General features: G+C 30.0%; 3 protein-coding genes across 5 annotated transcripts; all 3 read right to left on the reverse strand.

Moving 5' to 3' along the window:
- Positions 1 to 18,220: 18,220 nt before the first annotated feature.
- LOC147801233 (uncharacterized) lies at positions 18,221 to 18,913 on the reverse strand. The gene has a single exon (XM_087154445.1). The coding sequence runs from the start codon at positions 18,911 to 18,913 to the stop codon at positions 18,221 to 18,223; it is 693 nt and encodes a 230-aa protein (XP_087010571.1).
- A 2,197-nt stretch (positions 18,914 to 21,110) lies between these two features.
- LOC147801234 (zinc finger BED domain-containing protein 5-like) lies at positions 21,111 to 23,445 on the reverse strand. The gene is made up of 2 exons (XM_087154446.1): positions 22,702 to 23,445; positions 21,111 to 21,200 (listed from the first exon to the last, which is right to left on the reverse strand). The coding sequence occupies exons 1-2, from the start codon at positions 23,443 to 23,445 to the stop codon at positions 21,111 to 21,113; spliced, it is 834 nt and encodes a 277-aa protein (XP_087010572.1).
- Positions 23,446 to 46,281: 22,836 nt separating this feature from the next.
- Positions 46,282 to 121,209, reverse strand: LOC107449249 (transmembrane protein adipocyte-associated 1). Of its 3 annotated transcripts, XM_016064731.5 has the most exons (12): positions 121,046 to 121,209; positions 111,970 to 112,296; positions 110,018 to 110,150; positions 96,072 to 96,161; positions 72,407 to 72,479; positions 69,403 to 69,482; positions 54,627 to 54,740; positions 53,861 to 53,921; positions 53,193 to 53,295; positions 49,616 to 49,696; positions 49,401 to 49,530; positions 46,282 to 48,393 (listed from the first exon to the last, which is right to left on the reverse strand). In XM_016064731.5, exons 2-12 carry the CDS (start codon positions 112,161 to 112,163, stop codon positions 48,196 to 48,198), a joined length of 1,257 nt encoding a protein of 418 aa, XP_015920217.1. In that variant the 5' UTR covers positions 112,164 to 112,296; positions 121,046 to 121,209; the 3' UTR covers positions 46,282 to 48,195. The 3 variants fall into 3 exon arrangements, with proteins under 3 accessions (XP_015920217.1, XP_042911140.1, XP_015920218.1); XM_043055206.3 differs by lacking the exon at positions 111,970 to 112,296 and having other exon boundaries at positions 121,046 to 121,188; XM_016064732.4 differs by lacking the exon at positions 49,616 to 49,696 and having other exon boundaries at positions 47,738 to 48,393; positions 121,046 to 121,204.
- Between the last annotated feature and the right edge of the window lie 9,898 nt (positions 121,210 to 131,107).

The following is a 131,107-nucleotide window of genomic DNA, read 5'->3' on the forward strand; positions in this document are numbered from 1 at the left end:
AAGTGCTCAATGTGTTCGCTTTCCGAAGAGGATGATATTAAGATGTCGTCGAAATAGGGTATGCAGAAATCGAATTTTCCCAACGCTGAAAAGTCTGCCCAGCGTTGCGTAATCCGAAAGGTATTGCAGTGTATTCGAAAAGACCAAAGGGGGTGGTCACAGCGGTTTTTGGTATATCAGGGGGGTTAATAGGGATCTGATGGTACGCCCTAGTTTGGTTTAAGGTAGAAAATATAGTTTTTCCGTATAAATTTTGAGTGCAGTCCTGTATATGAGGGACGGGATAACGGTCAGGCACAGTTATTGAATTAAGACGACGGTAGTCACCATTTGATTTTTTTACAACGTGCAAGGGGCTTGCCCAAGGGCTTTTAGAGGGGCGAATGATGCCCTGAGAAAATAAATAATCAAATTCTTTTTTCACAGCCCTAAGAACATTTGGGGCAAGTCGTCTTGGTTTCGAAAATACCAGAGGACCCTTAGTTTCGATATGGTGATAAACTTGTTTTGATTTATTTGCATTAGTAGGTTGTGATGGATTTAATAATTCGGGGAATTCACTAAGAATTTTATCAAATACGCTATTGCCAATCAAAATTGTGATGCTTGAATCGTAAGAATTTTGCTTTGGGATACGACCATTTGAAGTAAGTTTAGTGTTAGCATCAATGACTCTATGATTTTTGGCATCAACCAGTAAGTTAAAATGTTTAAGAAAATCTACTCCGATTATTGATTGCTTTACATCAGCAACAACAAATGACCAAATAAATTGGCGGCGTAGATTCAAATCAAGTGCAATTCGTTTTGTCCCATAAGTTGCAATTTTTGTACCATTGGCAGCAAAGAGAATTAAATCTTCCTGTAATTTAAGGTTTGGAGCATAAGTCTTAGAAGGGACTGATATGTCCGCACCGGTATCAATTAAAAAAGAAAGTTTCGATTTCGAATCGGCCAATAATACCCGATTAATACGGCGGTCGTCATTTTGACCGTGTGGTGGTTGGTTGTGTCCAGGAGATGAATAGACGAAGTTTACATTTTAATTAGTATTTATTTTAATATTTAATTATAACGAACACAAGGGAAAACATGAAAGTTAGAGCAGTGCGTCTACAATGGCGGTTAGGCTTTTTCTTCGCGCGGAATGACAGAGACAGTTAGTGATCGTAATTGTTGCGGTTACGATTAAGTTAAGTTCAGTCGCCGCACACTCCCCCGCCAGTATCAGGGTACTGATACGTAACGATCGGGGAAGGTAACTCTGCGGCCTGATCTAGTCCGTTGTGCAGGTTTGTCCGGAGAATCTTTTGGTAGACTCGGTTCTTTTGAGGGAAAAGTTTGGATTGTGTTTGGTTCGGATTGAAATAGTCCAAATGCTGGTTGGAGACGGTCAATAGAAATTGTCTGTTCTTTTTCACGTATCATAATGGTGAAATGTTTTTCACTTTTTCGTATGACTTTAAATGGTCCGTCATACGGAGGTTGTAGAGGTTTTCGAACAGAGTCCCTACGTACGAATACGTGTGAACAATTTCTAAGTTCGGGATGTATGAAAATTCGACGATTTTCATGGTGTGACGTCGGTCGAGGTCTTAAGTCTTGAAATAGACGTCTTAATTTACAGACAAATTCTTGTGGAGGATCATCATTTGTAGTGGGAATCAAGAAATCACCTGGTAAGCGTAATGTCTCACCATAAACTAGTTCAGCTGGGGTTGCTTGGATGCTTTCCTTAACTGTGGATCGCAAACCGAGGAGAACCACTGGTAGAACATCTGTCCAATCTGTTGTTGCATGGCACTTCAAAGCGGCTTTGAGTGGCCGATGAAAATTTTCTATCAGGCCATTGCTTTGCGGGTGAAAACTTGTTGTTCGGCAACGCTCAATTCCAAGCAGTTTCGTCAGGCTGTAGAACAATGATGATTCAAAATTTGTTCCTCTATCAGTCGTTATGAAGGCTGGTATGCCAAAACGGGCAATCCAGCCTGTGAAAAACGCTGATGCTATAGTCGTTGCTGACATGTCAGTGACTGGGATAACTTCTGGCCAACGTGTATAACGGTCTATGCACGTGAGACAATATTGGAATCCTCTAGATTGCGGAAGCGGTCCGATGAGATCCAAGTGTACATGATCAAATCTTTTTGAAGGTATGGGTATTGATTCAACCCGACTTCGAGTATGTTTGTTGATTTTAGATCGCTGACAGGCAAGACATTCTCGAGTCCACTTCACACAGTCTTTGTTGATGGAAGGCCACACAAATTTGGAACGGATCAGTTTTGATGTAGCTCGTGTTCCAGGGTGTGACAATTTGTGAAAAGTATTGAAAATTGTACGACGATGCGATTGTGGAATATATGGACGAGTGATTTGAGATTTTGTGTCACAAAAAAGTGTCTTGTAGGAGCCAGGAATTACAACTTCTTGTAATTCAAGTGACGAGTTTGTACTCAAAATTAATTTCAGTTCAGGATCATCACGTTGCGAATCGGCTATTTCGTCATAGTCCACTGCAGTAGGTGTACGAATTGTTTCAACTCGAGATAACATATCAGCAGATATAACCCTTAATATAACGTATGTCGGTGCTAAACTGACTGATGAAATCAAGGTGACGGTGTTGACGTGGCGAATATTTGTCCCATTTCTGTCGGAAGGCATACGTTAAAGGTTTATGATCAGTGTATATTGTGAATAAACGTGCTTCAAGCATATGTCTAAAATGTTTAATTGACAAATATACCGCGAGCAATTCCCGATCATAAGCGCTGTAACGCGTTTCCCTAGGAGTAAGTTTTTTGGAGAAAAATCCGAGAGGTTGCAAATCGTTACCTATCAGTTGGTGTAATGCCCCACCAACGGCGAAATCTGAAGCATCGACGTGCAAGACGAGGTTAGCATCTGGGGAAGGGTGGGCAAGAAGCATTGAATTTCGAAGTAACGTCTTACAGTTATCGAAAGCTTCGGTAGCGGTTGAGGTCCAATCGATGATTTTGTTTCGAGCTGGGCTACCTTTTAACAGATCATGTAAAGGTTTTTGAATTGCTGCCGCGTTAGGTAGATGCCTACGATAAAAATTTAATAAGCCTAAAAATCGCTTAAGCTCTTTGATCGTATTTGGCTTTAGAAACCGGTCGATTACTTCGATGCGTTCAGTAAGAGGAGTGATACCTTTATCGTTTACTGAATGCCCTAGAAAAGAAATTTCAGGTACCCCAAGTATGCATTTTGATACATTTAATGTCAGACCGTAATTTCGGAGTCTTTTAAAAACTTCAGTAAGATGTTGAATATGCTCTTGTTCTGAATTGCTAAAGACTAAAATATCATCTAAGTACCAATAGCAGAAAGGTAGATCTCGAAATATTTCATCCATAAAACGTTGAAATGTCTGGGCAGCATTACAGAGTCCGAAATTTAGAAAAGGAAACTCGAATAAGCCGAAAGGGGTGGCTATCGCAGTTTTAGGAATATCAGCCTCATTAACTGGGATATGATAGTATGCTCTGACGATATCTAATTTAGAAAATATTGATTTTCCATAGAGAGCATGTGCGAAATCATGTAAATATGGAATGCCATATCTATCCGGGACGGTTTTTGAATTTAAGAGTCGATAATCTCCTACTGGTCTTATATTCGAATTTTTAATAACAACGTGTAACGGAGAAGACCAGGGACTTTTTGAAGGACGACATATACCTTTTTCACACATTGTTGAAAATTCGCGCTTAACTGCTTCGAAAACTTGAGGATGTAAGCGACGTGGCTTACAATGTACAGGCGAACCTGTTGTTTCAATGTGATGAACGGTAGAATGTTTAATAGATTTTCTTTCTTGCGAGGGGTTAGTAATATCCGAGAATTCTTGTAATAAATTTTGAAAAGGCATATTATTAGATATAGTTTTAACTGAGCACTGAGAAGAATTAGCAAAATAGCCGCTCGACTTTAAAGAAGTGTTTGAATCAATGAGACGTTTATTCTTCAGATCAACAAGTAATGCATAATGCGTTAAAAAATCAGCTCCAATTATTGGCGAGGTGACGTCAGCGAGAATGAAATCCCAGCCAAATGAACGACGGAGGTTAAATGATAATTTTAAATGTTTTGTTCCGTAAGTTTTAATGGGTGAATTATTCGCGGCATATAGCATTATGCTGCTTGGCGTATATTTATTTTTACTGTTAGAAATAGGCAGAACGCAACATGCGCTTCCCGAATCAATAAGAAAATTTAAGTTTGTATTTTTATCATAAATGAATAATCTGTTGCCTAATTTATTAGCCACGGAATCTGCAGGCAAAATAGATGACGTGGCACTTATTCGTTTCCCGAATTAAAAGAACAAGGTTGTTTACATTTTAACGCATCTTTTCCAAAACGAAAATGATAAAAACAAAGAGAACGTTCCTCTGATTTATTTCTTGTCCTTGAGTTTGTACGGCCACGAGAATCTGATCGGCGCCGGTATTGCTGCACAGACATTTTCGCTACTTGTAAGCTGAGCTCTGATATTTGATTTTGAAGAGCAACAAATGAATTACTTTTTAGATCGGTTTCAGTTTCATTTTGTTTAATGGAATTTATTTGCTGGGTGGGGGAAGTTTCAAGTATTTTATCAGCTAGTAAAGCCAATTTGACCAACGTTTGATCAGTTAAAATTGATAAAATAGATTGCACATTGGGGGGTAAACGTTGTAGCCATATTGTTTTAAGAAAATCCTCAGTTACTGAATCGGTAGCAACTTCTCGCATTTGTCGTAGGAGAAGAGAGGGTTTTTGGTCACCTAATTGAAGTTCTGAAAGTAGTTTTCGAATGCGTTTATTTTCAGAATCCGAAAATTCGGTGATGAGACGTTCTTTTAAGGCATCATATTTATTAGTAGCAGGGGGTGAAAATAACAAGTCTGATACATGAGATAGCGTTTCTGCATCGATATGTGCAATAAGACTTGCGTATTTAGTTTCATCTTTGGTTATGTTAGATAAAGTAAATGCACTTTCAACTTGTAAAAACCAAAGTTTAATATTTGTACGCCAAAAGGGGGGTAATTTAAGTGCAATCTTATCCACGTGAGTATTTTCAGCGTTATTTGTTTGCATATTAAAATGTAATAATATATATATGTAATGAAATTAAATTAATATACAGTATGCATTCCGACAGAAATTAAGAAACAAAAATTGAAAAGCCACAGTACCGTTTTTGTGAAACTTCCGATATCCAAAGCGAAATTAGTTATTCCATTTGAAACATAATCTCCTTAATATATGAACGTCCGGCTGTCACCACTGTGGTGGTTGGTTGTGTCCAGGAGATGAATAGACGAAGTTTACATTTTAATTAGTATTTATTTTAATATTTAATTATAACGAACACAAGGGAAAACATGAAAGTTAGAGCAGTGCGTCTACAATGGCGGTTAGGCTTTTTCTTCGCGCGGAATGACAGAGACAGTTAGTGATCGTAATTGTTGCGGTTACGATTAAGTTAAGTTCAGTCGCCGCAACCGGAATGCGATCGCCTTAAATGTTTTCCGACTGGCGAAAAGAGCAAAGGTAAGTTACATTTAGTGGCTTTATCACCGAAGTTAGTATGGTAGAAACGATTACGTGAACGATTACGAAACGATTACGAAAACGATTACGTGAATTGCTTCGATATCTGGGATATCTATTATAAGCATTATCACTTCGAGTTGGTCGTTGTTGTGTAATAGAAGTTAATTGTTCAACTTGTTTCGATAATTGGTCAATCTGGGCTTGAAGAACAGTATTCTGGGCTGCCGCCTGCATTTGTGCTACGTTAATCGAGGAATGAGGAGTTAAATCGTGAATTTTATCCGCAATGGATGCGAGTTGATTTAAATTTTCGTTGAGTGCAGCTAAGATGGATTGAGTGCTATTTAGTAATCGTCCTAACCAAAGGGATTTTAGCAGAGGTTCGCCGACTGAATCCCCACCAAGCGTACGCATCCGAATAAGCAATTGTGATGGGCGTTGATCGCCAAGCTCGAGGCATTGAAGTAATGTTCGAATACGAGAAGATTCACTTTCGGAATGCAATTCAATCAGACGTTTTTTTTAATTCTTCGTACTTATTAGTAAGCGGTGGTTTTAATATAATATCACTAACAGAACTCAAAATATCTGAATCAATAGCAGCCATGACATGATTAAATTTAGTTTCATCAGCGGAAATCTGTGCTAATGAAAATTGCGCCTCTAAACGAATGAACCAAAGAGCCGGGTTTTGTTTCCAGAATGGCGGTGGTTTTATCTCAAAGTAAGAAATTTGTGGATCTACAGTCACACTAGGATCAGTTGGAGGAGCCATATTTAAGTACACATGAATTGAATAATAAACACTTAATTGAAAAAAAATTTTAGTAAAAAATAATTTAAAGATAAAAATAATTGTCTGTAAGCAAATTAGCCAAGTTAAAACAATTAGAAAATTAATGATCTGCTACTTTTAGCTCAGTTTAAACCATTGTATTCTAGAATGTTTAACGTTCAATACAAACAATATTGTTACTGTACTAAAATTTCATGTCTAAAATATTGTAAAAAAAAAGAATTAAGCATTTTTATTTAAATTTCTTAGGGATATTTCAGTATCATGATCTGTCCCGCCAACTGCAATCGCCAAATAGATTTTAAACTTGCAATTTTTAAAATTAAAAAAAAATATGTATATGTCTGCCGGGATTTATACCTTTCGAGTTTGTTCTATTCTGTATTGTTTCTTTTAGTTTAATAAATATTTATTAAATAATTATTATAATAATAATTAGTATAATAAATAATTATTGTTTAATAAAGTTTTTAAATAAATTTCTATTAGATGTAATCTGAGACTAAAAATTTAATTAAACAATAAAAAATAAGTGTTATGCATGCTGACTTTTAAAGAACGTTATGTAAACATAATTGGGGGGAGGGGCAAAGTATAATTAATTTATAAATTGAAACTTTGAAATATGTGAATTGTTAAAGAATTCTCCTTCTACATGGTTTTTTCAACCATAAATTGATGATTTTAAATTCTCATAGTATCTTTTTACATTGATGTACTTATACGATTTTTAAAATAAGCATTTGTTTATTCAATATTTTTCGGCACTCTTTTTGTTGATTTGCCACATAGCGGGTAATTATTTTCTGGTCTAATAAAAGAAGTTGAAAGGTTTTGCAATTTGATTTTTTTTTTAAATATATGATAGTTTGCTTGGGAGTGCTTATGAACTAAATTCTTTTAGTTGATCTCCTTCCCACTGTGTTATTTTTTGTGTGACACTAACTAAATTTTTTTGACGCTGGTATCGATACCGGAATTTACCATTTAATTTTGTTGTAAAGGATATTACAATTTCTAAAAAAACATTTTCAAATTAAATAATTAAAGTTTCAAATAAATATTCAATGCTTAATAGTTTAAAATGTTTTTTTTTTTCGTTGCAAAATCTAATTTCTTTTTTTTTTTTTTAAATTTCAGTATAGCTTTTCATCTTCAAGAAAATCTACTATCAAGACACTAAAAATGAAAATAGCACATTCTGATGGAATTTTAAGTTCAATCCTTACTGTGAATGATTTAACCAGCGTGGATATTCAGCAAGGGGACCACTTTAAATCTGATGTGGCAGAAAGTCCTCATGTTGAAGAAAGATGTTGTCATGTTGAAGTTTGGAGAAAGAGGGAAACTTGTGAAGTTCATAAACTGTATCAAACAGTTAAAAGTTATGAAAAAAAATTATTTTATTTAATAACAATTAAGTATTTTTAACTTTTGTTTTACCAAAAGGTTGCCGACGTTAATTTTAAACAATGAAGGTAATGTATTGCATTCACAATTGGATGAAATTTATATTACAGTGTGTTTTGTATTTAAATAAAAGTATTATGCTGCGAAATAGTTATATTTATTATGGATTTCTTTTTTCTTAATTACTCTAGCGTGTAATTTCTTTTACAGTTTTGTCAACAACAACAATCTTCAACATTTAAAAAAAGTGTAAAATATAGTGTAAAATAATTATAACCGTAAAAAGTTCTTTTGACTGAATAACATTTATATTACAATAAAAATTCCTAATCAATTTAGAAAAGAATATTGCTTAAACTTTCATCTTAAAGGTCTTGTATATTATATGAGAAAACATGTACAATTGCATCTTCTTTTTTTTAATTTCTTTTTTTTTTAAAAAGTCCCATTCAAGACATTTGCCTATAATGTTATGTTTGTTTTTACTATGTTCATAATGCATAAACTCTTATCAACGAAATACAAACAATGAATTGACTGATTTTAAAGAAAAATTTTGTGATTGCAAGGTTTTAGAAAGTAACTGATGGTAGTCAAATTTGGATCAATACAAGAGTGGCGCTAGACTTAGCCCGACAGGGGGTCAGCAATGCCCCGACAGGGGGGCTAAGATAATTTTGAAAATAAGCAATAATTTTTAATATACGAAAAATAATTAATGTGACATATACATATTTGTTCTGATAAAAAAATTATCATGATTCAAATATTAACAAAGAAAAAATATAAAAGTGATATCTGAATAAATAAACAATATATGCACATCCATCATAAGATTCTACAGTGTTCTCAATTAAATATTCTACTCAAACAATAAAAAATTTATGCACAACTAGAAAAAATTCCAAAAATTCGAGCTTACTACTACTAATGTTTAATTCCGTAGCCTTGTAATTTTAAACCTAATCCAGCAGACAAGAGAACTCCAGGATCAAGTAGTGGAAGAAATTTTTGCATTCGTGGAGGACGTTTTGATAGCCCGCATTTGAGTTACAAGGAGAGGAAAACCACGAAATCCTCCTACGGTTAGTCTGATACCAAGGGAACTCTAAGAAATGATCCGCTTACCACTGAGGATATTTCACGTCAGCACTGTGGTCGGTAAAAGCCGGGTGTGGAATTCATATCACTGGGATTCGAACTCGGTGCACCTCATTCGGAGGAGAATGCTCTATCCCTTGAGTCTAACTTTATTGAGTAATAACTCTGCGGCAGGTACCAATTTTCCAATTTTATTGATTGGTACCAATTTTATTGATTTACTTAAATTTAATCACTTTCAAAATGTAAATGGTAATTCAATCGTAATTTTTGTAGAAAAAAGGGAAATAAACCGTTTTTCCTCTAAACCTGCAATGAATGCAGAAGCAACCACGAGGGTTAGTGAGCAAAATGAACAGGTAGCGGAGCCTTCCAGTTCTTTAAATAATTGCTAAATTACTAGTTATTAACATGCATACTTAAAAAAATACGAAAAACATTTTTCAGTATTAAGAAATAATAATTAAAAACTGCCATCAGCTGGAATAGAGCCCCCGATCTCACAGTTTTGTGTTAGATTTCATAATCATCAGCCCCAAATATACAAACCTGCCTTGCGGATATTTTTTAAATTTTTTTTTTAAATTCAATAAATTAAGTCATTTGGATACTTGACATTCTTGAAAAATGCTTTCCAAATTTCCATTTTTAACGTTTATAACAAGTATCTTCAGTTCATTTAGAAGTAAACCATAATTCGGCTTATCTTATTCATTTTCAGCTTATGTATATACACCAAAAATTATTCAAAACTAGATTAGATATAACTCAAGGACTGCAAACTTAACTGTCGGATATAAAACCTTATTTAAGATTGAAAATGGTAAAACGAGGAAAAATCTACATTCCACGAATTAAATATTTTAAAAATAGTCTGTTTTTAGGTTATAATATTCGTAATTACCTTAATAAACTTTAATCGTAATGTCGGGGTTCCGCCGATGGAAGACATTTAATATATACACACTAACGCTTTATATCAATTAGCAATTAGTTTTAGAATTACAATTATAGAATAATTATTGTAAGATTATTATAGAATTAATATAGAATTAATAATTATTATAGAGTGAAAGGTTTTAAAAGACAAATATTTGTTAATGTTTAATATTTAATCTATGAAAAAACATAAAGCATATTGAAATCTAACGAATAGCCCCTGATAAATTTCGTGACAAAAAAAAAGAAAAAAAAAATTGAAGCTTGATTGATTTCCGGATTTTAGAAACACCTTCTAGTTTTACTATTCAATCAAATTGGTTTCGATGTCGTTCGTCCCACCTGTCTCACTAGTGATTCAGCATATATTGATATCATTTTTGTTTCGTTCTTACTTAACATTAATTTGCCTGCGACAATTATTTTTTTAAGTATTAATTGTTTAAATATATTAATTGATTTTTGAATTGACAATTTCAATAATCTCTTAGGTATTTAAAACTGCAGCATATCACATGAAAATATTAAGTATATATCATTTTTACAATAAAGTAAAATGAAAAGGAATTCTGATCCTTAGGAACAGATATTAAATAGTCTCATGATCGAATGATGGAGCATAATTACCTTTTAAACAAATCAAATTTTTTTTTTACCTTTTAAACTAAAAATTTGCTTATTTTTATATAACTTATTAATACTCAAATTATTCAAAAGATGATATGACAACGAAGTTTTTTTATTTTATTCAGTCATTTATTTACATTTTTTCCACTTCTTTATTTATTTTTATTTCATTAAATTAAATGCACACTGTTAAAATAAAAACAAAGCTGTCAAATTTTTATATATAGTTTCGATTTATAACTTTAAGAAATTGCTTCGACTTTGATTAGGAAATTTAAGAGCCTTATTAATGAAAAAATTGAGAAGCCTTATTAACTTTAAACACATAATATCAACAAAAAGGAGTTAAAAATAGAATGATCAATAAACAATAAAATCGTAAGCTAACTAAATTAATTAATTTCGTGTACGAACTATAATATTACAAATTAAACATATTTCATATTTAGGGGAAACATGGAAAATTTGATCATATAGGAGTTTTAGACAATTTTTTTCTCATGTTTTAACATTTTTTTAGCTGATGATCATTTGATTTCAATGCTCTATTAAACAAAATCATATGTTGTTTCTGTCTATTAGCAGTAAGTAAAATTAAAATTAAATTACATTTGTTATATCAATTTTATCCGGAACAGACCAAATCAAGAGTTTTGGCAAACAGGCCAGTCAAAGAGGGAATTGAATAGTGGCCCGCCATTTAAATAAATAAACAAAACAAAAAAATCTCAATGTATATATAAAAAACTGCTCAAATCTTTCACGTTTTGATTGATTTACCAAAATTGATTTAATAGAAACATTTGCTTACCTCCATGTGAAAGATTTATGTCTTCTTAATATCCTACAAAAAGTTGATATAGAAATTCCTATTTCATTCTCTTACGATTGGTTTGAAAAATAACAGAATTAAATCAACTACAATAATTAAATAAAGTAAACAATTATGCTAGTTGAAACATTTAGGATGATTAAAGGAAAGAAAGCTTTTATAATAAATTAGAAAAAATATCTTCTAAATTTTGTAAGAGAGAAAAATTCGAATGGAACGAGTCCCAATTTAAGGACAGTATGGAAATCTCAAGACAGATTCTAACAAGACCCTCCCCCTATCTACAGCCCTAGAAATGTTTTCTTCTTAGAAGAAATTTATGACCAGAAATCAAACAAAAGGGTGTTTCTGTGGATATCTGATATTTCCGAAGTTAGGAGAAAAGAGCCCCTAGGCAATATCAAGAAGCTAAAAACATATTCTCACAGTGTAAAGTGAGGAGGCTATTTAACAACTCTGTGGGTGGTAGCTACGAAAGTGGGGATATTTTCATCAGTAGAAAAGGCGTTTTATTGCTCTTTTGGTTAGAAAAGTGAAGAATAACAATTATTTTATGTTTGTAAGCACTTCGATTAGATTTTGAAAAGCATCCAACTATGTAAAAAAGAAAAAAATAATCTGAATAAATCTCTGAATAAAACTTTAAAAAAAGAAGAAAAAAGTGGGATCTGGTGGCCCTCTTGAGTTATAAATAATAAATGAGTTAGAATTTAAAAAAAAAAACAAAACAATTAATTCAATGAGATTTTAGACTTTTCGGGGACCCCATCAGAACTCGGGGCCCTGGGCAAGGGCCCAATGGGCCCATCCTTAAAAACGGTTCTGGTTCAAAATTACAAGGCTACGGAGTTAAACTTTAGTAGTCGTAAACCCGAAAATTAGGTCAGCTGTTCAACGACGGATAGAATAAAATAAAATAGCAAGATATACAAATTTTTATATTATTTTGTGGAAGGTAATTTTAAATTGTAAAATACAAAATTTGAATAAAATTGATTGAATAATTAAAGATAAATGAAATTTAAACAAACCGACGTTTTTAAAATTTGAACTCAGAAACTAATTGATCGATTGCTCTGAAAGTTTGTGTTTTGAAATTAAAAGGATGTAAAAATATGTAGAGCATACAATTCAATATATTTTATTATTATTTAATAAACTAGTAAAAAATAACAAATAATTATTTAAAATTATTTTTGCTTAAAAATTTGTGCATAATTTTTTTTCTTCTTTTTTTTTTTGTAATTTAATGTATACATTTTTCAATACACTCAAGAAGTTCTCGAGATAATGCGCAATAATCGAAGTATGAAGTTAAAATTAAAGGACCCAAACTTTCCATCTCTCTTTTTGCCATAACTTTGGACACTATCATCTTCCAGATTGCGGCTGTTTCCGCATTTTGAAAATTAAAAACCTAAAACTAAACTTTTGACAAACTTGCATGCTTATCCTGAACAAAATGCGCTTTAGTGCTCTTTTTCGTAAAAATATGGTATTGACTCTTTATACGTGAATATACGATTAAATCAAAAGTTAATCAAGGTGTTCCCTTTTTCCATTTCATACACTGTACATAAAATAAGTCAATGAGAATCTATTATGTTGATTAATATATATTTTAAGATATTGAATACGGACAGTTTAATTGTTTCTCTGAATCAATCAACAATCTTTTTACTACTAAGAAAATGATAAAAAAAAAATAATAATAAATTAAATCTGCCAAAAAAATTAAAATAAATTACAAATATTTTGTTACTGTTTGTTTTTCTTTTTTTTCCGACTGCTTATTTAATGCGTTGATTAAAATATAAACCTTGAATCCGAATAAGTAAATGATTTTCCTCATTTAAAAGTATTAAAAAAATGAAAAAATTAAAACTGAATTTTTTTTATTTTATTCTTTTACTTTCATTTTGCTTGAAAATTTCACAAAGCAATTATGTGATCCCATAAACCATTAATAAACATGTTACATAAAAAAGAATTTGTAAAGAGGACCTGCCTCTCTCTCTCTGTCGCTCAGGCTTTTGTCAGTTATTCTCCCAGTAAAGAGGGGTGATTATCTATCCCCTCCTCAGTTCTCCAGAAAAAAGAATAGCAGTTTGAAAGATAAGTTTCCAAGAAAATCAAGATGTGTTTGAGGGGAAAGGATTTCTATGGGTCTTCGAAAAGTCTTCAATTCCAACCATGTCTAATCGCATCCGGACTCTAGTTTAACAATGTGTCTAGTTTAACTAGTGTTTTGTAAGTAAAATTTCAGATTCTAAAAGGATAAAGTTACGTAAGTATTTCTCTATTTAATTTCAGTGATAGAAGTGAAATAATTTATGCAAGTAAGTAATTTGAATATTTTTTAATTTTCTTTATTGTCTCAGTTATTACAAAAAATAACAATTTAAAAATTCGAGATATAATTTTATTTTAATATTTTTTGGAAATGAATGACTTAATTATATAGTAGAAAAAAAATTTAAGGGAAATTTTCTACTCAATTCAAATGTAAATTTAACTTAGCAATTATGTAGTGTGGTTTTCTTAATTTACAATTTCAGAATATAAATAATGAATGATAATTGCGAAATTACAAATGGCTTAAATTACACATTTTAATATATATATATATATATATATATATATATATATAAATATTACAAACTAACAAATTCAATTGAAATTTTGATAAAATAAGCTCATTTTTAAAAAAAAAAATTAAGAAAAAAATCAAAATTAAAGACTTGAAAATTATTAATGACATAAAATTTGTCTGAAAACCCATTGTATGAAGAAAAGAAAAAAATATCAATAAAAGTTGTGATATAATATTATTTCTTAAATAAATTTGAAATATTCAAAAAAATCAGCAGAACATACGATATATACTTTGGAGTAAGAGGGAGGAAAATGGATGGTAGCAGAGTTCGCTAAAATAATTTTATTTAGTATTTCTGTATTGCTATGTAAATAATGCATGGAATGACATTATAAAACTATTGTTCTAGGTTTTACTGCTTCACAGCAATACAGAAAATTAAGTAAAATTATATCGCCGAATTATTCTACTACCATCCATATCCTCCTCTCGCTTTCTCCAAAAATAAAGAGCAAAGCAAGATAATATCAGAAAATAATAAATCTAATATTATACAGCGTGAAAACTAATGCAAAATAATATTACGGCGAACGCTAGAGAATATTAGTTTTCATAGAATCTAATATTATATAATGCAGAGCAAACAGCGACCTCTTGTATCTTTCTAATATTAGAAGTTGTGCAAGATAACGTTAGATTTTACCAATTTTCTGATGTTAGCTAATATTAGGTGCTACTTGGGTATTTTGATAGATATGGTATATAGTACAATGTTTATGAGAAAATTCATTTCAACTGTGTAATACATAATTATATTTTCATTGTGAAGTTTTTCACGAAAGTAAATTTGTTTATATGAAGAAATTTTAAAGTGAAACTTCCACAGTTATTCCAACAGAAATTGAAAATAACTATGAGTTAAGTAAGACTGAAAAGAGCAAAATCCAGTTGTAATATTTTTTTTCTTAGCTGTAGTTTTAGCATTTATAAGGAAAAGAAGTTAGGTAATTTCTATTGGTGAGCATATATGTAAGGTATTTTTATACTAGCCGCCTTTGACGAGAAGCTCAGTCACCTTTCAAAATTATCCTGCACAATATATAAACTTTAATGGTAATCAAGCCGAATGCAATGCACAACAGTATTTAAATATTTTAATCCTTCAAACTCACCTATACAACAGAAAAGTGAGTTAAAGTGAATTAATTAATTTTAGGCCATGCTCTGAGGTATCATGATAAAATTATCAAACTTTATCACAATTACCAATTTTAATTACATATTATAAAACCATATTTTATTTATGATGTTTAATTCTATAAAAATACAAAATTATTCTAAATAAATACTTATTGCATAACTAACTGTTCAACCCTATTTAAATTATTAAAGGCAACTTACTTAAATTATTACTTAAAGTGAATCGTAAGTAATAATTTAAGTAATTAATTAAGTAATAATTTAAAGTATTTAAGTAGTAATTTAAGTAAGTAATTAAGTAATAGTTTAAGCCATTAAGTAATAATTTAAGTATAAATATGTGGCGTAACTACTACTATAAATATTAAATACCAAATCAATAGTATATAAGACATGTTAACTTGGTTCTATCTTGAGGTACCTTCTGATATATATCTATAGATGAAGGTTGACATAATTAAATGCCTTCAATGGTGACCAGCGGACGTGATGCGAACTAGCCAACATTGATGGATGGTCCACATTAAAACAGTTGATTTGCTTAAAAAAAATATACAGCTCAAAGAAAAATCCGGTGAAGTAAAAAGACTCTCGGTAATAAACAATATTTAGAAAAAAAAATGATAATGAGCGAAATGCTGTAAACAAAAATGAAGGGAAAAAAATGGGTAAAATTGATATAAATAAATAAACAGCATGAATCAACTGGTGGTATTCGCTTATCGAATTCTATCGCAGATAAAATTCTGGAAGGGGAGTAATGCGGAGTAACTACCACTATAAATATTAAATACCAAATCCCTATTATATAAGACATATGTCTACATACATAGTTACCTATAGGGCCACTCTGTGGGCCCCCTATTAAGCCTATAATTATTTCTTCCTTTAAAGCACACTAGTACTTAGTAATATAATACGTGGTAAAATTTGAATATTATGGGTCAATATTAAGGGTTGATATAGGTCCTTATTGTAATTCATAATATTGACTTCGAATTTCCTCATTTTTAACGCTATTGTATATGTATATGTTTTGGTGATGGGAATGTAAGACGTCAAATGAAACTATATGGCAATGAAACATCATCTTTAATAGTAAAAGATAACAACCCATCAAGAAACTTCACAAACTTCAATTAACAGGTTATTCATTAAAAAACATTTAAAAGTTGTTATTAAAAGAACAATTAAAAACTTAAACTTTTGATTGTAAACATCTCATACTGCAGGTGGGCGTCACCGGGTAGAAACGGAATATCGGTACGAAATCTCAGACGCTGCACAACAACCCTCTCGAAGGCTTGCTTGATGCTTGATATTAATTCAATCTCAGTATTTGGCCCGAAGGGCCACCAACTGATTCATCGCTTCTAGTAGGTCATAATCTGTTAGTCATGTATCCTATAAGAAATGGGATAAAAAAAGAAATTCACAGCGGTGGGCTGTGACGTCAGGATAGATAAAATCCTGGGAGAAAAAGAGTCCTTCATCAGTTTTGGGACTCTGGAAGTAAGGAACGAAGAAGCTTAAGAAGCTCTTCGTCCTTCATCTCCTTGAAGAGCTGTAAAAATCTGGTGGCTTTGTCGGTAGCTTTCACGGGATGAGAGTTCCTTGGTTTCGGCGCTTTCCTGGGTCTTGCACCGCAGCCCGAAAAACAGGCCGGGTGCTCACCATCACAGTTTATGCATTTAGCAGGAGTGGATCTGGGTTTCGTACACAGGTACGTGTAGTGCGCTTCAGCACATTTCATGCAGGCTGGTTCGGTGGCTTGGCAGTTGCGCTGGGTGTGTCCATATTTCTGGCACCTAAGGCATTGCGTTTGGAATCGTCCTCCTCTGAATCCTTCAACTGTAACATTTTTCTCCAACATGGAACTAATGTTGAAGATATTTCTGCTGGTGGGCGTGTCAGTTTGGATGATGAGGAAAAGTGGGAGGGGCCTAAGCTCCTGCCCACTTCTTCTTCAAAGCTGAATAATTTTCTCGGGTTGAAGTCCAAATTCAATGAGATATCTTTCTAAGACTGGGATATCTGTATCTGCTTGTAGTCCTCTGATGAGGGTTTTCAGCTTTTTGTTGGGGGGAGTGTCCATAGTTGTGGTGGGAGTGGCTTCAACCGAAGCGGTTTTCTCCTCGGGGTCTGCCGGAACTGGATCCGCTGGGATGGCGGGAGCTAGGTCTTGATCTACCGGCACCGTTTCCGATGAGGTAGGAGTCGTGATTTCCGGCTGGGCAGAAGATTCTGAAGGAGAGCAGTCTTGGTTCGGGGTAGTCATAAAGTCTTTAGCATCATTGTCAGTCTTTTTCTTCTTCTTTTTCCTCTTTCTTGGCGGTTCACTCGGGGGGTCAGATTGGAATTCCGTGATAGAGACCGGGGTCTCTTATTGTTCCATTTTCTGTACAGTCTCTGGTGTTTCAGATGATTCAGCTATGGGTGGAACTGAGGCATTGCAGCCGGAAAGTTGTGCTGGTTCGGGTATCTGTTCAACTAAGCTGGTTGAGATGTCTACTTGTTCAGCAATTTGTCGCTCTTTATCCTCTATTACTTTAGTTGAAGCCTCGTGGAGAAGACTAAAGCAAAACTCAATCCGTTTATTAGGGTCATCTTTGTAATCTAGAGCCAAATCCCTGATTCTTTTGTAGATATCCAAGCTATGTGCGTTGCTCTCAAGGTTCATGATGTGAGACGCTACTGTGGAGTAAGTCGGTGGTGGAAAATATGGTCTTGGTAATCCACTGTCCTCTAAGATAGCTTCAACAGCACCATAATCAAGTAGAAAGTGCACATTACTGCGGACGGAAGGAACCTTCCCGCCGCGAGCAGTTCGCTGATAAGGCATTTCTCGTCGGAGCAGAGATAAAACACGTCTTTACTCGATCACGTCGTGAGCTGATCTCCCCTCTCGAAGGCAAACTGTCATCTGCTTAAGTACTGGACATCAGCCTTTTCACTCCCTGCCTTGGCCGCCGGTTGATGCTCCTCCGCCGGTATTCATCCGCGCAGGAACTATTTCGGTTCGTCCTCCTACCTTCGGTCTTCGATCCAATCCTCGATCCTTCTACCTCGGCTTTTCATGCTATCTGAGCTGTCGCAACCAACAGCCTCTACAGTAGCCCCCTACCAGCGCTAGCGAGACTTTTCCAGCTCATTGCTGATACTTTCCCTGAAACTTAACTCGACGGCCTGGTCTTGTCTTAACCTCGTTTGGTGTGTCACCAGGTTCTGGGATAATAGATTCCTCTGTAGATTCGCTCATAGCAGTTGATTTGCTTTTAGGAAATATGTCCTGTTCATCTTGGGATACATATGCTGGTTTTAGACGATCCACGTTTACCGTGCTTTCCCGGCCATGAATTAGAATCCTAAAAACCTTCTCCCCTCGACTCAGCACTTGAAATGGACCCTCGTATGGTTGCTGCAGGCCTTTTTTCAGGACATCGGTCCTCAGGAAAACATGACTACACGACGAAAGGTCTTTACTTACAAAAACTGCTCTATGACCCTGATGTCTGGACTTTACTGGCAGCAACTCCTGCATGGTCTCTTTTAGCTTTCCAACAAAGTTTGCGGGATCCGCTGTACCAGTAGATGGACATAAAAATTCTCCAGGCAATCGTATCGGAGCTCCATAAACCTTTTCCGCTGTCGTTGCTTGCAAGTGCTCCTTCCATGCAGCTCTAAAACCAAAAATAATGGTAGGTAAAACTCTGGTCCACTGACTTGTACTGTAGGCTCTAATCGCTCTCTTCATCTGTCTATGAAATCTTTCCACTTGACCATTTCCTGCGGGATGATAAGGGCTTGTTCGATGACGGGTCGAACCCAGCCCAGAAAGCATGTAACCTTACGACAACCTTGTGTTTTAACTTTATTTTCATTGTCACGAAAAGGTTTGCAGTAAAAATCTTTTTTCAATGACGTAAAAATATTGCAATTTCCTACCTTTCCTCCTTAAAGGAAAAGTAAATGATTTTTAAATCTTTTCTAAAAAATATTGTTATTTAGGTTAAAAAACAAGCAAATTGTAAACCTTATTTTTTGCATTTTTGTTTGCTGTCATGATTAGATTAGCAGAAATATTAAGCGAAAACCTTTTTCAAAGGAAACGAAATAAAGCAAATATTAACCTTTTCAGCGAAAATATTAATAAATAATGAGAAAATATTTTGCAAAGGACCTCATTTAAGGGAAAGCAAATAAACGAACATAAGACCATGTTTTTGGATTGTTTTTTAAGGTCTGCGAAAGTACAATACGAAGACTTTCTTTTAAAGGTTTCTCGACACAAGCACAAGGCCGGATTAACCATTAAGCACACTAAGCACGTGCTTAGGGCACCAGGGGATAGGGGGGGCACCACAAAGCTTGACTAAATGTTAGGAGTATATAATTTAATTTTTTTTTGAAACATTATTTAAAAAATTTATTATTTTGAGTTTCCATTTTAAGAGTAGATAACAAGCTTTTCTAAGTACGAAATTTTACATAATAAAAGAAAAAAAAACAAAAGATGTTATGTATCAAAAGTTTTTGGTCTTATAATTAAATTAGGTAGCGAATTTCGATGCGATAAAAGATCTATTTATTTATCCATTACAATGATTCTATAACATACTGCTACGATTCATGTTTACATAATATTTTTCGCAGTTGTAGCAAAGTTAATACTTCGTCAATTTGAATTTTTTTTGTAAAAAAAAAATTTATTTACAACATTTTGATGCAATGATTTGATGATGCAAAATATGTGATTTTTGATGTGAAAAAAAAAACAGTATTATGCATGTTTGCAGTTTTTGTGCATGTTTTTGTTTTTATGTGCTGCACATTTTTCAAAAATATTTGCTTACACTATATTTTTAATTATATTCTCATTGCAACTGGAAAAAGAAGTCATCAAATTACGTAAAGGTTGTGTTACAGAAATTTATTTCAAAATTTTACGTCAAATAATTTCTTTATTCACTAAATTAAGAAAAAGGAGCTGTGTTTAAGTATCATTTTTCGAAATTTCTTTGTGGAGGAGAGGTTAAATTTGCGAAAATATGACCACACACTTCGCATTACTTATATATTTTTTTTTTATCTATATATAGCGAATGTTGAAATTAGATTTTAAAACTTAAAATATATACTATGTAATATGAATGCAAGCAGCTAGTCTTTTAATAAGGAAAGAATTACAGGTTCCTTAGAGTGTTGTATAAATACAAATGTTATAAAAGTTGAGCACAAAAGATGTGTAAATTCACAATGTGAATCGGATGTTCGTTGACGGTGAAAAATACGTTAAAAAGAGTATCCATTAAAACTAATTTAATATTAAAATCAAATATATGAAATAACAAGCAATAAAATCAAATTTTCGATCATTGAATTGGGTTTAGTGCAAGTAAACTATATTTTGTGCATCTTATAACGAAATTTGTAAAAATTACAATTAAAAATAAGAAAAGTTCTGAAAATTTCAAATCAAAATTAAATAGCAAATTTAAGAAAGATATAAAGATATTTTTATTAATTGAATTTAAAAATATGTTTAATAACTAATAAAGAAAATCCTTAATGATTATGATTAAAGTTAGAGCCAATCAAAATTATTAATGAGAATATATATATATATATATATATATATATATATATATATATATATATATATATATATGTGTGTAATTTCATCAACTTTTATTAAGATGATAATTTGAACATGTAAATATTTTAAAAATAATATTATTTCTGTCACTAAAAATAAATTTAATCGTTGCTTTTAATTTTTACTTGCAGCTCGTGTGTACATCAGATTGAAATAAATAAATAACTAATTAAGGTATTTCCATTGTCCATTTAACTTTTTCTTAAAATAAAAATTGGTCATTCTGCATAAACGAGTGGGAAAAATATTGTTGTTCCTGTTATTTTATTATAAGCACCAGACTTCTGGGAAACGGGTTCAATTTAACCTGATCTTGCTTTCTGCATGTAACAAACAATCCCGTCGTAAAACAACAAAAGCTGTTTATTGCCAGCATTCGATTTCATGAATTCAAAGACTCTTGAAAAGGACCACCGTGATTGTCCCCAACATATGCGTTAGAATACAAAGCTAAATTTTCTGAGAAGAACCACTTTAAGGACAAGACAAGTGTAACCAATTGATTTACTACAGACAGAGAACATCCTTTCATCTCAGATATCTTTAAGCATCCTATAGTCCAGGGCTTCTTAAACTTTTTTATATAGCGACCCCCTTCAAGCTTAGGAAATTTCAAACGACCCCCTCCTCCATATAATGAAATATATATTAACCGTAGATGTAGATGTAATATCGCACTATTTTACAATGTAAATAAAATAAGGATTAAAGAATACGTACACATTCATTTCACATATATATAATTGGAAACGTTGACGGGATATCGGTCGTAATAAAACACAATAAATAGAATGACATAAAACTATATATATATTTATTCAATAGAAAAAATAAACTTTTGTAACAATTTTTTTATAAGAAAACATAAAACTATATCTATATATTCAATAGAAAAAATAAACTTTTGTAACTATTTTTTTAATAAAAACATATTATTAACATCAAACAATATTAATGTGACGGATGTGATTGTTTATTTTTACACAAATAATTAAATCTAGGCTCAATTTGAGTTAGTGCAGATCGTAATAAATTTTCAACGTTTATTAAAGTTGAACGGTATTTTGATTTTATGTAAGTTAATGTGGAAAAGGCTGATTCACATAAATATGTTGTACAAAATGGCAGTAATTTGTTCATTGCCATTTCCGATAGTAGGGGATATTCTGATTTGATTTCTATCCAAAATTCATGCACAGGCACTTTGGATTGCAAATCCATTGTTGTGTATCGATATCATTGGGAAAATACCTATGCATGTAAACTTCCATATCCTTCAAATGATTAACTATAATTTTTGTTATAGGAGTATCTTTTTTTGAAATATTGTTACTAATTATATACTCGTCAGTAAATGGAAACATTTCGAGCGATCCACTTTCCACTCTGTTCTTCCATATAAGAATTTTTTTAACAAAGGCCTCAAGTTTATTTTTTAACATAAACATATTAACGCAGACTCCCTGCATTGATAAATTCATATCATTGATTTTATCAAGAATATCTGCCAAATAGCATAGCTTGAGAAGCCATAAATTATCTTGAAAATAATCGGCCAAATTAGAATTTTGCTCTGTTAGAAATATAAGAACTTCATCTTTTAAAGTTAATAATCGTTTCAAACTTCGACCTCTTGATAACCACCTAACTTCAGCATGTAGCGATAAACTTGTATAATCCGAATCCATATCAATGCACAAATTTTTAAACAATCGACTATTAAGTGCTCGACTTTTAATAAAGTTAATGATTTTGACTGCATCAAAAAACACAGTGTTTAATTCTGGTGCAATTTTTTTAACAACAAGTGCCTCTCGGTGAATCATACAATGTGTAAATGTAATATGATCATTTCCAGCTTTAACAAATGCTGTAAAACCAAGATCTTGTCCGGTCATTGCTGCAGCACCGTCCGTGCACACACCAACACAATTTTTCCAATTTAATCCTTCTTTTTCAAAAAACTCATTTACTTTTTTATATATATCTTTTCCACGAGTATGACCTTCCAGAGGACGACAAAACAGTATATCTTCATGAATGCTTCCCTCATAAATATATCTTACAAAAAGTAACAACTGTGCCATTTTTGAAATGTCTGTCGACTCGTCCAGTTGTATTGCAAACTTTGAGCTGTCTTTAAGCCTCATAAGAAGCTGTTGAAATTGATCATTGCTAATGTCTGAAATTCTTTTGGACACAGTGTCATTTGATAATGGAATTTTACTAATTTCAGCAGCATACTGTTTTCCATGAACAATTTCAGACATTCTTATAGCTGCAGGTAGTAAAAGTTGCTCTCCAATAGTAAAAGGCTTTTTCGTTTTTGCTATCAAATACGAAACTTCATACGATGCCAATAGATATTTATCATTCAAAGTAACATACTTCTCCAAAGTGTTCTTTTCTATATTTGATGTTTGCAAAAGACGCTCAAAATATTCTATTGGCTTTTTTGATAACGTTGCATGTTTAGTATTCAAATGTCGTTGCAGTTTTGACGGTTTCATGCTTTCTGCAGCCAAAACTTCTTTGCAAATTAAGCACACTGGTTGTTCTTCATTGTTGTGAGAAGAGCATGTGAAGCCATACTGCAAATATGATTCGTCATATTTTCTTTTTTTTGTTTTGCTAGAAGTCGGATTTGAAGCACTGCAACTTGGTTGTGACGGCGTGGCAGACTTATTAGTTGGAATTTTAATTAGCCATTTATCCATGATGGTTAAATAATAATAAATAATTAAACGAAATGTAGTTGAACTTTAACGTAATAATTAAAAACACCAACTGAAAATTACACAGTAAATACACACATGTCACTACGAAGACAAAGCTGAGTCCAAACTGAAGTACAAACAGAAAAATAACTACACTCGAATCTTTACCAGTGCAATGACAACAAATTACGATCAGATCAATCCCGACGCATGGCGTTTTCAAAGTATGCAGCGCACAAAGGCACCGTATCACAAAGACGCCGAAAAAGAAGCTTTAATTTAATTTTTTTTATTATTCTTTTATAAAAATAATATGCCGATTCGCCTAGCCTAGCTTGATTATGCTTCCGTATTGTATGTGTAAGCTGTAAGGCGACGCGGCGTCTGGGTACTTATAATCACTAAGTTATCTTGCAAACACTGACGCCGGCGGCCAGACATCAATGTCGAACGTTCAGTTGAAAATCGAGGAGCGCGTTGTATTTATTATTTTAAATGCTACTTCCATATTTTCATTTATAGGCCCTACATAACAGTTTTGCATTGCCACTTTTTTCAAAAAATAGTTATAATAAAACTACAATAGTATTTTGTATGATTTTTATTTGTATTTATATTTGTACGTAGTGTGTATACTAATTTTAAAATTTTATTTATAATGATTAAAAAGTATCAGATCTTTGCGACCCCCTTTCAGTAGACTCGCGACCCCCCTGGGGGTCGCGACCCACAGTTTAAGAAGCCCTGCTATAGTCGACTCGTTCCCCCTTCTTTTTTTAGAGGAAAGGGCCATATCTCAGAAAATTCAAATTGTCTTCCTTTCGAGGGGTACAGATACAAATAAATGATGGCTTAAGATTGAAGAAAGTGGGAGGTCTAGGAAAAGAAAAGTTTCTTGATTGACATAATTTTCAACCAATAACTTTATTTAAGCTACAATCAGTAACTAATTTCCCGTATTTACACCCCCCCCCCGTATATACACACAAATTAAACATTTTGGTAAACACTTTGCACCTTAGTTTACAGGATTTTGTTTCAACTTGGTTCGTGTTTAGATTATTTTACTTTTTCGCATTGTTTAATTTTTATTTAACTTTATCGATTATTTTACTATTTGATTTTTGTGACTATTTCGGGCAACGATCATATAAAGACAAACATGACTCTTGCAGAAATTTTAGAGTTGACGTAAGTAACCATTTATTCTATTTAAATTGTATCCCTTTCCTTGTTCCCAATGTTTATTAAAAATGAAAATGTTTTTATAAACAATACTTGAGGAATCATCTAGGAATTGGGCAAATAATTTTAATTATTAAATTTTGAACAGGTTTTTAAAGGCAGATTAATGAAATATAACTTTAATTTTGTTCAAACGAAATCACTAATTTATTTTTAGGAAAAGCTAAAGTCAGGTGTTTGATAAATAGCCTTGTTAAAATGATTAACTTTGATGTTTCTCCACTTCGAAAATATTTATTTTCAAAATTTTTCTTTTATCATCTTTGCGCCTGTACCGAAATTTTAAATTCAAAAGTTCTTTTTCTTCTTTTTTTGTGTTAAAATGTGTACTAAGATCTAGTAGAAGGTATTTCAAAGTTGGTTATTTTAACATATAATGTAACATTTAATGTATAATATGTAAAATAACTAACCATCTTTTCTTAAAAACTTAAAAGTTTATTTGCAATTCGTAATTAAATTTTATCATTTTAATCTTTAAAATAGTTAATATTGCAATAGGCTATTGAAATTATAGTATCGGTAGTTTTTCCTTATTTTTACAAAGTCATTTCTTGTATATAAAGTTTATAAGGAACAAATAAAACTATTGTTTGTGACTCTAAAAATTATTATGATATTTTTACGGAAATATGAGAAGAAAAAAAATAAATTTCATGAAAGGAAAAAAAAAATGGTAAAATTATACGTGAATGCACAGAAAAAGTTTATTGTACTGAAACATTATTCTAAATATAAACATTATATCAACATTATTCTTGCTTTTGAAAGCATGCTGTAATAGTGTACAGCTTATATTGCTTCAGGTAGTAGCTAAACCCCTCAAATAATTTTATCAATAATTATTATTTATCGATCAATATTGATTATGTCTAAATAAATATAAGTAAAGAGTTTAATTTTTCTAAAGCATTATAATATTTTAATTATAAAAAATTAATTAAACCTAAATGAAGGAATAAAATTACAATTTTTAAAAATTATATAATTTTTTTTACATTTTAAGCATTCTATTACAGAATAATACTCAAAAGTAATAAAAAAAAATTTCAAGTTTTTGTTAAAAATACAATGTGACATATTTCTTAGGAGGGGATGCCGTATTATAAGTTTTAAGAAGTAATTAAATTGTTTTAAATAATTGATCTTATTGAAATAAATTTTATTCTATGACGTTATAATTTAAATATTTATTCGATTTTAAATAAAAATTTCAAGTAACAATACACAAATTTTATTTCGATTTATTTTATGAATTTGTCTTTAAATGTTGTAAAGAATATGTGAAATATTTAGTACATAAAATTTGAGTAGGCAAAGTAGATTTCGGTTGGTTTAAGATAAATGTTGGTTCAATAAAATTACATACAATACCTCTGTTTATGTTTCTAAGGATTGTATTTTTCCAAACCTAAAATTATTTTCTATAAAACTTATGTGGTATTATGTACGCGTATGCATACAGGAATAAAAAATATCGTTAACATACACCAAAAGAAAAAAAAAGTGAATAAATTAAAAATGATGGTTTGTTATGTTCTACTGATTATTAATTAAGTTTAGTTTTTATATTACTATTCATTGTTGCTCTATTTATGTTTTTGTTTTGTATTATAAAAACACGAATGTTCAAAATTTGTAAACGAAAATCTGATAATTGAATTTATAGTAATTTAAAGTATTTTGTTTTTGCATTTATTTACTTATTGAGGACAGAGTGTTTATTTACTGAGACAGCTTTTTCAGACCAAAGTTACTGCTATCACTTATGACATTTTTATGTACAGGTTTAATGGAGTAGTTTTAAGTGATTTCTATTATTTTTTCTAAAAAGTCATTTTTTTACTAGTCAAATTAAGATTTAATTGTTAGTTATTTATTGCTCCTAAACTCTTCTGTACCTTTGACAGGCTACCTAATTAAGAGAATGTCCAAAATATTAAACAAAATAGTAATAATTTTATTAGGTAATTAGTTCTGTTTTCCACAGATGCAATCTAGAGTGAGTTGTTATTATAAAATAAGTTCACTTATTATTTTTAATCCAGATTTTATAGGATCATTTATGATAATTGTTGCATTTATAAATTTACTCATCACAATTTTTTTCCCCTCATTTCTCTTCCAATCATTATTAATATATTAGGTTTAATAAGGAAAAAGAAATAATGAAAAGCATTATTATTTGTAAAAGTATGTTGTATTACATACAGTGCGTAAAATAAAAAAAGTAAAAAACCTGAATAACTCTTGATTTAGTGATCGGATTTTAACTTAGGTTCTAGATCTCAATCTAAATGGTTTAAGGGCCAATCTTAAAATATGCTAATTAGATGGTGCAGAAGATATTTTTTTAAGTCAGGCAAACGTGCTTCCTCTACCTATATATATACATATCTATATGTATGTTATTGTTAAATTTGGATATTTGTCCCTCAAAATATGGATGATATTCGCAATAAGGAAATTAAGGTCCCAAAAGTTCTTTTTTAGGTTGAAAGTTTGGGCTCCATTATTTAATTTCAGTTTTCACGCATTTCGCAATGTCTCGAGAACTTCTGAAACGAATTGAAAAAATTTTATACCTAATAATAAAATTCATTTACCTAAAAATATTTTCCCGACAAAAATAGTTTTTTTTTAAATTATTTATTATTAATAGTCGGAAAAATTTTCAATTTAAAAATGTAAAAATTTTTATATAATTTTAAAGAACATAAATGTAAATGGTAAAATACAAAATTTGAAAGAAATCTGTCGAATAGTTCTTGAGAAATTAAATGTTAAATATATAACTTTTTTAAAATTGAATAATTCAGTTGAATTTGACTGATTTAATACACATTATATTTTATATTTTGTCATTTAAAATGACATTTGTTAAATTTTCAATTTAAAGTTCTTTCGTCTATTCTCTTAAATAAAATAATATAAAATAATTAATGCTTCTTAAAAATTATTTTTGACAAGGAACTATTTTTAGGAAAATGAATTTTATTATTGTGCGCTAAAATTTTTTAGTTCATTTAAAAAAATTCTAGTGGTATGGCTATATATTTCGAGAGTCAAGAATTCGAACATTTAAAAAAAAAGTTATGCTTTTTTTAGAAAAAGATGTGTCTGTTTTTCTAAAGTATTTTGAGTCTTAGTATATAAAAGTTCAAACTTTCGATCATATGTCAAAGTGTTTGCTTTTTTGCACATGGTGCATGTGCACAAACAGAAGTTTTTTTTATATTAATTGAAAAGTTTTCAATTGATCATATTTTAATTTTTTTTATTTAAATAAATATTTTCTTTTAAAAAAAATTTTGATTTTATATTTAGAATTAACACGTGACTTAATAGCAGATGTATTTCTAATTGTTAGAGGGGGGCACCAAAATATTTTCAGTGCTTAGGGCCTCAAGAGGTCTTAATCCGGCCCTGCACAAGCATAAGTAATAGTTCATTTTTAGAAACTTTTCATTCAAACAATCTCATTAAAAAATAAATAAAATTCAAATTTTTTTTTATCTGGAGTTTAAAATTGACTCTTCAATATTTTTTTACAAATTTTACTTTTTTCTCGAATTTGGCTTTAGGGGTCCTATGCGTTGCGGCTCCTTTAAAGTGTCTGGCCTTCTCTCATTCATTTTACCTTATTGCAAACCTAGTTATGGTATAGCAATAAAATATCCGCGAAGATAAATTTTATTTAAAATATTTATATACAGAAAAAACTCGCACAACTGTCTCTTGTGAGCTAGGGGGTCATCGATATTAAGACTCCACGATTTATGACTAACGAGGAGTGATGGTGAAAATAAAATCAGCATTGTGCACCAACCGCATTTATTTCCTAGACAGGCTGGTACTCGCTCTAAAACTGGGAGGATTCAAAACCTAGACTCGCAGTTTTTTTCATCATATCTTTGGAGTGAATTTAGGAACATTTTGTTCACAGAACTCGATGTATAGTGTGCAAAATATGAGACAGATCACTCTGAATAGATTTTGATCTAATGATTGAATTTTTACGTTTTATAACTCAATCTTAATTTTTCGAAGGGGTAATCTCATTAATTAGTGCAGGCGATTATTTAAGTTACGAAATTAAACACAAAAAAAAATCGAGCTAAATCTATCGAATTGTTCCTGTATATATTTAAAATTCGATTTCTCAGAAACTATTCAACCGACTATGCTCAAATTTTGCATATTTTCAGGTGAAATTACATATTTTAAAAGGATGTAAATCTTTTATACCTCCTAATTTAAATTTTGTCACTGCTGTAAAAGATTTTCTCAAAAAGTTTATAAGTTAGCAGGTATGTAAATGTTCAACCATTCCTGAAATTTTGCAGCAGTTTTTGCGTGTCAAGAATTTTTTCGTTACATTATCGGCAAAACACTGTTGAAAATAAAAAAAATGTAAAAGGAACTAATATAAAGAAGAATAAGTCTTTCTAAAGGGGGGGGGGGAGGCTAAAAGTCTGTTTAATTAAATTTTAATTAAGTCGTTCAAAAAATCGGAACATGGTATTTTAAATCTGTTCTCTTTCTCTTAACGTCTTATTTGAATTATCAAACAAATATACGTCTAGAATACATAAAATTAAAATGGAAAAGCAATAAATAAAATTTTAAACGAAGTTCTTTTAAAAACTAGAAAAACTTCTATTAGCCTTATTGTGCCGAAACTTTGAGGCAATGCTTAATGTTCAAACTTCGATATTCTTATTCAATTAAAAATAGTAATAAAAATAAAAGAAAATGAAAAAAAAATAATGTCTTTAAATTTAACTTTTGAAAATTATTGTAAACCCCTGATTCTTCTCACTCTCAAAATGTTGTCTTAAAATCTGCTGCTTACGTCATGCACAAATTTGCACTAATATTACGGCTACTGATCATTTACAATCTTGGAGTTTAACTTGGTTGATTTAAGTTTAAAATTGAAGTTTCTTAATGATATTCTGCTTTATTCTTCCAAGATCCAAGTTTAAGATGTTTCCCTTTAGTTGATGTAAGAAGTAGGTACACTGTTTAATTGCATTTCATTTGTCTTATTAAGTATTTAATTTACGCATTGTTATTTGTTTTTTTAAGATTATCAATTAATATTAACTTAAGAATTTGAAACTTAAATTTATGCTCGGAACGGCCTTATCCAAAGGATATTAAATGGTTATTATGCTTCCTTCTTAAATTCAGTAAGTTTCAAGTAAGCACTGAAACTATAATTTAAATTTAATTATCAATACTTTCATTTATTACTGTTATTACTATTTTACCTTAATTTTTTTTTTTTTTTTTTTGATGTATGAGTTGCCGATAGATTCAAGTATCGGCATTGACAATACATTTATCGTTATTATAAAAAATGGAAATTAGCACTAACGTTAGTTAGATTTACATTAATACCAAAATATAGCCCAACAAATAAAATAATATTTCAGAAATTGAAGATTTATCCACATTAAAAAGTTTTATGAGGCTCCAGACTACTTATCAGGATTTTAAAATAGAAACTGTGTATTACTATAATTTGAATCTGATTTTTTCCAAACGTAGCATTTATAATATTTTCTTAACCCACTTTCGAGTGTATCCATGGCTAGAAGATTGTATTTGTAATTTCGGTAACTTTCCGATTAGCTTAAGCACTTTTAATTTCAAGACAGGATAATATATGTTTTATTCGTTTTCTAATCACCATAAGTAAAATTGATTGCTTATAGGAATAATTGTGATTCATTTTGAAATTGGAATTCATTTGAGAAATTTGATCTCTATAATTGATCAAAAATCGTCGAATGCTGTCAAGTTTCGAATAATAGCCATTAAAATTTTTGTGACCGGTACTAGGACACCCTGGTTCAGTTTGTATTAGGCGATAGTTCGGGTTCAACATGGAAGATAACGTGATCGATTGTGCTAATTGATGGATTGCTTCTACCACAAAATTTTCGGAACTTGAATGTAGTTTATCTATTGATTCGACTTCATATTTATGTATGGTGCGAAACAAAATTACTCGTCTTAAATAACTTTCAATCTAATACGTAAATGGTTTACGTCTTGAGTCTCAATTTTTTTTTTGTTCGAGGACATAATCTTGTACATGCTAATTAATTTATACAAACGATATTTTAAGTTACAAAACCAGATGGCATAAAAAAAAAACCATTTTTTTTCTCCGATGGATTTGAATTCTTGATCCTAAAAATATAGAAGGTAGTCAATATTTTAAAAGTTTTCCAGCCTGAAAATATTGCCAAAGTTGTTTAGGCAGGAGAGCGATTGAATGTTTGGATCTCTTAATGTTAACAAAGCTTTTTGAGTATTTCGCTATATTTGACGAGCTTTTTTAAGCGAATCATGAAGTTTTTGCACACTATTATAATATTCGTTGATCCAAAGATAATTCTATGCAAAAAATAACTTTAAATAAATATTATTTTTTATTTTATTTACTAATTGTCGAAAACACTTTGCATTGCAAAATATAGAAATTTTTTTCCATAATCAAATTCTAAAAAAAAGCTATTTATAGAAAATTCGATTTCTGAAGAATTCTTCAGAAATCGATTTCAATTGATTTCATTCAAATTTTAAATTTTTGATTTGCTTTAAAAGTTATACAATACGAAATTTGCAAAAAGGAATTTTAACATTAAGTGATTCAAACTTTCCACCGCTTTCCTTCATAAACTGTTGATACCATATTTTGCAGATGGCAGGTGCTTCTCCTGTTCTAGGGTCTAGGAACTGAATCCCTCATAAAGTTAGACATTCAAACCAATAAGATCGATTAGTAGTATGTACATTAAAATCCGATCAATAGATAAAATATTTTCAGGATTTTCCCTTTTTGGTGCCCTGTTTATACATAAGTGCATACATCGTTATTGCATAGCGCATGAATATATGCGTACATATATTGAACATATATAAATTGTGTATATACGTACGGGCGTGCAAATATACCCACATTTACATAGATACATATATACATTATATATTCATATAAAGTATGTGTGTATCTACATATATGTGAATTAACGTACATAAGATTATGCATACTTATATGTACTACTTAAAGTATATATACGTATGCACGATACACAAAAAATAAATGGACCATTCTAAATAAGTTTTCATCTAATGATCGTATCTTCACATTCAAGGACTCAATCTTAAAGGTTCGAGAGGATGACATATATGCTAATTACTTAGTGCCCACGATATTTTAAGTTACGAAATCAGACACAAAAACATACTTTCTCTGAACAAACATGCCTTTTTTATGGTGTTTCTTGGGTTTTTGATTCTCAAATTATAGGGGTGGCCGTAATCTGGAAAAAAATAGTCCCAATAGTTATAGTCAGAAGAGCGGTTCAAAGTTTGTATCCCTTAATGTTAATATTTTTTACGTATGAGACCACATCTTGAGAGCATCTTAAATGAATTGAAAATTTTTTTGCACTCAATTAAAAAATTCGTTTGTCCAAAGCTAATTCCATGCAAAATATAAATTTTAGTCAAAATAATATTTTTTTATTATTTTATTCAATGATAGTCTAAAAAAAATTTGAATTTGGTTAAACAATTTTAAATGGCAAAGCGCAACATTTGAACGAAATCAATCGAATAGCTCTTGAAAATGTGACTTTTTCAAAATTCAATTTTTCAGGAACTATTCGATCCATTCTACTCAAATGTTGTATTTTGCGATTTAAAATTTCCTTCTTTAAAATGTCATTAAAAATTCTATACTTTAATAATCCAAAATTTTTTGGCTATTATAAAATAAAATTTAAAAAAAGTAAATATTTACTAAAAGTTATATTTTGCAAAGAATTATCTTTGGATAAACAAAATTTATGTTTGTATGCAAAATTATTTTAATTCGTTTTAAAAGTTCTCAAGACATGGTGAAATACTCAAAAAGTCAAATTAACATTAAAGAGTCTAAGCTTTGGACTCAGACCTCACTGTTGGGACGATTTATTTCAGATTGCGAATACCCGTTGGACGGCTCTTTTGACCAACCTATTATTACCATATTTCCCAGAATTCGGCTACGCCCTATATTTTGTGGGACAGAAATGTGCATCCGTCGAGAAAAGGTATGTTTTTCAGAGAAGGTACGTTTTATTTTTGTCTAATTTAATAACATAAAATATGGTTTGCATTAATTAATTAACATATTTGAGATCCTTTGAACCCTTAAGATTGAGTTCAAGAACGTAAATATCCGATCATTGGATCATCTCGCAGTAGAGTGAACTTTAAGACACGGTTCCCAGTAGAACACCGAAGTCAAGGATCACTGGCTACGGTCAGTGTGTGGATGGGTGATCACTTTGATCAACCTACAAAGGAACCAAAGGTGTGCGGTATCTATCCTAATTAAACTTTTCAACCATTAGGATCTCGATTTCACTCGCATGTCGTCAAGCAGGAGATCCATCCCCTCTGCAGAGGATCAAAATTGTGTTGACATGTCTTCATACCATCCTCAGGAATGTTTCCCAACTCTACACCAATAGCCCATTGTTCATCGTTAGTGCGACATAGACCAACAAAAACAACCGATCATTAGATCAAAAAAATTTCAGAGTGGTCTGCTTTTTGTTTTCAACAAATAATTTATTCATTCCACGTTCATATGACATACAATGTACTCACGTGTGCATGTACTATATGCATGTAGTGTCTAATAACAATGTTATTCATACAACGATATTTAAAGTGACCACATAAATATAATTATATACTGCGTGTGTATGCATGTATTTTTATTTATACGTGTATATGCACCTGTATACAAATAATGTATGCATGCATTCCTGTAGGTACAATATACGTTTGTGTCTATGTACGTACATACAATTCATGTGTATATGCATAAAATTTCATTCAATATACGCAAGTATGCTCACAAAAATTTCCTCTTATTTTTCAGAGAAAGGAGAATATCTGACGAGGAAGTAATTTATTTTAATGAGGATTGTTTCGCTAATTCCTTCATGTTAAATACATTGTATATTCACTGGTGGTTATTATACCTATAATATCATTTGTTTATGTATTGACGAAATAGTTGATTTAATTATGGTGTATCTGTTTTGTATTATTCACTAATGGTTATTATACAGATAATATTTTTATATAACAAAATACCTAATATAATTATGGCATGTCTGATTTGTACTAATACACTTGTCATATACTAATTGTTATGATAATCATAATATTTATTTGTTGTTGTGTGTTAAAAAAAATATGTTTAGAGCTTCTACATTCATTAAACGATTTCTTTTAAAAAAATATTTTGTTATCATTAAGTTTCCTACATTTATCATATCATACATATTAAGTAAGAGATAAATAATCAGTTGAATTTATTTATTTTGACAAAAGAAGATATTTCATGTTAATTTTCTTTGATATACAAAAAACTGAACATTTTTGCACTCATTAAAACTTCTCACACCGCATAAATTTCCGAATAAGAAAGACGAAAATATACAGACCCTCTTTAAGTATTACATATGTTCTATTTAGTTTGTGTTTTCATTAATCAAATCGTCAAATAAAATATTTTAACTTGTAAATCTCTAAACGCGCCGTCACACAATCGTGGGAGAGATGACATCTCGTTCGGAATGACGTTTTAGCTGACGTACACTAGCAATAGTATTAAATTGCATTGTCAATGACAAGGTAGATTTTAGCTGAGCATACGAAGCGCTGCAAACGGAAACCTTATAATTATGTAGATTTAGGATGATTTTCATCTTAGAACTAGCGTTATTCAAGGTTTTTATTTTCACTTGAAAACCCTAAGACAACCTCGTTTTAAGGTTGTTAGGTAGAAGGTTGTTTTCCAAGGTTTTGGATTAGGGTAATGTGCGTGGAATAGAGCAGATTGTCGCAGACCTCGTTTTAAGGTTAGAAGGTTTACATGTAAACCGTGTAAAAAACCCTTTTTAGGTTTACATGAAAAGGTTTTTGTTGGGTGAAAAAAACCTTATATTGCTATCTGGGCAGGAACTTAGTCAGGACATCAAACAGTGAAGCTTCGAATTGTGTTCCCTGGTCTGTTGTGATTCGTAGCGGTATTCCAAACCTAGCAATCTATCCAGCATAGAAAGTCTCAGCAACAGATTTGGCTGTTATATCTGCGAGAGGGTAAGCTTCTGGCCACTTGGAAAAACGATCGACACAAGTTAGACAATAGCGAAAACCTTCTGATGGCAGCAAGGGACCTACGATGTCGATGTGTACGTGCTCGAACCTGGCATTTGGTGGAACAAATGCACCAAGCTTGCACTGCGTGTGACGTGTCACCTTAGAACGTTGGCAAGCTAAGCATTGCTGAGCCCATGTCCTAAGATCTTTTTTTAACCCAGGCCAAACATATCGCTCTTCCACCAACCTTATGGATGGGTGGTCTAATGTAAACAATAACAAGCGTCCTTAAACCGGAAGAAATTTAGAAAATTTCCGGTGTATCCCTCCGCTTATGTTATGACTACGAGGCGATGTGTGAACAAGCCTAATATTCTATGCAGTTTTGTTATTGTAATTTGGATTCAAATCTAAGCATAATTGTACCATTTATAAGAGCTTTCAGAAATGTATTGATTCTCAGAGGTCGTAAGGCCAAAAAAAATTTTGGAAAGTTAATATCTCATAGTGAATCATTCTTAAGGTTTGCTATGTTTTGTATTTTATCCCTTATTTGGCTACATTTGAATAAAATTTCACCAAAAATATCTTTAAAAATATCTTTTTAAGTTAGCCTAATTAGAAAATATTCTAATGATTATAATATTAATATGATAATGCTGAAGATTAACGGAACATGTGCTGAAAGAACTCGGTACATGTGAAATACTGCAAATGATATGATACAATTATATGATGGCGCGTTTTTTCAATCTGCGGCGTAAAAATATATCGGAAGCAGTAACCCGGAAGTCTTGAAAGAGCAATTTTACCACTAGCGCCACCACCCTTAGCTTTACACGATCACCCATCCATAGTAGCTTTAATACCTGGATGTGAAATAGAATGCAGGTTGGAAAAAACTTTTTTTCTGTTCACTTCGGGTACGAATGGTCGACTCCGTTAGGTAGATACATCACAAAACAGCTCCACACCAGGATCACCTATTACGAATGGTTGAAGTACCAAAGACGAGTTACCAGTTTGAGCTAAAATTTCGGCTAGTTCCTGGTCACCTTTTTGGTTGTTAGCCGTTTCTTGAAAATTGATGCGGGAAGGTGTTTCTATGGTAGCAATGTTTACTCTGGACAGCGCATCTGCCACCACGTCATCTATTCCCTTTACATGCTGAATATCCGAAGTGAATTGGCCGATAAAATCCAAATGACGTGATTGTCTTGGCGAACACTTATCTTCCTTTTGTTTAAAGGCATATATAAGCGGCTTGTGGTCAGTGTTGATAGTAAATGGCCGACCCTCAACCATATGCCGAAAGTATTTGACTGCCATGTACGCAGACAAGAGCTCTCTGTCGTAAGCACTGTACTTTCTTTGAGATGGTGCAAGCTTTTTTGAATAAAAACTAAGTGGTTGCCACTCTTTCTCGATCCGCTGATGCAAAGCAGCGCCCATAGCTGTCGCAACCAACAGCCCCTACAGTATATATACATACATAGTAACCTATAAGGCCACATTGTGGGCCCACTATTAAGCCTATAATTATTTCATCAGCTGGGTTATACTACTATATTAGTTAACTTGTACTATAGTACAAGTTAACATAACTGGTCCAATTTGAATATTATGGGACTATATCAAGGTGAGATACGACCCATGTTGTAAAACAGAATATTGACTGCGAATTTCCTCATTTTAACGCTATTGTATATAGACATACATAGTAACTTATAAAGCCACATTGTGAGCCTCCTATTAAGCTTATAATTATTTCTTCTTTAAAGGAACACTATTACTTGGTAATATAATACGTGGTCTAATTTAAATATTATGGGTCAATATTAAGGGCTGATATATGGCCATGTTGTAATTCATAATATTGACTTCGAATTTCCTCTTTTTAACGCTACTGTATATAATACATACATAGTAACCTATAAGGCCACATTGCGGGCCCCCTATTAAGCCTATAATTATTTCCTCAGGCGGGGTACACTAGTATATGGTAATATAATACATGGTCCACTTTAAATATTATGGGTCAATATAAAGGGTAGATATAGGTCCTAATTGTAATTCATAATATTGACTTCGAATTTCCTCATTTTAACGCTATTGTAAATATACATACATAGTAACCTATAGGAGCACATTGTGGGGCCCCTATTAAGCCTATACTTATTTCCTTTGGTGGGGTACACTAGTATCTCGTAATATAATATGTGGTTTAATTTGAATATTATGGGTCAATATTAAGGGGGCTTGTTTTAAAATAACATTCGATTATTCATACAGGAGAAAAACCTAATTTATGCAGTCAGTGTGATCAATCTTTCGGCCAGAAAACTCATTAAAAAAAACACCATCTTGTTCATACTGGAGAGTGCATTGTGTGCAATAAAACTTTCTCAAAAAAAATATAATTAAAAGCTACACTTGGTTATTCATATTGGAGAGAAGCCTTTTACATGCAGTGTATGTGATAAAACTTTCTTCCGAAAGTTTAATTTAAACCAACACTCTGTTGTTCATATTAGAGCGAATCCTTATTCACACAGTGAGCCTGATCAATTTCTTACACAAGAATCTAGTTTAGAACACTGACATGTTCAAATTAGGAAGAAACTTTATTCATGCAGTGTGTGTAATAAAGCTTCCATAAAAAAAAATAATTTAAAGCTACACACGTCTCTTCATACTGGAGAAAATCCTTATTCATGCAGTGCTTGCGATAAAACTTTCTTCCGAAAATCTAATTTACACCAACACTCTGTTGTTCATATTAGAGAGAATCCTTATTCACACAGTGTGTCTGATGAATCTTCAACACAAAAATCTAGTTTAGAAGAACACTGTCATGTTCAAATCAGAAAGAAACTTTATTTATGCAGTGCGTGTAATAAAACATTAATAAAAGAAAAACTAATTTAAAGCTACACACCCTTCTTCATACTGGAGAGAAACCATATTCATGCAGTGTTTGCGATAAAACTTTCTCAAAAAAATATAAATTGATGCAACAAATTGTTATTCATTCCAGAGAGAAATATGCATGCATTGTGTGTAATATAGCTTTCTCAAAAAAACCTAATTTAAAGGTTCACTCGGTTATTCATACTGGAGAAAAGCCTTATTTATGTAGTGTGTGTGATAGAACTTTTTCACAGAATGCTAATTTAAAAAAACACTATCTAGTTCACACTGCAGAGAAGCCTTATTCATGTAGTGTACGCAATCGATCTTTTAAATGAAAATATAATTTAAATAAACACTCTTATGTTCATACTGAAATGAAACCTCATACATGCAGTGTGTGAAATAAATCTTTCTCAATGAAATATTTTTTAAATAAACACTATATTCTTCATACTAGAGAGAAAACTTATGCATGCAGTTTGAGTGATAAATCTTTTTGATAGAATTCAAATTGAAATAAACATTCTCTTGTTCATTCTGAAGAGAAGATAGTTACAATGGTAACATTATATCAAACAAATAGTATCATATATAAATGGTATATAACAAATGATATCATAGTTACAATGGTAACTGAGCAAAATGATTACTAAATCTGTGTTAATGCAAATATGTTTTAATTGAATTATTTTAAATTTCTACATAACAATAAGTGTCATTAAGAAGTAAAAATAATATCATAGCAATATAAAACTTCTCGAAAATTTGTTGCATTCATCCAACAAAAAGTGATAGTGATCAAACATATAACTTTTATGCTAGGAGTAAATCCTGCACCCTCATTCAGCCCTCGGGAATTTGAAATCCTCTTCAAAAAAGCCCTTTTTTTTAACTGAAAAGCCCAATGAAATCTTTTTTTTAAAAACCAAACCAAGGTGGGATGTTTTTTTTTCTTTTTTAAAAAAAGTTCGGTTTTTTTTTTTAAACTCAAGGAGTTTTTATTAAAAGTTTTACAGTTGATTTTTTTCTCAAACTTGTAATCAAATCTTGATTTTTTTTTCTACATGCCTTTGTAATTTCAAGCTTCCAAATTTCATAGCTGTTGAGCTACAAAACAAAATGTAGTAACATAAAGCAAAAAAGTAAGAAAACCTACACATAAGCACTTAAAATTGCAAACTTAAAACATATATGGAAATTTTAAAAAGAAAAAAAAAATGTTTGTTAAATTCATAAGCAAAAATTACCTTTTCAGTGATTAAAATTTCAAGTCTGTAGCTGCATTTTTGCAGTTTGATAAGTGATCCACATAATATTTTTATCTACAAGCTTAACAGTTAATAATTTTCAATGCAGAGTTATGCTTTTTTCTTTCATAAAAAGTGAATAAAAACACCGAATATTCAGAAATAATAATTTTATTCGAATTTCATAAATATACAAGTATCTCTAAATTTAAAAGAAAAAAAAAACTAATAATATAAATAAGCATTTTTATTAATTAAGAGTATACAGCATCAGAAACGGTCCCTTTGGTATGCATTCCCAATTAAGTAGTTTACATAACTAATCTTGAGAGAAAAATAAAATATATACAATTTGACTTAAATATTTACAAGCTTTTAATAAATTAAAACACTGATATGATATTCTAACACATATTTAATGCAAACATAAACTTTTGGAAAATTTGGACTTACTGTTGTGTTATCCTTGTAGAACCAAAAATATAACATGATGCAGTAGTTTTAAAAATTTTATATCGCTAAGTCATTTGTACATTTTAAGATATCATGATCCAAAACCATACATTTAATATTTAGTTGAATTTACAGAGTCACCTCTTTCGGAAATGATTGTATTTTAACAACTAGCACGGAAAGAATTTTAAAACTTAGTTTATTTGAATAATTATGATTTCAAAAACAGCAGTTCTTAAAAATTCTGTCTGCAAAGTCGATTGTACATTTTATGTTATCAAGATCAAGACTTTCAGATTTGTGTTACTCATACTTAGAGAATTTAAAAGCTCTGTTTCATTTTTAATAACTATTTTGAAAATATCACCTTTTTGTTTTAATAAGCATTTCTGTAAGTAAATATGCCGACATTAATTATAATATGAACTTCATTTACTTCTTTTTAAAAAAACGTTAGTTTATGAGAAAAACATTTTTAAAATTATTGTTATTCGAAAAGAAGCCAAGCTTTAAATTTCCTTAGTTCACTGTAAACTGTACAAACATTGCAAATATAACCATTTCCAAAAGTTTTGATCATATATCAAAATATTACCAACAGTTTTGACGAATAAATTTTTTAAAAGAATTGCAGTAAGTATGATTTTTTTTAAAAAAACAAGAATAGCACAATTGTAAGTTTAAACATTTCCAGGAGTGTAATTCTATAAGATGATAATTTATAAATGGAATATAATCTATAACAGATTAAAGATGCAAATTTATAAGATAGAATTTGTATGTATTTCTATATATATATATATATATATATATATATATATATATATATATATATATATGTATATATTCTATCTTATAAATTTGAAATCTAGAAACAAATACAAATACATTTAAGTTAAGTAAAATAAAGTACTATTAAAATTTAACAGAAAAATAAAATATCTAAAAATCAATTCACAAATAAGTCGCAGTCATCTGTCAGTATTTATTCATTTTTTAAAAAAATATAACCGTTTATGAATGAATGATTATATGATCATTGCATAGGTGTTATTGATGATTAAATCAAAGATTAAGATGAAGTAAAATGTTTAGTGAACATATATATATATAAAGCATTCAAATTACTACAAACATGCACAAAAATAGAAAACAAAATCACAGAATTTAGAATCAATTTTTTGAAAGAAATTTTTAAGTATAGAAATCAGTACTAAAAAATTTGTTCTACTCCACTAATAAAACAAATTGATGTTCAAGGAAATTATGAAAAAAATGAATTCTAATTTAGGTTGATTGTTAAATTAACATATATATGATTTATTAATATATTGTTATAGTTCTTTAGTGCATAAAAGCTGTAATTTAAAAATCCAGTGGTGTACATAGATTTAGGTGTGCCCCCTTGCAATATTTATAAATGTGCCCTATCTCAGACTTAACACAAATTTTTTAAAATTAAAATATGAAACAAAAAAAACTATGAAGAGACCTGTGAGTATTTACAACCATTCCTTTTATTTAAATTTATAAATTTTAATATTAATTAATAAGGAATAATAACAATGATTGCGATCTAAAGTACTGCATTGGGACATTATAAACACTTACCGATTCACCACACATGAAATTTATTTTAATAGGAGAAAATAACTAACTACCTCACAATAATTCAGAGTTTTGGTAAGATTTTTTTTTTTGAAAAGTGAGTAAAAAAATATATCAGTAAAGGAAAAAAAATTGCTATTTATATAGTAGAAGTGCACAACCTTTCTGAATGAAGGGCAGCATGCCCAAGTATATAGACATGTTGATGGCAATTATGATAATTTTACGTAAACATTAGTGTTTCAGACACAATTCTTTCTATCAGTCAACATAGTTATAAATATTCACAATAAATTAAATTCTTTTAAATATTAAAATTATTTAAGATTTAAGAACACCAAACTGATACTTTTCAAAATAAAAATGTTTCCTTTTCCTCCAAAAATAGTTTTATCGAAAAGAATTTAAAGTTGTGGAAAAAGTGATGTTTTTTTTTATCATATGATAAAACACTAAAGTTTTTTAAAACCTACATTTGAATTTCACATTTTGTAATATTTTATTAAAAATAACGAGATTTAAGGGAAATAAGTAAAAGCAACTGCTAAAAAAAGAAGAGAGAAATAACATGGATTGACGATGAATCGGCACAAATAAAGTTAATGATTAAAATGCCCAAATCGAAAATCAAGTTTTTATAATACCGGTTTAAAAATATCAGAAATTTCGAAACCCTAGGAAAAAGCGTAGCTGTTGAAAGAATGATAAAGAGAAAAATCTTAGAATTTTCTCTTTATCATTCTTTCAACCATAATTAAAATGCCCAAATCGAAAATCAAGTTTTTATAATACCAGTTTAAAAATTTCAGAATTTTCGAAACCCTAGGAAAAAGCATAGCTGTTGAAAGAATGATAAAGAGAAAAATCTTAGAATTTTGTTAAAACCGGCACAAATAAAGCGCACACTTAAATGTATGAGTTGAGTATTAATACACATGAAAAATATCAGGATTTTCAAAACTATGTGGAAAGTGCCAAAAAACAATCAAAAAATTGCTTAAATTTACAATAAAATTGACACAAATAAAGCACGTCAAAAGTGATAGATCAAGAGTCATTACGATAACATATTAAAAAGACCAGGAATTTAAAAAACGCATGAAAATCCGACAATAACCTCCGAAAAGTTACTTGGACTAATTAGGAAATGGGCATAAATAAAGAGCTTCAAAAGAGATTGTTAAATTTCAGAATTCATGCAACCTAATTTTAGCGTATTAAAAATATTGTTTTTTTTTTTAAAAGTTTGAAAATTCATAATGATCACTACCAAGAAAAGCAATCTAAACACTACATTAGATTTGAAGTGCAAAAAATTTAAATAAGAAATTAAAAATTTCAGATTTTTATTTTATAAAAAAAATCTTCTTTATTATGTTCAGGTGCTGCCACGTATAGCAGATTTTGCATCTCTATCATATAATGTTTTATTCCCGGATCGGGCGCCCTAAAACCTTGTGGGCTTCCCCCCAAGCGGGGATTGTGAAGGTGTTATTTACACCACTGTAAAAATCAAAAATATTTAATTAATATTTCACATCAAGCCTTAAGTCAATCATTAATAAGGAAAGTTACAATGCTTTAAGATAAGACATGTGCCAAGTTTAACTAACCATAATGGCTTTTTTTTAAAAATAAAATTCATAACATCTGCATTAAAATAAATGTAATATTAACAATGCTTTTTAAATCAAGTTTGGTCAAGTATTTAAAAAAAGTAAGATGATTAAAGAATTTTATACAAAAATATATATAAACATAATAATTTTAAATAAGTAACAATAAAATTATTTCAAATTAATTATAGTAGTAAAGCAACTTGATAAATTTTACAATTGTTTATTTCTTTAATGTAATTAAAAAAATAAAATAAAAAAGAAAGAAAGAGAAAAATAAAGGGTTTTTTAAAATGTCCCGATTGCCTTTATTATTCTAATATTTAAAGAAGTAAATTCAATAACATATTTCCCAAAACATTTCACAGACACAAAATGGATTATTTTGCAGTACATTTGCTTATAACAGAAGCTACTAATAAGCTAAGAAATTTTGATTTGAAGTTAGGAAAGGAAAAATATTTTATTTGCTAGACCTTTATATTCTTTATTATTAAAGTTAATTTTAAATAAAATAAGTTAATTTAAATAAGTTAATTTAAATATATAAAATTACATAACATTTTTAATAAATTAATAGATATAGCAAATAAAAGTATACAACTAGCAGAAGTTTAATATAAAGACCTCAGTCAACAAGTGCAAATTACTTATTAAAAATTACAAAAGATATTATATATTGATAGCAAGCCATGCCTTTAGCATGAGATATCTTTTAAAAAACATTTTTCAACAGGTTCAGTTGCATGTGCTTTGACATTTATCAGATCTTAATGAAATAGAAAGGTGAGAAGTTAGAATTTAAAACAGCTTCATTTGACTCAAAATGGGAATTGTAAACTACTATATCAACTATGGTTCTAATATAAAATGTATTTCTAAATATAAGCCCAATAGCAGAAACTTCTGTATTGATCTGCAACATCATGGAAAATTTTAAGACTTATCTTCACAGTCCATGGTTAGATATTTGTATTTACAAGTTTTTATCTGCAAGGCAAATATAAATCTGCAATGCCCCTTGTTAGGCTGATTTAATTTCGCTACTGAGAATATAACGAATAGAAAGTAAAAGGTAAATATCTATTTTAACCAATGATTTAATGTAATGCTCATTACTTCATGGATTAAACAAAACCTCCTCATAAGAATTTAGTTTATTTACATGTCAACAAGATTAAAATTGACAAAAAGTATATCTAAAAAAAAAAAAAAAAAAAAGAAATACATAATTATAAGGAATATATAATTATTAAAATGCATATTGCTAAGCATTAACATAGGCACTAGAGAGCTAAAAAATGTTTTGTCTTCTTTTAGGAAAACCAAGAAAAATTATACCAGTTGTAAATGCAGATTTTTTTTTATCACAGGCTCAAGTTAATTTTAAACGAAGTTCTAAAAAATAATAAAAAAAGTTTAATTAAAAAATTAGCTTTATCTTATTCTTAAGTTAAAACACATTTGGTGAATTTTAAGTGTGACCTACAGCTTTTTACTTTTAGCTCATTCATTAAAAATAATTTTTGGAGCAGCAAATATACCAAATAATGCAATTCACAAGTATAAAATATAATTGTTCTAATGGGCAATAAGATTACAACAAACAAACTGAAACTTCCTTTAATGCATTATTATTATATTTAGTAAATTAAATGAAATAAAAGTGAAGTTCATGATTTTTGAAGATTTTAAGACTAAAGTGAAAAAGGTGTACTAAACAAATTGCAAGTAATAATTTTAATGTTCAATGGAATCATTTCACATTTTTTAAGTGTCTACTTTTATGATCAAAGGGGAAAATGTAATAGCATATATAATAAAAATATATCTGCTTAAAGCATGAAGATATAAGTATTTAAACAGTAACTACAATATATTTATTCTCTTAATGAAGCATTTAACATGGAAAAATTAGAGTTTATGAAATCCTAAATATATTTTAGATGTAGATCTTGGACAAAAATTGAGATTTTATTCATCCTAATTTAGGTACTTGCAATAGATTTATAATAAATGTTACCAGTCTAATTATTTCACATTAAGTCCTTCGATTTCTGGTAAAAAAGCAAGACATTTATCATAATTATAAGTAGGGTTGCAAGCTTGGTACATCATGGATTTCCATGATTATTAATATTTTTCTTAAGTCCATGAAATTCTTGGATGATAAAGTAATAACAATAAACATGCTTCCCTAAAGTTTAATAAGAACACGAAAGAAAGAATTTTTTTAATAAGTTCCCTTTTTAATCAGAAAGCCTACTATAATTATAGTGTAACATAGTCTATTTGAGTGTGCAATAAAATTTATAAATCCTTTGTGTTGAAAACACATCGCACTTGATGAACAACAAAATATTTCTGAGACTAATTAAACTATGTACAAGATTTTGCTTATTTGAATAAAAAAATATTAATATCGCATTAATTAAAAGAAAAAATTTTTTAAAAATTCTTTTTTACTTTTTCATTTTACTATTTGCACGATGTCCACGGCTATCAATACATAATTTTAATTATATTTGTGTTTCTTTGAACTTTTCAAAATTTTTCGTGGATTTAAGTCTTTTCTTCCTCATGCCACAACCCTAATTATAACTATAGTTTTCAATTATCAAAAGAGGAAAAGTTGTACATCAATTTCAGCATAACTTAACACTAGCAGTGGTGTAAAAATATTTATGAGAGAGCTATCTAAAATTCTACTGGAAAATGCATTTTATATTGAAGTACAAAAAATCTCATATGAGTCATCTTCTTATAAATGATAAGAACACTTTACAGGAACACTAACAAAAGTGCAATATTATTTTGAGTTATTGCAGAAAATGACTGCTGATTATAAAAATAAAAACAAAAGAATAATTCAATCTGAACAATACATATTCAAATATTAGGCAACTAACTTTACCACTTCTTATTAAAAAGAATTATATCAGTCAGATAGTAAATAAATAAAATTGTACAATTTATTAGTAAATGAATTTTAAATTGTTTTATTTGTCGATTGTGAAGAATAAAATAAGTTATTAAAAATATGTATTTTGTTAGACATAAACTACAGAGCTAAATACATTTAATACATATTTATTATGTGCCTTGTTGAAAACTGAAATTAATAGTCAACTTTTTAGAAAATAATTAATGACATTTAGCACCATTGTAACGTGCTCAAATGGAAATCACACAATCCATCACTACAGTTTAAAATAAGTTCAATATTGAGTAATTGTAGTTGTAGAAAAACACTACTTTCATTCAATAATAGAAAATATGTAAAACCTTCCACACAAAAATGAGAAAAAAGTAGTTTTTTTTTTATCGTACAGTACTTTTACTATTAGCTGCTAATATTGATTGTTTTGCTAGTCAGTTATTAATGCTTATAAAAAAAAATTTTAAAACTTAAATAAACAATGTTTGACAAATATTGCATAGATAAATGTATTAAAAATATCATTAATTATGGGCAAGTGCAATGTAAGCTAGTTTCCTGTTGTAAAATTACTACATTTTTTGATAGACAGGATTTTCACAAATAACCAGAAAAAAAATTTCCGACTTTTCCCTGATTATTCTGAACTGATTGTTATCAAATCTCCTTGACTGCTGGTATAAAATTTATTAATTATTTTTCAGTTCTTTCTTGCTCATGTGTAAAACTCTTGTATATACAACTGAAGTTGATAAAAATGTTTTCATTTTTAAATTATATTACAAGCATAAACCAAACAGCATTATGTGAAAGAATTCAGTAGATAACAGTAAAGCGATATAATGAATAACCCCTTTTTTATGCATCTATTAATGACATATAAACTTGACAAAATGGTAGTGTTACTGTCAAATTAGTGTAACTGTCTAAGATTAAATGCTGTTTTTTAATAATGAGGACAAATATTTTTAATAATATGATATTTCATATTAAATGTTCAATCAATTTTCGCTTAAACAGTTAAAAAAAATAATAATAAGATTTTTTTTTACAGATAACTTCATTAATGAGGCAAGCAAACTTTTAGTAGATTTCTATTTATTGGTATAAAGTGAAACGGTATTAGTAAATTGTGCATGTCTTTTTTTACCCCAAAATATACCTAGTTGATAAGACTAAAGTACTTCAAATTGAAATCAAGCATTTTTCCTGATATTTAGCTTATTTGAATAAAATTCTCTGATACTTTCTTGACTTTTACAGACAAATGAAAGTCTCTGTTTTGAGCTATCTTCAATAGAATACCATTAAAAACTGTTCAACGATAAATGGCACAGTTACAATAGTTTTGAACATGATCAATACAAGTCAAATGTGATGAAAAAATGCCTTAAGGGGTAATTTATAACTTTGCCAAATTTTCCACAAAAGACTAAATATTTTAAAAAATAGATTGTTTTTGACTTACTGAATTTTTCTCTTCACAGCTTATATTATAAAAAAGTATTAAATATATCATTGATTGTTGGGAAGAACATAGTAACTAATCAAATGCTTCGACAATGTTTCCCCTATATTGCATAGTTGAATGAACTCTAATTAGATAAGTAGTTTCTCCATATAATGTACTAATTATTGGATTTTTTTTCTTCAAAATTACAACCTTTTTAAAGAAAAATAATTTATTATAGTATAATTTTTTTCCTACTAATTTTGGGAGGAAGATAAATAAAATTTCCATAATAAAATTAAGTTAAATCATAACAAGCATTCATAAATCACACTTACTAAGAGAAAGATGCTCTATCATAAGCAAATGATATTGATTTATTGATAGATTGAGTCATCACTGATATTGATTCATGATTTGTCTCTTTTAAATAAAAAAGAGTAATTATACATTAAATAATTTGTTAAAATAAATTAAAAATTGTTATAAGAAAATATGTTGCAATTAAAGGTATCATAAAATAATAGCAAAATTATAAATTTTATAGAATTCAAAGATCATTTAAGTTATATGAGTCAGTTATAAATACATGTTAAATAAATACAAGATGACTACATTGTTAATTAATGAAAATTCAGACTGTGTTGTGTAATAATTAACTTTAATATACAATAACTTAAATGCTGATGCTAAATACAAACAAAAGCATCATTTTCTACAGACTGTTTTCAGTGAATGCTAATATATGGTGGTTAAATGATCAGTACTATTGTTCTTTCTTCCATAAAAGTGTGCAAAATCTTATAACAATGCACAATATTTACAACAATTTATCCTAAAATAAGAAAACTATTAACCATATTATATGCACAAATAATATTTTACTTTATAAAAAGTTAGAGCTATAGACTATTCTATACTAGAAATAACTCATGGCAATTTATTACAAAACAAAAGAGTGAGTATGGGAAAAAATATAACAACCTTATAATTAACGCTATAAAAACAATACTTAATTTATGTTTCATAATATCAAAAAGTCTTACTAATTAAGAAATTGACTTTCTATTAAAATGTTATTGAATAATCATAGAGAATTTAAGGTGATGTTTGTTTATTATTGGATGACAATGGTGTTTGTTGATATTGTTGTTGAGGAGCAGGGCTTGAGTTTATGCTGCCAGTCACGCTAGGAGCTTCGAATCCATTCAAACTGTCAGGTGATTGTAGGGAATGAATGTATAGAGGGTTAACGTTTACAGCATCAAAATGAGTGCTGTCATATAAGGAATTGTTCTGCAAAAAAATATTTTATTAATAAAAATCATTTTCTAATCAAATAATATGCTATATTTTCAATAATTATTTTTTTAAAAATTAAAGAATGCCATATAGTAAATGGTTTTCATTCTTTTTGTTCTGAAGAAGAGTTATAATAATTTATACAAATGATAAAAAAAATTGAAACCAAAATGGGTTATTTGTGGTAATGGGCAACAAAATTGTTAACTATAGAAAAAACATTTTTTACAAATTTTATAACCTTCTTGAGCAATAGTTAATTAGCTGTTTTAAAATAAAAATGCAGACAAAATAAATAAAATTTTCTATAATTACATAATTTAATAATCTTACAAAAGATAAGTCATGAGATGTATCAATATATATTCTTTATATACAATAAAGGAGTTTAGGTATGAGAAAATATTTTATAGTTATAAATATTAAGCTTATTAAGCTATATTAAAATTTTCTGAATTAGGTAAGAATGTTTATTCCTTATTTTCAATGCAGGCTTAGATCCCTTTAAATGTCAACTACATTCTCCACTTAGAAAGTTGCTTTCTCACACAACAGACCCTTTTTTCCATGTTATTATTCAATGGAGAAACACTCTTCTGCAGAAATTTTTTTTATACTAATTTACTTAAATAACTTGAAGATTAAACAACTCAAAACGATGAGGTGTTAAACCAAAGTTATAATAAAATCTTAGCAGTGGGTTGTAGAAAAAGCAAATTTATTTACAATCTATTGATATATAAGCTAATTGATATGATGATAATGATTGATAATATTGCATATAAATCAAATGAATGAATTTAATGAATTATTGAGCTAAATTATTTCCATACAACTAAAAAAAACTGTGTTCTGAAAATTTTAGAGAACATCTTATACATATATCTTATCTTAAATTTAATGAATTTGAATTTAGGGTACATAATTTTAACATGTTTAATTATATGGCAAATAATTATCATTAAATATAAGTTTTATTGTAATTAAGGCAAATTTCTTACTTGGTATATATAATCAGAATCAGTTTTTAAAGATGAACAAGAAAGCTGATGAGGCAAGCTGACATTGTCATCTTCCACAGCATCATCTACTTGAGCTTTGTATGAAAACATAATACTTGGTTGAGAAACGCTAAAAAAATTTCAAGATTGATTTATTTAAAATAATTTATTTATTACTTATTTAATTTATAATCTGAAGTATTATACTTGACTACCTGAAAAAATCAGCTAAGAATGTTCTATACACCAATGGGGTGAAGAGAGTGAAATATATATATGCAGTCATGTCAACAACACTAATAAAAAGAGGAAAAAAGATACTTTTTATTACTTCAGAGAAACAATTAAAAAAGAATACCTAAAAACAAGGAAAATAAAAGCCTCAAACTCTTTTCTTTTTATTCCGATATACTACAATATAGAAATGTTTATTAACACATTTCTGTTTAAGTGTCAGTCGCTGTTTATTAAAGTTTACTCTCTAAGTGTACCCTTAAGTTAACTACACTAATGTTTACTCTTCAGTCAAGAAAATCTTCCTTACTGCATTTTTTTTTAAAAAAAGTAGTAATTTTGAATGAAATAATTAATATAAAAATACTAAAATAATAATATGCAAGGACAATGATAACACAAGTCTGCAACCAAAATGTTGTTTAGAAACCAATACAGTGTAACGTCCCATATCCGGACGTCCCTTTCCTGGAAGGGTCGATTTCCCGGACACTTTTTAACAATCAAAATAAACAAACATCTCTCCATCTTCCCCTTTCCTAAAAAAAAAAAAAAATAATCTTTTGACACATTTTCTCTTTTTCTAGCTTGCACTGAACCTCTGATTCATGCATCGAACCCATAAATCACCAGAAAGGGGAAGTGAAGATCTACCAAGACCATTGAGTGACCATTAGTGATGCTCCTCCCTTGGAATGTAGGAAAAAGAGGGAGATTTGTTTTCAAAAGACCGCAACTGAGTCCTCTCTCCCCCTCCTTTCCCATGCAGGTGGCTAGTAAAAGAGGCATTTCCTGGAATCTTTATATTGAAAGAAGAAATACTGTGGAAAAGGGTAAACGGGGCAAGCGTTAAGGTGGGGGGAGTCAGAATGGAAAATTTTAATAGGTCTAAAAGGATACACGTCTTTGAGAAACAAAACATTCGTTCTTCTCCAACCATGTAATATTTAGGAGGCGGGGGAAAAAAGAGGTAACATTCTTTCTTTAGCAGATTCTTTCAGTCATAAAAGAAAAAATAAAGAGAACCCGATCAGCGTGTCCCGCCTTTATGCTTGATTGATAGCCAATGATAGGAGAGAAAACAATAATTTGTTACTTCCCCACCCTCAACTTAAATGATCTCCTCTTTACACTTATTTTCTTTCACAAATAAGGAGGAAATGAATTTTTCTCCTCCATCTACCCACCTTAATGAATGACGGGAATTTCCCTTTCTTGCTTGAATCATTCTAGTTAAAAATGGCGGATTATTATTTTCATATGTCAATTTTTTTTAGTTTTCTATATTTTAAGCAATAATATTTTTTTTCTAATATTTCATGTTTTATTGATTAGATATTCTAATACTAAAACATTATTCCCCTTAAAAATAATGTTTATTTATTTTTTGCTTCTTAGATTTAGATCATTTTAAGCTTTGTTCCAGAATTTCCCCTTCCTGCTTGAATCGTTCTAGTTCAAAATGGAGGATTAATATTTTCGTAACTGTTAAATTTTTTTCGTTTTCCATATTTTCAGCAATAATATTTTTTTTCTAATATTTTATATTTGATTGATTAGATATTTTAATGTTAAAACATTATTCCCCTTAAAAATAGTGTTTATTTATTTTTTGCTTCTTAGATTCAGATCGTTTATTAATTCATTTTAAGCTTTGTTTACCTTGGGGGTCAATTATACAAACGCGGATACGCGACTTTACACTGTAGTTGATGCTATAGACTTTTGATAGTAATTTCAGGAAAAAGAGCGAAAAAATTCTCTCATATGTCATTTTCACAATGAAAATTTTAATTTTTGTAGCCATAATCTTGTAAAGAAAGTCATAATATAGTTAGCCACAATAAAGTATAGATATTTTTTAGAAACCAATAGCTGATTTGATAGATTTTTGATACTAATTTCAAGAAAAAACAGTGAAAAATTCTTTCATATGTTTTTTTCCTCACAAAATTGAAAATTTTGATTTTTTTTTAGTAAAATGTTAAATTGTTATCTATTAATAAAAAGTATTTAGTATCATAATGTATTTAGCATCATAAAGCCTTCCTAATTACTAAAACTGGATATATTTATACTATTCTGAGATGCAAATAAATGAAGACAAATTTTATAGTAACAAAAATTACATTGTTTTTATCTTATGGATCACAGTTTAAAAGCGTTCCTATTCAAGGGAAGAAACATAAATATCCCTATCTAGAGAACTATGGTATTATTTCAAAAACATATTTCCCTGAATAAGACAAATCTCAAGTTGATAGGGTAACAGTTTTGAAGTTAATTATACTTCATGTATAAAACGTAATTTCTGTACTCATTTGTAAATTTTTTATGCATCTGATTTTTGACTTATTTACATCTGACACAACCATGTGGACCAGTGAGGCATTGTTTCTTCAGTACTTTTTTATGTCCTATAATAACCAAATCAAGTTGATACAACTAATAGTTTAGAAAAATGAAATTACATACAAAAATTTAACTTTTGATTCATTAACGTCTGCACATTAACATTCTGCCGTATTTGCACACATCTGTACTGCATTTTTCTCCACAAATTTAAGCTAATTTTGTGAAAAATTCTTATGTGACTGAAAAAAAGTAATACCATATAGCACAGCCCCATTTATTCATGGAATTGTGTGGCAGAGGCATTGCGGATATTTTGAAAAACTAAAAAAGTAAGGTAAAAATATGAATTTTAAAATGTATTCATACACATGCATATATTTTAAAGAAATAACAGAAATATTTGTTCCATGTCTAAATCACTGATACAATGAATAGTAAAGGACAACTACATACATATTTCATAAAAGCGTTCATACATACAAATTCATACAAAAAAAGTGTTCAGTTACACTTTTTAAAAAAAAAAAACCAATGACTGATGAAGTGCAACATAGTTTTTGATTTTGTTATGGTATTCACACATAATTGGGGCTCTACTGTATTTCAAATGGATTCAATAAACAATTTTTAAGCCTGTGTTATCATTAAAAAATTGTATCACTGTACTGCAGACATTCATAACATTCTCTGCTTAACTGTAATTTTGTGAATGTTTATGAATTCATAACACATACACCCAAATCAAATTTATAATGATTAAAAATAAAAAGTTGCTTAATTTATTTTTAATATTAAATTAGACAGAATTAAATTTAGTTCATGAAATAAAAATTTTTACATAAGAAATTGCTTTAACTTTATTTAATAATATTAAACTAGTTCCACTAATAGAGTAGCTTAAATTTTTTTAAATAGAACACCTTTTTTTAAAACCATATTCTATGCAGGAGTTCCTAATGTTAACTTTCCCTCAAGCAAACTTGCATTCTAAATAATAATAATTTTAAATAAATAAAATAATTTCCTGAATCTTCAATATTTAGCACTTAAAAATTTTGGACAACCCTTATAAAAATGGATCAATACTTCAATAAGAATTTCATTAATCATAAAAAAGAAAAAAAATTCTTAATTTTAAATTTTGAATGCTTAAATTTGACAACAAACAGTCCCATAAAGATAACTAAAAATGCAAAAATTTACCATAATCCATTTTCTTCTCTATAGTACAATAAACCACTTCCAACAGCTTGGGAAATATTTAATACGTCTAAGAATAATATGTACCAATAAAATGAAGGTTTAGCTGCAAAATAAAAATATGTTATTGGTAGATCTTTTATAAAAATGCATTCATATATGCTCATATTTTAGTATTTTTTAACTATGCCACACGTTTTTTTAACCTCACACTTTATTTTTATGATAGAATTGACCAGGTATAATTTTAAAAGCATTATTGTTGCTTAATAAACTCTAAATAATTATATCAGCAGTTTAGTTTAAATGTAATGTAATTAAAAAAGGGTTGAAAAGTTAATAAAACTCTGCAAAATATCCTTGGGTCACAATCTGTCACAATCTGTGAGGACATTCATCAAGTCACAATCTGTGAGGACATTTTGCTGATATAATAATAACTTTAAAAGAGATAACTTATTAACATGACTTAATTTAAAAAATTCTTATAATTAAAATAAACACTCAACAATATTAAACATATTTTTGGACTTAACAAAATGGACTATTCATACATATTTTAACAAAATGGACTACTCATACATATTATAAAGAAATTGTTGCACTGCATAAAGTGAACTCAATCTAAAAAAGATACATTTACATACAATAGTTTTAAATCTAAAACTTACTAGGTAGAGCAAGCTTTTCTCTTAGTTTTGTCCAGGGTAAAATTAAAACAATAAGATAAATCTAAAATAAAAAAATATTTACATTTTAAACAAATTATTAAATGTTAAAGAATTACATTACTTAAATGCAGTTGAAAATTTTTAATGAATTTAGTATTTCGTAATTGTAAACTCAAACAATAAATGTAATAATTCAGTGGAAAAATATGAAGAAACAATAAAGTGCACAAGAAAAATGTGAAGGGTAAAAGATTTAATACATAAAGATAGTGGACAGGAAAAAGATATTCATATCCTAGCTTTGTGAATGATTTTGATTACGATAAAGTAAATACAATGGTGATATTTTTAAATGAACCGACGAAACAAATAGAGAAAACCGGAAAGTTTAAAATTTTCTAATTAAGAATAAATTATATAAATTTCAATTTTGGTAATGGAGAAATTCATAAAAAATTACATTAATTTGTCCATGTATAACATAAAAAATGATATAAACTTGTTCAAATGATGCAGAATTGTCTGTGAGAATGAAAAACCTATATAAATTTGTAGTTTTCAAAAAAAGATAAAAGATTGTTTTTAAAGAATTCAAGCATCATTTTATTGTTAAAAATTTCAGAACAGCTCTACTTAAAAAATTATCACAAATTCAAAATAATTTTTTTATAAAAATTTAAATAAAAGAATTTTTGATTTTACATGTTTGAAAAGCTAAAAAGTAAACAATCAATAGATTTTGATATTCTAAATAGGGTTAACTTACCAAACTGAAAATTATGGAACTAATAAACCAAAACAGCATGCCTCCATGCCCGAATAATCCTTTTTTGTCAACACGGATGAAATTTTCATCAGGAGCAGTTATTTCAAGAACACCCTTAAAAAAAGAAGACACTTTGGATGAGAAGAAAACAAATTTATATTGACAGAATAACAAATGGAATATCAAAAACAAAATGTCAGTTTTTTTCTCATAAAATACATTTTTAACACTAAAATTTAATGTTTTTTAATGAACTTCTCCATTTTAATTTCAAACCAAACATAGAAAATAAATTATACATTATAAATAATTTAGTTCTTAAAGTTAAGCTTATCAAAGCAATCATACTCTAAATGCCGATTAAAATTACAATATTTATGCTCACATTTATCTGGCAAATAAATTATTGATTATTTTAAATTATTTTATTTAATAATAATCTAAAAAATTTGAATGCACAGCATATAAATTTTTACATTATTTTAAAGATTCTAACTTAAATTAGTAAAATCAGGGTGTGCAGCCAAATTTTTTTAACAAAAAAAAACCTTAAAAAAATATTTTTACACACTTTATTAAACAAAATTGCATACCAATAAATTTCTTTCCTTATATTATTGAAAGTGCTTTATATATAAACATAAAATTAACGAATTGCAAAAACATTTACACAATCATGATAAATAAAAAAATTTTTATTGGCAAAGAACTCTGTCCTTAATTTTATTAAACAGCAACCAGCATAAAAACATAATTATGTACTTTATTCAATTATGCAAAATAGTTCATTTTATTTTAAAATTACAGTTAGTTACACTTTAATTTAAAAAAAAATATTGTGTGTAATTTTTCAAATTAAGTAAAAATTATTAATAAATGTATATAGAAAAAAAAATGTTCATAAGAATTAATTTTTTTGATCATACTGATTGGCATGTGTAGACAATTAAGCTTACAAAGAAAACATAAATACATTCTTATTAAAAATATAAATTAGTCAATGGCTTCCCAATAAATGAAGTAATTCAGCTCAATACTTTTTTAATCAAACTACAAAATAGTTTAAATAATTTTGAAAAGAAAATATAGTAAGTATTGAAGTGGTTCTTTTAATCGGAAGTAATTTATTATACAGTCCCTACATTTATTATATTTAACAAATCTGAGATTATGGAATTGTTACTCTCAAATGCTTTTAATAAAATGATAAAGAGAAGAATGAAATTTTCTTTTGAAATCACAAATTTGACGTACAGCATTTCTTAAGCATTAAATAAGTCAAGTGCCTCTCAATTCATATTTTTTTTAAAGTCTTGACCTTAAAACTTAAAACAATTTTTTTTATAAAATAACTCAAGAGCATTGAGCATTTCAATAACTAATTCAGTAAAATAAGACAATAAAAAACCTAACAGACTTCATATAATTAGTTCTTACATACTTACATCCTTTAGGTACAAACTCCCACAATTATAAAGCAGTAATTAATTTTTATCTTTATGAACTCAAATGAATAAAAGGGAGATTATTATTTCAAAATGATGAACAGTGGCGTGCCAACTTTTTTTTGACTGAGGAGGCGAGCCAATGCAAAGTCATAAACTTTGCCCGATTTAATATTTTAAAATTAGTTGTATTATTTTAATATTGTGATTTATCTAATTGCAATTATCTAAACTATTTCCGTTGCTTATGACGACTAGGACTTAACTATTACATTCACACCAATTTAGTTAACAAAAAATGATTTATCAATGGGAAACAAATTAAAAAGAAAAAAAATGTATTAAAATTTAATTAATGAAATTTGTAATTTTGCTCCTTTAAATTTGTTAATGCTGGGCAACATATATTTTATAGATACTTTTAATCATAAGGCCATAAAATGGTTTTTCGCTCCTCAAAAACACACTGAATTAAGAATAATTTGTGATTTACATTTTGATTCTGGCATAGATTAGAATTTAATAATGAATACAAATTTTCAGTATACAAAAAATGAAAATTAACTTAATCATATTACAGTACAGAACCCGTTATCCGGAAATCAGAAAACCGGAAAACCAAATAACCGGAACGAAATTCGATAAATTTTCCCGCCATTTTTGAAAAAACAAATGTTTTTCTCCTCATAAGATTTCAAGATTTTTCTTTCTTTTTTGAAAGATGTGAACCTTACCATCATTTTGGAAACAATCATTAGTGTATTACTTCATCGTTTTTTTTCTTCTTTTCAAGATTATTTCCAAATATATTTTTTTAGTTGAATTTGACAATAAAAAAAACGGCTTTTTGTAGCGATTCAGAAAACCGGAAAAATCAGTTATCCGGAATAGCGAAGGTCCCGATAGTTCCGGATAATCGGTTCCCTACTGTAATTTGATTTTAATGATAAAGCACAAGGTATAAAAACATTAAAACAAATGAAGAACGTAAAAGAGATTAATTTCTCAAATTGAATCTTATTTTATAATGACTTTGAATTTTAACAAGTTTTCTGATTTCTCTGGTTTATTCCAAGGTAAAAATTATTACAAAGAAAAAAATATATATACAACTTAAAACATATAAATATGCAGTAATTCAATGATGTAGAATTAACTTTATCATATTAATTAAGTTTTCATGATAAAGGACAAGGGATCAAAAAATTTAAACAAATGAAGGAATTAATTTTCATTTCAAAATTACTTTTAATTTTAACAACTCATCTGATTTCTCTGGTTTATCCCAGGGTAAAAATTACGATTACTTAAAAAGAAAAATATATGCAGATACACAAAGTAATATATATATATATATACAACTTCCAACGTGTCATATTTAAATATGTTTTTTATTTACAGAAGTATAATCTAAACACATTGCTAACTGTAAAATTATAACCAAAATTTTATTGTATATTAGAGGTTACATGGTTATTTTTTTTTAACTTAACAATGTAATATTATTTTTTGAATTACAGCTATTCAAAACAAAATTGGATAGCTGGATAGCGAAAAAGACTAATGGAAATTTAAAAGAATCTTTTGAAAAACCAAATGATATTGGGAAATTATGTTATATACTTTTAAGAATATTTAAAAAATTTCAAGTATAAATTGAATGAAATATATTTAAAGAATTTAAATTATTCTAACAAAATATAGAGAAAACAATTAACAAAAATATCATTAACATAAACAATGTAAAAGCTAAAATCCGATAAAAACGAAATGTAAAAAAATTATTACAATTAAACAAAACCTAAATCTGAAAAATTTGCTGTACTTTTAAAAATTATAACATACTTTGTATTAAGACTTATTATTTTATTAATGAGAATTACGAGTTACGGGTTACAAAATTAATCACAAAAATAAAAAAAAGGTCCCATTTAGCCTAAAAATGTTTGAAAAATAACAAGGGCTGAGGAATAAAAATTATTATAGAGAAAAGGAAAATCCGAAGAAAATAATACTTTTAAAAATAACTAACAAAAAATCAAAGAAAACTATGAAGTTTGAAAATTAAAACGTGAGGAAAGAACATTTAATAATACATGACTAAATATAGAAAGTAAATAAAGTCAGATATAAATCGTAATTACTCATTAAAACTCTTACAAGATTAAAACTCTTGACAATGAATTTTATTCCTGTCTTGACAATGAATTTTATTTGCTTCGGATTCTTAAAGAGAAAAATAAAATACAAAATGTGGAAAAATAAATAAAATTTAAGTAGTTTTATGTGTAGTGTTTTTCTCATCTTGTTCTAGTTTAATTTATCTGGATTTAAATCGAAATTGTCATGCTTAAAACAGAAAATAAAAATATTCAATTGATAAAGAGAAATATTCTCATTTTTAAGAAATGATAAATTACAATAGTGTTGATTGGATTAATTTTTTACCTCTATCAACAGCATTTATAATTTCAGCATTAAAATTTTTAAAAATTAATACTTTAAATTCAGAAAAATTATTCATGAGAAAAGCTTTCACAAAATTAATTAGTATAAAATTAATTAACACAATTTTAGCATCCAATTAAATTATGATAAAAAAAACGACTAAAAAAATAGGCAGAATTTTTTTCTCTCTTCAATGTTACTGAACGTGTCTTTTCCTTCCAATATTGCCCCATTCTTAAAATTATGTTTTTTGTTCAGTTAAAGATTCCATTACTGAGAATAATAAAATATTAAGGAAATTTTTAATGAAACTTCTTTCAAGAATAATTTTTTAACAATTTTATTGTTAAAAATGTAAATTTCAGTTAATTTGCTCGTATTAAGACAAAAATGATCTTTATTTACGCAAATCATCATTATTTAAATGAATTATTGTTGGTGTATAAAGTTTCTTCTTAAATGGGTAATTTCACATGAAAAAGAGAGAGTAAATGTATCACGGATTTGGTGTTTCAGTTCTGCTCTACGTAATCATATAATAAACATAATCATATATAATGGTTATTGTAATATTCCTTTATGAATAAATGTGATTGGTTCTCATGAATAATTATCACTTATATGGACAACACTTTTTATTTTAAACATGTATAAAAAAAATATGAAATAAAAGGTAAGTTAGTGACATGACTTCTCATGCCATTTCCGAGAACGCTTCTCTCTTATTTTAATTACTTTTTCGGAGGTGAGTGTGCGAAGCGCCCTCTGGCGAAGATGTCTGCACACTACACCCCCCACGCAAGATTGAAGTATCTCCCTTGATACTTAATCTGACAAACCATATAAATTGATTTTAAGCAACTATATCATAAATATATGAACTAAACTGACAATTAACATTCATCACTAATATTAACGAATATTTCAAATAATGCAGTTAGTTCAAATAATAAAACATTTTCAATAAGCAGATAATGCACTCAATTATTTAACATAACGTAGCATTAAACTATTAAAATTTATAACTTGCTTATAAAATCAAAATATATAAATAAATAAAAAACTTTAAATTATCAAAAAGTAAACAGTCAATATTTAAGTCATAGTACTTGGAAACAGGCGAGATAATGCATCCGCATGCAACATTTTGGAACCAGGGCAATGTTTTAAAGTTATATTATACTTTTGAAGAGCAAACACCCATCGCTGTAACCGAGATGACTGAGGAGCACACTTTGTTAAATACGGTAAAGGGTTGTGGTCAGTGTAAAATTCTATTTCAGAGCCAAATATCAACGACTCAAATTTCTTTAATGACCACACAATAGCGTAAGCTTCTCATTCTATAGTTGACCAGGCTTGTTGTGTTTTGGTCAATTTATGACTAGCGTAAGACACTGGGAAAATTTTATCCTTTATTCGCTGAGGAAGACAGGCTCCTATTCCAATCTGTGATGCATCTGAGTAAATGATGTAAGGATTACCGGGCACTGGTGTGTTAAGTGTTTGGGCTTCTGCAAGGGCTTGTTTAAGACGAGAGAACACAGAGTCATGCACTTTTCTCTAGGGAATTTCTTCTGGCACTCGCTTTTTTGTTAATTCTGTTAGAGGATACACTAATTCAGCATATTTCAGAATATATTCTCGGTAAAAACCACATAATCCAAGTACGCTTCTCAATTCTTTCTTAGTATTTGGTCTTGGAAGTTGTTTAATGACTCGAACTTTTTCTGGATTGGGCTGAAGTTCACCTGACCCAATGATATGTCCCAAAAACTTGATACTTGGTTTAGCGAAAGAACAGTGAAATTGAGTTCTCTAATCTTTTCAGAATCAACTCCAAATGTACTAGATGTTCTTCAAAACTATTAGAAAATATACCAATATCGTCTATATATGCTCGTGAAAACCTTTTAAATGGTGCTAAGGCCTTGTTCATGACTCTCTGAAACGTTGCTGCAGCATTTCGGAGTCCAAACGGCATAACTCGAAATCTGTATTGAGAATTGTGAGTTTTAAAGGAAATTAAATCATAACTTGCTTCCTCCATAGGAATAGCATAGTAACCTTTTAGAAGATCTAGGTTTGAGATTACATTAGCTTTCCCTATAGTATAGATTATCTCGGTAGTATCTTCCATTGGAAAATCGTCAGTTATAGTCACAGCATTCAACAATCGATAGTCGATGCACATCCGCATCCCTCCATCTTTTTTACTAACGCACACCACTGGATAAGCAATTTCAGCAGAACTCTCTTCTATTAGACCAGCATCTAAGAGCTCTTCTATTTGTTCGTCTACTTTTCTTTTCAAAGCATCCAGAATACGGTAGATATAAGGCCTCTTCCTCTCACTGTTAGGTATGAGTCGAATCTTATGCTCTTCAACATTTGCTCTTTTTAATTTTCCCGTCATAAGTTCTTGATGTTTACTCAGCAAAGAAAGTAATTTTCTTTTCTGATCATCACTCAAATGTTGTAAGACTAATTGTGAATCAAACATAACTTTTCCAATGCTCGTTTCAGGTACTGAAATAATTTCACCAAATTCGTCCTCATTTTCAAAAATCACCCCATTTGAATTAACTCTAGAATGAAATCTCCTTATCTTGTTTACATGCACTTGTTTTACTCTCCCATCTGGTAATTTTACCATGTAAGAATGTGGAGAACATTGCTTGACAATTTCTCCTGGACCAGTCCATCGGGCATATATTTTATTGGCAGAATCAGGGATTAAAAGCACTACCTGTTCACCGACACTGAAATTTCGTACTGAAGATCTTTTTATTAAAATAGTCACTGTATGCTTTCTGTTTGTTAGCAGCCATCAATGAAGCACTTTCAGCAGCCTTTTCCAGTCTGACTTTCAGTTCTTGAAGATAGTCAACAGCTGACTGAGACAAAGTGGTAGGGATTCTAATTTCACCAGACCAAGATGATTTCAAGATAGACAATGGACCTCGGGCCTCTCTACCATAAAGTAGCTTGAAAAGAGATACCCCAGTAGTGGTGTTTAGAGCCTCTCGGTACGAGAATAGTAGAAATGGTAATTGAAGGTCCCAACCTCTTGGATATTCACGCATTACGTGACGCAACATATCTTTAAGTACTTGGTTCCACCTTTCCACTAGTCCATTTGCAGCAGCATAACCCGGACAGGAGAATCTGGGACTCGAACCAATACGCTTCTGAAATTCTTGAGTTAGGGCAGACTTAAAATTAGTCCCCCGATCACTAGCTATAACGTTGGGTATACCAGTTCTTGTAAAAATTGTAAGTAAAGCGTCGCAAGTTGTTTCTGCAGATAGTGATTTCAACGGCACAGCTTCTGGCCAGCGAGTATTTTGATCAACAAGACAAAGTACATATTTGTGTCCTCTACTAGATGGTGGGTCTATAGGACCAATGACATCCACATTCACAATTTTGAAAGGAAGTTCGGGACGAACCACAGGAGTTATGGGCGCTCTATCGCCAATTTTCTCAGTTTTTCTAAGTTGGCACCCTTCACAAGTTTGGACAAATTCCGTTATATCTTTCCTCATATTCGGCCAGTAAAAACTATATTTTATTCGCTCTTTAGTTTTCCTAACCCCCATATGACCCCCAAAAACGGATTCGTGTGCCAATTTTAAAACTTTATTTAGCCTACATTTTGGTAAAACTAACTGCATAACTGATTCACTAAGAATTTTATTCTTATGGTAAATTAATCCATCCATTAAAATAAAATTGCCTTTATTTTGCTTTAATTCTGGAAGAATTTTTTCTAATGAAATGCAATTAGTTTGCTCTTCTTTTAATTTATAATAATCCGAAAACAATTTAGAATCTTCATTTAAAAACTTTGGCTCACTCCCACTCAATGAGCAACCTCTCTCTTCCCCCTCTGACAAAATATCCGTTTCATTAATTTGTTGTAATAACACGTGTGCTGATTCTTTTTCCAACGTGCACCGACTTTCATTGCTTTCCCCCTCGCAAGAACTCTCAAAGTCTGACGAAATCAGTTTCTCATACAAAAACGGTGGCATTAACGCATCTACATTTAATTTATCTGCCAATGCAATTATGCTTTCTACGGGATAATTTAATGTAGAATCTCCATTTAATGAGACCATTGCTTTTATTAACTTAGCCTCAACATGCTCATCAAACGCCGAACTCAAAATAATCTTTCCATATTCCTCATTATCGGCGCCAGGAATCAAATTCGAATTACAAACAAAAATTTGAGTACCAGAATCTATTACACATTTCAATTTCTTCCCCCCTCCCACGTACACTGATGCATACTTCAAAGGGTGAAGGTCTACAGATGGATAAAAATGTTCGGAGAAGATTTTTGCAATGACAGCATTTTCTTTTACTTTCATTTTCGAATATTTTTTCCCACAAGCTTTTGCTAAATGCTTTTCTCAACAAATGCAACATTCTAGTCTTTTATTTCTTTTCTTTTCTTTTGACTTCGGTTTTATTTCTTCGCGTCGTAACTGAGGCGTTATATACTTAGAATCATTTCGAGTGTAGTTTTGATTATAAGACAGGGGTTTTTGATAATTAGAATATGTATCAGAAAAAGATTTTCCTTTTGAGGCACAATACATATCGCATTCTTTACCCATTTGTACCGGTTTAAACCAATCTTGCTCTTGTTTGATATTTATATGCATCGCGGTTTCATGATCTAATGATTGATATAATTTATCGCTTACAATTAATGCCTTCAAAGTATTTAAATCCTATACATTTCTTAATCTACAATATTGTTCCCAACTAGTAGATAATCAAGTTGCAAAAATTGTACATGAGTTTCGCTTGACATACGAAGCGCTTTTTGAAAGTTTTGTAAACAAATTAGAGGTGTCGGTTTATACTCTTTTAAAATTACATTTTTCAATTTCCCATAGTCGTTTATTTCCTCATCTTTGATATAAACTAAAATGTTTATAGTTTTTTCTCCGAGAAGGTTTAGTAAAATTTCCCCTTTTAATTCCTGAGGTACATTTTTGCTTCGAAAAGCTCTCTCCAAAGACGAAAAGAATAAATTCCAACAATCTGTTCTTTTCGGAATAGGTACAGTTAAAGCTCGCACACTCTGAATATAGTTTTCCACTGATTTCGGCTGACTCGTGACTTCGCTTTCAGTACTACATTCTCTCGTACTCGCTAGTTTCGTTTTCTCAAAGTTTATTTTTTCTAGCTTAGCGTTTATTTTTGCTTTTTCTAGATTTATTTCTTCTAATTCTATCTGCGCTTCCGCACTTAATCGAGAGCTGCCTATCTTAGCTCTTTCAAATTCAATTTTTGCTTGCTGTTCTTCTCTCGACTTTCACTCAGCAATTATCGAATCAGCAAATTGTTCTACAAAAATCTTTATCGTTTTTATAATGCGCACTATTTAGAATTAAATTTCTCGAATCAATTACCTTCATATCGGCATTTATCAACTCCCAAATCTCCTCTGCAATTCATTTAAGATCCTCTTTTTTAGCCCCTTTAAACATTTTTAAATTCTTATATTTACAACTTTTAAATACAAACAATTTAAAAACTTAAACTCACGAAATATGTCCAAACAAGTGATTGAAGCAAAAAGAGTGCCTACCTCGTAGTCTTCAACGCTTTCAATTTATCCATGATCCTAGGAGACGGTGTCAGTGTAATATTCCTTTATGAATAAATGTGGTTGATTCTCAATAATAATTATCACTTATATGGACAACACTTTTTATTTTAAACATGTATAAAAAGAATATGAAATAAAAGGTAAGTTAGTGACATGATTTTATCTGACTTCTCAAGCCAGTTCCAAGAACGCTGAGCGAAGCGCCCTCTGGCGAAGATGTCTGCACACTTCAGTTATCATATAAGATAAAAATAAAATGGTAAATTTAGAAAATCAGAAAAAGGAAAAAAAAACACCTTTCAGAGCTGATATAATGCATTCTCAATCATGTTATTTTTCTGTTTTTAGAAATAACAGTTTTTCGGTCATTTTTATTTATTTATTTTAAGTTTATTAAACTACGATAAATATCACTATTGTGCAATAAAAATAGAAGAAAATTAATTTCAATAACATAAAGACAATGATGATCTTAAAGAACCAATATTAAAATGTACTTCCTAAAAGTCAAAAGGATGATCGAAAATACAAAAACAAATTTTTTATTTCAATATACTTTATTTCTTTCTTTCATTGACTGGGATTTTCTTAAGAAATTAAAGGTTGAATTTCATTTTTGAATAAAAACAAAGTTGTTTAAAAGCAAAAAGAATTCAAAATTTTGCAATTAAAAAAAATTAAATACGTAATATAAATCCACACACAAACAATAAAATCATGACCTAGTATACTATATAAATGTATTTGATATACGGACATAATAAAAACACTTATTGTACTAACAACTATATAAAACAATTCAGACAGTACATAATGTATAATTATTAAAGCATTAAATAATTTGATGAAATGAAAACATTTGCTTACCTCCTTCAAAAATTTATTTTAAGTTTTTTTGTTATTGAACGAGAAGCTTTATTAAGAATTGGAATTATTGATGAATGGCATGATTTATGTTAAAAAGAACTATTGCAAATAATTTATCAAACTGATGTAAAAAAATAATAATAATTTAAAACAATGAAACAAAATAAAAAAATGCCTTAATTTAAAATCGATAACTAAAATTATGTAATTAAATGAGGTAAAAAAGAAGACAAAGGAGCAAAAGGCCATAAAAATGAAAATTTAGGAGGCAAAGAAGCAAAAGTACTTTTATCCATAGTGTAACATGAGGTGGCTGTTTTTGAGGAGTCAAATAACTGTCTTTGTGGGTGGCTTGGAAAACCAGAATTATATGCCAAAGTGGGGGGAAAGGAAACTGCTGAAAATCAAGGGAGGTCTTGAAACCAATTTTTATCAGTGAAGGTTGCATTTTATTACTCTTTCCAGGGAAGGGTAAAAGAGATGACGTTGAGATGAGATTTTCGCATAATTTTATAGAAGATTACCATATATAAAAAAATCTTTGTCTTAAGAAAGACAGTTTTTTTTCTAAAACTACCAATTTAACTTAATTTTATTTTCATGAATGTTTAAATTTCAAAAATAGCTTTAAAGTAGAAAAAAATAGTACTTTTTTTCCAAAAGTTACCAATTTAACTTGACTTCATTCTCACAAAAGTCTAAATTTCAGAAGGGGCTAAAAACACTATTCGCCTTCCCCCCAATTAAATTTCAGAAGAAAAAAATGTTTTTATAAAAACTTTAATGTTAAAAAAAGTTTTTTTTCTTCTAAAATTACCAATTTAACTTAACTTTATTTTCAAGAATAGCTAAATTTCAGAAGGAGCGAAGCACATCATTTGCCCCCAACTTAAATTCACAGTAAAATAAAGTTTCAGACTTCGAAAATAACTTTAAAGTAGAAAAAGAAATGGTTCTTTTATTCTAAAGTTATCAATTTATTTTGACATTATTTTCACGAACGACTAAATTTCAGAAGGGGCGAAGCACATTATTTACCCCCCTCAATTTAAATTCACAGTAAAATAAAGTTTTTGATTTCGAAAATAGCTTAAAAGTAGAAAAAAAGAGTTTTTTTTTTCTAAAGTTACCAATAGAACTTAACTTTATTTTCAAGAATTGTTAAATTTCAGAAGAAGCGAAGTACATTATTTGCCCCCAACTTAAATTCACAGTAAATAAAGTTTTTGATTTCGAAAATAATTTTAAAGTCGAAAAAGAAATGGATCTTTCTTTTCTGCTTAAAGTCACCAATTTAACTTGACTTCATTCTCATGAATGTCTAAATTTCAGAAGTACACTATTTGCCTCTTCAATTAAATTTAAGACAAAATTGAAAAAAAAAGAATGTTTTTTCCTAAAATTACCAATTTTATTTGGATTTATTTCTTGATTCATATTTATTATAACCTCTTACTTTAATTTCAGAAGAAAATGAGGTTTTCTACTTGGAAAATAGCTATGAAGTTCAATTAAAAAGTTTATTTTTTTACTATTTTTTAATCAGAATTTTACTTGATTTTATTTTCTTCAATGTTCACATTTCAGGAGGGGCGAAATACATTGTTTGCCCTTGAAATACATACTTGCCCCCTCTGCCCCCCTCCCCTGCTAGCACGCCACTGATGATGAAGCTTTATGATTGTTTACTGCTTTGGACCCACATGAAAATATTTAATTGGTGAAAGATCCTCAAGCCAAGTTCAAGGATTGTGATACTATCTAAAAATAGAACAGTGTAAAAAGACGTCATGGGCAATGTAACGATGCTATGTAAACAATGCAGATGATGTAAACAATTTCAGTGAAGAAATTTTCAAGAAAAAATAATTTTATTTGCTAGTGAGATTCTCAGTTTGATTTCAAAGGGTGGGAAGAATGAAGCCTGATATCAGAAGCCTCTTGCAAAATGCGAAGAATCTGAACCATGTGAAGTGTGAACCCATGAGTAGTTCACCCAACATGTAAAACTCATGTAAATGCTACTCATCCTGAAAATACAAAATTTGAGTTCTATCAGTCAGGGTTTCTGAGTTATTATATTTTAAAAAAGTCATAAATCAAAAATGTGATTTTTCAAGATAAAATTTGTTTGATATCGTTCAAATTTTATCCATTCAAAATTAAATTTTTTAAAATGATTATTTTTGTACCTTAAAGCTTAAATATTTTTTGACTTGTATTAAATTAAACAATAAAAAAATTATAAATAATTACAAAAAATTATTTTTTTCATGGAATTAATTCTATTTGAATAAAAAAAAATTATAAGTGCGTGAAAATTTTTTTGAATGCCTGAAAAATTCCATGAACATTAACGAGTTAAAACTTTTGACGTTTCTCCTGACCAAACTTTAGGGACCATATTTTCCAATTGCAGCTACTCCCATATTTTGAGAGTCAAGAATCAGAATTTTTTCCAAAAAAAAGGTATGTTTATTCAGGGAAAGAATGTTCTTCTATCTGATTTCATAACTTTAAATATTGTCTCCTCTCACATTTATGATAAGGCTTGAACACTTAAGTCCTAGTGTACATGAAAATCACATCATTAGATCAAAAATTATTCAGGGTGTTCTTTTTTATTTCACGCACTCTACTTTTAAACAGGTTAGTTAATTGAACTAAATTGTTGCAATAAAAATATACTACACCAACTTGTAACTGTTTAACAAACAGAAGAGTTTGAAATTACTGAAATAAAATTAGGACTTGAAATAAAATCTTTAGAACTAGGTACATGAATTGAGCTGTATGAGAAAATGGAAATCTTAGTTATTAATGCAAAATTTTAATACTAAGAACATGTTAAAATTTATTTAAAAGTATTGTTTTGAAAACTAAATACAAACAAATTCACTTAAATAAATAAACCCAGTTGTGTTAAATGTTTTTTTAATTTCCCCTTTCGCTTTTTAGTACAAAAAAGCAAAATGGGAAAATAATAAAGCCTGTTAAGAAGGATTTTCTTCTTTTTAATATCAACATGTTAAGATTTCTAATTTTATAATCGGCCTTGAACAGCTGACCCAATTTTGGGTTTACGACTACTTAAGTTCAACTCTGTAGCCTTATAATTTTGAACCCAATCCAGAAGACAAGGTAATTTCTGGATAAAGTATTTGGACTGTGGTGACCCATAACTATTCTCCCTTTCCTTTATGCGTCAATCACAATTTTCACGAAGTGAAACTTTTAATTTGAAACTGAAACCCAAAATTGGGAACTGAAACTAAAATCTGTCTATCAAAATTCTAATCCAATAATATAATTTCTCAAATTAAATCTAGCCAATCATTGCACATTAAAGGTGTGGCTAATTCATTTCTCTGGTGAGATCCGAACCGAACACAGCATCTTTTCTCTGCTAAAACTCATTGCAAACGGACGTGTAGTCCTATCTCTCTATAATCTTATTATTTTGTCGTAGCGTATATGTTTGTGATGTGGTTAATAAAATTTTAATGTTTAACCTGTAAACCTTCTGATACTTTAAGTGTACCTACACACCACAATACCATAGGACAAATTTGCCATCATGGAGGACTTTTTGATGGAACTAACATACATTTGCATTACATGAAGAGGAAAAACATGAAAACCTCGCAGAGTTAGCCTGACAGCAAGGAGACTCTAACCCATGATTTGTCAACCACTGAGAATATTTTTTTGTCAGAACTGTCGTCAGTGCGAGCTGATTGCGAAACTTGTATTGACCAAACATTGCTGAGAGTCAAACCCGGGTCATCTCATTAGAGGTGAGCGCTTTATCCCCTGAGCCACCATGGCTGAAAGCTAATGAAGATTTTAAAAAAAGTATTTTCAAATTGAAAGAGATAAAAAACTTAATGCAATGATGTATTTAGGTAACATTTTTCAAAAGTGTATTTGGCAGATTTTTAATCTGGATAACTCAAATATAACACACGCAATTTAGTGTAGAAAATATGTATACTTTAAGAGATTTTCAAAGACAACACATAAAAGCATTGCAAAAATCTAGCTAGTAATGAAAATTCAACAGAGTGATGAGCTGCTATTTTTAATATTTAATATAGAAAACAAAAAGCCTGATAGTTTAAACAATAGTTGCAGTTTGTACGTAAAATATTATATGCATAATAAAACATAGATAATGTGTATAAGTACATTAATTCGCATAATTTAGATTTTCTTTTTTTACTCTCATATGAATGAAGGAAAAAGGTAAAAATAAATCTGGTTTTCAGAATAATGCAAGCAATAAATAGTGCTATACTGAATTCAGAAAACAGAATATAAGGTTTTGGAATTAAATACTTATTGATATTGCACTCAAGAAATATATAAGTCATTTTAAACTTACTTGAAGTCCAGAATAAACAGATGAGAGAAGAGATGTCACCAGTAAAACTCTTCTTATGCTTGTTTGACTATCAAGATGCCCTAAAGAAACAAGTAGGAAATGCGTATAGAAAAAAAATTATGCAAAAGAATGTAATGAAACTGACTATGCTTAACAAAATAACTTGGCACAATTTTAAAAGCTGTAGAATGTTATGTTGAACAAAAGAAAAAAAACTGCTCTATGATTTTTAGGAATTTCAATAAGTGGGGGATTTTTAATTTTCAAACTTAAGAAAACTTTGAATTCAGTTTTGTGTGCTTAAAGTGTCAATTAAAATTCTTTGTATAAAGTATTCCACTTTGAAGGCGACAATTTTTTGAACAATGTGTAACTAACCAATTTGATTTAATTTTTGTTCATGTTGGTCAGAAAATGTTAATAATAATTTTTGGTGTATATTATGTAATGAAATTACTAAACTTTATTCTATTTTATATAATCATAATTTAATTAATAATAAGTCACGAAATATGTTATTTTTATATTAAATTTAAAAAAAAAATAATTAAAAAAAATTTGTCAATCAGAAATAGATAACTTGTTATGATTTGTGAAACATAAAGAAAAATGCAAGAATATCCAACTTGATAAAAAGCAAAAATAATATACTTTGTATTTAAAAAAGAAAATAAATCCTAATAATTAATGTTAAGATTGAATAATAATTTTATTTAATGATTATATTAGGCATGATTCCTTTAAAGTTGAATTGTGATTAAATCAGTAGAACATAAAATTATTGAAAAAATAATTAAAAGTTCATATTTAAGAATTTTGATAAATAAGTATCATTAATCAATAATTCTTCAGTATAAAAGTCAGTAATTTTGAAAAAAAGGACTGACAAACTTTAAAGAGCCTCGGCTTTCTCTCAGTTTCACTATAAAATATCACAAATATGTAAAATTGCATTATATTAAGTCTGTGATGAAAAAAATTGATAAATGAGTCATTTAAGTCTTGAAGAGTTGACACAATCAATTAAGAGCATGACTAACTGAGAAAACCGTTAAACTTCTAATGATTCATTCTGACCTCCATGTTGGTTAAAACAAGGTAAGCCACACATATAATCTTCTGTATTCAATCTTAAACTGTTTTATAAAATGAACTGAATTCATTTACTTGAAAACTGATGTAAAATCTTCCAATAAAGCTAAGTACAGTAGAGAACCATTTATTCGGTATCCAGATAATCGGGAAAAATTTTGTTTGGTTTTCCCGCCATTTTAAACTCGAACGATTATGGAAAAAAAGCGGAAATTGGACTCATCCTTGAAGTTGAGTAGAGGAAAATTTGAGAAAGGGGAGAATTTTCCCCCCTGTTTACCCAGAGAAACGTCATTTCTTCCATGATCTTGAGGATCTTTAGATTGAGAGGAGGCAGGGAAGGGACGAATGTTTTATTTTCTCCTTTAGGCCGTCAATCATACTCAAAGGAGTGGCATGATGATTTCATTTTCGCTTTGATTTACGAGGGGGTGGGGGAAAATGCATTGCACATGCATATCAGTGAACAGAAGATGAAAGAGAAAAGTATATTTATCTATTTGACATCGCTTAATAAAAATAAAATCTTTTTCCTTTGAATAAATTCTGATTCTTTGGAAGTGCGGTATCATTTGCAAGTTTTTCTTGATGTGGAATCACATCCGCTTTAATTAAAAATCGTGTTTTTATAATAAAAAAAAATTAAGAGAATTGTTTATTAACATACGACTATTTTATGAAGCAGATTGCAGTTTTGTTTTTCTGATTCCACTATGTTTGTCTTCTTTTCACGATAAACTTCGCATTCAATAAATTAATTCATTTTATTCATAAATTTTATCATTAGGTTTTTCTTTAAAATTCCGTTGATCTTGCTTTGTTCCGGGTTTTAATATTTATGCTAGTGCCGTTTTTAACTATCATTTCGGTTCGATAAGTTTTATTGTTTTATTCAGATTAATAAGTTTTCCTTTTATTTTATCGTTCCCTCCCTTATAATTAGGTATAGAATATATTGTGTTATTTAATCATTGGTTTTGTTTATATAAGTTAATTAATGAATTGTAATTATTTTTAAAAAATAAGTATGAGAATTTTGTATTTTTTAAACTTGTTTTTCTTGTCTAACTTGTAAATTTTTTTTCCTTTTAAATGTTATTTTTCTACCAAATATTTTTTTCTTTTAAATTTAGGAGTGCTTTTTTTTCTTCTCTTACCTTAAAATGTGTTAAACTTTTTCCTTGAATTTCGGGTTCGATAAAACATCGATTAATGACACTTTCCGGTCAATCCAGAAAACATGGAAATTCAGACATCCGGGATAGCGATGGTCCTGAGCATCCCGGATAATTGGTTCTATACTGTACTTCTCTTGCTTATAATTGTCAATAACTTTGCTTTCTAATGAGGATTGCAATTTTTGTGTGCCTTGCATGAAGTTAAATATTATATTGAGTTGTTTAGATTTTTATTAAAGGTTTAGTTTTTAATCACGAGAGTCTTTAAATTTATCTTTAGTAAAATCTTTCTGCTAAATTATATCACAAAAATAAAGCAAATCCAAAAACCCATTAACACTAAGATGATCAATCTGATTAATAAAACCAAAAATTTTAAATTATAAAAAAAAATTTCTTCTTATAGTTTCTTAATTTAAGTAAAAGCCTAAAGCAATTTTTACTTGTGCACAATTATCTAACCTTAATATTTTCAAACTGATAAAGATCAATTGTTGAAACAGATATAACAATAAGACTTTTTCTACGCATTTAACTCAATCAATTATGGATAGATTATATACTTCTTGGTTAATAAATTACACAACTTATTGACTCAGTTTCAAGAAGCTACAAGAGACAGAAAAAGAGGGTAATTCATTGTAAAGATATTAATTAAAAGGGATATTGTTTCGTTATATATATTGAACATATTAATATCTCTCTATATAAGTAAATAAATGTAAATAACTCACCAAATGCTAGACCAAAAATCAGAACACTGATTTCAGTAGCAAGTAAGAAACATCGTACAATGACCCATAAAATCTTAAAGAAAAAAAATTTATTATGAACTCAAATTTTTAAATACATCATTTATTTTAGAAAAATATATTTATTTAATCCTAATACAGTGCCCGCCGCTAATAAAATCAGCCGCTTTATAAACTCAAATTGGCAGGAACCGAATCGTTACAATATTAATACATGTTAAAAACAACCTTTAATAAAATCAATGCCGCCGCTTTTTCAAATCAAAATTTTGACTACATAATAAATCAAAAGTGCAATATTTCAGTTCGTTTTGTTCTTAGTTGTAAATTTTATTCTTCCGAAGTTTAAAGATTTTTTTAGAAGAAGCAACAGTTACTCACAAACCTGTGAAACAGGTGTGGTTAGCACTTTCCTGCGATATACATAGTGTAAGAGTTAAGGAAAAATGTGGGTGGTAGGCGGCGAGTTCATAGAAATCAATTTATCAGTATTAATTCCTTGACTTGAATGAAGTTTGGAGAAACCTATCTCACTCAAGAGGGGGTCGAATTCTTATCTTACTTTTTATTGAATAAACCATAGAGGGGAGAGAAGTTTCTTTTGTTATCTATCTTAACAGAGAACATGAATAGATTTCCAAAAACTGTCTGTGCTCATGTTTCATATTATTTAAGCTGTTTGAGTAAATTATAGTTAGAGTTAGAGCACATATCATTTTTAAGTTCGTTTGGTGTTAAATTTTATCAGCATGCCGAAAAGGAAGGATTCGAGTCTTAAAGATAAATTCTAAGTGTTACAAAACTATGATAAGCTTCCAACTTGAAGCTTCAATGGAGATGGAGATGGGGCTGATAACTGTTTCGAAGAAATGCTCAGCAATGAAGAAAATGAAATGAACGAGAATTTTTCACGTTACGTAGCTATTGACGATAACCTGCAAACATCAGGAGAAAAATCTGATTCCGAAATTGCTACAGACATCAAAAATTGCAAAGTTATTTCCAATCAAGAAATGGAGGAATCAGACTCAGAAGATGAAATAAACTCATCAGTGCCATCTTCAATGGAAGTCAGAAAAGCACTTAGTGTATTGCGGCAAGCTTTAGAACAAAGAGGAGGAATATCGAAAACTATAAAAACTTCTATAAACTCTCAAATGATGTTGAAAAGTTAATTTCAAATACTGCAACTCAAACAACCGTTGATCGGATTTTTGCAAAACTTTTGTAAATTTAATCTTATGTAGGGTTTTACTTTATTAAAATAATTAAATTAGTTAAAATAAAGCATTAATGTTGTCATTATTTCAGCTTTTAAAGTGTGTGCATTAAGAATATATATAGCAAAAATTTGATTCCCCCCCCCCTTCAAATGGTGAATCGCCTCTTAATAAAATCATCTGCTTAATAAAATCAAAAGAGCATAAAACGAAAGTGATTTTAATAAACGGCGGACACTGTACAACAAAAACACAAATTGACATTAAAAAAAATTGAATTGAGGATGCAAAAACTATCAAAATTAATTGTTTTTCTTAATTTGAAAATTACAGTAAAAATATAGAAATGTAATTGAGTGTATAGTCTGTTCAACGAGAACTGATAGTGAAAGTAAACAAAGCGGCGTGCTATTTGGCACAATACCGTTGTCTGCTTGGCGCCAGAATAATGACAAATAGCGCCTATTAGTCAAGCAAAAACTCTTATTTCTTAGAGGGCTGTTTGTTTTGCCGTGGTGTCTTTTTGCAGGTGTTTCATGAGCAATATGGAAAATAAAGTGATGGATTTAAGTCCTCGTAAAAAATGGCAGAAGAAATCTTACATAAGTAAAGCTGAGAAGGAAATAATATTAAACATTTATAAAACAGAAGTGCATTCAAAACCAGATGTTCCAATCATTGATGTGACTGCCCATGCGGCTTCTGCATCGGGAGTTAGCACAGCTTCTGTTTACAGAATTATTAAAGAATATAAAAGGGATGGTATATTAAATTCATCGAAGAGGATTAAATCTTGTAAAACTTTTTTGGATGACATTGACGATTTCGACAAAAATGCTGTAAGAAGAAAAGTTCATGATATTTTCCGCCCTAACGAAATTCCGACAATAAACAAAGATGATTCTGATTTACCAAACTTGAAAAGAACGACATTTTATTCCCTGTTTAAAAAAATTAGGCTTCAAACATCAAAAACGAAGACAGAAGAGCTCACTCATTGAAAAAGATGAAATAATTCTCTGGAGGCGAAGATATTTAAGAACAATTAGCAGAATGAGACAAGAAGAAAGAAAAATTTATTATATGGATGAGACACGGTTGAATGGTGGACATACGCAAGACAAAGTGTGGAATGATATGTCCATTATCTCGTCAAAACAGGCATTTTTATCTGGCCTGTCTTTATCAGGCATTTTATCTCAGGCATTTTATCTTTTATCTAAATATCAATTCCAACGACCAGGATTCTACAAGTTCTGAGAGTGAATCCTGAGATAAGTACCTAGTTTGATTTTTGCTTTTTAATTATATAATTATTCGTTATTATCCCTGATTAATTCATCATTAGTATAGTAATTCTTAAAATTTTGTTCTTTTCTGCGTAGTTTAACATAATTATTTTTATTTTGGTACAGCTGTTAATTAATTACAGAAATTCAAATGCTACGTAAAATTAGATAATTTTGATACTTCATTCTATTTTCAAAAACCTATTGAATTCGAGGTTTACAAACTTTTTTTTATAGCTTAAGTGGGTATATTTTTCTTAACAAAAGATTTTGTGAGACATATAAAAAAGTCTTCTAGTTTCTGTTAGTGTAATTATTTTCGTAATACTTCCCTTCGAAAAATAAAGATAACAGTATCAAATATAACAACAGTAAACTTCAAATATATTTTCAAATCAATAGGTGAAACATAAAACTATTTTAAATATTATTTAACTTTTAATAAATTTTAAAAAAAAATTGTAATTAAGAAAATAAAGAGTATTTTTTTTAACATACTCATTCAATTCTATACGACTATTATGATGAAATTATAAAAGTTATGTTTTGCATAGATATTTATGCAAAATATATTAAAACTAATTTAATTTAAACTTAAAAAAAAACATTAAAACTATTCTCAAAATAAAATTACATGTTTACTGAAACAATTAGAAACATATTTTCATGCAAATATTTTAATTTTGCACTTTCTTATCTAATTTTAAGGTATCCAAAACCGAGTATGGATATCGTTTTTCTATAAGAGCGAAAGCTCTGTCGATTGAAACAAAATCGCCCATTCACGGAAGGAGCCGTTGAAGTGGCAAACGTTGGCGATCAAACAGCAGCCCTTATGTTTACCTCCACTATCAGTTCTCGTTGAACAGACTATAGTGTTGCTACAACTCTCTTTCCTTTTCATGAGTATCAGTCAGCCTATTTCTGCCCAAACTGTCTGACTGCTTGAGGTAGCCTCTCTGTGAATAAATTAAGTAGTTTTGGTCTGCCAATTTTTGGTTAAGAAAGAAAAAACCTGAGAAGAGGGGCAGGACAGAGGTGAAGAAGAGAGAGTTAAGACATGGAGCTCTAAAGTAGCAACCACCGAATGAGCTAGGGATAGAAAAATGACGTCATTTTGACGTCACGTTTCTACCCCTAGGGAAAACCTGAAACCTCGCGCTTTCGAACGGATTTTGCTAATGGGCTACAATCTTCATTTTTCCTCTCATCTATCGGATGTATTTCATCTAATAATTTGCTGGTGATAGCGATTCGAACAGGATGTGCAGACGTGCCAACCTAGCAAAATTAACATTCAGGAGTTTCCCTAACAAGAATTCAGGAGATTTCAGGTGGGGTAAAAAAAGGTGCATGGTATGCAACATTTGGCACTTCTAAGGAATTTTAAGTAAAAAATTTATTAAATATAAGAATGCAAGAAATTTTACACACTAATAGAGCAATAATTGTTTAAAAATATTAAATGGAAATAAAATAATTAAACACAGATTTAGCAACACAAAACTATATTAGGTAGATACTCTTTAAATAAATACCATTTCCTTAATAAAACATTATTCAAAAACCCTTGACGCTGTAATAAAAATGCACAAAAACTTTTAAAAAATAAACAAATTGAATAACTATTTTATTTTAAAAAACCAATTCAATACTAATGTATAAAAATACTAATGTCTGTACAATAAAGAACCAATTATCCGGGATGCTCGGGACCATCGCTATCCCGGATGTCTTAATTTCCCGGTTTCCTGGATCGACAAAAAAGTGTCGTTAATCGATGTTTTATCAAACCCAAATTACAAGGAAAAAATGTAAACACATTTTAAAGTAAGAGAAAAAAGAAAAGCACTCCTAAATCTAAAAAGGAAAAAAATTGTAGAAAAATAAAATTTAAAAGAATAAAAAAATTTGCAAGTTTAGACAAGAAAAACAAGTTTAAAAAATAATTACGATTCCTAAATCAACTAATAAACAAAACCAATGATTAAATAACGCAATATATTTCAGGGGGGGGGGCGAAAATAAAAGGAAAACCTATTAATCTAAATAAAAACAACACTTGAAAATTATCGAACCGAAACGATAGTTAAAAAACGGCACTAGCATAAATATTAAAACCTAGAACAAGGCAAGATCAACGGACTTTTAAAAAAAAAAAACTAATGAAAAAATTTGGTAATACAAATAATTTTATTGAGTGCAAAATTTATCATGAAAAAAAAAAAAAAAAAACGTAGTGGAATCAGAAAAACGAAACTGCAATCTGCTTCATAAAATAATTGTATGCTTAAATTAATAAACAATTCTCCTTTTTTTTAAAATAAAAACGCGATTTTTAATTAAAGCAGGTGTGATTCCACATCAAGAAAAACTTGCGAATGATACCGCACTTCCAAGGAATCAGAATTTATTCAAAAGAAAAACATTTTATTTTTATTAATCGATGTCAAATAGATAAATATATTTTTCTCTTTCATCTTCTGTTCACTGATATGCATGTGCAATGCATTTTCCCCACCCCCTCGTAAATCAAACAGCAAACGAAATCATCATGCCACTCCTTTGAGTTTAATGACCTAAAAGAGAATAAAGATCTAAAATCTTCAAGGTCGCGGAAGAAATGACGTTTCTCTGGGTAAACGGGGGAAAAAATTCTTCCCTTCCTCACATTTTCCTCTACTCAACTTCAAGGATTAGTCCAGTTTCCGCTTTTTTTTTCATATCGTTTTAGTTCAAAATGGCGGGAGAACAGAGCAAATTTTTTTTCCGGATTATCTGGATACCAGATAAATGGTTCTCTACTGTATGCATGAAAAAAAGAGTTGCAGACTTAGCTCTCCGCAATTAAGTTTTGCTAAAGTCATTGTTACATGATTTGTTGAAATTGATCCATACTTCCGTTTCGACTTAAGACATCCTTGAAAAATTTTTTTTTTTTTTTTTTTTTTAAAATATACGAAGATTAAGCGAATAATTGATATCACGTTGCTAGTTTACGAGCTTGTTGCCAACCGTGGAAAAATACGCATTAAAAACTATAAAAACAGCAAGATACAATATCAATTCCAACTATCGAGAGTACGAGTTTCCCCACTCCTGAACGGACGACACTCGATAACGACATGTGACGTCATTGCATTCAACTCCACACGAAAGAAGAGGAAGATTTCACCCGCCCCCAGTGTAAGGGGGCGGGTGAAATAGGAGTGTTAAGAGGTAACGTTGAAGAGGGGGGGAAATAAAGCATGTTCAGCTACGCTTCAGGCAGATGGTAGTTTGATAAGAGGGGATGGAATTCAAGCTGAAAGAAAAACTTACTTTCGCACTCGCGGAAAAATTAGGTAATTTTGAATTTGGCCGTCGATCGCAGTAAAATTCGGGAGTTTTTCAAATCAATTCCGGAGGGCGGGAGAATAACTCAAAATTCGGGAGACTCCCGCAAAATGCGGGAGAGTTGGCACGTCTGGATGTGTCTAACGCTGGGATTAAATTAGATTTCCGATTTCAAAGATAATTTTTACCCAGATATTTTATGATTTTTTATTACAGTACAGAACCCGTTATCCGGAAATCAGAAAACCGGAAAACCAAAAAACCGGAACGAAATTCAATAAATTTTCTCGCCATTATTTAAAAAAAAATTTTTTTCCTCATAAGATTTTAAGATTTTTCTTTCTTTTTTGAAAGATGTTTACCTTACCATCATTTTGGAAATAATCATAGTGTATTACTTCATCGTTTTTTCTTCTTTTTAAGATTATTTCCAATTTTTTTTAATTTTTTAGTTGGGTTTAACAATAAAAAAACAGTTTTTTGTAGCGATTCAGAAAACCGGAAAAATCATTTATCCGGAATTGCGATGGTCCCAATCGTTCCGGATAATCGGTTCCCTACTGTATCAATTACCTAGATATTTTATGAATGTATTTCAGACATAATTTTTTCTCTCACAATTCTATTAGTATTTCATATAATAAATCGATTGAATTATTAGTTTCTTGCAGAACTATAATAAAATCTATAATAATCTTGCACAACTTTAAATAGAACGTTAAAAAAAAATTTCTCCAAATTTTTGCATATTATTAGCCATAATAAGTTTAGTATAATTATTGCCGTGTTTTTATTAACTTTTATATTTACTACCTTTTAATACACTGGTTATCATAAATTAAGGAAAATTCACAAAAATCGCGATAACTCAAGAAATTACACATGGAATTTTATGAAACTTACCCACAATATACAACACATAGTAAGGTATTAAACAACATAAAAAGAAATTATCAGACATTAATAGTAGTATAGAAATTAGCACATGTATAAAATAAACAAATTGGAAGTATCGGTTTGCAATAGAAAAAGTACCTTTAATATGGAATATGATTGCCTCTAGAAGCAATACAGCACAAACAGCGATGTGTGATGCTTTCAATTATGCGGTCTATCAGTTCAATAGGAAGTGAGAGCCATTGCTCTTGTAAAGCAGTTGCAAGCGTGGCAAGGGTCTGAGGGGGCGGATTGATGGCAGATACACGCCTCCCTAGAGCATCCCAAACGTGCTCGATAGGATTCAAGTCCGGGGATCGAGCTGGCCACTCCATGCGAGTAATTGTTTCCTGTTGAAGATAATCATCAACAATGCGAGCTCTGTGTGGTCTTGCATTATCGTCCTGTAACAGGAAGCAATCACCAATTGCCCCGGCATATGGGCGCACATAAGCATCAAGGATGTTGTCTCGATAAACCTGAGCATTCACGGTTCCCCTTGGAAAGACATGGAGGTATGTGCGCCCTCCTAAGGATATGCCTCCCCAAACACAGACACTGCCTCTTCCGTATGCATCTCTTTCACGGATGTTTGATGGATGATAACGGGTCCCAGGTTCTCTCCATATCAAATAACGTCTACTGTCACTTTCTAGACTAAACCTGGACTCATCCGTAAAGAGAACAGGCCTCCATTGATCTGACGTCCAGTGGACATGTTGTCGGGCCCACTGCAAACGGTCTCTCCTATGGCGTGATGTGAGCGGCACGCAAATGGCTGGTCGTCTCGCATACAGACCACCTTCGTGGAGCCTTCTGCGCACAGTTGACGTTGACACCAACCTTCCGGTGGCTGCAGCAAGAGAGGATCTAAGATGTGTCGGAGTAGCGGTTCTATTCCTGCGTGCACTTAATGTCAAATATCGGTCATCGGCACTGGTCGTAACAGTTGGCCGTCCTTGACTGAACCTCCTAGATGCCGAATCTGTGGTTTGAAATTGCCTCCAAAGTCTATGAACCACAGATGGACTCACATTTAGCCATCTGGCCACTTCTGATTGACTCTGCCCTGCCTCTAGTCTCCCGATGGCTCTCCATCGTAGTTCTTCAGGCAAATGATGCCTAGAGGTCATTATTACGAATTGGCTATCTCAGATTTTCAATGTCGCAATCACAGTAAAATTTGTGTGCTTTCTCTCAAACTTGGACTTTTATGCTCCAGGCAGATGACGTAAGCCGAGTGCAGCGCCACTAATTTGCATATTGCAATTTTACTCAGCTACTCTTAGTGGACAACATATGCAAATTTTGCACGGTTTGGCTTACTTTTGAAAGAGTTATCGCTATTTTTGTGATTTTTCCTTAATTTATGATAACCAGTGTATTTTCAAAATATTTAGAGAAGAAAAATGCATCATAGTTTAATGAAAAACTCATTTCTTAGTAAAATTGTGCAATTTTTCCTTAAAAAAAATTGGTGAGTTACAACTGAGATTAGTACATAATAAATAACATTACTTTAACTAATTCGTATATAATATAAATAAGAATTAATATAAATTGTATACTTATTTTTCATCCACTGCACAATTTTGTACAGTACAGAACCCGTTATCCGGAAATCAGAAAACCGGAACAAAATTCAATACATTTTCCCGCCATTTTTTAAAAAAAATAAAATTTTTTTTCCTCATAAGGTTTTAGGATTTTTCATTCTTTTTTGAAAGATGTTTACCTTACCATCATTTTGGAAATAATCATTAGTGTATTACTCCATCATTTTTTCTTCCTTTTAAGATTATTTCCAAAAAAAATTTTTTTTAGTTGGGTTTAGCATTAAAAAAACGGCTTTTTGCAGCGATTCAGAAAACCGGAAAAATCAGTTATCCGGAATAGCGATGGTCCCGATCGTTCCGAATAATCTGTTCCCTACTGTATTAGATATTTGAAATAACAGAAGCTTTTACAATATAATTGTTTTTTGAAATTGATTAGTTGATTACTTTGGATGCATAATTAGGAAACATGATGTCATTTATTTTCACTTGGTCTTCTGAGTTGGGTAGAATATAAGTGGGTAATATGAAGAAAGGAAACTTTTTCAATATAATCGTTTTCGAATTATTATAAAGTTGCAGATAAATTTAGATGCATAATAGAAACCTTTTCATTATTTTTTTATTTTTCTGTTCATCTTTGAAAATGAGAAAATTTCCCCTTTTATTTTCTAGGACAAAAAGATATTTTTTACTCTTATATCTATAATACCAAAATATATTCGACAATTTATTTTTTAAAAAATTATGTATTATTTTAGGAGTAAAACTTGTTAAGATTATGATTAAAAAATTTCTAAAATCACATTTTTAAAATTTTTTTTGTTAGAAATAGCATTAAAAAAGTAATTGAATAAGAAAAACGTTTTAGTTATTTCTTCATCTTCTGTTTGATATTTGACCTTTTTAAATTACTTACTCTTTAATAGAATGGTAAATATCAAATTTTAAGGTGAAAAAAAAAACTTAAGCATAATTTTCTTTTCTGTTTTAAGATTCTCTATTAAATATCAACTAAGTTATTCTAGAAATATTCGCTTATATTCATTTGTAATTATTAAACTAGCAATATTTTTTTTTCAAATAATACTTTAGATTGTCTTAATGTATGCACTTAATTCTACTTCAAAAAGTTTTTAATGAAATTATGCGACGTGTAAAAAAAGAGAATTTCTTTTGAATTACTTTTGCATAATTCATTTGTACACAGATTGGTAAAATCATAAGAAAAAAAAATATCCTGCATCAATCAGAAAAAAAATTGAGAACTTTGTTATTAAAAATGAGTGCAATAAGAACTAATTGACATTTGCATCGCGTTAAAATACTAACATGAATTTGTTGTAAAATAAATTCACGAATAATCATTATGGCCAGACCGACAGCAATGAAATTGTATAATTAAAGTTTCTAACTCCCAAAAGTTCAAACAAAGTTCTTACGACTTGGCACCCTTGTCTTCTGAGTTGGATTCAATATAAGAGCTTAATAAAACGAGCGGAATATAAAGAAAAGAAACTTTTTCAATAAAATTGTTTTGGAATTATTATAAAGTTGCTGATAAATTTAGATGCATAATTACGAAACCTTTTTATTATTATTTATTTTCTTATTTTTTTTATTACTTATTTTCTTAATTTTTCTACTCCCTTAATTTTCCCGTTCTAAATATTCCAAGAAAAAATTATTTATATTTCTAGTCTTATAACTATAATACCGAAATATACTCGAAAATTTGTTTTTCAAAAATTAAGTAATATTTCAAGAATAAAATTTGTTAAAATGAACATTAAAAAATTTCTAAAATCACATTGTTTTAAAAAATTTGTTAGAAATTGTACTAAAAAAATGCTTGACTAAAGAAGACTTTTTAGTTATTTCTTAAACTGTTGTTTGACATTTGAAGTTTTGAAAATACTTATTGTTAGTATTGCAAATTTTAGGGAGAAAAAAAATCAAGCATAATTTTTTTTCTGTTTTGAGAATTTTTAAAAAAATATTAGCTAAGTATTAATAATTAGCTAAGTATTTTATTAATTTTTAAATATTAACTCGTGTATTCTGTTTTATTCATTAGTCATTATTATACTAGTGTTTCTTTTTTTGGTTTTATTCAAATAATATTTTAAGTTATCCTGATTGATGCAATTAATTCTAATTCAAAAAGTCTTTTACAATTTGTGTGGCACTTAAAACAAATATTTTGTTGAATGACTTTTTCATAATTTATTTACATACATGTACTGTGGTAAATTATAGGCAAAAAATAAAGTCCAACATTAAATATTAAAACAATTGAGGATATTTTTAAATTAAAAATTTGTTTAATTGAAAGTATTAAAAATATTTGCAACGATTTAAATTTCAAACACGAATTTGTGATATAACAAAATATCACAAATTACCCTTATGACTAGAACAAAAACAGTGAAACTGTGTCATTAAAAGCTCCAGCATGAAATTCTTAATTAAAGTATGACTACTTGGCATCCATGTCTTCTGAGTTGGGTTTAATGTAAGAGGGTAATAAAAGGCAAAAAATTAATTGCAGAGAATATTTTTCCAAATCCAGTTCAATATAACGCAACGATTGAAAACCATTTTCTAAAAAGAGATAAATTAGTGAATTTGAAGAAAAAAATTATTGCACTGTTTGTGTTTATTATAAGAAAGAAGAAAATAATGTTTTCTTGAAAAACTAATGTATATTTTTATTTATTAAAATGTATAAGTTTGCAATTGTGAAAAAAAGAAGAATAGTCAACAAAAAAGAAAGAAAAAAATTGAAAAAGCAGTTTTTTTTAAAATTGTAATGCAAATTTTTTTTCCAGATTATTTAAACTAACAATTACTTGAAAAATGCTAGTTTAAAGTTTATTTCATGCATTCTACCTATTTATTAAATCTTATTTACTGCACGTTATTTCGATACTCATTGTACCTTTAAAACTATAAGATTTTAGTGGTATAAAGCTACGCATTTTATGAATTGCAAATATAAAATAAAATAATTACAAATAATAGAAAGTGATAAAATAATCATAAATATAATTAAATTTTTATCAATAATAAAACAAATAAAAATAGAAAGTTACAAAATTTTGTCAAATTAAATAACCCTTATTAATCATTAGTTCATTAAATCTAAAAGCTCTCGATAGTATAATATAATTTAGTGATGAAATTTCTGAATGAATCAACTACACTTATTTAAAATAACATTCAAAGTATGATTTTTAGAAAAGGTAATAAATAAAGATGGATTTGATTTGTAATGTGATGTTACTTTTTACTTAAAGAGCATTTCTTTTTTCGCAAACTATTAGTAAATATAGTTATAAGTCAATCGAATCTCTTATAATAAATATAATAATGCAAACAAGTGTAAAACAAGTATTACATATTAAATTCTTGAAGAAAGATCAAACATTAAAATAAATAAATATTTACTTTAGACAACGTAATTGTCAAAATGAAAAAAGAATTCATTCCTTTTCAGAAACAACACTGTGAACTCTGAGAAAGAGGTCACGACCCCCAAGCTAATGGAGAACGATTAAAGGATAAACAAAAGTCATTGGTCACTTTCTTATAACTATCGATACTCAACGTCACTTCCTAGGGGGAGGATCCAAACCTTTGTTCGAGGGCTGGGATTCCCTTCACTGCTCTCTTCGGGAGTTGCGAGGTTAGGATTTTGTTTAACTATCGTACGGTGGTATAGAATAGACACCGGGGGATAGTGACGTCACCGTCCGCGTTCGAAGGCTGCGAGGTTAGGGGTCCTGGAGAGCTGAGTGGGATCTGATGAGAAAAAGAGATGTTTGGACAGATATTCTGAAGCAAAATATGCATCATCCCTGAAACAATTGCTGCAGCAGGACTGAACAATAGATATATATATATCCAGAGAATAACAACCTGATACCTACTAAGATTTCAAGCCAAGTCTAGAGCATGTGCAAGATAAGTGACTTTAAATTCAATTGACTCTAGCAGTGAAAGTAAATTTTCTCCCTTGTGATCATTATTGGGTAAAGTATAGTGGGATAATTGACAAATTTAGTTCTAATGCATTTAACAACTATGGCCTATCCCAAAACATCACCAACACATACAAATAAGGTAAGGTAAAATATATGTCTAGAAATAATGATCACAAGGGAGAAAATTTACTTAAGCAAATTTAATGATGATTAACTTAATTATCAAGATTTACTCATTAAAATAAATCAGACCATGTGGCATAATAAAATAAGGTTACAATTACAAATTTACACAAAACTGAATCAACATGTGACAAACAGATTTTAGAGTTACCACTTAAAGAAAAGGAATTGCACTGCTAGAGACAATTGAATTTAAAGTCACTTATCTTGCACATGTGCCAGACTTGGTTTGAAATCTTAGTAGGTATCAGGTGTTATTCTCTGGATATATATATATATATATATATATATATGTATATATATACATATATATATATATATATATATATATATATATATATATATATATATATATACACAGTCAATTCGCTGTAACTCGAAGTACGATAACTCGAATATTACTATAACTCGATTTTTTTTATGAGGTCCCGACCCTTTTATCTTCAATTTCATGTTAATTATTCTCGATTACTCGAATTTTACTCCCTTTAACTCGATTTTTTTTTGGATCTTTTAAAGCAAGAAAAAAAACCTAGGAGCTGATATATTGCCCCTTCCTTTGCAACACACACACAATGTCTTTCGCACTCCTCATGGAGAAGCTAAAGCTGTCCCTCTTGAAGTATCTGAACAGAGGTTAAAAGAAACATTACCAAATTTACTTCAAGCATGCAGTTAAAATGATGTTTTCAATATTGATGAAATGGGTTTATTTTTTAAATGTCATTTAAATAAGACTATGATGTTTAAGGATGAGAACTGCTCAAGGGGTAAAATGAGCAAGAAACGTTTGACTGTCCTAGTTGAAGGAAATGCGTCTGGGACAGAGAAATTGCCCTTACTTGTTATCGGAAATTACCGAAATCCCCGATGTTTCAAGAATGTAAAAACGTATCCTTTGGATTACAAGTCTAACAAAAAGTTTTGGATGACATCAGTTTTATTTGAAGACTATGTAAGAAAATTGGGTCGAAAATTCTTCGCTAAAAAAAGAAAAGTGATACTCTTTATGGATAAATGCACAGCGCATAGTGATCTACCTAATTTGAAAGCAGTAAACTTGCAGTTTCTCCAGCCGAACACAACAGCAAAGCTGCAGCCGATGGACCAGGGTATCATAAAGTGCTTAAACAGTCTTATCGTAAATGGCTTGTCAGAAAAATGATCTTAAATATTGTAAGCATTTAGAAGATTTGTAATTAATAAGCATTAATTAAATAATTCGACAATATTTTAGAAGTCCAAAACCTAAACTAACGGTAAGTTGAACTTCTGATATGTCGAAGTTTTTCGTCAGTCCTATCAGATTCGAGTTATCGCGAATTCACTGTATATATCAATTGTTCAGTCCTGCTGTTTCAGGGATTTGTTTCAGGGATGATGCATATTTTGCTTCAGAATATCTATCCAAACATCTCTTTTTCTCATCAGATCCCACTCAGCTCTGCAGGTCTTAGCTCTCTCTTCTTCACCTCTGTCCTGCCCCTCTTCTCAGGTTTTTTCTTTTGTACCCAAAAATTGGTAGACCAAAACTGCTTAAATTATTCACAAAGAGGCCATCCCAAACAATCAGACAGTTTGAGCAGAAATAGGCTGACTGATACTCATAAGAAGGAAAGAGAGTTGTAGCAACACTACATGAGTATAACACTTTGTAATAATATACAACTATTATAACATAATTTGCTTAAGAAGTGCGTTTAGTCAACAAAATATCATGAAGTTTCAAGTAGTTATATGTTTTTTTTTTCAAAATTGTAAGCTTAAAGAAGGTTATAATCAAAAATATTTATTTGTACACATCTATCAAACTTATGTATTTCATATATACCTATATGCGGTGGAAAGTCCCATATCCGGAATCGTTGGGACTTCGGAAAGTCCTGAGTAGGTCTTTAAGCTAAACAAACATCCTCATTCAATAATAAATAATAAATAAATGATAATTAACGTCTATTTCAATCAACAATGTATAAATTTACACGGTTTGCATGGTTGCGCTATTTCCACAGCTTTTGCTATAGCTTTCCACATAGTTTTAAAAATCTCGATATTTTAATATTGTTGAAATGGATGCAGAGTTATTCAAGCCCAGTGTTGAAGAAGCAATAAAGACGTTCTTGTAGCAATAGAATAATAATTTATTTTGAATAAATATGATGATGATTATCTTACAAATGGATATGGAGGCAAAGCAATACAGATGTGCTGAAGCGCAGGGGTCAACTAAGAAATGTTATAACATCTCAGTAGAAATAAACAAGCTGGGATACCGCCGCTTGACAAAAATAAATAATACAGTCAAAACCCACTATAGTGAACTCCCGGATATAGTGAACGAAATGTTCAGTCCCGTGCTTTGCTATACATGTATAATGCTATTTTTTGTGGATATAGTGAACCAAAAAAGTGAGGAAGTTGGATATAATGAACTTTTTTCTGTCTTCAACTGATTTTTTTCTTCTTCATTTTTTTGCAATAATTTTTAAATTTTTACTTTAAAATAAATACATATCCCGATTTTTGAAACCATCCATAGAGGGGAATTTAGCGATAAGCTTATTTTATCTCACTTTCCCATCTAAACAAACCAAGCAGATATTTCTAACCCACGCAGATAATGCACCTGTAAGGTGTCAGTGGGATTAATATGCATTTTCTGTCAGAGGGAATGAGTATATTATTCATTATTGGTCAAAGGGTTGGACACTAATATATGTTGATAAGGCCCTCATTTCAACTCCTTTTTGCTCTCAGTTCAGTTAAAAAAAGCCTGTAAACAAGTGTCTCAAATTTAACTATGGCGAGCAGTAAACGTAAAACATTCTCCACTGATGATAAAATGGGCATAATCAGACAAATTGAAAATGAATGCAATCAAGGTGATATTTGCAGGGAATATAAACTATATAAATCTGAAGTTTGTAGCATATGGAAAAATAGGCAATTAATTATTTCTACTCATGAAAAAAATTTAGATGGCAGAAAAAAGTTGAGAAAAGCAGATCACAAGGATGTTGAAGAAGCATTACTAAAGTGCTTCAGCATTCAAAGAAGCCGCAATCTTCCAGTATCTGGACAAATGTCGATAAATTTGCTAAGCGATTTTATGAGACTACTTTTAGGTGCTCGAATGGCAGGTTAGACAGGTTTAAAAAGCGGAATAACAGAAACTCAGGAAAAATTATCTGAGAGTCAGGAAATGCTTCCATATCTGATGTTGAGGATTGCTCATCAGCTAAAGAATACTAATTTTCTTTTTGTAAGCAAGATGAAGAGTAATGAAAAATAACACATTTTTTGCTACTACACAGGCCCATCCTCACCCCCCCCCCCAGCGATATCATCCAGTCGGCAAATTCAGGTTGATAATTGGCCCTTTTTTTTTCTTTTTACAAGTCAAAATCCCGACTTTGCCAAAATTCTTTCATTGTCGGATATTTCATTGGTGATGAGATTTAAACGGATTTCAATGTTATCTGAGTTTCGTCCGTTTCGGGATCCCAGACCCGACTCGGCAAATCATGTTATGAAATGTGTTTTTAAATCTAGTTTTTTTTCTCCTCCAAGAGTAACCATTTATGATAATTCAAAGCAAGATGACTGATAATACAATCCAAAATCCTGACTTTGCCGAAATTCTTTGATTATCGGATATTTCATCGGCGTTGAGATTTCAACGGATTTCAATGTTATCTGAGTTTCTTCCGCTTCGGGATCCCAGACCCGACTCGGCGAATCTTGTTATGAATTGTGTTCCTAAATTTAGTTTTTTTTTTCTCCTCCAAGAGTAACCATTTATGATAATTCAAAGCAAGATGACCGATAATACAAGCCAAAATCCCGACGTTGCCGAAATTCATTTGTTATCGGATATTTCATCGGTGATGAGATTTAAATGGATTTCAATGTTATCTGAGTTTCGTCCGTTTTGGGATCCCAGACCCGACTCGGCAAATCTTGTTATGAAATGTGTTTTTAAATCTAGTTTTTTTTTCTCCTCCAAGAGTAACCATTTATGATAACTCAAAGCAAGATGACCGATAATACAAGCCAAAATCCCGACGTTGCCGAAATTCATTTGTTATCGGATATTTCATCGGTGATGAGATTTAAATGGATTTCAATGTTATCTGAGTTTCGTCCGTTTTGGGATCCCAGACCCGACTCGGCAAATCTTGTTATGAAATGTGTTTTTAAATCTAGTTTTTTTTTCTCCTCCAAGAGTAACCATTTATGATAACTCAAAGCAAGATGACCGATAATACAAGCCAAAATCCCGACTTTGCCGAAATTCTTTTACTATCGGATATTTCATCGGTGATGAGATTTAAACGGATTTCAATGTTATCTGAGTTTCGTCCGTTTCGGGATCCCAGACCCGACTTTGCAAATCTTGTTATGAAATGTGTTTTTAAATCTAGTTTTTTTTTCTCCTCCAAGAGTAACCATTTATGATAATTCAAAGCAATCTCGAAAACCATTTCTCTTGTATTATTGTTTCAACGACACATTCTTAAATTTAAAAAAATTTCAGTGACCTTAATTTTTAGTTAGCTAATAATGTATCATAAAATTCAGATATTAATTATCTGAATTATATTATTATATTAACTCCTTATTAGAGGTTTAAGTAATTTTTTTAAAGGAAGTGATGAACTTACATGAGTCTTTTTTAAAGAATTAATACATTTTAAATGAAATAATCGCACCGGTGATGCAACCTTTTTTTTTAATATTTTTACCTACAAAATATTGGGGAAGAATTACAAATAAGAGTAACTTTATTGTTCAAAATATCTTATTTAAATTGTTAAATTCTGTTTAAAAAACACAAATTATTAAATAATTTATATTTTCAATTAGTAAAAGCTATTTTTCTACTATGAAGAATTTTACTAAATCCAAAGGACTTTAAACATTAAAAAAAAAAAAAAAAAACATTTAATTTGTTAACTACCCTTCAGTTCATAACTTTTAAAATTCTATGATGGTTGGATTATTATTTGAGTTAAAAATGTTTTAACCTAAAATAAATTGTTCAGGGACCAATTCATATCTTTAGAACAATTAATCACCACAACAAAATTTGATATTCTCTATGGAGAATAGTAAACATATATGTGATCCTCAATTCACCTTCATAAAAATTTCTGTTCTGAAAATAAAATATTATATTTTGCTTTTAATATTCTTTTTCAAGAATCCTAAGAATTCTGAAACATTAAATTGAGTTACACTCAATCGAATCGAAACTTCAATCATTTCACACAATTTGTGGATGGTTGCCGAGTTCAAAGTTTTAAATGTTGTAATTTTGGATTCATTATTAATTCTTGGATTCCGAGTATTCACAGAAAAGTGGCAATTTTCTTTGATCAAGCCGTTACAGCACTATGAAAAGGAGCAAAAAAAAGATGGTGCTGCGAATCCGATCTTGTGAAGCAGCAGACAAAACCCCGGATATTTCTGTCAACTTGAAAAATCGAGGGTGTTTTAAAAGTGGTTAGCTAGAAATGCCCTAAGCTATATTTTCTCAAGTTTTCTCTTACTCTTTCTAAGAATAAAGACAATATCTTTGTCCACGTCGTTAGGGAGGGGAAGGACGGGGCTCAATGCACATGCAGCTGTGGTACCAATTACTTCACTGACCTGTCTTTAACTGTCTAGTACAGGTACTTAGTTGCTCAAAGCGTATTTTATAAATCCATATTATTATTGAATAAAATAGAAAATCCGCTCACAAGCCAACGATCATCCAATCTACTGCAGCTTCTTAAGTTTTGAATTAAGTATAATTTTTTTTTTATGAATACACATTTATTATTTGCAGTCTAATTGTTTAAATATTAAGTTTAATTAAATTGCGTTAAATGTGTTATTATTTTTCAATTAAATTATTTCCTCAATTACTGCTTAAAAATTTAAGTATAAGTATAATATAGTTTTAAATATATGTATATATGGGTAAAAATTTATTTTCATGAAGCGGATAAAACTATTTTTTAATCTCTTTAGTGCAGTAAAATGATTAAAAGATAGAAAAAGAGCAATTAAAAATTTTATGTTATTTATATTCATTAATAGGAGCTAGGGATAGAAGAAGATAAATCACATTTGAATTCCGAAAATTGAAATTCCTTTTCCGTTTTTTACTTTTTACTAAGCTTTTTATTTTGAGTTTGAAATAGTACTTTTTATTTTTAAATATTTTTCAATTGAAATTATTTTTTATAGATTTTATTTAATTGAAATTTCAAACATCAAATTCTATATTTGTTTGTACGCTTGGTTTTTATAAGTCCAAACTGCAATCCTTTATGAACAAAAATGTACTAATGCTTATTTTATTGAAAATGTAAGGTGTTTAAAAATAGAAAAGTTTCAGTTTTTTTTAATAAATAATTCTTTTTAGCTATTTTGTTGTATTTCTTATGTATTTAATGTTTTTATATTATCTTTTTGACTTAAGTTAACAGTTTTTCATCTGTTTAAGTTAATTATTAGTAAAAAAAACTTAATAATTTTGTAATTATGTAAAAATTCAATTCACAGTTTTATAATAAAAATGCAGAATAATCATTTTAGCATAAATGCTTTCATAAGTTTTTATAGTTAAATAGATTAGTGTTAACTGCACCAATGACAGTTGCGACAAATGAAGGAATTTTTAGCAAGATGAAATTGATTAAAAAGATTCTAGGAAAAAAAGGTACCGGAAAAAAAGGTACGGAAAAAAAGGACCCGGAAAAAAAGGTACCTGGAAAAAAAGGTCCCGGAAAGAATCGTCCCCGGAAAAAAAGGTACGGAAAGAATGGTCCCCGGAAAAAAAGGTCCCGGTAAAAAAAGTACCTGTGTAGGGAAAATTCTGTAGGGGAAAATATTTGAAATGAGAAGATTAGATTGAAGCGCTTTTTGCTGTTCCGTGCATGAAATACCGCGACTCTAATTAAAAAAGGACCAATACTTTCACCTCCAATCACGAATAAATATCCAACACATAAATTCTCCCAACTTCCCCGATTGGCTACTTTAAGCCTCACATTAGCAACTTCTTCACAAAATATAATTTAAAATAGAAAATAACACATTTTTCACTTAAAAAAATTACAAAAAAAAAGTAAAACATTATTGAAAGATTTAAATAGTATCTTCCCGCTTTAAAAAATAATCAAAGAAGAATAAATAAATGAAATAAAATTTTAAAAAAAAAAGCGTAATGCAACCAGCCTAAGTCCCCCCCCCTAACCCTTCTCCTTACCTCAATGATCTAATCTGAATTATTACAGATAAAAAGAATATTCATTGAAACAGCGAGAAGCATTCATGCTGCCCAGAAAGCGAGAGGGGAAATATCCCTACAGATTTTCCCTATGGAGGTACCTTTTTTACCGGGACCTTTTTTTCCAGGGACCTTTTTTACTGGGACCTTTTTTCCGTACCTTTTTTTCCAGAACCTTTTTTCCCGTCTACCGATTAAAAACTATCTTCGAACAACAATGACCACTGAACGCCTAAATTCACTGCTTTTACTCAAAGCAGAAAAAGATATTGTTGACAATATTAAGCTTGATAAGTTGGCAGAATATTTTTCACTTTTAAAACAACGTCGAAGTAAATTTATGCAGCTAATATAATATAACGTAATTTTACTAATATCTTAATTTTTTATTATTTTTATGTCAATTTCTTCATTTATAATTTAAATGGCAAATATTTTCAATGTTTTTCTATATTTTTTTTCCTTATTTTTTTAAAAATGAAAGGACAATTTACTTTTGAATGAATTTTGTTTTGAATCAATATCTTATAGAAGACTGTATTTGTTGATCATGACTTACTTTCTTATCTTTAAACAGTTGCTCTAATTAGCTTATGGCAGTGTTTCTCAAACTTATGACTTTTGTGTACCCTTTCTAAATTTTTCATAACACTGTGTACCACTAATAAAAAAATGAATGTATTTTTTACTATAAAAAAATTTCATAAAAGTTAAAAATCGTAACTGGCTGTTCACACCACTAATTATTAACTGTTAACTCTGCCAAAAATAGCCAACAGAAAAGTACGTAATCGTAAATGTTCATGCCTAGCTCTGTTTTTAAATAAAAAATGAAATTTTCTTTTGTTGCAAGATATTTTGCATAAGAACACGTACCCCTCCTAAACTGTTCCCATACCCCTGGGGGTACGCGTACCACACTTTGGGAAACACTGGCTTATGGTAACAACGTTTAGATGAAACGAAAGATAAATTTTTAATTACTGAGTGATTTTTCAAAAAATAATTAAATATAGAGTAAAATGTATTTCAAAGCTGCATTAAAAAACATTTAAATCTACAACTTCATTTTTTAAAATTACTTCCACAAATAATTATTAATTACTATTACTGAAAACTTATTTTTTTTCTTTAATATTTTGTATCCATTTTAATAATATAATTAATAGAAATGTAAAAACTTTATTTCCTTTGTATTATTTTGAATAATTACCGGTACTATTTAGTTATCAATAATACCACATTTTTCACCTATGGCGGTTGCATTTTTAAGTGCTGTAAAAATTATTTCGATGAGTAGCATTATGTTTATAACTAGTCGAAATGATTTCAAAATAAACTTTGGAAGCTAAAGTTTGGTGGCGCATTATCTGTTTTGTTTTACCTTTGATTATCAAGCTTTAACCATATACAAATTGTATATATATATATATACAGTGGAGCATCGTTTATACGACGATCACTTATACGACGTTTACATTTATACGACGTTTTAGTGTGGTCCCAAATCATTCCTATTAATTTTAATGTAAAAATATATCGTTTATACGACGCACAGAATCGGTTATACGTCGGTTTTTAGATTTTGTTCACGTTTATTTAATTTTTTATTTTTTCTCGTGTATTTTAAAAAAAGGCGGCATTTGCCAACATGAATGATACAGAAAAGGGTGCCAACAAGAATGCTTGGATGACGACCGTAATTTTTACTAGATGACTGAAAAAACTAGACAATATTATGAAGAGGCAAAAACGAAAAACTTTGCTATTCATCGACTAATGTCCAGCGCACCCATCGATACTAATTATTTTGGAACATGTAAAAGCTCTCTTTTTTCCTGCAAATTGCACAAGTGCGCTTCAGCCATTAGATTTGGCCTCGATTAGAAATCTAAAATTGCATCATAGAAAGCAGTAAGCTCAACTCGCTATTCAAAGCATTGTAGAGACTAATAGCAAGAAAATATAATTAAAGGTAACATACATTCAAATTGCTCACTGCAATTTTTCTTCTTTGGTTATTTGTTTGTTTTGCTTTGTCTAATTTAGAAATTTATGCAAATCTACACGCTAAACATTAAAATTAACTGAAAACAGAGTTAGTTTCAGTTTTAGAAGTAAAAATCGATTATACGACGTTATCGTTTATACGACGTTTTTTGGTGGTCCCTTCGGCGTCGTATAAACGATGCTCCACTGTATATATATATATATATATATATATATATATATATATATATATATATATATATATATATATATATGACAGTCGGCAAAATAAGCTTCAACACCCCCCTCTCGAATCGGTTAGCGACGGGCCTGCTACTACATAATATTTTTCAGTCATTTATTTAAATAATGTGTAACTAAAGGGAGGAGTTTGGGCACCATTAGTTAAATTGCCTGCGTAATGGATATAGTGAACTCCTGGTTATAGTGAACCAAAATTTCGGCCCCTTGAAGGTTCACTATAGCGGGGTTTGCCAGTAATATGAACATCTGCAAGGACAACACATCTGCAGTATTTATACATAATATGGTTGCATCATGAACCGATTTGTAATATCCCAGGCATTGTGCATATCATTAACATAAAGGTACAGTAACAATCATTGTACATAATCAATGGTATAAAATCTACTCCTTAAAATAAATATTTAAAGAGTTATTCAAAAGGTATGTTACTCCTCTAGAGAAAGCAACAAACTTGAACTTAATTATGGTGAGTGAAGAAAAAGCGTTATAAACGGGAAGATCCGACTGATTGGTCCCACTATTTCCAATAAATATGTCATTGCAACACATTTCAAATTCCCAATCACGCATTTTAGTAAGTAATCATTTCTCAATCCACTTGCTCAGCAATGATTCCTGTTTTGTCGATCATTTTTTTGGTAGTTATTAAAATAGATTTTCACTTGGTTTTTAAAATTTCAGTGTTTTAATACGATATTATTTTGATCAGCAAACTTCGAATGAGGCATATTGCAATCACTTTTTGACAATTCACTAGCAATCCATTGTGGATTGCGAGGGATCACATTTTTGTTATTACAGTTTTTCATAGTTATTTTAATGCTACATTATCATACATGAGAAATTTTGAATTACGCATTAGTAGATTTACTTTTTGTTGCACTCGATTTGTGACAATTTTATTGTCCACAAGGTTGGTTTTATTGCTTGAATTTTCAATAGTTTGGGATTTCCACATAGTTTTTAAAATTTTGATTTAATTTTTAATACATAATTACGATCTGCAAATTCCGAGGCACGCTTTTGAACAATCGTTCTTATGACCTACTTCAGTTGTTAAATTTTATCTCACATTCGCAATTTTTTTAAAATGTAAAATTTTAACGTACTCTGAAATTGAGTGTGTGATTCTTGGTCATAATAATCTCTTTATGCAAGACATTAGAAAAAATACGCAATTTTTTTGAGCTGGAGTGAAATGCCGGAATTCACTTCCGTAATATCTATTCTTATTTTTTACTGAATAAAGATGCTTTGATGCTTGTTTACCTTAAAGATCTATTACCACAAAAAATCTATTTTTTGAACTTGCCGAAATTCTGACGATTCCGGATGTGGAACTTTTCACTGTATTATAAAATAAAATCAATTTTATTTTATTGTCATGTTTATGCTACTATAAAAAAGCAATGGAATGGAATGTTATAGTTTGCATAGTTTTTTTTATTGGTAAAAGCTTGAAAGATAAACGTTAAGCTCTGTCAGAACATTTTTATGGAAAATAAGAAAAACACTTAAAAACTGGATTTAATATAAGGAAAAAAAAAACCTGAATAAGAACTAATAAATTTTTCTTCGTTCAAAGTAATTATAATGAACTTACTTTGTCTGTGATTTCCCCAATTGGAATGGTTGCATTTACAGTCATAGCGACAATGCATCGTAAAACACTAATAGCAGCATTTAAAGCTACCTAAAAAAGAAAAGAAAAAAAAACATAAATACACAGCTATTTAAAAAATAAAATTGATAACTCAGAGCGAAGAAATTTTTATTATGTAAGCAAAATTATTTGTGAAAAGATCATTGTTCATAAGAATAAATGTAAAATCTAATGAAGTTTTATTTTATTTTACTAGTGATGACAAATAATGTTAAATAAATGAAATTTTTGACAAGCCAAATTCTGTCTCCTCTCCTTAGTTTTGTAATAGTTGTCATCAAAATAAAAGTGTAGATTCAAAGTAAAAGTCCAAAACAAGTGATTAACTCCTATGTCACACATTCAGAATAAACTCTAAGCAAGCCTAATATAATTTACAAATATTTAAATTAGTGTATTACAACATAATTCTACATGCAATAATAAGATACAGAAAAACCTCAGTTAAGCAGACACTCTTGGAACAGCAATAATTGTTCGCCAGCGAGAGTTGGTATACTGATAACGAAGGCTAATGCCACATAGGGACGTCAAAATGGGAAGTAGCTATGACCTCCCAAAGATTTTCACTATTCGGCAAATTTTGCTTGGCTAAGCGGCATATTCACAAAAATTAAATTTCTCTTATTTTATTTTGAAAACACAAGTGAAACTATTTAGTATTACACCTTTATTTGACTTTTTTACTAGAAAAAAAATTGAATTAAGTAATAATGAGAGTTCTTCAACGTTACATTGTGTTTATGTAACGTGTGTCGGATGTCAGATTATCTTTCTTTTCAATATTCATTGAGTTTTGCAGGTTACCTAATTATTTATCATTCAATTGGGGGAATAGTTGAAAATTATCTTCATCTTAGCTCTGAATAAATTTATTTCTCTTGTATTTAACCTATCAAATGGTTCATTATTTATCGACTAGAAAGAAAGTAAAGCAACAGCTCATTGTTGTCAGAGGGTTCGTGAAGGTTAAGTCTCTTCAATTTTGTGACCTACGGCCTGATTGTGGCAAAGTGGTCTGAAGGGCTTTAAGCGGTCCCTGGAGATCAAACCCCAATTCTTCAAAACAGTTTAGCGTCTTACTCACTGACCAATTGCAGGTCATTTACCAGATTAATTATGTATAAAATCTTTAAATTAGTAAATTGGTGGAATATTGCATATAGTGAAAATATTATCAATAAAATTATTTTTTATTGAAACAAATGAATTACATTCTTATTTATGATTCGATCAAATTAGGAAATCTTTCCCCTTCCAAAAATATAAGCTTGCGGTGCCCGATACCATAAATTATTTTTGAAATAATTGCAATGACGGAGTAATAACTCAATAATTTATAATGACTACTTACAATACAAAAAGAATTGATGAAGAAATTTGATTGATATACATCCCTTTGTTTTATATTTATCTTGTTGAAAAGAAAGCTGTGATAAAAGTTAGTTTTAAGCAACTGTGATTTATTATATATGGTACATTTAAAAATCACTAAGAGTTTTTATCCTAATTTTATTATTTTTCATAGATAAAAATGTCTCGATTTCTCAATATAAGTTTGAGCATCATGCAAATTTTTCACATTTGCTTCTTTATCAGAAAGCATGAATTTTTTCATTATCGCTTCCAATGTCATTATTTTCAAACATTTCAGCAATTTCATCCATATTTAAATCATTTTACAGTCACTAACACAACTTCACTGCTTGATAGAAAATGTGGTGATACCTCCTTGAAGGAAAAACTTCATATGATGCATAGAAAAAAGAACATCTAGGCTCCAGGCCCTATGGAGTTGTTGTATTGGCAATCAATCATATGTCAAGAGTATGAATAAATGTTTGATTTACATGAACACCAGGATGACTAGATTTCTTTTCTCTTTTTTCAATCCACTAATGTTAAATACAGGGGTCAAACTGATTAGAAGAACAAAGGAATTTTCAGTGGGGAAGAGGAATTAAGAACATTTAATGTGTCATTTCAATTTGTAGAGTCTCATAACCTATGTGGCCCAAATGAAAGGATAAAAAGATGATGCTGTCTGAAATATCTCACATGAGCAGTATCATTTCTCTCCTTTCTTTGCAAAGATGACAAAAGAATGGTTGATTCTTTAGAACTGAAATAACTTAAAAATATTTTTAGTTGTGGAAAACAATTTACATGCTTTAAAAAATGGTGGAAAGATGCATCTTGTGTTTGGAATTCCAGTTTGAAAAAATTGAAAATAACATTTTGAGGCATAAATGACTGTCCGCTTCTGGTAATGGGAATGTCTGCTTCGTGGAGAGGGTACATAATGGATTATATAGAGAAGATTAAATGAGAATTTAAAAATGTCTATGATGTGAGGCGTCCATTTTATAGGAGTGCCCATAACATGAGGTTTCACTGTTAAGTATGGGATATATGGGCGATTCCACTATTTAAAAATGTCATATTTTCAGACTTTAAAGTCATTTTACTCAGATGAAAAGAAAAAAAAGTCAAGCAGTTCAAATAATTTTTGCGCTTAAATAAGTCAATGTTACTTATACTAACAATCTTTAGAAACTGTCATTAGTTGAAAAATCTGGGTGTAATAGACATAACATAATACAGTGGAGCATCGTTTATACGACGTTTACATTTATACGACATTTTAGTGTGGTCCCAAATCATTCCTATTCATTTTAATGTAAAAATACACTGAAGAGCCAAAAAAACTGGTATACCTGCCTAATATCGTGTAGGGTACCCACGAGTATGCAGAAGTACCCCAACACGACGTGGCATGGATTCGATCAATGTGTGCAGTAGTGCTGGAGATAATTGACACCATGAATCCTGCAGGGTTGTCCATAAGTGGGAGTAAGAGGGGGTGAGGATATCTTCTGAACATCACGTTGGAAGGCATCCCAAATATGTTCAATAAAGTTCATGTCTGGGGATTTTGGTGGCCAGCGGCACTCTTCTGAATTTAGACACTTCCATTTTACATATTTGGGATGCCTACCAACGTGATGTTCAGAAGATATCCCCACCCCCTCTTACTCCCACTTATGGACAGCCCTGCACGATTCATGGTGTCAATTATCTCCAGCACTACTTCACACATTGATTGAATCCATGCCACGTCCTGTTGCAGCGCTTCTGCGTACTTGCGGGTACCCTACACGATATTAGGCAGGTATACCAGCTTTTTTGGCTCTTCAGCGTATATCGTTTATACGATGCACAGAATCGGTTATAGGTCGGTTTTTGGATTTTATTTTCCACGTTTATTTCATTTTTATTTTTTCTTGTGTAATTTAAGAACGGGCGGAATTTGCCGACATGAATGACACAGAAAAGGGCACGTGTAAATGCAGCATGTGACAACAATGCGAGGTGGTGGGGTGGAAGAACAAAGGTATAATGGATTGCACTGGGAGTGGACATTCCTTTTCTAAGAAGGTGATCAGATTCCCCAACCTGCTTTATTGTTACAGCTAGTAAAGGACATTCTTTCCTTATCAGTGCACTAGTGCTACAGATCGTTTTTTTTTTTTCATTCTTCGCTGTACATACTGTTTCGTCCACATCTTTTTTCAGACATGTCTCGAAAACGTAAGTCTATCTCGGTGAAAGAAGAAATTGAAATTTTGAAGGTATTCGATAAAGGTTTACCGGAAAGATCAAAAGCTGACTTGGCTAAAATGATGGGCATTCCAGTTTCTACCTTAAAAACTATTATTCATGATCGTCTGAAAATTGAGGAACATGCTAAAGCCTACGGATCTTCTTCATCAAAGAAAATGCGAGTGCAAGAGGGTAAATTTCCTGAAATGGAGAAGGTTTTGCTCCAATTTTTCAATCAGTGTCGTGCGTCAAATATTCCAGTAAGTGGTTCAATGTTGATGGAAAAAGCTAAAGAAATCGCCATGAAATTGAATCTCACAGATAGCTACTTTACAGCAGGATGGTTGCAGAAATTCAAAGCTCGGAACGGGATCACGTGTCAAGTTGTAAGAGGTGAATCAAGAAAGGTTCCTGCTGATTCTGTCGCAGAATGGCACGAAAATTTGCCAAGCATAATAAGTGAGTACCTACCTAAAGATATTTTTAATGCCGACGAGACGGGTCTTTTTTATCATCTAATGCCGAATCGGACACTAGCTTATAAAGGAGAAAAATGTAAGGAAGGAAAAAAGAGCAAAGATCGCCTTACTGTGCTGCTTTGTGCAAACTCTGATGGAAATGAAAAGAGTACTCCTTTATTGATAGGAAAATCAAAAAATCCCAGATGTCTAAAGAATATCAGAACGCTTTCACTGGATTATGAAGCAAATAAGAATGCTTGGATGACGACCGCAATTTTTACTAAATGGCTGAAAAAGCTAGACAATGTTATGAAGAGGCAAAAACGAAAAATTATGCTATTCATCGACCAATGTCCAGCTCACCCACCCGATACTAATTTTTTGGAAAATGTAAAAGTTCACTTTTTTCCTGCAAACTGCACAAGTGTGCTTCAGCCATTAGATTTGGGCGTGATTAAGAATCTAAAATTGCAGTTATAGAAAGCAGTTAGTTCAACTCGCTATTCAAAGCATTGCAGAGCCTAATCCCAAGAAAATAACTGTTCTCCAGGCAATGAATATGATTTCGTTGGCATGGTCTCAGGTAACAACCACAACAATAAAGAACTGTTTTAAAAAAGCCAGATTTGTCCATCGAACAACCGATAATAATGGGGGAGAGAACGTAAGCGATGATGATACAATAATCTATGATGATGATTGGAACTTGCTGGCAACAGACAACTTTTGATGAATACATGGATTGCAATGAAGATTAGTAACCTCAGCGATTTTCACTGTTGATGAGCTTATACAGAACACACAGTCCGAGCCAAATAGTGACAGCGAGGATGACGAGGAATGTCAACAAGTTGTTCCGCCTCCTTTTCAAGATAAAATGAATTCCATTGAAACACTAAGAACTTATTTTCTTTACCACAATACCAGCGAAAAAACTTTTCAGGACCTTGATTCATTGAACAGGTCATTAATTAAAGCTCAACGCCAATCACCACGTCAAACAACCGTAGATAATTTTTTCTGTAAACTTAATGTGAAATGATTAAAGTAAAAAAAAAAAAAACAAATTTGGAGCATCAAATAAATAAAGGTAACGTAAATTCAAATTGCTTACTGTAATTTTTCTTCTTTTTTTTTCTATGGCTATCTGTTTGTTTCGCTTTGTCCAATTTAGAAATTTATGTAAATCAACATATTAAAATTAACTGAAAACAGAGTTAGTTTCTAGTTTTGGAAGTTGAAATCGATTATACGACGTTTATCGGTGGTCCCTTCAGCGTCGTATAAACGATGCTCCAATGTTACGTCCATAACAGCTAATTTTTATAATTTCTTAAGTTTTATTACTATTGTAGTGGGTGTTAAGGACAGTAAGACTCATTTTTACAATTATTAGAACTGTCCATTTTTTTCCCACTGAGTTACATTTATAATTTCAGCCTGAGATAGAATGTAAATTACAGAAGATTAATTAATATAAGAATTCTACAAATTGAAGTTAAAGCACATATAATTATTTTCTCTAAGCTTTAAATGACCTTGTGATAAATTTAACTTCATTGTCTATGAAGTTAAAAAAAAAAGGTAAAATTATACTATTTAGGCACAAGATCTTGCATACTAATTTTTTAATAGCTATTCTAAAAATCTATATTTTTAGAATTGTAACTTCAAGTACAGAGAAAATCAAACAGAAAACTTGAGACTAACAGAAACTTAGAGTAAACATGAAAGTTTTCTGGAAATCAAAAATACCTTATCCGCATTACAGGCAGAATAAAAAATCAGAAATTAATCAAAATGGTTAAAAAAAATTTAAAAAATTAGAAAAACCAACATTGTCTAAAATAACACATATTTATTGCAAAAAAAAAAGAAGCCAAAACCAGCACTAAACGAAAAATAATAAAGTAAGTAAACTATCATTATGAATGAATATTTTATCTTACTAAGCACTTCCCAATTAAATGAAAGAGATACGTAATATTTCTTTAAAAAAAAGATTATATATATATTTTTATTATTTGTTTATAGAAGACATAAGGTTTTATTTTAAATATTGACAGAATAGTTAAAAGAGATTAAGAAAGATACCAGTGAAAGACTTTAAATGAGATATGAAACGTGAAATATCTTTGTGTTATATATCTTCTTTATCTAGCAATAACAAGCCTTGTTTAAGGTATTCATTTATGCTATAGTATTATTTTGATTTTTAGCTCTTGGAAAGATTGCTAGAAAAGTGACCACACAATTTTCAAGGATTTGAATTTGAAAGCTATTTTATTGCGATTTTAATACAGTGCCTGCCGTTTATTAAAACCATTTTTGTTCTATGCTCTTTTGATTTTATAAGCGGCTGATTATATTAAGAGGCGATTCAACATTTGGAAAGAAAAAAAAATCAAATTTTTACAATATATTCTAAATGCACACACTTTAAAAGCTGAAATAATGACAACATCAGTGCTTTATTTAAACTAATTTAATTATTTTAATTAAGTAAAACCCTACATAAGATTAAATTTACAAAAGTTTTGCAAAAAACCGATCAATAGTTACTTGAGATGCAGTATTGAAAATTAACTTTTCAACATCATTTGAGAGTTTATAGAAGTTTTTATAGTTTTCGATATTCCTCCTCTTTGTTCTAAAGCTTGCCGCAATACATTAAGTGCTTTTCTGACTTCCATTGAAGATGGCACTGATGAGTTTATTTCATCTTCTGGGTCTGATTTCTCCATTTCTTGATTGGAAATAACTTTGCAATTTTTGATGTCTGTAACAATTTCAGAATCAGACTTTTCTTCTGATGTTTGCAGGTTATCGTCAATAGCTACGTAAAAATTCTCGTCCATTTCATTTTCTTCATTGCTGAGCATTTCTTCGAAACAGTTATCAGCCCCATCTCCATTGAAGCTTCACGTTGACTACATTTAGGAAGCTTATCATAGTTTGGCAACACTTCGAATTTATCTTTAAGACTCAAATCCTTCCTTTTCGGCATGCTGATAAAAGTTAACACCAAACGAACTTAAAAATTATATGTGCTCTAACTATAATTTACTCAAACGGCTTAAATAATATAGAACATGAGCACAGACAGTTTTTGGAAATCTATTCATGTTCTCTGTTAAGATAGATAACAAAAGAAACTTCCCTCCCTTCTATGGCTCATTCAATAAAAAGTAAGATAAGAATTCGACCCCCTGTTGAGTGAGAAAGGTTTCTCCAAACTTCATTCAAGTCAAGGAATTAACATTGATAAATTGATTTCCATGAACTCGCCGCCTACCACCCACATTTTCCCTTAGTTCTTACACTATGTATTGTATATCACAGGAAAGTGCTAACCACACCTGTTTCACAGGTTTGTGAGTAACTGTTGCTTCTTCTAAAAAAATCTTTAAACTTTGAAAAAATAAAATTTTATAAATAAGAACAAAAAAAGCTGAAATATTGCACTTTTGATTTATTATGTAGTCAAAATTTTGATTTCAAAAAACAGCGGCATTGATTTTATTAAAGGATGTTTTTAACATGTATTAATATTGCTACGATTCGGTTCTTGCCCATTTGATTTTATAAAGCGGCTGATTTTATTATCCGGTGATTTTATTAGCGGTGGGCACTGTATTAGAAAGGATAGTGATTTAGCAAATTAGCGGGAAAAAGAATGTTTCATAAATCTTTACCTGACTCGGTTGTTGTATGGACTTGGAACTATAAAATTAAAGGTGGAACGTTTAGACATCTCACAAATCAGTTAGAATTTGTCACAATTTACTGGAATCGGAGATGAACTTAGAATATTGAATTATACATCGAAAACATTGAAACACTCCACACACAGGAATCGATACACATACACTATTTATTTTCTCAAGCTCAATGAATAATTAATTAGGATGCGCATAGCGCCATCTGTGGACTGTAGTATTAAACATACCGCCCCCCTTGAAACACGGAGGGGTTTCAAAATTAATGAATTTAGTTAAACAATAATTAAGTAATCGCCAACGGTCGCAGTGACGGATGTCGCCTGGAATCGTAGGTTGTGGAATAGCTGTTAATGCCTTTCCTATCAGGAAATGTCCTGGTGTCAGAACAGACGGATCATCTGGACTGCTAGATAATGCACATAGTGGTCTTGAGTTAAGGCATGCCTCGATTTGGCATGACAGCGTGGCCAGTTCTTCGAAGGTGAGACTAGCATCTCCAACAACTCTTTTCAAATGAAATTTGAACGATTTCACTGTAGCCTCCCAAATGCCTCCGAAGTGGGGAGCAGATGGAGGATTGAAGTGAAAGGTGATGTTGTCTGTTACCAGGAATTGTTGAAGGGCATCTTCCTTCATCAACTGCCGGAACTCCTTTTTGAGCTCTCTGCTAGCTCCGTAGAAATTGGTTCCCTGATCGCAGAAGATATCTGAAGGTCTACCTCTGCGTGCCACAAATCTTTTTACACAAGCAATAAATGCCTTTGAGGTTAAGTCGCTGACGACTTCAAGGTGAACTGCCTTCGTTGCGAGGCAGACGAAGACGCATATGTAGCACTTAGTATTGCGGCTGCCTCTTCCCTTGGAGCTCCGTATTAAGAATGGGCCGGCGAAGTCAAGACCAGTTCGTTGGAAAATAGAAGAGGGACAAACTCTGGACTCTGGAAGATCTCCCATGATTTGCTCGGCGAGCCTTGGACGATTTCTGAAGCATGGGATACATTTTCTCACCACTCTCCTAACTGCATCTCTGACTGAAAGAATCCAAAATTTCTCTCTGAGAGTTGCTAGGAGAAGTTTCGGTCCGGCATGAAGAAGTTTCAAGTGATAATCCATGATAAGTAAGTTCACAACATGGTCGGTTTTAGGAAGCAGGATGGGATGCTTCCTTGATTCTGGAAGCATTGAATTTTTCAGTCTACCACCGACACGAATTATTCCGGAATCATCGAAGAACGGAGTCAAGGGAATAAGCTTGTTATTCGAAGGAAGTTGCTTGCCTGTTGAAAGATAGGAGACTTCCGTCGGAAAATGATCTTGTTGGATGAATTTGACAATTCTCTTCTCGGCTTCATTCAATTCTGCCGTTGTTAAGAAGGATTTGTTTCTTTTATCTGCAGAGACAGAACAGTTCTTTATGAATCTAAAACAATAGGCACATACTCTTTTCAGTTTGTTCCAAGACGAGAATTTTTGAAAAAACTCTGCCTTGAAAGTAGCATCAACTACATTCAACATTACCAGCTTGGTTATTTTGGCTTCGGCAGTCATGTTTTCTTTTAATTGTGGATCATCTTCAAACCTTCCATTAGGAAAAGTAGAACTATTTAACCAATCAGGTCCGTTGAACCACAAGTTGCACTTTTCTAGTTTAGTTGGTGGTATCCCTCTCGTTCCACAATCAGCTGGATTCTCCAAACCGCTCACAAAGTTCCAGTGCACGTTAGGAGTCAGCTCTTGAATTCGTGCTACTCGATTAGCTACGAACGGTTGCCATCTTCTTGGTTCGGACTTCAACCATGCCAGTGTGATCTTGGAATCAGACCATGCAAATGTCTCAGAGATTGGCACAGTTAGTGTTGGCAAGGTAGCTTGTAACAAATTGGCCAGAAGTAAGGCAGAACAGAGTTCCAGTCGAGGTAGAGACTGTGGTTTTACTGGAGAGACACGTGTCTTGGAAGTTAGCAGTCTAGATGTCACGGCTTGGTTTGTATCTTTGGAACGAATGTATATAGCAGCACAGTAGGCCTTTTCTGAAGAATCACAGAATCCGTGTACTTGTACGTCGGTAGCCTGTGGAATGAGGATATAGCGTGGAATCTTGATATTTGTAAGTAGAGGAAGCTGTTTCTGGAATACTCTCCATTGACTTGCCAAAGAGTCTGGTAGCTCCTCATCCCAGCCTAGATGATGACTCCAAAGCTCTTGGAGAAAGATTTTGGAAGTGATAACTGTAGGTGCCAACCAGCCCAAGGGGTCAAAGATTTTTGCGACTTCGGAAAGTACCTTGCGTTTAGTCCATACGTCGCTCTCATTGACGGTGATGGTAAAGGTGAAAGTGTCAACATCTGGAAGCCAAGCTATTCCCAGAATCTTGACCGGTTGGTCGTCGTTGATCATGTGTTTGGAATCAACGGTCTTTAACTCTTCCGAAATGTTTGCTAGTACGTCAGGATCATTTGACACCCATTTGCGTAGAGAAAATCTTCCTCTCTTCATCATCTCCTGCAGTTCGGACACCAGTTGAATGGCTCCCTCCTTTGTTGCACTCCCGCTCAGCAAATCATCAACGTAAAAATGACAAAGGGGGGCTCTTGAAGCGTTTGGATAATTTTCTTGTTCGTCTATGGCAAGCTGTCGTAAGGTTCTCGTGGAGAGGAATGGTGCTGAGGACTTACCGTACGTAACGGTAATAAGACGATACTCCTTTATTTGTTCGGTTGGAGAATCCCTCCAAAGAATTCTTTGCCAGTCTACGTCTTCCTCATGAACTTTAATCTGGCGGAACATCTTTTCAACATCAGCGCAAATGGCTACACTGAAAAGTCGAAACTGGATGAGAATAGGGAAAAGTTCTGGTTGCACTCTTGGACCAACCAGGAGCAGATCGTTGAGAGAGTGTCCGGATGAAGTTTTACTGGAAGCATCAAAAACTACACGAAGCTTTGTTGTGCAGCTAGTGTCTCTGACAACTCCATGGTGAGGAAGGTATGAACTTTCGATTTTATTAATGTCAGAGTCCGGAACCAGTTCCATGTGATTTAAATCACGGTATTCCTTCATAAATTTTCGATAGAGGTTGTATTTCTCAGGATTAGAAATGAGATGGCGTTCCACGCTGATTAGCCTACGAATTGCATTTTGTTTTGAATTACCTAACCGCGTGGGAGAAGTGTGAAAAGGCAACCTTACTGTGTATCTGCCATTCTCATCCCTAGAATGTGTCTTTACGAAATGATCTTCACAAGCCTCTTCTAAAGAAGTTAAGGGTTTGACGCATGGTACAGAATCTAATTCCCAGAATTTATTGATTAGAAGATCCGATTCTAACTGAATATAATTGACATGTAGAGAATTTTGACCACCAGAATTTGCCTTACCACCAATTATCCAACCCAGTTCTGAACGAATGGCAAATGGCTTATCCTTACCTAACGATAATGTTTGACCCTTTAGCAATGGCAAAGTAAGGTCAACACCAAGGAGTACATCAATCGGAGCACTCTTGTAAAATGCTGGATCAGCCAGAGAAATATCCCCAAATAATTCGCGCATTGAGGAATCTAAGTCGTGATGTGGAATCATGCCTACAATTTTGTTAATCACATAGACGGATGCATGAAAGGAATTTTGAGATGAAAAATGTGAAGTGAATTGAATCTCAGCAACCCCATTTGTACGCGTATTGGATGCGCCTAAGCACGAGATGCGAACATTGGCCTTTTCCTTTTGCAAGCCCAATTTCTCAATACACTCATTTGTAATAAGCGAAGCCTGGCTACCGCTGTCCAGAAGACATCTAAAGGTCTGATAGTTACCCCAAATATCTCTCACCTGAATCAGAGCAGTGCAGAGGAGAGTTTGAACGTCTGGCCCCACACCCGAAATACACGATGTAACATCTACCACTCTAGAATTATCACTTAATTGACTAGTACTTGGAATAAGGGCAGGCGAAAACACAGGAGCGTTGATAGAAAGTTCACTAGAATTTGACTTATTTATAGCACCCTGTTTTCCCCTATCGCTAACATTTTCGATATGAAGTAAAGAGTGGTGGGGTTTTTTGCACCTTTTACATCTAAACTTGCTGTTGCAAGTTTTCACACTGTGAAATCGAGTTAAACAGTTAAAACAAACATTATTCGATTTAACGAAATCTAAACGACCTTGAACGGATAATTTTAAGAACGTATCACATTTCGACAATGTATGATCTCCATTACACAGAGGACATTGTAACTGGGCGTTGGACGCGACCAGAGTCACCTTTCTTTGAATGTTTCTCTTAGTAGTTGAACTCGGGATAGATCTAGCTTGTGTTGCAAGGAATTGCAACAGTTCGTCCAACTTCGGAATGACATCAGTTTGAAAGGTTCTCTCGAACCAAGTTCTTGAATTTGCATCAAGCTTGAACAATATCATGTGCATTAAAAGGGTATCTGTAGTTGGATCAACCTTGTATTCCAAGGACTCCAACATTCTTACGAATTCCTTAGTGGAATCTATCAAATTTAAAATTTGTGTGGATGATTCTCCACTCAAGGGCGTTATATTGATAAACTTTTTCATTAAGGAGGACATAATTTCTCTTTTGTTAAAGTATCTATCTTTTAGCAATTTCCAAGCGATTTCGAAATTATCATTGGTAATGGATAAAGAATTCACGATTTTTAAGGCATCTGATTTTAAACTCCCCTTTAAATATTGCAATTTTTGCGCTCCCGTCAAATTTTGATTGTTTGAGACTGCAGCTTCAAAAAGATCGGAAAAGGCAAGCCACTCCTCATTTGCACCAGAAAATGTAGGTAAAGATAACGTAGGAAGTTTCACTTCAGCAAACTGAGATGAGACAGAAGCCTGGCCTGAACCTTGGTTTTTAACCTCAAAACTGGAATTCACTACGGGAGGCAAAAGCCGGGTGTCGATATCGACAAGTACTGACTCTAACGCATCTAAAATGTCGTCTTTTTCCGTAGAATAAGTTTCCTCATCCTTTTCCTCGCAAATACTTATAATAGAATCTAAAATATCTTTTGCCTCAGTTCTAAATTCCAAAAATCTATTTTTCCGAGCCAATAAACCCGCATTGTTTAAATTCCCAATTTCCTCTTCTGTTTTCTCTTGCAATTTAGTAATCGATGATTTAATACTCTTTTTTTTCTTTAACAAGGCTTCCATATCCATTAGAATATATCAGAATAAGAAAAATAATTTATTATATCAAAAACCACAGAACAGAGCTGTTTACAAAAGTCTAACTGTCTAGCCCAAACAAAAATGATTCCACTGACGCCTGTGAACGTGAACGGGGGAGAATCCGAAATTGCAAAAAGAATTACAGCGGTATAAAACGAAACAGTAATAAAGAAAACAATATTAAAAGGGAAGGGGAAAACGAAAGTTTGTTTTGTAAATTATATTACAGGAATGACAATGGCAGAATACATCAGTAATTTAGCACATAAGTAATTAATCAATCAAATAAGTAAATAAGCACATTTAAGCAGATTAAACCCTTTTGAATACACTTGAATTTGAAATATTACACTACGAACATTTCTTTCGTTTTAAGCTTAGCATGTATGAATAAACTTCGAATGTTACTTTTTTATTGAATTAAGACAATATTTTAGAAAAATTTTTTGCCGAAACAACAACAAGTCAGGAATTTTGAATTAGAATATTTCAGCTGGGTTCCGGCGAGACTTGACCAAATGATTTAGCAAATTAGCGGGAAAAAGAATGTTTCATAAATCTTTACCTGACTCGGTTGTTGTATGGACTTGGAACTATAAAATTAAAGGTGGAACGTTTAGACATCTCACAAATCAGTTAGAATTTGTCACAATTTACTGGAATTGGAGATGAACTTAGAATATTGAATTATACATCGAAAACATTGAAACACTCCACACACAGGAATCGATACACATACACTATTTATTTTCTCAAGCTCAATGAATAATTAATTAGGATGCGCATAGCGCCATCTGTGGACTGTAGTATTAAACAGATAGTGTCTTCGAAATGCCCTAAATTAACCATCAGAAAGATTCAATAGTTTAACAATAACACAATAGCTATAATAAGAAGGTATTACCAAAATATAGAATGTAGAAAATATTGGACTGTTGGTAGCTCGCAGTTTCAATCTTGCTTTGTTACATCTGACAAGCATAAACACCAAAAAAAGAATATTTGGAATAAGAATTGAAAGATCCCAGATGCGTATCCTACAAAAAATAATAAATGAATGTTAATTACAAAATAATTTTTTATTCATTATAACTGAATAAAAAGACTTTTGCACTACATTTTAACTTTAAGTAACCTATATGAGTATCAAGTAGCTTATATATATATAAATCAATATTGTATAAAAAAAAGTGATCATTTCATGATATGAATAATTATTTAAGTGTTAAATGCAACATCTTAATATCTTCATATATATAAAATATCAAAAATTATAATTATTTGGAAATGCAAAAGAGTGATTAAAAAAAAATAGTAATGAAAAGTCTTTATTACATTACAGCACAGATTTTTAAAACTGAATTCAAAAATAAACTGCAATTCTATAAACAAATTGTGCTTTTATCTGAAACCTTGTACATTTTGTTCACAAAAGGCTGCTTTTAAAGTCTATAACCCATAATTTAAATATAGCTGCAGAAATTTAGTTCTATTTTCTTTTCATTTTAATGTAATCAAACAAGTGTTACAGTATCTTTTCACTTCTAAATCAAAAATATTTTATCTGCAATTAATCAACCATGATAAAAAATGTGAAGAATGACAAAACTCCTTAGAATCTGATCTTGTAAGGAGTTATCAACTTTCTAAGGAAAAAAAAATTTTTTTTGAAATATGGATTACTTTATATTATTAATAATCAAGAGAGGATACTGCACTGTGATGCAAAAATCAGCTAGATGCTCTCCATATTGTCATCTGACATCTGTCACACGACACACATGTTTATTAGATTTATAACAACCATTGATGTCTCTGGTATCCAATTTTTAGGAGGATGGAATTAAAATTAACAGTATAAGTAGTTCACACAATTTTACTCAGGAGAAAAAAAATTTATAAATAAATTTTTAAAAAAAGGAAAAAAGTTTCTTCTATCTGCCTAATGTCCATGAAATAAATATATATATTTTTTAATTCCTTAGCTAGTTCTTAACCTAATTGATAGCGATTTATGATTTTGTTTTTTTGGTTAATTTTTTTATCTGAAATATTAAGGAGGACATTTTGAGATTTCAAATTATTGAGGGGAACATATACTCATCTTCATCAATGCACAAACCACATTCATGGAAATCATACATTCATTTAAAAATCTTTGTGAACTTCTTTCTTCAAAGGAAGCTCAAATTTATCAATCATACTTCACTCGTATTATCCAGTTAAAATTTTACCTTTTTGTAAAATGCAAGTCCCTCTGTGTAGTTTACTTTTAAGTTAAAACAACGTTTGATCTTGATCGTTTGGCTTTCAGTTTTGTAATTTTCTAGGAGTATGTTATTTAACAAAATGGTTACTCATAACTAGAGTATTACTTTAAATGAAATGTTCAACTTATAGTTATTTTATTTAATGTATTTATTTGTTCTTTGTATGTTTATGGTATGAGCTTAAAAAAAAGTTACATTATTATCACTTATTCTGTTAGTTTCTTATAGTTATGTTAAACTAAGTGTAATGTTTATTAGTTATAAACAATTATTCACAAAATTTTTGCCAACTTTATGACACAATAACTCTTTTATTTGAATGACAAGCATCATCAAATCGAAAATAATATTGTCTGCCTTTTATCTTTTATGATCTTAAAAGTTATAATACAATAGTAGGATAAAGGTTTTCTAAATAAAAGTTTCATTTCAAACAATTTTGTCCTATTAGTCAAAAAAAAAAAAAAAAAAATATCATAGTAGAAACAACTAAAACCAGTTTGCTTTTATTTAAATCTGACATTGAAGAAAATAATATTTAAATTAAGTTTGTTTACAATAACATTATTTAGAAAGGCTTACATACCTTGTATTTGCATCAATTTCATCATATAAAACTAATTTACAAAAATTTTCTTTTATTAATGGTGCAGACGTCCCATTATCAATATCTTTCCACTGAAACTGTAGCGATGATTTCATTGTAGAATAAGAATCTTGTTTGTCTGAATAATCATTATCCGTGTTAAATAGATGTAAATACTCTTCATCAATATTCATTATTTCAGTTGGTAGGTGAACATTAAGCGTTTCAGTAAAATATTATTATTTAGTTATAACAAGTGTAATGCAAATACTTATTTACACAAAATAATTTAAACTTCAAGTAAAAATTCTTAAGTTATAGCACAATCTGGAAGAAAAAAAAAAGAAAGTATAAGTCATAAGACATTATCATTTCAAGATACTTTATATGGATATTATATTTAATAATTAGTTAAATACGCTTTTAATATCAAATATTGAACATTACAAAGAAAAGAAAACACATAAAAATTATAACAATAAATAAATAAAAATTTGAAAAGCTTGAAGGCAATTTTTCACTGGTGTTACAGTCAAGAAATAATGAGAATAAATTTTTAAAGGAATACATAGATATCTTTTTAATATTCATTAACATGATTACATTATTTAAAAAAAATATTAATATATTTTAATTAAGATTTATTTTTCAAGATAAAATGGTAAGTAATTCAAAGGAAACTGTAAAATTTTTTGAAAAGTGTTTACAAAACAGTAAAATAATGGAGGCATTTCCGTGTCATGGTCTATTGAGTCAAATACAATTGCCAAGACGCCAAATGGATTTTAAACGTGCAATTTAAAAACAGCAACAACAAAGCATGTAGAGGTTTGCCTACTGTTTGTCTAAGATAGGTACTCTGCCAGACATTCGTCAGGAGCTGTGGCGGTGACCATGGTAACGAGGTATGATTATTTCAAGTAGGGGTGCGGGGTCCCTCTCAAGGACTGGTTTCAGTCAGAGTAAAGGAGACCTCTTTTTTCGGTCTATTGGGTTAGCTCTAGAGTGAAGAGAAATGAGCATTCGCGCCTGAAACATCGTTAGAGCGTTCGATTCCTTTTTTTAATCTTTTCTCTTTTTCAAACGCTTCTGTTTTTAAAAAAAATTTCAACACATTTTTTTGTGTAGTAAATTTTTTTTTATTTTTCCTCTTTTAACTTCTTTGTTTGTCTAAAACGTTTGTATTTAAGTGAAAATTAATATATTCTACAAGCACACAAAGTTGAAAAACATGAAACTTTCAAAAAGTGTCCACACTTTCGGCCACCACTGTATATATATGTAACATAAAAAGCTTCGATTAAAGTTTTTATGTTATCCTAATTAATTATTCTAATCGAAAAACTTTCTCACACTTTTAAAAGCCACATCCTGTTCTTAAATCTATTTTTGGCTCAAGTATGCATTTAATTAAAAGCAGGACATTTTTCCCTTTGCTCTCTGTGGGAAACACTCGATCTATTTCATAAACCAATTACAACTACTAAGATTTCCCTCTTTCTCTAAATTAAGACATTTTATGGATTATACTTTGCAAGATTTTCCCTAACATATAACCAAGGAGCGCAACTTTTAGTGTTCACTTTTACACACTTTCATGACTGCTCTGTCTAATAATTAATAAAAAAATTTGGTACCCTCCTTGCCGGCCTAAGATCTGTTTCAATCCTTCCACTCGGCAACGACGTTATAAGTCGCCAGGATTAAACGGTCGGGAAGGGGGTACGGTACGGTACATCAAAGATATGTAATGTCTTATTTGAAATTAAATAAATTAACTTCGTAAGAGGGTGCATCAAAAATATGGAATAACTCATTCAAATGGACAGTTGAAAATTATCAGTCAAATTCTTCGTTAACTCACAGAAATTCATTATTCATCCAGTATCTTCAACAAAAAATAAATTCTTCGATCATCAAACTTTTTGTTTATATAAATGATACCTACGCCCAGTGGAACTTAACGAACATCGACTTTGCATTTGTCTACGCTGCATGTTATGTCTACGTTCTGAAGGCGATGGATACAACGAGAAAGCTGAGCTTTGATATTTTTTCACCCCCTTTGGACCAAAAAAGAAAAACTACATCAGACTCCTGATTGACGTTAAAAAGTTTTAGATTCGAAATCCCATCCTTTTCCTTTACAAGTGACATACGGTAGTTTCCCACTGCTCTGCATTTTATCGTCGATGAATAATTGTTCTCACCTCGCCTCATTCAAGGAGAAATATGATTCCTCTTAACGAAGAAACAAATTTTTTCTCCAGCAGCTCTCGTCTTTGCTTTTGGAATTGTGTTCATGGAATTTCAACGCAGTTTCATCTATGATGTAGCGGTTTTCAAAACATCTTCTTGGACCAATTCAAACTTTTTCAAACAATTTCTTTAATTTTTATTGATTAAAAAAAAAAAAGCACTTGTGTAATAAACAAAAACCATAGATTATGATTTCAAAATTTTTTTTCTTCTCATACTTGATGTTTCAATTTGAACAATTACTTTTTATACATTGATCGTATTTACTGTTGAAATTTTTTTTCTTGGAATTTCTATTTTCAGTGAATTGATTGTTTTGATTGGCATAAAAAATGTTTCAAGAAATTATTTTCATATTTATTGTTTTATGTGTTACAGTTTCTATGATTTATTGATTAGTAGAATTTATATTCTTGTTTTACTATAGTGTTTAGAGTGAAGATTAAAATGCCATTAAAATATTTTTATTTTGAATGCAATTACGGTGTGGCAAAAATTATAAATTAAATCAAGAAGTGTTAAAACTCATACAAATAATTTGGAAAAATGAATAAAATAATTGTTGTTAGAATTTGAATTGAAATGTGAAACCAGACATTAATGTTTGAGTCCAACGTTGGTAATTAGTTCATAGCTCAGTTATTTCCATAAACAAATCGTTTCTTTATTTCTGAGCTTTAATTCCAGCATAAAGATAGGAAAATGATCAAACACATATTGAAAAGTAATGGTAACTGAATACACTTCAAAAACACGTTAAAAATAGAAATGAAAATATTTGAATTTCCTAACACCTGATTGTGACAAATTAAATGACCAATTAAGATCTTTGCACAAAAATTACTTAAAAGGAGAAATATTCAAACTAAAATTTTTGAAGAAAAAGAAGAAAAAAAATTATGCCCAAAAGGAAAGAAAGGTATAAATGAAAAAAATAAAAGGTAATTTGCAACATAACCAAACTTGCACTTCAGATTAAAAATAAGGAAAATAGCTAGATCAGTCAAAAATTAAAAACAGTTTTACCTTAATACCATATTAAATTTGAAAGCTTGTTTTGGATTTCAATTAGTGATTAATCGTGTTGAACGGGTTGTAATGTAAAATCTGAGAAGACTGATCACCTTTTCTGATTATAAAAGTAATTTGTCCCTACACATTTTTCTTGAAATTCTGGTTAATGAGTGCAATAAAAATACCAATAAAGAAAAAGTATAAATAAATAAATGCAGAAAGAAAAGAAAAATAAAAGCGAGAATAGAAAAGAAAAAATATTATAGAAGGCAAATTTTGGCCATAAGAAAAAAAAAAAAAAAAAAAAAATTTCCCCCTGGATATTTTGCTATTAAAGTGACTAGATTGAAAGGTAAATAATAAATAAAGACAATACTGAAGTCATAAACTTCAGAATAACAACCACTGTGTCACTTTTTATTTTATTTTGTTTTCAAACAAGGTAAGCAATACTCAAGTCTAATTTCAGATTGAAATTTTTCCTGGTAAACTGTTTTTTGTATTTTATGTTTTACTAATAACATTTTTAAAAGATGCTTATAAATTTTTATCATCTTGATTGAAGAGTTAACTTAAATTGCGTTATTACGAAGAATACTTCTAATGGAGAAAAAACTTTGTTGTGATCTTCAAACAAAAGAGTTTTGGAACTGAAAAAACTGTTAATTCATAGAAATTGTTGAAAATGAAAATCTTAAATTTGCTGAGAATGATACTACAGATTTCTAATTGTGATACTACAGATTTTTAATTGTGTTAAGTTTTTACCATGAGTACTAAGCATATGAGTATATTTTTATAAATCATATTACTTTTATATGTTGTTAATATTGCAAATTTGATTATTTTCATTTTAACTGTACTTCTATCATAGGGAAGATTTTGCAAATTGATAATTTTTAAAATTTTTGGCGAGGGGGGATGTAACATAAAGAGCTTCGATTAAACTTTTTATGTTATCCTAATTAATTATTCTAATTGAAATACTTTCTCACACTTTTAAAAGCCACATCCTGTTCTAAAATCGATTTTTGGCTCAAGTATGCATTTAATTAAAAGCAGGACATTTTTCCTTTTTTCTCTCTGTGGGAAATGCTCGATCTATTGCATAAACCTATAGCAACTACTAAGATTTCCCTCTTTCCCTAAATTAAGACATTTTACGGATTATAATTTGCAAGATTTTCCCTAACATATAACCAAGGAGCGCAACTTTTCGTGTTCACTTTTACACACTTTCATGACTGCTCTGTCTAATAATTAATAAATAAATTTTATACCCTCCTTCCTGGCCTAAGACCTGTTTTAATCCTTCCACTCAGCAACGACGTTATACATATATAAAATAAAATAAAATTTTAAAAAAACCTAAAATGGCATTTTTTTTTAAAAAAAAAAGAGAAAGAAATTAAAATCTTTCTTTTAATAAAGTAACTTTTAAAAACAATGTTAAATGATATTTTGTGTAATATTTTTACTGTGAAGATAAAATATAAATTTAATAAACTAGTTAATCATAATTAATTAGAATAAAAGAGCTCATTACATTTTCTAAAATTGTGAGAATTTTTTTAACGCCATTTTTTTAAAAAAAATCCCAAGTTATTTTTATAAAATGAATAGTTTCGACAAATAGCTGCTCTAAGCACGGCAATCGTATTAATAATTACGTGCGAAACCTAAATTTTACACAGTTAATCAACATCCTAACAAACAAAAACAGACACAAAAATACCATAAATTATTAGTCATAATTAAAAAACTACTATACTAATTTGGACATAAGCCGCCTTTAAGGTGAAATGCATTTCGAGATCTCAGTGTGGAAGGCGGCACAAGGCCTTCAGGAGGGTCGGAAGAAGGTCACCGACGAGCCCCACTCTGGACGCCCAACAACAGCAAGAACCGATGAAAACGTCCAGCGTGTGAGTGAAGTTTTGAAGTCAGACCGTCGGTAAGCATTCAGGCAATCGCTAACACCCTGAACTTGTCAAAATGTGTTCGAGATCTCAGTGTGGAAGGTGGCACAAGGCCTTCAAGGAGGGTCGGAAGAAGGTCACCGACGAGCCCCACTCTGGACGCCCAACAACAGCAAGAACCGATGAAAACGTCCAGTGTGTGAGTGAAGTTTTGAAGTCAGACCGTCGGTAAGCATTCAGGCAATCGCTAACACCCTGAACTTGTCAAAATGTGTGGTACATGGGATTGTGATGAAGGATTTGCAAATGCAAAAGGTCGTGCGAAGCTTGTGCCGAAGGTGTTAACGGAGGAGCAGAAACTACCTGACCTAAAGTAAGACCCCCTTGGTGCCCCAGCCTCCCTATAGCCCTGACTTAGAGCCGTGTGACTCTTTTTTGTTCCCCCGACTGAAAAGCAAGCTAAAGGGAAAGCACTGGGAGTCAGTGGAGAACATCCAAGCTCATGTTACACGGTTCCTGAGAGGCATTCCTGTCGAGGAGTACCAGGGTGCCTTCAAGGCGGGGCAGAATCGTCTCCGCAAGTCGATTGATGCACAAGGGAACAATTTTGAAGAATTTTAACCATTTGTACCCATAGGATCAATAAATTTATTTTTCTCAGAAAATGCGCATTACTTTCAGAATGCACCCTGTAGTAAATTGGTTATTAAAAAAATAATTAAAAAATAAAATTGCTAATAAAAAACAGTCAGAATTATTTTTTTTAATAAATAGTGAGAAAAACTATACAGGTTACATTAAAATACGAGTAAGAAAACATAATTTAATCAAAAAAACTTAGATAATTTCAGATGGTTTGAAGGGTGCTGATAAAAATCATTGTTGATAGTTTTAGATTTCATCCTAGTTGCGATAACTTGCTTTCAGTTTAAAAAAAAGGAAAAAAATAAATAATAAAAACAAAGATATTTAATATTTCTCCGGCACATTTTTATTTTCAGCAGAAGTTTAATCTCCTTTAAAATCAGAGTTGATAAGTTTAAGCGCTTCACTTTTCCAAAAAATTCAAATAATAAAAGAAATTAACTGCTTTAAAAGATGTGCAAGTTTAGAAATTAAACCATCTAACAATCAATGAACATTCATAATAAATATCGTAAAATTAAAAAGTAGCATTAAAAAACCCTGCACTACCATTAATGTCAGAATTTGTTCACTTTTTTTCCTTCGCATTTAAAAAATAGCAACTGATTGAGTAAAGAGAATCATTTTAAGTAAGAAAGAAATATCCATATGAATCTTAAAAAAGTTCTTGAATCAGATTAAAAAAGTCTCCTACTGGTGACTGAGTCAGCCAATCTGGTATACTTCCCATACAAGCTATCATCGAAGCTACCCTCCCTAAAATGCCCTCTTCTTGTTTCCATAGCACCAGACTGCCACAAACTTTGTGGCGGGCAGAGTACATATCTTAGACAAACAGTAAGAGTGGTAATAAGTTATACACTTTGAATTAGTCCCTTTCTATGATATATTTTTTAGTTCTTAGCAAGCTGCTGCCTGGAAGTTGCCATGACTTGGCGATTATTCTGCCACAGTTCATGATACAAGAATCTTCCAAAAATAAGTATCATTCATATTAATATCTCAAACAAAGGAAATATTACAATCAAGGGGCCGAAAGGCCGGGATAGCCTGGTCGGTAGGGCGCTAGGCCCAAGTCCAAGAGGTCGTGGGTTCGATCCTCGCCGGCCGAAGACTCCCCGTGTAGTAAATGGTGACTGATGCACGTTAAATCTGTCGAGTCTCAAAGTCCTCCATGTTCCCATAACAAATCAATACCTCTGGGGGTACTGATCCAGGAGTTTCCTTGTCTTCTGGATTGTTTCAAAATTACAAGGCTACGGAGTTGAACGTAAGTAGTCGTAAACCCATGAAATTGGGTCGGCTGTTCAACGACGGTTATAAAATAGAATCAAATCAAGGGGCCGGGATAGCCAGGTCGGTAGGGCGAGGGGCCCATGTCCAAGAGGTCATGGGTTCGATCCTCGCCGGCGGAAGACTCCCCGTGTAGTAAATGGTGACTGATGCACGTTAAATCTGTCGAGTCTCAAAGTCCTCCATGTTCCCATAACATATCAATACTTCTGGGGGTACTGATCCAGGAGTATCCTTGTCTTCTGGATTGGTTCAAAATAACAAGGCTACGGAGTTGAACAACATTAGTAGTCGTAAACCCATGAAATTGGGTCGGCTATTCAACGACGGTTATAAAATAAAATAAAATCAATGAATAAATTTGGTCATATTTAACCTCTTATTGATCACATAATTTTGAAGAAAATGGTCTTTTCCTAAAAGACGATAAAACATCTACATTTTTGATCCTCTCTCCCATTCATTGCTCATTTACTCCTCCCCAATTGTCAATGATTTTGATTGCATTTTTAAAATAATTCAATTTATAGTAAATTTGAATTTTGACTTAAAAGATTTCAATAAAAAAAAATTAATCAAAAATTTGTTAAGATTTGCTAATGGCTAAGACTTTTGATAATTGGCTAATTTATTGGCTAGAAATTTGAACTCCTCAGCGCGGGCTCTGGAGTACAGCTAAATTAAATTTGTTATCTGTTTGAAAATGATGAATGAGCTACATTTTGAATACAAATGTGATCTAACTATACATTTTTTTACTTCATAAATAAGGAAAAAAAAATATTTTTGATTATTCTCTAATCTTCAGTCTAATCTCTATTGATAAACAAGCAAATCAACATAAATACTGAATGAAAAGACATACATATATATCTATCAGTGTTTTCACTACAGCGCGAGAATCTCGCATATTTTTTTCTTTTCTCGCATTAAAAAATTAATACCGCGAGAAATTTGCGCATTCTATAATTCAATTTTAAAATTCACGTATCTCTCGCATTTTGGAAAAAGCTTCGAATTATGCCATTTAGAATAACACCCGGTCAGCTTTTCTTCCTGAATCTTTCATCATTTTCAACATCTGCTCCGTTATCTAGCTTTCCTATTTTGCCAGTATTGTTTAGAAACTTTTCGAACAACAGAACACAACTCCTCCGAACCACGGAACCCCTTTCAGAACACATTTCTCTGCAACCACCTGTTTACCATAGGTAAGGTTTCTTCATGCAAGACATTCAAATTTTTTATGTGCTAATGTAAGATGGACAAATACCTTGTAAAGGCAAAATCTTCTATGATGATGCACCAAAAATATTCAATGCTTTAAATATAGAAGATGTTAAAAATGTATTATAATTAAAGAAATTATTTTATTTTCAAGAGCTTTTGTGTTTTTTTAGTTTTTAGAAATTCCACTTAACTTTTTGAAATCTCACCCTGCTTTTGAGAAAGGGTGAGAAATTCTCACCCATTTTTTTTTCTATGATGAAAACACTGGATATATATATATATATATATATATATATATATATATATATATATATATATATATATATATACATATACATATATATATATATATATATATATATATATACAGAGCAGATTTCAATGAAATTGAAAATTAAATTCAAATTTTTAGGCAAATACATATTTAAAATAAAAATTTCTTTGCACAGATGGTAATTTTCAATTTATTTCTATTCCATTATGCGAAGTAATTTACTAATTCAATAAGAAAGAGAAATTAAAAAAATATTACAAGAATTTGGGATAATATCATTAATTAGTACGATAGTTATCAAAATTTTGAAATATTTTAACGATTAAATAGACATAACTAAAATTGAGCTGGGAAACATTTTAAATACAAGAGATCATAGTAATAAAGTTTAGCAAATATCACCTGTTGTCTAAAAACCTAGACAGCACAAAAAAATACTTACAGTTTTTAGTTAGCATAATAACTGTTCTTATTCAATAAAATATTTTTGGAATTATTTAACTTCAAACGATCATTATTTCATTATTTATAACAAATATGAAACCTAGCAGACACTTCACTTTCGCAGTTTACATACATTACATTACATTTTATTTTTATCGATATATCATGATTGTATACGATATACCAATTTTCAGACTTGCGATTCGCTTGTAACCTTTCATGTTGGTTGGTTGGTGTCGTATCCTCTATTGAAGGCTGTTGCTTGGCTGCCCGCCTTTTTAATAAATAGAGGCATTTGATTGGTCGATTATATAATCGTTTTCATCGTTATCGCTTAATCGTTTTGTCAGGTTTACTAGAATGGCAGTTTTAGCATTTTTGTTTGGCGCAATTTTAATAACGCGCATGCTCAGTTTGATAATTTATTCAAACCAATCGAAGTACCAATCGAATAGACAATGCCTCCTTCCTTTGCTCGTGTATACTCAAACAAGGACATAAAGATGGAAAGATCAATCACTGTACCAAACAGATGTCAGGGTGAACTTTGACATTGGACACATCACTGGTCTCTATTTTTTTTCATTTGATTTTCATAAATTGTTATGATAAATAATAACATTCTGTCTCTGTGCCAGAAAAATCTGAACACATTTTTTTTAAAGATTTATAATTTGTAAATTTTAAATGAAAAAATTAATGTATTTTAAAGAATTGATTTTTATATTGTTCTGAAATTCAAATACTTGAAATAAATATTAAAAAAACAATTTAAGTGCTTATTAAAAATATAAAAATAATTAAAAAATAAATAAAATAATTAAAATATAATAGAACAGTTTTATAAGCAATCTAAGCTGCCCAAAGCATTTAATTTCATGAAGAACAATAAATTGGAAAATGTTAATAATTGCTGAGATAGAGTCTCATAATTGCCTGTTAGCGTTAAGTTAGTTAGTTATTAAAACTTTTTCATGGTTTTCATTTGTGCGTAATGTAAATTCTAATTATTTTCATTCAAAAAGTCTCTCAAAATATAATTTCATTCCTGTATTTAAATTACAAGTAACTTTGATATCTGGGTTGCCTACAAAAATTCAAAAAAGTACAAAAAAAAATTTAGAGCATTTCACAGCATTTACTATTATCAAAGATGATAAAAAAAATTATTGATTATTAAAAAATAATTTTATTGCGATAATCAACATTAAGCTGGAAACCTATTACTATTAAGCAATTTAAAAGACTTTTTCGTGGTTTTCCTTCGCATGTAACACAAATTTGATTACTTTAATTTAATCTTCATTAAAATAAATTATTCTTACAACTTTCATGAATATGATTGTATTCTGATACTTAAATTGTTAATTACTTTGATCTCTGAATTGAATTAAGCATAATAAGGGTGTTTCATTACATTCACAAAATAAAAAAGCTCACACTTTGATTTCTGGGTTGAGTTAATAAGAAGAGCTTTTCGTTCTGTTCAGAAAGATGGTACCCTATCTATTAAGGATAATAATAATGAAAAAATGTTTATTTATAATTTTACTCCGATACTTAAATTGCAAATTATTTTATTTTATATACCAATAACAGCAATCTGAAAAACATTTTTGTCTGTTTTTCATAGCGTGTAACGCGAAGTTTGATAACTTAATTTTCAATTTAATCTTGATTATAATTAATTATTTTTACAACTTAATTATTTATTAACTTAATTATTTATTAACTTAATTATTTTAACTTAATTTATAATTAATTAATTAAAATAATTAAGTAACTTAATTATTTTAACTTAACTTTAATTTATTTATAACTTAATTATTTTTATAAACATAATTATTTTTATAACGTAAATATGGTTTTATTCCGATACTAAAATAGCGAGTTACTTTGATTTTCGGTTAAAAACTACAAAAATTTGAAGAACATCTCGCCTGTACATTTTGATTCAATAAACTGATTTATTTTCTGCTTCCCTTCTTACCATTATTTTTTTTTTTTTAAATGAAAAATGACTCTTCTACATTACTGTTAGAAAATTTGACGGTTCATCAGGTTGTCATCTAAATAAAATTCGAGCAAATAGTATTGTATTTGTAATGGCGAAAATATCCAAATGATAAAATAAACATGAACTTTTTTTACAGTGTTAAAATTAAAAAACTTAAGTACTCGGGTTCCTATGATTTTATTATTTTACTAATAACTTATTCTGGTATGTTATATTGAAATATCTGATATATGTTATATTGAAATATCTGATATATGTATTTTGAAATATCTGATATATGTATATTGAAATATCTGATATATCTGGAGAAAAAAAAATTTCTAACCAAATGTTCTTTGAGTCAGGAAGAGACAAAAAATACCTGTTGATTTTTTTGAAATATACTTTCTATCACAAACGCCTTAAAACTTTGTTCTCGATAAAAATAATTTCAGATGATTTTAATCCTTCATCTCTTATTAACCTCGTTATATCATGCTTTTGATCAAAGTTCAGCAGCGTGTGCGTTCTTTCTCTCCTAAATATTAATTTGATCCCTACACACGTTTTTTATTCCATTACTTATAAGGATTCGTAAAATATATATTAACGGCCCGGATTAGAGAATAACTGAGTTATCTTCTTCAAAAATGGCAGTTATTTAATTTAAATTTGATACTTTTGTGTGTGATCATATCTCAGTGTCAACCATATCGGTGTCACGTATCAATGACATCCAATAAAAATCTAACTGTCAATGAACTTATTAACTGAGGTGAAGGGATTAATTGAATGCTTAATAAAATAAGAGCTTCCTTTGATGATATGTTTTTTAAATTAGTGGTGAAATCGTCGAATAATTATTTTTAAAAATCGTTGCAAGAAAGGTTTGCAAGGGTATTTTTTTTTTCAGACTCATGCGAGTTAATTCAAATTAAATAAATATACTATATGTAGTCTCTTTTTCTTTCTTCCGGATTCTAACGAATTAAAGAGTATTCATACTTATCAAGATATTTTACAACAAAGTGCTAACATAGTACAAAGGTACATATACTTGTATTGATTTCTGTGTATAAATTTTTTTCCCTTCTATATTTGCTTTCAGAAATTTAGCTGTATAATATTTTATAACCAATTATGTAATTCTGTTGCGATTGTAATTTTTCTTAGAAAATTATTATTTAGATGATTAGTTGAATATTCATAAAGTACGTTAAGAAGAGGTTTGAAAAAAAAAGTAATCAATATCATGCGTAAATGCTTTGGTTTTTGTTTGGTTTTGGTTTTGGTTAGAGATAAAAGAATTCTTTGCATGCATTCTGAGATGTATAAAGCAAGATTTTGGAAATGTTTAATAATTTTTTTTAAGTACTTTGAAAACTCTGGTATTTGATAACTCCTTTAATATTTACGCGATTTCGTTATAAATTTGTTATATAGATAACTATTAATCTAACTAAGTAATAACTATTGTTATTTTAATTAAGTAAAGTTAATAAACTGTATACGATTGGAACAATCAATTGAGCACACCACAAAACGGGAATAAATTTTAACTATAATAGGTTATATTCTCTAAGAAATAACTAACTCGTTTTTTTCCCACAAAAAATTTACTGAATTTTAAAAATAATTTTTTTTTTAAGAAAATAAGATCAATGCAGAAAAGATTATATAGACAATATATAATTGATTTTATTTTGAACTAATATTTATCTAACAGATAAATTTTATTTAGATATTAAAAAAAAGTTATAAGGATAGAATATCTCTTTCTAAAATTAGATATTTATGTAAATAAACTATTTCAGCTTAAAAACTGGCGTTTAACTTCTAAATTAAGTTAATATAAATGAACACATTATGTTATATTTTTTAATCAAAGTAAAATAATATGTTTCTTAAAATTCAAGCAAATCTTTTTCGTGTATTATATGACCAAGTTTAATCATAATGCAAAACTGAAAATGTGTTTCTCTCATTATAAATATGTAAAGTCACACTTTAGGGCCAAATTAAATACTAAATAAAAAAATTAAAATCATTTTTTCTTTTTTAATCGTGTTGTTATGTCTTTCTGTTTTGTGCATATTCCATATCTTGGTGAACAAAAAACAAGGGGCGCGCTCAAATGATCAGAAAGTCGGGTCCACAATCGTGGTTGCCGGGAGAAAAATGTTGCACCAAGCAGACTCCTCAATTCTACTTTTAACATGTAAAGTCTATGGCGGGCTTGTCATACTTTGAATCGATTTTTCTTGTTCAAGAATCGGAGTGATCAATTAAAAAAAAATACTAATAATTTTTTCAATCTTTCCTATCCACGAAAATGTAGGTTAATTTTTTTAATCTTTATTACTTTTTGTAATATTGCCTTTGAAACACAAGTCACTTTCTACCTTTGAGTAAGGGAGGAAGGCAACTTCCACCCCCAAGTTCACTAATCTTCTCGGTGGGAGGTCTTGCTCCCTTTTGAAAATCTTTTTCTCTCTCTGTCCTCCTGAAGAACTGATATGGGGAACGCTTTAAAAACCGATAGCTTTCTTTTTAGTTATAAGCTTGTAATTTATTATGAAAATTATATTTGCTGATAATTCGTTCATTCTATATACATTTTATTTATTTAGTAGTAATAATTTTCTTGTTTTTATTTATTTTGAGAATGGAATTTATTTTTTAAATACATGATTCCCCTTTTTTTAAACTTTGTTTCTTGTTTTTTAGAGATGTTTCAGAATTAAAAAAATTAGCTGCTGAATAAAGTGAGATTAATTGAAATCGAATAAATGACGTAAAGATCTTCCAATATACTATAAAGCATCACAAAACTGCAGTTTTCCTTTTTTTAAAAAAAAAATATATCGTACACTCATTTGTAGGTTTAAAAAAACATTTACATTAAGAAAATTTAAAAGGTTCCAATTTTTTCATTCCGTAAATAGTTTTAATTACTCCAATAGCTGGGATAGTATGTTTTTTCACGGTAAGGAAAAAAAATAGCTAGTACACAAGACCACGCATCATCCAAACATGAACAAGCACTTAACCCTGTTTTTAGTGCTTTAATGTAAATACACAAGAACACTAAAGTATTATGAAATTTTCATTTTAATCAGCAAATGAAGAAAAATACGAAAATACACGCATGTATTGTAAAATTCTTTTTAAAAAAAAGGAAGTAAAAGAACATTAGTGGTCATAATTAATATTCACGAGAGAAAAATACAAACGATATCAAAATATAATGAATCGATGCTTAGGAACGCAACACTGAAAATATTGAAACCAGTTTGATTGCCAGATGAAATAGAAAGAATGAGAAATGTGATTATTATAAACACCACGAAATTTCATCACGATAAATTAAAAAATAAAAATAAGCTGTAATACTTAGAGTTAAGCTACTCTTTGTTACTTCAGACAGTCAAACTGGTTTTGATGTTTTCAGACCTGATTCCTTAGTTGATTCCCTGATCTGTAGTTCCTAATTAATACACTTTTTAAAACTTTTTTTCGCAATATTCTAAAAATATATATTAAGAGTAGTAATTATGCAATATCTTATGTATTTAATAACGAGAAATTTTTCGAATTCATATTAAAAGTGTATAATGTAATTTTTATTTATAACTTTTTGCTAGAACAAAGTATGTAATCAATGAGTTATTTTAATTTCTCTTCCCTGACCCTCTTTTGCCATTCATGGAGAAGAGTTTTAGTAGAAATTTCTATACTGCAAACTTTAATTAGTGTAATTATAGTTAATTAAAATATAAGAAAACTAACCGTCATTAGCATTACATAAAGAGGAAAAACACGAAAACCTCCCAGGGTTAGCCAGCATGCCATCTATATGAATATATCTCCTAGATAACCATAATTTTCTGTATTTTTGTACTTGATAAAATTTTTTAAAGTAAACTTGTCTCAATCTGTTGTTATGTTGTAAGTTTTAATCAAAACCAATAAATGCCTTTTCTTTCAAAAATTTCGTTATCGTACTTTTTATAAATTAATTTCGATTATTTTGATAAATCTTTATATTAATTACAGTGAGCAGTCTCACAAATCTATGTACTAAAATGTAAAATAACATAGAATTGTTTTATTTTGTTGTTTTTAATGATCCATCGAAATGATCTATTAGAAAAATAAATTTAAACTGTCACTTCAGCTTATTAGTCGAAAATGTTATAATTTATTTTTACGACAGAAATAATGGTATTTTTTTATGAATCCTCATAACTGAAATGAAAGAGTTACATCAATTTTCTTATAATATTACTTCTACGTTTAGAAAATTATAAAGCTTATCAAAGATAGTTTTTAAGGAATTTCTTAGAAATAAGTTATACTTTTGTAAGTTATTTATTTGTCCTTTTATTTACGACATTTACAAATAAAATGCGTTCGTTACCCACTTTTACCATTATTCTTTGTTATTAGGGTTATAATAATTTAATTAAAAATGAAGTTCCTTTATTATATAAAGTAATCACAAGATATTACTTGATAAAAATTATTTGATAAAATATAAATACCTTTCAACAAGCAAAAGCTGATAAATAAAATATATTCACTTTTTAATTAGTTATATTTTCCTTTATTCCTTTAAAATAAACTTCATATAAAACTGCGCTCTCAAAATATGCAGTTTAATAAATTTATACTAAATAACTGCTTTAGATCAATAAGGAATTTCTTTTGTATTATTGTTAAATAATATCTCTGGCGATAAGTTTTTAAAGTAACTATAACTGAGAAGAAATAATGTAATTAAAAATGATGAATATGAGTTTGTGGGTGAAGTTTTGAATGCATCCGAGCTAAATTATTTGAATAAGTTAAGTGATATAATCGGAAACTAGATCTGTCTTAATATGATTTAAAATTTTGTGATAATTAAATCGAATAATTTTCAATTTTGATGTTTCAATTTGTTTGTGACAAATAACCCCGGTGTTTATTTTTTAAGATCGAATCATAATTCCAGTTCTGAGTTATTTATATAATAATAATTGTAGTTAGCAAAAGTAATAATTAAAATGAAGTGAGTTTTTAGTGAAGGTTAATTTAGTTTTTTCAAATTGCGAAATTCAAATATTTAAGTCTAAATCAAATTTACATAGTAAGCAACCATATTTGCTTAAACAATGGTTTAAATGTTAACATAGTTTTTTAAAGTGGTAGAATTTAATTAGTTTCAAAACGGTGTAACAATCTTTAAAAAAAATAATTAAAATTAAAAAAAGATTGTGAAAAATATTTGTATTTGAATTGTAATTGAAAGAAGAAAATTAAATACGTAATAAAAAAATAAAATCTTGAACTCAAGGTTTTACTTTAACATAAAAAGTTTTAAAAATTAGCAAATCAATTTTAAAAAAATTAACAAACTTTATTTGATCTATAAAGAAAATATAAATTTATTTTTAATGTAGTTACTTTATATGAATTACTTTCATATGACTACATAGTAAAATTTTATAAATTTAAATACTCTGGTTATTATTAGTTCTCTAAATAATCAAATCAAAATAATAAACAATTCAAGATATAATTAGAAAAAGTGCATGTTAAATAAAATGATAAAACTATTTTGAAAATAAATAAAGTCGTTTTAGAGTTAAAAAAAATATTTTTTAAGTTTTTCTTAGAAAGAGAAAAAGCATAATATAAGATGAAGAGTGAGTTTCTTCTGATATCTTTTGAAAGCTAGTTGACCCCCGCAGGTTGCAATCCCCCTTCTGCGACAGTGGTTAGTCGATTAGTTTCGGGTTACACACACGCACCCCCACAAAAAATGTAGGGGAGACAGTAGAACGGGTTTTGGAGGTGCAATATATTTCGTCCCTTTTCGAACCTATCCTTACTGAAGGTTAGAATTGAAATGAAAAGGCCTCTTTAGGTATTCTTTGGCCAAGTTCCATATAAATAAGAAAAGATTGGTTGCAGATAAGACATTAATGTATAATTTATTCAAAATAATTCATAAAGTAATCAAGGGCACGTTCCAATATTCGCACCGGTGTAACCGGTTGCACTGGTTTGCCGCACCGACCGTTCCAATATTAAAACCAGTTACACCAGTGCACTGCACCGATCGTTCCAATATTCAAACCAGTGTCACCAGTTACGCACGAAGAGACAGGGACAGTGATGACGTATTTCATGACGTCAAACGACGCGTCCTTCCAATCTCCGTTCCAAACATTCTGGTGAACGATCCATTTAAATGGCATTTCCTATGTTAATTTAAGACGGCAAGATTTTTAGTTGTTTATTGGCATAAATAAAATTATTTAGCGCTTTTAAGAGACTTATTCCTAATTTATGTAGTTTTCTTTATACGGGGTATCAGTAGGTTTTACGAGTTAAGTGCATTAAATGCTATAAAAAAAGTTTCAAAATGGTCAAGTTATCTTTAATTTTGATGTATAAAAATTTAAGCGTCAATATTTTTAACTCTTGTTTCATGTTTATAATAATGTCTTATTTTATTTAGAATTTGTTACATATTCTTTATCTACATCTAATTTTTTTCTTTAGTTATGGATAGGCATGCATTGTTTTTAAAAACGTTTTGTAATTTTTAATCTATAATTAGATTGTATTTATCAATACTAATGTCTGTTTATTTAATTAAGTCTGATGATTAAATTTGTAGTTATTGTAAACTTTGTTTGCTTAAGATTTTCTGATTATTGCTGCTAATTCTCATTAGCTTTAGTTTTTAACTACTAAATAGGAATAAATTATGTTACTAACTTATTGTTAAATGTGCAGAGTTTTAGTTTAAACTGAGATTTATTTTGACTTGAGATTTTTTCTTGTTATATTTGTCAACATCATCATTAAATAGTTTTTAACAATAATTTTATGCATTCATTTTTTGAGAAAATTAAGATACCTTTTAATTGGATAATTAATATTAGATTATTCTTAACGTTACTAGTGTAGTGCTAAGTTAATGTGTAGTGTTATGATAGTGCAGTGTAGTGTTATGTTAAAAGGGTCAATACTATGTTTAGTTTCCAGAATTTTAATATATAGAATAGCTAAATTATTTTAAAATTTTTTTTAATTTTCATTTTAAAATGCGAGAGGAACAATTTTTGTAGGTGTTATATATGAATTTATCTTAAAATCTCAGATTCCTATTTTATTCGATAAGAAAGTGCAACATGAATTTTTTAGAATTCTTTAAAACATACTTATCCCATACAGAAGCTTTTATTTAACATTCATATTTATTAATCTATGTATTCACATAGGTGTTTAAATTTTACTTATATAATAATATTAATTTCGCATGCATTTCAAATAAATATAATTCAAATTTTTAAGAAATTTTTTAATTTAGAAACTTAACTCTTTAATGCATGTATACATATTTAGTTATACAGCTTTTATATTTGGCAAATGTTACTGTTATCACTTTTTAGAGAATAAAATTTGCATTTAACAGTCTAAATCAAAATTTTTTAAATTACCTTCATAGTAATATTTTATTTGTTACAGTGAACGTAATATTCAAGTCATCCAAATTTATTTCATAATTTGGTTGTAAATATGTTTTAAGATCTGTCAACGTCTGTGTTAAGATCTTGTTTACATAATTTTTTTTTTTTTTTTACTTCCTATCATTTTAGCTCAAATTTATTGGTAAATTTACTATTTTAAAAACGTGTATCTTAAATGCTTTATAATTTTCACTAACTTATCTGACTTTATTCATGCTCCTTACATAACTTTTTAATTTGTTTTTAAATTTTCATTATTATTTACAATTAATAAGTTGTCTCAATATTATAAAAAAAAATTTATTTAATATAATATACATATTTTAAGAAAAATTAAACATAAATTAGAAATAACATTTTTCAAATAATAAGATTCACAAATTTCCGATTTCCAGATTATAACTACAATTTATATGGTAAATATTAAATACTAATTCTCCCAATCATACATACAAAAAGTTTTCATAATCATTTACAATTAATAAGCTACTCCAATTAATATCATAAAAAGAGATTAACGTAATTTTAATATATGCAA

This window comes from Parasteatoda tepidariorum, chromosome 11 (genome assembly GCF_982258835.1).
Source record: "Parasteatoda tepidariorum strain Cologne lab strain chromosome 11, Ptep-v5.0, whole genome shotgun sequence".
NCBI lineage: Eukaryota > Metazoa > Arthropoda > Arachnida > Araneae > Theridiidae > Parasteatoda > Parasteatoda tepidariorum.

Bases quoted from the DNA above. Each gene is read 5' to 3' on its own strand.
- LOC147801234 (XM_087154446.1), bottom strand. From the start codon at position 23,445: ATGGATAAATGGCTAATTAAAATTCCAACTAATAAGTCTGCCACGCCG. The intron at 21,201-22,701 runs GTAAATGAGTTT...TTGTCCTTAAAG, and splicing joins GAAAAGATATATATAAAAAA to TGGTTCTTCTCAGAAAATTT.
- LOC107449249 (XM_016064731.5), bottom strand. From the start codon at position 112,163: ATGAATATTGATGAAGAGTATTTACATCTATTTAACACGGATAATGAT. The intron at 96,162-110,017 runs GTAATACCTTCT...TTTCTTTTTTAG, and splicing joins TTTCTACATTCTATATTTTG to GTAGCTTTAAATGCTGCTAT. The intron at 72,480-96,071 runs GTAAGTTCATTA...TTTTTCTTTAAG, and splicing joins TTGGGGAAATCACAGACAAA to ATTTTATGGGTCATTGTACG.
- LOC147801233 (XM_087154445.1), bottom strand. From the start codon at position 18,913: ATGCTTTCTGGGCTGGGTTCGACCCGTCATCGAACAAGCCCTTATCAT.